At 37.4% G+C, this 144179-nt stretch overlaps 1 protein-coding gene and 1 long non-coding RNA gene across 7 annotated transcripts; one reads left to right on the top strand and one right to left on the bottom strand.

The window, feature by feature from the left end:
- Nucleotides 1-1468: 1468 nt before the first annotated feature.
- On the bottom strand, nucleotides 1469-18371 carry LOC135287359 (uncharacterized). Its single transcript, XR_010351065.1, has 4 exons — nucleotides 17963-18371; nucleotides 12118-12245; nucleotides 11271-11366; nucleotides 1469-1737 (listed from the first exon to the last, which is right to left on the bottom strand). It is a non-coding gene; the product is annotated as an uncharacterized LOC135287359 (long non-coding RNA).
- Nucleotides 18372-27147: 8776 nt separating this feature from the next.
- On the top strand, nucleotides 27148-92126 carry SNX13 (sorting nexin 13). 6 transcript variants are annotated; one of them, XR_010357889.1, is made up of 26 exons: nucleotides 27149-27393; nucleotides 48047-48159; nucleotides 52660-52762; nucleotides 57634-57723; nucleotides 58144-58265; nucleotides 60571-60692; nucleotides 60839-60940; nucleotides 61608-61696; nucleotides 62148-62231; nucleotides 64542-64680; nucleotides 65133-65221; nucleotides 65879-65978; nucleotides 67498-67691; nucleotides 68723-68827; nucleotides 70220-70352; nucleotides 71067-71104; nucleotides 75164-75233; nucleotides 77752-77924; nucleotides 80342-80449; nucleotides 81192-81302; nucleotides 82607-82768; nucleotides 83943-84014; nucleotides 84875-85020; nucleotides 86826-86894; nucleotides 87996-88125; nucleotides 88555-88694. XR_010357889.1 is itself a non-coding variant. In XM_064411563.1 (26 exons), exons 1-26 carry the CDS (start codon nucleotides 27382-27384, stop codon nucleotides 88800-88802), a joined length of 2874 nt encoding a protein of 957 aa, XP_064267633.1. In that variant the 5' UTR covers nucleotides 27150-27381; the 3' UTR covers nucleotides 88803-92126. The 6 variants fall into 6 exon arrangements, 5 of the variants coding, with proteins under 5 accessions (XP_064267646.1, XP_064267639.1, XP_064267633.1 ...); XM_064411563.1 differs by having other exon boundaries at nucleotides 27150-27393; nucleotides 77785-77924; nucleotides 88013-88125; nucleotides 88555-92126; XM_064411551.1 differs by having other exon boundaries at nucleotides 27150-27393; nucleotides 88013-88125; nucleotides 88555-92126.
- The last annotated feature ends 52053 nt before the right edge of the window (nucleotides 92127-144179 follow it).

Raw genomic sequence — 144179 nt, 5'->3', positions numbered from 1 at the left:
TTTTACTTGCTTCACATAAAACTAACTTTTGATTAAATATAGCTTATTTCCTTCAAGTTGAAATGTCTGTTTTTCCAATAATGTTTCTGCACTCTTCTTTGAAGACTGGGATTACATAAAGTCACTGGCATTTTGATTTTTAAATTTAAAAAGTGAAATTATGATCCTGGCCCCTCAGTGGTCATGCCTAATAAGCCTTCTTTCATTCAGACTCAATAGCAACTGCCAAAGTTATTTGAGATTTTTTAGAAGGAATTTAATAAACAAATTTGTTCCAGGGTGAGCTCTGAGGTGAGAAATTACATTACTCACATATTCAAACAGGATCTTCCTGCAAACACAGCAAATACAAGAGGAACTGAATGGAGGAAAATAAAAGGCTGCAAATTTTGCAGTTCAAACTATAATTTCTTGGAAATTACAGACTACCCTTGGAAGTATCACAGTCATATATGGTCCTGTTTCACATACAGCACAGAGCTCAACAGGCTTCGATTTATTTATATGAACAAAAACATTTTAAAAGCTGTAAACAAGTAACCTGATACAGTAATTAGTCATGCAATATAACATTGCTCTTCCATAGTTTATTTTCATCAGTCATATCAATCACTGCAGAGTAGATGCATTAAGGGTGTTCCAAGGTTAAAGCAAATGCAAAATTATAAACTGGAGCCGTAGCTTATAACCTGAAAAACTTTTTGATTTATAATTCTGAGACAGCCTGTTGTAGGTTTCAACATCAGCTTCATGTGAATCTATTTCCTTTTTAATCAGTCCGTCTTTGATCATGGTGATGTTTATTTTGCATTAATTTTATGTGCCTTTGGAGGTAATGTAACTGTGATAAAAGCCAATTAGTTGTGCACCATCAAGAAGGACAATGAATTGTGACTTGGCAAAACAAAGATAAAATTAACCATTTGCCTAAATGGTACCATTCATTGTTGTTTTCTCAGAAGGCTTCTTCTGTAATGTTCAGCTCCATGAACAAAATAACCCAGGATAGGCGAGTTTACCTAAAGTAAAACACATTCTGAAATGAACACTACACGAATGTAGCAACACTGTGCAGTAATCCAATGTGCATTTTCCACAAGACATTAGATCTGTCTAAAGATTGAATTTCACACACATGAATAAGTGATGCAGTGAGGAATAAGCAAGCAGTTCAGTTCTTGTGGCTAAGGCTTTTTACATAAGTAAATTGAATTGGGTGGGGAATGCTTCACACCAATCATATGAGATTAAACAGGGGCAAGCACCAGGTTCTGCAGCTGGGACAGGGCAACCCTGGATGTACAGACAGACTGGGGAATGAGCTGCTGGAGAGCAGTGCTAGGAAAGGATCCTGGGGATCCTGGGCATTGCCAGGTTGAATATGAGCCAGTAGTGCCCTGGCAGCCAGGAGAGCCAACCCTGCCTGGGGGCATCAGGCACAGCATGGCCAGCCAGGCAAGGGAGGGGATTGTCCCGCTCTGCTCTGAGCTGGGACAGCCTCACCTTGAGTGCTGGGGGCAGCTTTGGGTACTACAACATAAAAAAGACATTGAACTGTGAGAGAGTGTCCAAAGGAGGGCAACAGAGATGGTGAAGGGCCTTGAGGGGAAGCCATGCAAGGAGCTACTGAGGCACTTGGAGTAAACGAGACTGAGGAGAGACTTCACTGCAGTTCCAACTTCGTCGTCGAGGAAGGGCAGGCACTGTTCTCTTCTCTGTGGGGACCAAGGAAAGGACCTGAGGGAATGGAGTTATTATATCTGAGGAAAAACAGATCTAAAAGGAACCATAGGTATGCTGAAGCAGAAGATCAGAACTCAAATTCCTACTGAGAGATTAAAAGAGAAAAAAAAAATATTAAATACAATTACAAAAGTAAAAATTCTATGTTTGAGCAAGAAGAGTGCAAAAATACAGTATTTCAGTTAAGGTAATTTGAAACAAGAGCTATGAGTTGTATCATCTTAGAAAGTGAGCATGAGTTAGCAGTTTCATGCTGCTGTGAAAAAGCCAAATATCACAGTAGAATCAATTAACAACAATAAAGACTGCAGGAGACCTGGCACAATATTCCTGTTCTGTTCAGAAGGATTGATTAGATCACCTCCCAAGGTTGCATCCATTCCTCTTTATAATGCTGCCAGAAGCAGTATTACAATACTTGCTGTATTTCAGAAAAATAACTCTCCTTTAACCCATTGAGATGTTGATTTAAGGTTGAAATTTTCTGAAGACCTAAGCACCCAACTGCTACAGAATTCAGAAAGGTTTGGGTGCTCATGGTAACTGAGCAGTTCCTGAAATATTAGAGAACATCAGCAAATGCATAATTCCAGAAAAAAAATTAGTCACTTTTTAAAGTGAGTCAAAATGTTCTCATAACTAATACTTGAATTAGCTCAGATATTATTTTTTTGTTAATTTCCTCTACTTGTGGTAGATTGCTGCAGCCCAATTCACAAGACAGATTCTTCTCTTTTGGGAATCTATGTTTTCTTTTCTGTAAAGGTAATAACAATTGCATTTTGATTGGAATTTCTCTCATTTTCAGACTTGTGTATATCTGATAACTCCCACTGCTTCAGAGAGACGTTTCCACCTCTCTTTGCATTCTGTATCTAAAACAAGGAATACTTAGGTCTATCTTTATTGAAACAGCTGAATTCTGTCATGTTTCAAATATTTTTTATTGTTTGAAAGGAATACTTTGGGATAAAATCTGTTTTTCAAAAGATCTTTGAATTTTCATCTATAAGAAACTTTCATATCTTTAAAATGGCTCTGAGAAATGTTATGAGCTTAAGTTTTTAAGGAAAACAGTCACATTTCATAGCAATTATAAATACAAATTATTAATAAATCATAGAAACAGCAAAAAATGGAGAATCAATCCACGAAACTATTCTGTCTAAATAAAACTTGTCATAATTTCAATTAATGGGCAGGTAAAGTCTCAATTTCTTATTTTCATGACAGAGAACACAGGATTACATGCAATGGATAGCCTAATGCTAAGAGCAGTGATCTGTACAGAAGATAACACAGCATAGTGTTTCTATACTGATGTTTAAAGGAGAGCAGAGAAAGCTGCTTCAGGTTATAAACCTCATTTGTTCTTTCAGAATACAGAAATTTTTTTCTAACTTTCATTCAGAGACATGGAAAATGAGTCTTCTCAAAGAATGAAGCTTCCTATTAGAACATTTGGAAGCCTACATGAAGATGTGCACCTTTGGAGGAATTCTGCAACATTGGAAAAGGTACAGTGGTAGCTAAACAAATGTGTTTAGCACAGAGGGAGAATGAGAGAAAGATAGATTCTTGTTCTGTTGACTTTAGCTTAGTTTATCTTTCTTACTATTTATTTCTAGTTATCAATGGCAAGTTTCTAACATGCCTCTGTAGTAGTATGAATTCAGGGAATTAACAGGATATGAGAGGTAGGGAATAAGCATGAAAGTTTAACTGGAGATGAGCATAAAATTAACTACTGAGTTGCTTTAAAGCAATTTGTTTTTCCATGGAAATTTGTACCTTTCCTAGCTGGCTTCTTTTAAAAAATAATTTCACTCGGTTTTTCATGTAGTAATAGAAAGATTGCAATTTCAGCAGTTAAATAAAGATAATTTGACACTGTTTTGATGAGTCATAGTAATAATAAATCGAGACAATTTTAATCAATATTAATGCTTAGAGTGGTTTTGATCTACAACTGAGTGCTTTAAAATAAGAGTGCCTTAAACAAAACTAGCTCTGGATGCCTTAACTTTTCTATAAATATAATTTCAGGAAAATCCAATCCATGGTAAATCATGTTTTACCATCATTCTTTCTGCTATGGGCGTGGTGACATTTCTAACCCATTCCCATAGACACAAAACAGAAAGACAGTTTTGTGTAGACACAAAACTTCCAAAACTGAAAAAGTGCCACCTATGCCACCTAGAGCTTGTATTTAACAAGCTAAATTGGCCCATCTTTTTTTTTTTTTTTTTACTATGTATTTTTGAAAAAACTAAGTGACAGTATGTCTACCCATGCAAGAAGATAATGAATGGACTTAATTTCTGAATCTGGAAACAGCTATGGAAGAAACCCTGATAATGAAGTCCTTTCAAGCTGGAAGCTTGAGAGATCAGGATTTTTGTATTTTCACAATTCAAATAAAACCAAAAAGCTGAACCTCAAAAGACCCCTATACCATATGGAAAAGTTTAATAGAATTAAAACTAGCCTGCCAACCTTTTTTAATGGTAGCACTTCAAGAACCAGTGGTGTTGTCAGGACCCAGTAGGCACAAGAGCAGAAAAAGGATGGGGATTCTGAAGAGAGATTATTGAAGTAGACTAGGAATCTTGCCTTGATTTAAATTGTCATTAGTGGGGAAAAAAATCTATGAAATCTTGTTTTAGGCTTTGTTAGAGCTTGTTTTAGGCATCTTACCAATTGTTACATAAACACTAGAAATTAGGTTAGATTTTAGGCTCCCCACATGCTAGTTTGATGCCCATGTCTTGCTATTCCAGATGGATTGTGCACAGTCTAACATGCCTTCAAATAGAGTAATACTTAAAATGAAAACTTTCATTACTGTGAAAATTTAAAATTCCCTTACTTCATTTAAAGAACTTAGACTGTTTGCAAGGATCACAGTGGTCATCCACAGAGAGTTTCTGACTCTTAAAATGAAGTAAATTGTTGGGACTGCTTCCCATAATCACTTGCAGCAATCTATTATATTCCTTAGTAATCACACTCATCTCAATTAGAGACGAGTTTGGGATTGGATATGTACGAAAATGCAACACTGCATTTTGAAATAGGTATAGCTACCCACAAACTTGAATTATCTTTATAAATCTATTTAAATTAAAACTTAGAAACTCTCAGTCTTATCAGCAAGACCCATGTTATATGACAGGCTTGGATCAGTGGCAATGCATACAGAGACACAGTTTCTTAGACTCTCCCCTAACCCCAAAATATTTAGCCACTTTTAAAAGCAATATTTAGCTTTGGAATATGTAGCTAATTTTAGAAATCCTGAACATCACCCAAAGTATATTAAGTCTGAATTACTTTCCCACAGGGATTTTAAGGCAAAAAGAAATATATAATTTCAGGCTAAGCTGGGGACTTTTCCCAGTTAAAACCAAACAGCTGACCTATAGTAAACCCTGCATGTTGGTTGGGTAGAGTATTCTATTCCCACCTCAGTTAATGGTGCTGAAGTTAGTGAGGCTGATGTGGCCACAGCTGAAGTCACAGAATATTTTGTCACTGGAATCAGTTACAGCAGGATGGGATTGTTTGCTATTGAATCAATGCAAAGCCAAAAAAAAAAAAAAAGGGGGGGAAAAGGAAAAAAAAAGCTTACACATCAGTTTCTTTCTTCATAATTTTACTTTCTTCTCTGGCTTCTACTTTCAAAATATACCAAATTAATACTCTTCTACCTAACTTTGAACATTTTCTTTTAATTGTACTTCTTGCCTTCCCATTTACTACACCAGAGTTTAGTCCATCGGAAATAACTGCTGAAGTTTTAAATTTTAGATTTTCCAACTGAAAATCACAGTTCTTGATCATTGCTGCATTTCAAATATATGCCTGAAATGTCATTTATGTCATTTGAGACCACTATTAAAATTCTTCATATATCTCAGTCTATGTAGGATGAAAAGGAAATCTGTTCAGTTTTCCTAACACACAGCACTCAATAGCATCCACTAAGTCTCTCAGTTATGAGTTGTACTGTCAGTCCCAGTAATTACTTCCTATTAAAATGAAGGATGGGCATTCCTTTCCCTTGGCTTTCTTTGCATGTGTAACAGAACACTGAAGTCATCAGTGTGCAGAATTAACTTCCCTGCAGAGAGCAGAGTAACCTGGCCTGATTCCCAGCTGACCATGCCTTGAGCAGAAGGTGGGACTAGAACCCTCCAGGGCTCTTCCTTTCCAGCCTGAATTATTTTATGGTCCTTCATATTATGAATATCAGAACCTTCAACAGTAAGTAATGCAGCAAGGGGCTGAAAAAAGGGGTGCAGACTGCTCAGGAGCAGCAACCAACATCAAATACCTGAAGCAGCAGTAGCAAGACTACTAGAGACTAATTATTAAGTAGGTATGGACTGGTTTGGCCAAAAATATGGTAAAAGAAGACTTGCAGAGGTGTTTTAAAGCCAATATCAGGTTCTTCCTGGCAATCTCAGAATTATAGGAAAGATTAATAATCCAGGAAAGTAAAATTCTGGTCATACCCTTTAAAATCCCTTTGGTCAGTGACATGGTTATCAAAGAAATATATTTTAAAACTCAGAATAACTGTCACCACAGCTTTATTTGCTTTCTCTTTCAGCATTTATAATGTTGCATTTACAAAATGCATAGTGCTGATCACTATGCTTCTGCTCAAACTGCATTTAAAAAAATATGGAATAAACTGCCACCTAGAGTTAAATCCTTGATGTTAATATTGGTTACATTTATATTCAAGATAGACAGCTTTACTATTACAATATTCAGGGCCCAGGTACCAGATGTCAGCGTAGTCTTTGAACACTGGCAAAGGAAGCACACATTAGATATAGATTACAAATGGAATCTGATTATGTGCCTAATTTCTTGACTGATATAAATCCATTTAAAAATCAGTAAGGAGCTAGAGATCATTACTGGCATATGTTATTCTCAGCCTGTTAATGGTGATCAATAGTCTGAGCAAGTATTATTGAAACCAGGGTGCCAGTTTTTTGTTTGGCAGTCACTTTCAGTCCATTGGGACTGCCTGTGTATTAGCAAGCCTCAACAAATTCATTAGCTGGTTGATTTCATCCTAGATGCATTTTAAAGGAAATAAATATCTACTGCTCCCTATACCTGCTGCAAGAATCCTGAATTTTATTTTTTTATTTATATTTAAACTATTATTAACTATGTTTAGTAAATGTGGTGAGTTGACCTTGTCTGACTGCCAGGTGCCCACCAAGCTGCTCTCTCGGCTCCCCTCCTCATCAAGGCAGGGAGAAAAGAAGATTAAAAGCTCATGGGTCAAGATAAAGGCACTTTAATAAAAGAAGCAAAGACTGTACATAGAAGCAAAACAAATAGCAAAAGAAAAATTAAGATTTATTCCCTACTTCTCATCAGCAGGCATTGTCCAGCCATTTTCTGGGAAGCAAAGCCTCAATACTTAGAGCAGCCCCTTCAGAACACAAATACCTTAAAAACAAATTGCCCATTTCCACCTTCCCCACACGCCCACCCCTTACCTTTTATTGCTGGACAGGATATCACATAATATGACAAATCCCTGTGGTGAGGGTGGGACAGCTCTCCCAGATTCCCAAACCCCTGCCACCCCCAGCCTGCTGACCTTTGGTGGTGGGGGGATGAAGAGACAGCCTTGATGCTGTGCAAGCATTGCTCTGCAACAGCCAAAACACTGGTGTGTTATCAACACTGCTTGGGCTACACAGACCAGCCTCAGCACCACAGTGCTGCTATGAGGAAAGTTCATTCCATCCCAACAAGTAACTTGAAAGTGCTGACGAGTCCTCTGCTGCCCTGCAGAAAAGTAATCTCTGCATTAAGGCAGCTGTGACAGCTGAGGACAGCAGTGAATACTGCAGGTGGCCACTGACCAGTCCTTTGAATACTTACCTTCTCCAGACACTGATGGTTTGTGTAACCTGATTTCCCAGAGCAGTTTACACAGGTATTTTTAAAAAATCTCCCTATTAGAGATACAACAAGAAGTAGATAAAAGATGCATACCATGCAGTCTATAGTAGAAAGAGGGATGGATGTTGGACCCCTTTAATACCCTGTCTTACACTAACACCTGTCAGTCCTTTAATGCAGAATAACTTATTACATAGTCTTTTTGAGCCAATGTGATTGACCAAATCATGCCATATGTTCACATGTCTGGAAGTCTGTTCCCAGTAAGATTTTAATGCATTGTTCCCTACAAATCAAACTGGAAATCAGATTTCAAATCCTACAAGTTGTGAAGAAATCTATGATTGAGTAGAGAGAATAAAAAATTAGTAAACATCTAGAAGGGAATGGCCAACAAGATTAGGCCATTTTACTTCCCCCTCCCTTCTTCTTTTGTAACCAACCGATCAGCTTGGGAGTGAAGAAGTGTTAGATCAGAGTTTGGTAAGCAAAAATTGCTTGAAGAGAGGGGTAAGGCAGACCTCCAAAACAAAGCAGAAAGGGAAAAGAAGGAACTGATGAGAGGGAAAATATTACAGGGAATGATTTGATACCTTTTTTTTTTTTTTAAATCAGCAGAGCTGAGTGCCTCTTCTGTTCCTGAACTAATGTCCACTGCACAGGGAACAGATGGGTGGAAGGAGAATGGTAGGATAGCTCATGACAGGAGAGCTGTTATGGGTGGATGTAGGCTTTTTTGGATGTACAGACTCAGGATAGCAAGGAGAAAGAACAGCCCTTCATGTGTGAGAGCTACAGGGATGCCCAGAATTCTGCCTTGGGATGGACAATGATGCAGTTGAAAGCTTATGGACTGGAATGAGAGGAGATATCAGGATGGACAATGTTTGGTGGGTGTCTCTACAGACTGTCTGATCAATGAGGTCTCTTCAGACAACTGAAATGCCTTCACTTTTGTAATTATTCATCAGGAATTACTTGAACCACCAGTTATCTGACAAACAGACAACAGAGCAGAACACAAGCAATCCAGAAGGTTTCTGGAGAGCATTGGTGGCCACTCCCTAACATGGGCAAATAAGGAACAGAGAGAGGGTAGCTTTGGCTGCAGTGACTCCATATTTCATTGTGGAGTTCAGGATCCTGAGAGAAGGAAACAAATCCAATGAACAGAATCACAGCCCTGACTTTCAGGCCTCTTCGGGGGGTTACTTGGAAGAATCCCATAGATAGTCCCAGAGGAATGAGGGGTCTAAAAGATATAGCTGCTTTTCAAGGATCTTTCCAGCTGATAGGCAGGAGGTCCAGCAAGGGCCTGTATGGATGAATAGTGAGCTCCTGAAAAAAATAAAATGTAAAACAACTAATAAAAACAAAAAAACAAGAAAGTAGGTGGTTTTTTCATATTCACTGTATTGTCTCTATATACTGGAAGCATAATACCTTGTTCCTCTGTAATGACTTACAAGCCTCAAATCCACCAGGAAATTCTATCTCAGACAGTAGTTAATATGATATAACCATGTTACTCCCTGTTACAGAGCTGTGATACATCATTAAGTCTGTCACTAACACTTAAGAAACATTTGTAAAAGCCATGCTGTTACTGTTGCTGTATCATCATCATGGTTTGTGGAGACTCCTCCCACCACAGACACAGAAATAGTGAAAAGTTTGCACAAAACCATTAAATATTACAAAAGCTGCATCTATTCTTGCAATTGAAGTACTTAGTCCTTAAAATAGAGGGAAACTATGCAGTTCAGTCCATGTCAAGTAGTTGTTTATCAAACTATAGTTGTAAAGTTCTACTGTTTCCCTACTTTGTAAGTCTGCTCTGCTTATAAGCTTTTCCCACCTTTTTCATGGACAGCAATTCCTTTCTTTTTCATCCACCTAATTTTGTTTAAGCCAGGTGACGTTGAAACGAAGGTTTTGACATGTATTAATGGCAGATAATCCATGTCACACATTTGGAAATCTTTGTTTAGTTTCATTATCATTAAAATCCTTTGAAGAGAAAAGACAAAGAAGGAATATTATAACGGGTATTGCTTGTCTGCAGTAACTAGGGATCCCATTCTTTGTTTTGAGCATACCTCAGAGGTTCAGAATCAGAGCCTCATTTAGTATTGTTTGAAAGGAGCATGACGTGATATTTTCAAAAAATTAGAAATACATACTTTGTATTAAGAGTGCATTTATCTTTGTAGATTGTTAGTCTTGAAGGTCTCAGATACCTAGGACAAGCAGTGTGAATATCCATAAATGTATAACTATTCCCTAGAAGCAGGACATTTTTTTCCAAACATAGAACTGCTTTCATCTGCAGTATTTACATACAGGTTTCTTCAAGGACTTGTGCATGTTTGTACATAAGTTCAATGATAGACAACTATCAAAACAACAAAAAGCATTTGAAAAATGCTTTTTTTTTCATTCAGACAACTCCTTTAAAATATAGGTTTCTAGCTGATCACTTTTTTTTTTTTAAATTAGATCTGTGCAAAGGCTGAGTTCTAACTCTACTAGCAGCTCATGCAGACTTTGTTCAATAAGCAGCCTAAGTACAGGCAAGATAAGAAAAAGGAGGTATAAAAATAAACTGCAATGACCCAATTCTAATGTGAACAAACACAACCTATGACCTCCACAGTCTGGAATTTTGAATCTCAGTCCCATCTGGAAGAAGGGGTAAAATATCCCTGTCTCTACCTGCCTAACACATTTGCTTTGCTGCAGCTGAGTTGATTCACTAGTCACATGCTTTGCCAACTCCATCTAGGACCACTGAAATCATGTGAATAACACCGGAGATAGTGCTGCACTGAAGAGACCTGCAGCTACACTAAATATGCCTCTGGCTGCAGAACCCTCTGTTTTGCAATTTGGAAGTCAAATTGCAGAGCTTAGCTAAAAGCAGCAGTTAATAACCTGCTCTGACATCTGTTGTCACTTAACAGGCTAAGAGATAAAGTTCACAATGAAGAAACACAGAAACCAAACACATACTAAATTTTCCTTACTGACCTTCTTCAGAAATTCTAATACTATTAATGTTTACACCAAGTACTGATAGAGAGGCAGGATTAGTCTGGAAAAAGTCCTTCCTTGAGGAAAGAAGTTCTTTCATGTAAATTTCTCAAGCTAAGTCCTGTCTCTTCAAGCACCCGGCAGTAAAGTAGTACCGGTGGGTTTATCCAGTAAGAATCATTATCTTCTGAAAAAAATGAAGTAAAACTAATGACTAGTCTTGATAAAAGCAGTGAATTGGGGTAGGAGGACTGGAGGGAGCAGGCTGTCACAGCCCATTTCCCACCCTGCAGCCACACTCTGCCACTGCTGGCCCTGCCAAGTGCCACCACGGTGCTGGCAGAGACCACGGCAGGAGGGCATCCCTAAGGGCCCTTTCAACCCTAACCATTCTCCAGCATTTATTGAGAATTACACATGCCAAACAGATCAGCATAGTTCATAGCCCCACCCAGTATAAAAGTCATAACTCAGTACAAAACTGACGTCACCTGGTGCATGTTGAGAAACACAACACAAGCCCTTTTAAAACATAAGGAAGCATCCAGTACCTTTGATTCTCCCAGGAAAGCATATTCTTGCTTATTTCACTCCTACTGCTTTCTCCACCACTTCTTCCTCTATTTCTTCAGATGCTACTGTGGAAACTTACATCAAGCAATAAATTAGTTGCAGATTTTTAGACAGGGAACTTGTTTTATTAACTCTGAGATGTTAAGCAAGAGAGCTTGAGAAGGAATAGGTTTGTAGTACACATGGAAAAATGACAGTTTTGGCATAGTTCTGCACCCAATAACACTCAATGGTAAGAGCCTTAAGTTTCAAATAAAGGACAAGACAGAGCTTAAATGGAGCAGGGACAGAAGAAGCTGTGTGGGTCCAGGTCCCAGGTAAGGATTCTCACAGCAATTGCAGCCTCTCTGTGCACTTGGGGCCCTGACATGAACCATATGTCTTCATTCACCATGAGAATTCTTATAGAATTACAATCATCATGATGAAAAAAGTAACTACAATCTTTTGCTTTGAGTGGCTCAACTGTTAACATTAAACAATCAGATCATCTCTGAAATCCTCTCAGAAAGAGAATTATCCTAAAAAGGTCATTGAAATAGGCATACCTTTAGAAATATTAATAACACCAGCTGGGATGAAGACTTGGGAAAATATTTAATTCCCATTAGTAATGATCTGCTTTGCATCAGAGAATACAATTTTTAATCTTCAAGAGACTCTGTACGAAGCAATTGTTATGAAGAGTAAGATACATTAATTCTTGAAAACAATTTGTCCCAAATTTATAAGAAATGTGGTTTTTGACGTAGCTGTCTGTCTGACAGATAGGAACTGCATTAGAGATATGCTCTGACTTTTAAAAAATTCTGTGAATCAATATACCTATCAGTAGCTTTGTCCTTTGATTGGAGAGGTTTTTATTTTTAATTTTGTCTCAATTCTTCAGCTAAGCATAAATGTAGAGCCATCATTGTGGAAGATGTAATGCACTAAATTAGGTCTCCTGGGGCCTATATGGGAAGAAAGAAAGAAGGAAATGTGATTAAAAGGAAATTCAGACAGATTGTTATGAAGCTGGCAAAATAAAGAATCTTACGGTATTCCTGTACTAATGTTAGAAGCTTGGGAGAACATCAGAAACTACTACAGATTTTCATGAATAAACATAATTATAATTGGATTGACAGACAATGTAGAACGAGCTTCACAAGTGAAATGCTCATCAGTGACACCCTGTACTCTCAACCCTGGGATGGCAAAACTACTGTGGAAGTGGCAGGCTTAGTCCATTATACACTTGAGCCAGAGAGCAAGGGTGATCCCTGAGTACATATCCAGGGAATATGATGTGATTTCACATGAGATACATTGATTCAGAGGCTCATTCTTTTTCAGCTTTAGTTTGTTTATCATTTGTTCTGCAACTCAAAATCATACAACTGAATGCATGGGATTCAAAAAGATCATGATCAGAATTACTTCTTTATAATTGTTCATGGGTTTTATGTTAAAGCCACTATGAAAAAAAAAAATGTGAAAGACCGTCAAAAGATAATGTGACTTTTTAAAACTTGAATTGGGCTAGTTTGTTTGTTTGTTTTTGTTTTGTGGGGTTTTTTTTGTTTTGTTTGTTTGTTTGTTTTTTGGGGGGGGGTTGGTTTTTTTTTGTTGGTTTTTTTGTTTTTTTGTGCACTTCCCTCAGAAGTTATGAAAGGGTTCTCCTTGTGCAAACTCCCCTCCTGGTAACTTGGAAGCTGGTAGCACCAATGACCACAAAAAGCACTGAGGTTTCACAGTCAATATATATCTTCATACTCAGTGAAAAAGAAAATTACACCTATAGAGAGGAAAGTGCTGCTACTAATGTTCATTAGAAGAAAAACAGAATGGATAGAATGGAAACATTTATATCCTATTTAACAGAAGTGCTTGGCAGATCCGCTTACACTGGCCATCCAGCCAGCACAGATGTAACTGAGCTAGTCATACCATAAAGACAGCAGGTAGAATTAAGGTAGATTAAGGATATGTTGAGTGCTGGGCTATTAGGGTTCTTTTTGCAAATTGTGGTGGACATTGGAGACATTGCTAAAGATGAGGCAAATAAAGGTCTTGGAGAAGACCAGAGTTCTGTAATGGGTGTGTTATATGGACCTGTGGCAACATGGGATTATTAGAAGAGTTCATGGCTACATCACAAATCCACAGAAAACCAAATTTTAATATTAATTTTCAGTTTTTAAGAGACCTTATTCTGCTCCTTAATATTTATAACTAGCCTTTAAAAGTAAATTTTTAACTTAAAATTACCACAAACATTAAGTTTTGTAGTTCTAGGTCTTGTAGGAAGAGATTACAGAAGCTTCCACCATTTTATTTTGAAATCTCATGCCTTAATTGAAGTAGAAAGAAACTGTATCTTTAATAAGAAAACTTTTCTCCATTGTGTATTTTGATTGTAGTATACAAGTAAATACATATTTAATTATAAAACAGTTTGGCTATAAATAAGTTTTAATGATTGAACTATGGAATGCATCCACAGATATTTAAAGTTTTTAATTAGACTCTGATTTTTCTATCAATGGGTCTTTCATGCTAGGTACTATAGCAAAATATTTTAGAAATACCAACAATCCCCAAAAGCTCCCTACAAGATCACAAACTCCATAAAAGCTTCCAAATTCTTACTCTGTATATGCACCATTACATGGAAAAGCTGCTGATATTTGCCTTTAAAGCAAGTTTCATGCATGGATGATGATTACTTCTCCAAATGTCCTCCATAATTACTTTAAAAGAGGTAAATAGTTGTCATTATATTTCTTAGTATTTTAGAACTTGGAAAATCTGTTGCAAAATGAAATGTCCATATATTCAAATAAGTATAGCAATAAATCAATCTCTTTTTCTCCTAATTTCTACATTAAATGCAGTGGCACATAGAAGAACGCTTTAGTACTTCATCAAGCCTTTGAATGTATTTATATAAGAATAACCAGAAAAGACCAAATTACAAGTTAGAACACATTTTTATAGTAGTTATAGCCTATGCCAAATGGAGAGCATCTCTTCTATGCAAACAAAAAAAGTCTAAAGTAGTATGTGACTGTAGTACTGTTGTTGCTATGGATGTTCTGAATGTTCTCCTCAACATCTTTATCTAGTTAAGAAACACTATTAATATACAAGGACAATATAAGAACATACAAATTCATTAATCAGAATAAAAAAAAAATCCTAAATTATTTTTATAAGTGTGAAATTGTGGGCTTTTTTTTTTTTTGATCTGCTTTTATGCTATTACATCATTTCTAAAAGCTTTCTCTTTGACCACAAAGAAACTTTATGTGAGTGTAGAGGCTTCAAGAAAATCAAGATAAGTCCCAGAAGTCTGACAAAAGTACCACAGCCAGATGTGATACTAATGAGAAACTTTTATTCTGCCATACAGTATTTGAATTGGAAGCATCACAAAAAAAAAAAAAAAAAAAAGAGAGAAAAAAACCCCAACAACAAAACTGCTGTAAAGTATCAAACGGGGCAGAATTTCTTGCACTTTCAATTCCTTAAACTATTAAATCTGGTGCTCTGGAGACCTTTGCAGGTGGCTGGCAGCACTGAGTCTCTGTTAGTCCATGGAGACTGGCCTATGACTTCAGAGGTGCAAATGAGCTGAGAACCTTCTGCAAATCTATCTTTAGGTGTTTCAGTTAATTATCTGACTGCGTGCACTACAGAGCATCCCAGAGGGTTGAGGACAGGGTAGCAGGGCTGGCTGTATGCTCCTGAAAGACAGAACCTATTTGGTGCTGCTACCAGCAGGCAATAAACATCTACACAGGCTGGATGGAGGCAACAGGTACCTTTAAAACTCTTCAAGTAATTTAATGGAGCTGGGAATTCCAGGGACTTAACAGCTGTAACATCAAAGGCTGCACATGAATGAAGGACTTGGAAACACTCCCAAAGCTGGTAAAGAAAGATGACATAAAATCAGACAGCTCTGCATCTTGAATACATCTTAACATGCATCACCCAGTTCAGGTATCAGCCAAGAAGCTCCTCATCTGAGATAATTAATTAAACAGGGTGTCCTCAAGGTAGCTCCTCTAGTGCCTAATCATGTATGCACTTGCACGACAACTTTTCCTTTAACAAGAACACTGATAAACAAGAACACCTTATTTCACTTGGCCATTTCCCAAGCCTTGTAGGAACATATTTATTTTTAGAACTATGGTCCTAAGTTAATTTGGTTGGAATTCGCCAAAGGGCTCAAAGGCATTAATGGAAAACAGAAAGATAAACATGCATGTGTGCATACATTCAACACACACACACACATACATACATTTGAGCCCACACAGGCATTTTTGTTATCTTATAAAACCAAATTGAAAATACAATTTAAAATACACCCTTCAGCAGTAATCTGCATGTTGTATAACAACAAATACATTAAGAACAGCTGACACTTTATTTGGTTTGGGAAATTTCCCTATTGCTCATAAAAAACAAAATTGAACTATAGAATTAAGCTTATATAGGAAAAAAGATTATTTTTATAGTCCCAGCAAGATACTTTAATTATATGTAAGTCCTAGCATAATGAAAGATTTCCTATTTGTCAAGTAACAGCATGGTGGTCTGTAATAAATACTAATATAATATGGTATGTCGGAGATCAAAGTCTCAGTCCTAAAAGATACAGAATAACTCATGAAATCATAATTACTGTTTTGATTTAATCCAGGCAGTTTGCTTGAAGCATTTCTTAAAGACATGCAAGCATTTCAAAGAAAACAATTTTCTAAAAGCAAAACAGGAAATAATCTGGTCTCTGTCCTTCCTCTTTTTATTTTATGGCACACCTAATTTTTGATATTATATAAAAAGCCCATATCCAATCTACTAATTCCTCATCACAGTTTTCCTTCAGTACTGCTGTCAACTGCATCCAATTGAAGTGGAAATAGATTTCCTTAGCATAGGTCTCCTGCTTTGTGCTTAGCATCATATAAGCTATAACATGATTAAGATGTGCAGTCGTTTAAGATGCAAAACTCAAACTCACAGTTTTGCAGAATCAGGTCATGATTATACAGTCTGTTTAACGTGATTAAATCCTGCTGATTGCATGCAAAAATAGGTGCATGTGCTCTTTAACTTGCCTGACTGTGCCCGCTCAAAAGCCTCCCTGCTTGTAGCAGCACTAAGGAGTGAGCAGCTGGGCAAGTGAGGAGACAGAGTCAATTAACTCAGGTTAACATGAGTGTGAGCCATCACTGCAGCCTCTTATTTGCAAGTTATCAGCATAGGTGTAGTTTTGCTTATTTCTATGAAGCATCTCATACAGTTGGGGTACTTTAAAAAAGTGAATTTTCCCTGTAAATGTTGGTATTTTTAGAAAAAACAACTTAAAATATTTACTATGAAGTACATTATTAGTCATTTATTAGTTTGAGCATAGGATTTTAATTTGAAAACTGTCAAATCAATGCTAATGCCTACACACCTCAAGACTGACCTTATGACATTTTGTGGTCTGTACAACAAACTGCATTTTACCCCATTGAAGAGAAAGATCTACCACCAATACTGGTGAAGTCAGTAAAGATCTTAAACCTACTGCTTCCATAATAATCTAGAAACATACATAGCACATAAAAACTGGAAGCAAAAATAAATTTGGGGTTGTGTCATTCACAACAGTAAGTATAGTCCTACATGTTAAAACTGAGACTATTGGAAAAAGATGTAAGGGAGCAGGTATCTGTGCCTAAAACCCTGGGAGTTCCAATCAGTAATCACACTAGTAGACATATGCACCTGAGCCAACAAAATACTATCTTAAAAACAGCTCAACTCTTAAAATTAAATGTCATTCCTAATTGGAAAACAAATCACAAAATGCCACTCAAACTATTTCATTCTGTATGTTTAAAAAGATTTTTTTTGCATCCCTCTTGCAATCTTTTAATCAGCAGCTGTGTACTTTACATACATGATGAGCGTGTTAACGTCAAAGAAAAAAAAAGGAAAATGTTCCATAGAAATAAATGTAGTTTTGCTTTCTCTAGCTTGAATGCAGGACTCCAATTCATTCCAGATTCAGTCCAATTCATTGTAATTAATTCTACAATTGAACTTTCTCTAGATATAATATAAAAGATTAAGAAACAGTTTACAAAGGCTTTGCCAAGTTCTGTGTAAGTAGCCTAGACCCAGCTCTGTGGACTTGGATGAATAAATGCAATTCTGTTCACATCTCTCACCTAAGGTAAGTATTTTTCCTTATCCTCACAGAAATAAATGTCCTTGTGGAACAGAGCTCTGTCTCTTTATAGTTATTTCTGGATCAAGACTGCTAAAGAGGTATTCTGTGTCCTGGAAATCTCCAAATTTTGGAGAAGAAGAATGATCACATATTTTTAAATATTAATCTGCTTGTGGAGCACCATTTGGAATAGAGCTACCCTCTCAGAAGTAGGTGGCAGAATTCTAAATGTGCTTTGGTCACAATCCTATAGACATTTTAACATATTTGTGTTAAAGTTTAAATATAATTTCTGTGCATTGAGTGATTATAAAAGTTATTCCAGTGATAAAGTTAACACATGCAAAAGTTTTTGAGGATTTAAAGCATTATGAGTAACCAAGATGGAGGGACTTGGATTCAGTGGCACCCATATCACAAACTAGAAATGCATTTTTTTCTACTTACCCAGTTTTCTAAGACTTTAGGTTCCACGTAAGTAAGCATTTCTCTTTCAAGAGGAAGGACAAAAACTTGCTTGCCTACAGCAGAATCTTTCATCATCACATGGTTCAAGCACATGTCTTCACAGATGGCAGCTTTAGGTCAAGCAACAAAACCAACCCCAGAACCTGCTATAGTGATGAACTCTGATTTTTCCATTTAAACCTGTTTCACATTTAATGAAAAGCTATACGTTTTAAAGTGACAGAGCAAACATATCCTTTTCCCCTTAGTGAGACTATTCTATCCAGAAATGCTTCTGGTAGCTACCCTCAGCCTTATCCCAGGGCACATTTCCTCTCAGAGATAGAAGCTCTTTGGTTTGAGGGAGGGGCAGAAGACTGATGAATCCTGGCAGCCTGCTCACTCCCCTGGGACGGTGCTTTCCCCAGGTGGCAAGCAAAAGACATGTTCATGCTGAGCTGTGAGAAAGAGAGGCATTTCTGAAAGGAATACCGAGTTGTTGCCACACCAGGGGCCTAGGAACTGAAAGGAAGCATACTTCCCCTATGAAAATGGAGGAATAGAATTAAGAAAGTATTACATACAGATATTGCAGGGTGAAGAACAAAAGAAAAAATAAAAAGGCACTGTGTGAGCAGAGAATTTACAAATGGATAGACTTTGCAAGGAACACAAGGCTTTGCAAGGAAGATGTTTATTTTCCACAGCTGGATGTAAATGGGATTGTAATTCTATTTTTTAATCTTAATTTTTTTAACAAGTATTTTATTCTATCTTAGTTTTGTTCTTTCTCCTGATATACTTTCTAACTGTGTGTCCATTGGACTGCTCCAGAAAGAAGCAAGAAAAGATCTAGTGCAGCTGCTTTCTGTTTTGTAACTGGAAAATGTTTGTTCCAGCCCTGTTCTTTGTCACTTCTGGCAGATAATTTGCAACTTAAATTAGAGGTGCTGATTGGTTTTTAACTCTGGCAACACCTGAAGGCATTACATAAGTTTTTAATTGCATCATATATTGAGGAAGAACTTGACGTACCTAATTGTTTCTAACTGGCAAGTTTTTAATAGGTGGATAAAAATTCAAAATAACAATATTCAGATCAGTCATGTATTAGGCCCTGACAAAACACATCTTTTCTCTTCTCACCTGCAAAGCACTGATGAGTTTGGAGTAAATTAGGCTTTTTCTGGCAGTTATCTGTGTAAATCCAAAATCTTCATCACTGTGATGACTAAGCAGATCTAAATTTCAACTCAAAACTACATTGCAGATCCCTGTGCATATTTTTTACAGACATTTTAGCTTAGTTTTTTACTTTCCAATCTCAACTTTCACTCCAGAGTAGTCGGGGTCAAATGATGTTTACTTCATTGTTTTAAAATAAAATCCCTGTGATTATACTTTTGCTTTGAGAATGTATTTTGACTGCAGCATCTGTACTGCTTGTAATATGGGATATAAGTAAGCCTGAAGTGCTGTATTCTCAGCCTGAAGAAAAAGTGATATCCATTGTTAAACCCACTGACATCAAGGAGAAAGGGAAAGACTAAACATGCATTTTAAGCTTACAAATTCTTTTCAAGTTGGCGTTTACAGAAGAACTATATTAAGAAACAACAGGAATTATCAGGAAATTATAGGATTTATCATGGAAAATTTCACCGTCCTACTTAAGGATATGCCTTTGCTGCAAGGATTAATACTCAGACGTGTGAGTCACTCTGCAAAATCCTAACTAAGATTACGCCCTTACTGATCCTTTGTGACCTTAGATGTATTGCTGATGTCCTCATGTCAGCTGTAGTGCACACACGGTTCCAATTCTTTCACAATAAACTGTGGAGAAATGGGTCTGTCTTTCTGGGAACTGGATAAGGACTAGTGGCATTTAGTCTTCCTAGTAAACTGAAGAAGAACACGCACAATCAGAGATTTATTTTTTTTTTTTCAAACAGTAACATTAGGAAAAAAACCCCAAAACAGAAAACCAACCTGTGAAAAACTTAAGGAGAAAAACAGAATGTCAAAATTAAAGCAAACAAACCATGGAAACAGTTAGAGGGTCAAATCTTTATTCAGGGACATATCTTACATGTCAAATCCACCCAAACAAAATTCTTCATAATGGCTTCTCTGACTGTGTGTCCAAAAATGAGGAAGAGGAGTGCCTGACAAACAGGTCTTTCTGGTGAAGGAGGAACTTGGTAGTCCTTCTAATACATGAAAACCAATTTGGCATTGACATAGAACCAGTTTTTAATGCTCCTTCAGGGGAGCAGACACAGATTTCTGTTGTAAAGTCCACATGGGAGAGTGAACAGAAGAAATGTTGTTACTCCAATAAGCAAAGACTGTTGTACTCCTCTGCGCTGCCTCTTCCTAATGCATTACAAGCATATTTGTTTCAGGTAGCTACTTTACTGTAGCTATTTCCAGTGGTTAAATTAAATCTCTACATTTTGTAGTTGCATCAGGGTTTGTTAAGAGCAAACTGCTGTAAGTGGGCAGCAAAACAAATGAGCAGAAGAATACAGCCAATTCCCAAAGTGGCTTCAAAGGTCTGAAGCTTCAGCTGTGAGAGCACATACAGTACTAATAAAGTCCTTCACACATAGACAAGATGCAAACATCAGTGATGCACAATGGAAAGAAAGTATAATAAGCTCTCCAGTATTCTCCCAGTTTTTGCCAAGTCCTAAAAGTTTACTATAACTTAAAATATTTAGCTTCTTTCTTATAGTTTTTGCAGCCAAGTAATTTCTTGCCAGAGGAAATATGCTTTTAAAAGATTTTATAGTGTTTATGATTGCAAAGCAAAGCCTAATGAAAATATGACTTGAAAATTTCTTACAGGTTCAGGAGACACAGAAAATGTAAACAACTTTCAGTTCTAACGTCATGATTCTTAGGGCCTGGCTAATGGCTCTGAACACCTGAGGTTGCTGATACTGCAGACAATATTTATTTTACTCATAGCTATTATATTCTTCTCTTTTTCTCTCTCACATCCATCCCCTAAAAGCAGATTAACTGTCCTAGAAATTTTATTGATTATGGATTAGGTCTTTATGACTCAGTAGAAAACATTGCTTAAAGAAAAAAAAAAGTTTTAGAATAATTTCTAATACCCTCTGCTCAGATTATTTTTTTTAATACATTTCCTAACCAAGAACCTTTTGTACCAGGCGTTTACTTCAGTACAGTTAGTCAGGCTTTTTAGATTTCTCAGGATGATATCTTTGTCTGGATTTATGTAAAGAGGACCCAATAGACACCATTTTTGCAGAATACAAATATGGAAAAAGATGCTAATTTTTTGTAATGTATAATAAATAACTTTGCTTCCTATTTGTCTTTTTTTTTTTTTACTAGCTGTTGGTCTTATTAAGTGGATATTTCCTTCCAAAATATTTTAGATATACCTTATTTTGTGCTCTTTGTCCCACTGAACATCCTAGTTTTGTTCTTAAGTCACTGGCAAAATTATGCATTGTTGTAACAATCACAATGCCAGTATCACTGTAATTGCTACTGTAGCAATTTGTAACCTGAAAATTCAGGCCCAAATTCCGGCTTGGGACCTACACCTAAGATCTGGAAGGATAACTATGATATAATGATACAAAGAAATTCTTCTCACCAGAAGAGTAAACTGAGTCCACTGCAACATCATCACTGAAAAAATCTAAAATCTATGTGCACAAATTGTTTGCAGTTCGTTCTAAAATTGTGCATATGTATGCTTGAGAGATTACTAAAAGTATCCTTTTGAAGGATCCTTTTAATACGTTTTAGACACTCAGGGGCTCAGATCTCTGAAGGGAAACCATACAAACCCTTTTGCAATGGGTAGCTGTTGATACCAGGTCAAGCTTGGGTAACAGCAAATAGTCTGAAGAGCAATAGAAATATCTTTAAATCACAAATTCATTGATTTCATGACTCTTGACCCACTTGAAAGGAGTGGGATTTAATGCCATAACATAGAATAAAAATTCCATGTAACAGTTTAATCTACAAATTATCATATCATTCAGATAAAGAATTGCACTGGTTGTTTCCAAAGGAATTTTAAAAATTAAGGTGAGTTTTCTAAACAGTTTGTTGTGTTCTACCTTCCTTGCCTTTGTATCACCAGTGTACAAATAGCATGGGAAGCCTTCTGTTTGTGTGCAAAAAAATCCCCAGCCAGAAGCTATGCAGCTGATGACTAACATCTGTGGTATAGTTCTGATGTGACTCTAGTTGTGATAGACTTCTGAAAGAGACACCACAATTTTGAAAGTTCTCTTTGTATTAAAAATATTGCTTATCTTTATTCTAATGCTTACTTAGACAACTAGGATTAAGGTGCTAAGGCAAACAGTGTCTGTCTAGTCTGTCTAGCTGCAGAAAGCTGTTTGAAAACAAAATATCCACTATAGCAAAGTAGTAAGCTGGCAAAAGCTTTAAAAGAAATTCCAATTCCAGCCTCCCATAAACAATTCTGAGAACATGAACATTGGAGAGATATTGTATCCTTATTACAAAGGATGAAGCAGGAATTAAAGCTGTTGCTTCTTCAGTAATTATTTATTTAATGCCCAACATCCACATCATATTGATTGGAGTGGCCCTTTCACATACACCCTTCTGTCTGTGCTGCATCTCAGACGAATGATGAAAAAAGCTTAAAGTGAATGAGATATTTAATTGGAAATTATACAATTGTGATCCTGACCAGAAACAAAACTTCTGATCAGGCCACTCAGACCAAATAGCTTAGAATTGGCAACATCCTGAAATAACAGAATATTCAAATTTCACACTAAAAGATACTTTGAGTTCCCCTTTCAATCATGTTGCTATGTAGACTTTCAGGGTCATGTGACCTTATTTGAAATGGAATGGAATGGAATGTAATCACAGAGAAATGCACTTAAGCAGTTAAGACTCAACACTTGAAATACTTAATGACTACAAATTCTTCAGATCTTCACCTCACCTTCTCCCCAAACAAGAGTGAATCCCAAACTGAACAACCCTATGCAAACTCTAACCATGCTGCCAGCCTGAGGTTGAGCAACTTAAACAAGAGAACAGAAGCCAAACTTTGGTTTGCATCAGTTGTTATGGACAATCAGGACCAATTACAGCATTCAGAAATAATTCAGTAAAAGATCTTTCTAGATTTTAAAGAAAGGTACAGAAGTTCAGGTTTACTGATGTTAGAAACAGTCCTGTAGCTGCTTTCATAAAACTGCTTTGCAAAGCAAAATCGGTCTGTTGTTCTCCCAGTCCGTCCCTCCCCCAGCCCTGCCTGTAGTTTCCCCTTTCCTTAGCCTTCACTTGTTTTCTTGTACAGGCCATGAGAACGTATCCTTTTGCTCTCCAAAAGCAGGCTACTGCTCTTTCAGAGGTTACCATGATGGCAATTAGGTCACCAATTTAATTTTTTGTAAGCTGGCGAGCTAACAGTTATTTAGGTTGTGGAACTGCCCTCCTTTCAGGGCTGGAAAATAATTTGAACTCCTTTGTGCTTTGCTGCAAGTTGGCACAGTTGCTCTTTTATTGCTAAATCCTGCTTATGCCCCTGCTTCTGTGCATGTTGTGTCCTCCCCCTCATGACTATATTTTTGGCTCTTTACTTAGTACACTTTCTATGCTTTACTTTTCAAAATCTTTATAAACTTTTGGATGTAGAGCCTGAAGGTGAGGTTTCCGTATTACAGATTTTAATGCTGTATTCATCCATCATTTTAGTAGACAGCCCCGTGGCTCTCAGTGTTCCCCATGGGATTTCAAAATGTGGATCTAGACCACCATGTGGACCTAGACCACTCCTTTAGCTTGTAGTGAAAACTGTAATGAGTGCAAAGAACACTAAGATGTTTGGCAACAGGTCGGAGTTGTTTTATAACTATGAAAGTATTCACAGCCATCAGCTTTCAGGTACTCCTTCTAGATGAGATAAGCATTTGTCTAGGCCTAAGAGAAAAAAATTCTGTGAGTATTTTAAGGACGGAGTGCAAACACTTTCTGCCAGGTTGACTGCAGATATAAATACTTGCCCTAACACAGTACTTCACACCGTGCTTGTGGGCCTGTGGAAGTGACATGAAAAATAAGGCGTGTGCTGCTCTGCCTGGATGAGCATGGTGCTAACGTGGCTGCCCTGCTGCTGGTAAAATGTTGGCTTGTTGCAGTGCCTGTCCTGAGCTGTGTGTAATGAATGCAAAAGGATGACACGGATAAAACTCTCTTATGGATGACTCATCAAATCTAATGGAATTCTTGTCACCGGAAGATGGGCTCAGGGAAACAAGTGTTCTAGTGCTTCTGGCCTATCATTCACAGTTCTTTCAGTCTCTGTTGAAGCCTCATTTCCAGACTTGTTTGCACTAATTTATAAAAACCCTCCTCCTGAGGGGGAAAAAAAAATTACATCTTTTCTGTTTATTATAACAATAGGAACTGGTAACATAACTTCTGGTTTGTTTTCTCTTCCTCCCAGCAGTTTTTCAAGAATTCCCTGATATCATCCTCTTCCCAAGCTGCTACCCCTTCTTGACTTTCCTTTATAAGGCTGCTTCTTCTTCTGCCTTGAGTCTATGTGGTTCAGTCCTTCCTCACAGCCTCACTCCTTGCTGTTGCAATTACACTGCCTTTCCCTTTTGAAGCTGAGATGATATTGACCAAAAATTAGAACAATGGATTCTAGCATTAGCAACAATTTGGAACACTATTGAGGCTGTGCTGATTGCTGTAAAATCAGAGAATGGTTTTCAGCAGAAGTACTCGTAGGTTTATTCCAGCAGTGCAAGAACAGAAGGTGCTTCCCAGTCTATCATGTGGTTGGGCTGCCAAATTCCAAGCAGAAGTAGGGGCAAATTCAAGTACAAAGTATTAATTGTGACATCATATTGCTGGGAGATTTGTGTAAGATTTGCTCTTCTTTTACATCAGCACACTTAGGATATATACATCTTTGCAGTAAGTTGTCAAAAGGGATTATTTCTTTTGAAAACCTTAGCTACTATACCTAAACACACAAGATAAAGAGATACAGTGCCTAGAAAGTTTATTTTTCTAGGCTATTACCTTGGTTCGATTACTATTATTTATATATATATTCATAAATATAATGTGATTTTTTTACTTCCTGCTTAACCCTTACATTTTATGAAATAGGTAATTTATCTTATCAGTTCATGATTCCGTGCCTTGCCCAGAGGCAATATTTATTGACTTAATGACATGTCAAGCAGCAGGTGCGTTAAGTATTTTGATTCTATTTCCTATCTACCTAAGTATGTGTTGGAGTTTTTTCATAATTACACACAGCTGATCATTTACTGATCACTCTGCTATTTTATAGGTACCTTCAGGATTTTCTGTAGCACAGATCTGAGCACAGGGCATTGTTTGCTCGTCTTGAAGCACAGTGAAAATATGTATCCTAGCTGTGTACATATATGTCGGCCAAATAAGCACCTACAAAATTTTAGGGGACCAAAGCAATACACTGGAATTGGTATTTTACAACTCCTATTTCTCAATGGTTTTGAACAATTTTTAATTTATCAAGGTGGTGAAATACGATGTGCAAGACCTCTGCATGGTGCTGTTATTGCTAAGCCTATGGTTTAAAGTAGAGTTGAGTGTGCAGTAAGATTTGGATTTTCCCTGAGGGATCAGCTTGGGGGGAAAAGTACTGCTAACATGAAACACTCAAAATTACAAACTCAGAAGTAAAAAGCTTATTAGACACTTAGAAAAATTAGTATTTTTTATTGTTTAAGAAAGACAATTATTAGTATCAAGGGTTTTCTCTTTTTGCTTCACATGACTAACAGCTGAGTCTCTGACAGGGGAAAAACAGTTGTATGAGTAAAACTGAAACTCAGTAATACTCACAAATAAAACTAAGAAGTGGTCAACCTTGAAATGTTAAGTATTTAACAGTACCTGTGAAAATTACAGAACTTCTGCAAAACCCACCAGCCTTAAGGACTGCTTAATGCCCTTCACATTTCTGCAAGAAAACACATTCTGCTTTTATTGAGGGAGAAAAAACACTGTAATTGAAGAAGGTTGGTTTTCTTCACATTTAAATAGTAGTGTTGCTTTTCCTCCATCTTGCCTGCAAACCATTACTATTTCTTTGTTGTGCATGTTGTTCCTGGCAATGCAGGACAAAAAATCCCATCTTGTTCCTACTCTCCTAATGCACCTAAGGCTAACTGTGTAAGTTAAAGTCTAGTGATAAAGCAAGCACACAAACAAAAGCCTACAGAACAGTGCTTAAAGAAAGAGCAAGACGGGAATGTTTCTGTGTATTCAAATACTAAACTGTGGTGGCACATCACCTCAGGGTTCTCTGAGCTGGGGCAGGCATGGCTCTGTTTCTGAGATGTGTTTCTGTTGCATACTTTATGCCATTACTTAACAATAGTAACAGGCTATATAAGTTTCTTTCACAGAACTATGGAGCTTGGAAAAGACCTGAGATCGTTGAGTCCAAGCGACCGATCACCACCACATCCAGTAGACCCTCACAGCGAGTGCCACATCCAGGCCTTCCTTAAACATCCCCAGGGACAGTGACTCGGGCACCTCCCTGAGTGGCCCACTCCAATGTCTAAACACTCTTTCGCGAAAAAATTCTTCCTAATATCCAACCTAAACCTCCCCTGGTGCAGCTTAAGACTGGGAGTCTTCCCGCCCTGTCGCTGGTTGCCTGGGAGAAGAGACCCCCACCTGGTTACGGCCTCCTTCCAGGGAGGTGTAGAGGGTGATAAGGTCACCCTGAATCTCCTTTTCTCCAGGCTGAACAACCCAGCTCCCTCAGCCGCTTCTCAAAGGATTTGTGCTCCAGATAAGACATGCGCCCTTCCTTAGCATCTAGAGCAGGGAAAGACGCGCAGCGCTGCGTACGTCACTGCTGGATGAGAGATGCGCTGCTGGGTCAGAAATTTAACAAAATATTTCGATTAGCGTCCGCAGCACAGTTTCCTGACACCGAAGAGCTGTAAGACAGGTCACACCGAGGGAGAGAGGGAAAAAACCCCGACCCGCAGTTCCGAGGTCCGTGCCCCCGGCCGCACGGCCGGTGCCGGGCAGGCGCAGCGCGGGCCGGGCTGGGCGCGGAGCGGAGCGCGGCCCCGGCAGGGGCGGCCCCGCTGGGCGGGCGGGGCGGGGCGGCGGCGCACGTAGCCGTCCCAAGATGGCGGCCGCTCCGGACCGGGCTGCGAGGGCGGCAGCGGGGCCGGGGCCGGCGGGCGAGCGCTGAGCGGGGCGGCGGCGGGGGCTGGCGGCGCTCGCCTCGCCTCCCCTCCCCTCCCCGCGGGGTGCGGGGCAGCTTTCCGCGCGGCCGCCAGGCTTCACCATGCTGCGGGGCTAGAGCCGCCGAGGCGCCGCCGCAGCGCAGCGGGGTAATAATGTTAACAGAGGTAAGAGCGCTGCCGAGGAGGTGCGGGAGCGCGGGGAGCGGCTCGCTGTCCGTCCGAGCGCTCAGCGCTCAGTGCCGTGGCTCAGCCCTCCGCCGGGGCCTCCGAGTTGTCTCGGCGGCTGGCAGTTTTCCCCTTGGCCGCGGAGGGCAGAGCCACCGGCCGGCTCGCCCGGGGCAGCGCCGGGCCCCTCTTATCAGCCTCCGTCCTCTCCCGGCAGGGCGGGACGGGAGCGGGGCGCTCCGGCTCCGCGGCGGAGCCCGGCCCGCCGTGCCCGCTCCGTGCGGCGGCTGGGCCCGGTCCCCGTTCCGACGCGGTCCGCTGACGGCCGGGCTGCGCTGCCCGCTGCGGGCCCGTGGGGCCGCGCCCGGGCCCGTGTGTGGAGGAGCGGAGCGCACCTGGTGAGGGGAGCCTGCCTCGGCCCTGGGCCGCGCCGGGGAGATGCCCCCGCCTGGGCCCCGCTCCGGCTTCAGCGCCGCTGGCCTCCTTCTCCGCGGTGGTTTCGTAAAGGCTCCGTGTTTGTTTTCTAGGAGGGCTTAAGCGGAGCGGTTCGGCTGCGCTTGCAGGAGTTTGTGTCACTAGGTAATCATTAGAAGTTGGCTGCCCCGGTTCACCTCTGCCTGGTGGAGGGAGGATTTCTGTCCCGAAGCAGCTTGACTGTGAGGCAGGCAGGTATTTGAGGATCAGCGTGGGCTATAAATGTCTGCTGTGTCCAAAGGCATTGTAAAAGGTGGAATCTGGCAGTGCTTTCCCATTGCTGGAAATTAGACTTTACCCTGTATTCTGTTTTGTCTACAAAGAGCCATTGATTTTCTATTTTTATTGTCAGCAAGGTGTCCTGAGTGCAGATACTTCTGCAACACAATGACTGTGTTACCCATGTTTTATAATTTGTCATATTATTCTACAGTGGAGGTGATTAATCCAAAAGTTAGTTGTCTTAAGTCTTGCAGGGTAAAGGCTTTCCAACACCTGAACATTTCAGCTTTACTTTCCTGAATGATATTAAACAGTATCTTCCACGTTTTAATTTGCATCATTTCAAAGTTTTAGAAAGCAGTTCTGTGGAGCCATGAGCTCTCAGATTTCCCCAGGAGGGTAAAATTTTCAGAATTAGTTAAACCTGTAAAAATATATGACCTATTTTTGAATTGAGGGTATTTGGTGGGTGGTCAGGATTAATAAGCTGCATTAAAGAGAGTTGGTGTGATGGCTATGACTATTAGCCATAGTAATTTAGATTATTTTAAGGGCAGCATAGAATGTTCTGGGTCGGTGCCTCCTACTGGACTGTTTGTTCCTTTTGGTGGTGGCTGTGTGTGCCCATCCAAGACATGTTATCTTGGAGCTGAATTTTCTTTTTTTAACAGTGTTGAAATTCTGTGAATAGCAGTGTGGATGACAATCCACTGGCTTTTTGAGATAAAGCTTAATGATTTCATCTGATGACCAGTTATGACACTTATCCTTGATGTCAGGAGGAGAGGGTTCTGACGTTCCCTACTTCTAGTTCCTGTACATATGTTATTTGTAGACAAGATGCTTCAAGATGAAGTGTTCCAGCCTTGACATGAATTGAAATTTTAGGGGGGCTAGCAAAACTTCAGGCCTTGCCTGCCTGAAAAGCAGTTGTGGGGATTTCTTCAGGCTGTCAGGAACATCCCCCTAAGGTGGACTGGAGGAGTCCTTTCTCAGTGCCCTTTTCTGGGCGTTCTGATGGTGACTTGGTAACTACAACAACCTGGGAAAACTGGACACGGTCGCACCCATGAACCCTTACCACACTTTGGAGGAATATGCATATTGTTTCAAGTCTTCTGATATGTGATTTCTTTATATATGAAAATTGAGATTGATTGTATGGTGTACTGATATTAGAAGCAAAAACTGTGCTAGTTTTTGGTGCTGTATATTTATGGCCTTGTCAAGTTTCCTATTGTCTAGAGTGGCCAGAATCACTGTAATTTTGTTTTTATCCATTAAAAATTTAAATAGACTTCCCCTACTATAGCTGCTAGTTTTATTACTTAGATACTTAGATACTTAGTTTTATAACTTAGATAAATATGTTAAATTTTTTTTTTCTTCAATATGTTTAAGAATGAAGGAAGGGCAGATCAATCAGGTTTTATATGTATTGTTATCATGCAGTAACATAGTGTTGAGTTTTTCAAGGTCAGTTTCCTACATCCTATGACTGTATTGGTATATGCAGACCCAAGCAGATTTGTTTCAGTTTTGTGTGAATGCAGTTAGGATTAGGACTTTGTAATCAGTAATTTCAGGGGAAGATCACACTTCCTGTCAGGAAAAAATACTCTGCGTGTTTTTTATTTGGTCCTTTCTGCCCATCTTATTTTAGTTGCATTCAAAACCCATGCTGTTGGATGCCAAGCACATACACTTGCTTACCTAATTAGAAAATGCTATTTCCAAATTTTTCACCATAAAACTCATTTCTGCAGTAGTGTTGACTAGATTGTCGGCATGTGTTTAGAGTCCTGCTGTGGTGATCGTTTCCCTAGTCTGTTGTGTTGGCCATTCCGTGCCTTTTCACTTGTTCCCCTTTTCTTGTTCATCAGATGTGTCCTCTGCTTTCCAGGCCTGTGTGGCCTGTTCCTGTGTGACTTACTGCCTCAGCACTTTCTCATCTGGCGAGGCCATGATGAACACAAATTGCAGTGATCTTTCTCTTGTCTTTTTGGACAACTGGCTTTGTCTTGCTTGCCTCTTTTGCTGTGGTAACAGCACTGCACAGACTGCGGGGAAGCAGTTGGTGTTGTACAGCTCTGGCTCTTGGTGGTCAGTAGTGTCTTAAATTCTGATGGACCAAACATTCAGTAAGATTGTGGCTTAATTTACAAGAAGTTTTAGATGTCTTTCAAATTGATGGTCTGTGCTGTCTGCATTTGCAGCCTGTGTTGTCTCTGAAGAGGGTACTTCATCTCAGCTGAGAAGTAGGTTCCCTTTTTTTCTTCCCCAGATACTCATTAAACTACTTTGAGATGCTTAGGGAGGACTTCAGAATTTATCAGCAGCTAAATTTTTCAATACTTAATTCTCAGCCTTGCAAGAGTAACTTGTTGCAGTACTAGTGGCATTTGAGAATATTTTTGAAATTTGACTTTTTTTTTTCTTATCCGCAACTAAAAATGAGCCATACTAAATGAGCTCTGACATGTTGGTATTTCTTGTTATTGCAACTGATGATGATAATTCACTAACTACATGTAGTATTTCCTTTCCATTAAACAATCTACTTTTTTTTATAAGAAAGGTTTAACAAACTTTTCTTTTTTTGGTTAAATTTTGTTAACTACTAGCCATTGAGAACTGTTTCTGAGCAAAACCAAGCCAATTAGCCTGATTTTTAAGAATAAAGGTTGACTCAGCAGTTTAACTTGCTCTAGAATAATAGTGAATTAGCCTTTCTGCAACAGTAGCACATTGTAAAATATATTAGTACAGCTCTGAAAGACGCAGAACACAGTTAACTGCTTGATGTACTGTAGCATTAACTTTTTCTTTTCCTTGATATATGTCAGTGGCAGATTGCTCTGGTGCTTTATATGTCTGAACTATGTTCTGCTGGTAGAGCCATTTTCAAATGTGTAGACATTTACCAGGGTGCTGAAATAAATAAGTTTTCTGTCCTTTTGTGAAACTTGTGTGCTGGGGCTTTCTTTAGTGCCAGTGTTTTGCTAGATGAGATCTAGTTGGAGCATTAGTTGCAAGCCCTTGGGAGGTAAAAAGCCTCTTTCTCCTTCAGTGTTTTCTGTCAATGAGGTTTCCCCTACTTCTGGTCTGTGTTGTGTCCCTAATTGTTCCTATTACAGCTCTTATAATAACTCTATAAGTTATGAAGTGTCAGTTGAAAGTAAGTGAGAAATGATAAAATTAAGAAAACTAACCTTTTGCAGTTGTCATATATTTTTAAGTACTTGCTTTTAAATACTTTGCTAGTAAAACAGTGTCTAAACACTCAGGACTATTCTTAGAGTGTACAGTTGGGCCTAAACTGCTAAGACTGAATGCAGAGTTCTGCAACAACTAAAATGTCAGTCTGGACCATTCCCCAAAACATCATGGAAGTAGAAAAGCATGAAGTTCCTTACTGCAACAAAAATAGTAATAGCTTGTTGAGTTAGATAGCTGAAGGAGCTTCAAATTATGATTTCCTCTGTCTGGTTGCACTCCAGGGAGTTATCTCTCTTTTAAATATGTTTGTCGTCTTCTCCCCACCCTTACAAAGATGACAAAGCATGTTTTCTTTGAGCTAGCACTGGGAGAATTGCTGTTATTAGAAAAGAGAAGTCATTGATATTGTATCTGAGTTATTTGCAATGGTGAAAGGATTAATATTTAGCAGTCTCACTAGCAGTTTTCCCCATTGCTTGGTTGAGAATACCAAGGCTGGAATGATACCCAAATCAATTGCAGTTATGTGAGCAAGAGCCTTCAAGAAGTACAAGGCATTGTAAGCTTAGGCCTAATACTCTGATGTCTGAATTAATAGAACAAGGCATTATTTCATGATGTAAACATATTGACAAGTTTGAACAAGAGCACTCTAACCTTGTTTACATAATTTCTGTGGGATCACACCTCAAAATGATGATGGCATGATGGTGATCTACGAGTTTGAGGTGAAGTGTGTGTTTGTTCGTACTGTGAGTAAGCACAGATAATTGATATGTTCAGCCAGGGGGACTCCTTTTATAACTACCATTTGTTTTGGACAAGAGGTCAGTTCCTACTCTGTCACAGTTTGAGAGGATCTGTTAAAGATTATTATTGCTCTAAAACAGGAGTGGCTGTAAAATCCTGAGAGAGTGGAGATGGATTTCTGAAGAAGTTGCAATGTTGATTGACTTTGTGTTCTCTGTGGAATGAGATGTGATCTCAGTGTTGCAGTTAAAATAGTGTGAGTCAAATTTATTACTGCATTCTAACACTGACATTTTACAAACATTTAAGAAGTCCCACCAATTTTTAACTAGTTTTTTTTCAAGTGGGATGTTATGAAAGATTCGTGATTTCCTAGCATGCAATATAGAATTTGACTGTAGTGGTTAGTACAGTAGTTTATTTTGAAGCTGTTCTACCAGTGATGCTGAAATCTTTTCAGTCCTGCTGTTTTGCCTATTTTCTCAGACAGTGAACACAAGACTAATTTGATTTGAACCTCACCAGTTTGTCAGTCCACTAGCTGCCAGCAGGAGACAGAAATAAAATCATCTCTGCTGGCTTGAATCCCATTAAATCCCTTCATGCATCAGATGGCTTGTGTGATGTCCTTTCTTCAACTTCACATGGAAGGATTTTTTGATAATTAGAAATACTAAATTTCAAGAACTTTTTCTTTATTTTACAGGTGGAAATGGCACTGTGTTTGTTCATTTGAGGGCTCATATGGCCTAATCAAAAGTTCACAGGTACCATTAATGTCTGAAATGCTTAATTCAGTATCCCATTGTGGTTGGAGTTCTGAGTAGGAGGACAAGCTTTGCATGCATTTTCTTTCCAAGAGCATTCATAAGTTTGGGAACATTCTTTGAAGAGTATGAACTGCTTAAATGCAGTTTTGCTTTTGTTACAGTGTTGTTTTTTAAATTCTTTATGTCTGTTCCTTTTCAGTTCTTCCCTTAATCTCCTGCCTCTTGGAGGAAGGGGGTGATCGTGGTTCTATTTTAATCACATCTGTTTGTGTCAGAATGTTTTGATTTCAGAACTGTCACTATTGTAAGATTCTCGTTCATCAGTATATTTTTGCAATTCTAGGGAATGACTACTCAGCACTTCTGCTGGTGCCTCTAAGCCAGTGCACGTTAGGCTATCTCTTGTGATGTAAGGGAATGAACTTGAGCAGGAAGTTTGAATTGCTACATATCCTGTAGGGCACCCTGCATTTCCACTCTTCCAGTCAACGCTGTTATACAAGGCCAAGTAGAAAGTAATCTAGAATAGCAAAATTCTCGCAGCAGCTGTCCAGCTGATTATGCAATAGTGCCTCAGACTTGGAATGATTTCTCACATACCTCTTAAGTGATACTAAAAGCAGTGGGGAACAAATGTGTATGGTGTTCTCAGTCACCCCTTATTCAGGATTTGGCATTGCAGACTGCACAGATGAATTGAAAATCTGGTGATGTACATGCCTTGGGAAAAAAGTGTTCAACCTGTGTTACTGTAGAAGGAGTGATCGCTTTGAAGTCTCGCTGGTTGTCAGAATGGTCTTGGAACTGTCTGACTTGGAGAGATGAGGGAGCCTTGTTGTCCTGCTGCTGTTCTAGCAATGGCTGATGCAGGCTGAGATATCTCTGAGTCTTGAGTCTTTTCTCCTTTGTGAGGCCTGCTTAAAGCTTTACATTCCATGTCCATTATAATAAATCAAAACTTCGTTTAGGTTGGGCTTCCCCAGAGGTTGTGGTGTTTCATACTGTTGTATCAGCTTACTTTTCTGAAGCCTATGTAATGATTTTTTGTGATACCTTGAAAATAATGGGATCAGCAAAAATTATATATATATTCCATATTCACTGAAGAACCTCTTTGTGCTTCAAATCACATCTGTGTTTATATGTATTTGTGTGCTTTTTATTTTTTTTTCTAAAAATCTATGCAAGTGGTTGTACTTCTGTTCCCCTCTCCCCTGGTATAGCTTGGTATATTTGTTACTGAAAAATACCTTAACTTTAATGAAACCTATTGGGGATTGAGGTAACCAACCTCTTTTAATATGCTTGGAAGAAAAATACTAATTTTTATAGCTTATATACCCAAATTAGTATTTTTGATCATAATGCTATCAAATGGAAATTTCATTAACTTTGTAAAGCAAAATCATACACTGTGGAAGTTTAAATCCTGTAATTTAATGCCTGAATTACAAATTTAATTTGATGGTACATATAATAAAATGGTAATTACTTTTTGTGCTTGTTTATTTCTTCTATAAAATTTAAAGAGTCTTGTGGAGAACAAATTTGTTTCTGTGAATATAATTTTTATTGTTTTGATAAATATTTATTTATAACATTAGGCTAGGAGGATAAGGTTTTATTTAAAATTTTCACATTTACCAAAGCTTTTCCTCTTCAGAGTCAGCATTTTTTCTGAATTGAATAGAGTGCAGTAGGTGTGTTAAAAATAATTTGTCCTTACTGTGTGTATACGAGCACTTAATACTGGTACCTTGCTTTATGGTCTTACAACTATGTACTTAATTTCTTCTTTAGTGCTTCATGCTTGACTTGCATGTGTGCTTAAAACTTTGAAATAAATTTTATGTTCATTCCTTTAAGTTGTTTTTAATGTCTGGACTTCAAATGGTAGTGGTCTGTCTTTCAGTTGGCAGTTGCTCTACTGCAGCTTCTTAAAATTTCTTATTAAGATTGTGAGTTAGCAGTAGTGACACCAAAAGCAAACAGTATGTCTATGAATCTAAGCTCTTACATTACCTTATTGGTGATTTTCCTTTATTGAATTCTCCAGTTAATGATGGTTGGCTGTTGCCAATCACTGTTTCTTTTAATTGTGCTTTGTTTTACTGGCACTTTTTTTTGTTTGAAATATTTTTTCTCTCTAGATTTCTAGAGAATTGCACACAACTCTAATTTCCTTTTTTTCTGTGTTTTTTGATGCATTATGCCAAATGTTTTTTTTTTGTTTTCCAGTGATAAAAATAGCTGCATTGTTTCTGTGTAGAGTTGTGTACCTGGGTTGGTCTAGGAATGCTTCCACCTTGCTGGCTATGTGGTTTTTCTTTTGTTCATTCTTTTGTTTCTCTTGTGTATTGTCCTCTTCTTTATTATTTTCTTCATATATTTTTGTTTTCCTGCTGCTGTCACTGGGATGGCCATATATTTTTCTTAGGATATCATCCATGCATAAAGCTATTTAAGATGCTAGGAGTGCCATTTCATGTTTGACTTCACTGGATCTAGTTTGGCTGCTACTAAAGTGGTTTTCTCCCCTCCACCAGACGCAAGCTGGTCTGACAGCTTCTTGTTTCAGGTCTAGCAGCTAAGTAGCAACTGCATGAAGAATTCTTTTGCCTTGGTGAACCAGTCTTGTGGAGGGATATGAGGGTGGGAACACAGGGTAAGTTGCCAAATCAACAGCTGCATGGTTTTGGTGCTTTGGAAGTACATAGTTTTAGTCTGCATTTCCTTCTGTGTAGATCTAAAACGAGTCAATACCCAAAATAATTCCTGTTCTTTTGAAAACAGGGACTGTCACTATCCCTTCTGTGACTTCTGAATGCATCTCTGCCTCCAGAAAAAATTACAAATAAGGTTTGGTAGTTCCACTTAGGTTTCTTTTTTTGTTCTTGGCTATGTGGCAATGATTGAAGTTTTTAGATATCTTCTCTACACTTGCCCTAGGAGCTGTATATTCAAATGACTCTATTACTTTAATCTATAATTAGTTTCAGTCTGTAATCTTGAAGTGACAAGAGTTGATATACCATTTCTGTGGTTTCCTTCCTCTCCAAATTCATTGAAATTTGTTGGAAATTTTCCATGCCCTTATGTATGAGAATGAAGTATCCCAGCAAGTTCAAAAAACTGTCCCTTTATGTAAATGTTATTTGTAGGTATTCACACTTCCTTTCTCTCTTCTGTGTCTTCGTGGGAGAGGTAGTATGTGAACCTGGGAGATATCCAGGAAATAGTTGGCATGCTGATTCTGGGCCCAGATTTTGTACAAGGAAGAAGATGAGTACTTGAGGCGAGAAGATTCTTCTGGGGTACTCTACAGGCTCTTCGCTTCCATGGAGTGGCCAGATGGACAGCGGTCATGGACCAGAGTCTTGGAAGAAGTTATAGGAGGCTTCTGCCTGCTTACACTTACCTGCAATGCTGCCAGCAGTATTCTGTAGCAAACCACTCAATAAAACCTGTGGAATTTCTCAGGGTTGTGCAGGCAGTAAACAGCAGTTTTCTCAGAAGCGGTGTTAAGGGAAAGGCAAAAGTGCAGAGAGGACTGTGAAAGAGATTCATGGAGTGAGCAAGCCTTCCTGAAAGGGATGGGGGGCCAAACATCTCTGGAAAGCGAGCAGGTAAAGCACACAAACAATAAAGGCTGCAGGAGGTATTGGAAAAGGGGGATATTAAATACATGAAGGAGAAAGGAATGTAACAGAAACAAATAAAATCTATTACATTTGTCCCATTGGAAAAAGTAATATTTAAACAATTTCTCCTTCACTGATTCAAAGCAAAATCTGAATGCTAATTTTCTGTGTTGGCACTGTCCATTCTGTGAAGAGTTGGGCATCAGCTGCTTATTAAAGAGGTTGCAAATTTTTTGTATACTGTGAACTATTGGAAAACTTGCTGGCACTGAACTGATCTCTTTCTCTTGCTTTACTTTGTCTAACTGGGTGATATTCTGTCCCGAAAAACAGTTGAGAGGAACAGTAAGTTTTCAGGCTTACTCTAGCTTTGTAAAGGTTTGCGTCACTTTGTATAACAGCTGTCTCCATGGTTATTTTGTCTTCATCCAGTAAGCATACTTCATACAAAATTTGGCCATGTAGGAGTTCAGATGTACTCTCAGAGACCACTGGGAATTTGTAGTGAAATAGTGGTTCTATCAGAGTTTCTGTATTTTATTTATGTAACTGGAGAAAACCTGTGGCACTCAGAGAACTGCATAAAATTTAAACTTTTGAAGAAAACAGTAGAGTAACATCACAATCTTCAAAGCAAGGTGCTAGTATTCTGTCAGTGGTTTTAAGTTTCATAAAAATGGACTGTATTTACACCTTGTAATCCTACTTGTTAATTGTGTACTGACAACAACTTCTTTGTGGTGCATACTCTGATCTTTGGAGTTCTATTTTTAATATCCATTTAATTTTCTAGCTTGTAGATTATGATGCTGATTAAAAAGCACTCTATGGTTTTAAGAACTGTTGTGAAACTATCAGTACATTTTTGACAAAAAATCAGTTACAGTGAAGCGGTGATCATTGCAAGTAGGAGTAGAAGCTGAAACTAGTTCACGATGTTGGCACTGACTGAACTCTTGGAATTAAAAGAACAAAACAAATCTGCCAAAATAGTAAAATCCGTGAATACAGTTGTTGGTAGCTGTTTCTTCAGAATCCAGTCTTTAGGCAGTAGATGCCCTTTATTATTTTGGTGGTAAGGGCCTAGAGACTACTTGTTTCTGTTTGACGACAAATAGTACCATGGAGAGGAGGAAGGGGGTAATACTTGAAAAATGGTGTTACTTCTCAGTCACATAAAAGGGAGTCAGAATGTTAATTGGGAACACCAAAAGCTTTCTAAATCTACCTTTCTCTTGGTGGCAAGTGTAGCCAGTGTGTGGCTTGATAATATAGATATATTTTATTTTAGCACAAAGTCCTTTGTGGTAGAGTTGGATTTTGTATATTGGTTTCTAGGTGGATTTGTATCGTAACAGGAAGACCAAAAATGGACACAGGACTCCAGGGATGGAGAGGAAGGGTTCCAAATGGAAAGGAAGGTTAACTTTGCTGTCTCTGCTGGTGACACTTCTGCTGACAGAGGGTAGAATACTGTTGGCCACCTTTGCTAACACGGCTTGCTGCTGACTCTTGTTCACCTTAGAGCCCACCTTGGGGTGTCTTTCTGCAGAGCTGCTTCGCAGAGGGTGGCCTCAGACTGTGTTTTGGCCCAAGGTTAGTCCACCCCAGAGCAAACCTATGCTTGTTCTTGTTGAACTCGATGAGGTTCCTGTCAGTCCCCTTCTCCAGCAGGATTCTGTGCACCTCTTTTACTGAGAGTTCACGGTGTCACATCACCCACCTTGCTCAGGCATCATCAGTCCCCTTTTAATGCATAAAGGCTCCCACCTAGTCACTGGCTGCACACTGTACTCTGTACCACTGACCATGTGTTTGCCACATCATCTGGCATTTGTCACTCACCTTTTAATATATTCATCCAGCCTGTACCTCAGCAATTTAGTGATAAGGAAGCTGTGGGATACTGTGCTCAAGGCAAAGTGCAAACATCTTCTGAGGCCCCGCCCTTGTCCTCAGCATCGCTTGCCTCATCATAGAAAGTTGGGTTGGTCAGGCATGATTTGCACTTGCTAAATCTTTTGCTTGCTCACATCCTTCTTGAGGACTGTGGTGATGCTGAGTGGCACATATTTTTCCTTTCTCTTTGGCCTGGACCCTCTTTCTTGCTGATGGTCTTTGGCTGCCAGTACAGTCTGAGAAATGATTTATGGTGGCTTTCTGTTAAGCTTTGTTTTTTTGGATTCCATGACAGCAATTATAGTACTGTCTTCAATAAAGGTGACATTTTGCATTACAGATGAGAAACTCAATGTGGTTTTCCTTTATGAACTCTGCTTTATTGCTTACAGCTTTTCTCCTCCTTTTTAGTAAATTAAAAAACAAACAAAAAAAAAACCCAACAAACTTTTTTTAGGGGTAGTAAAAAGGATAGGGATGTTTTAACCACATTATTTCATTTGCCAAAATAATTCTGCAAGGATAGGTGGTATGACTGGCTGTGTTTACAGACAACAGCCTTTATGACTAGGGACTATGTGGAAATCAATTTTTAGTCTTGTTGGATATGTCTGTTACTGGAGGATTCCTGGCAATTATGATAAATAATGTGAATTGGCTTCTTCCACTTATATTCTTTCAGATTTGTAACCTGACCTAATAAGGCAAGTAGAGTCAATATTTATATTTAGTACAGTCCTTGATAAAAATATTCTAAAGTTATGTTTTTAGCTTAGTATTTTTAGAGTAACTTTTTCATCTAGATGAGGAATGTTGGGTATTTGGCATGTATTAGATTGTGGTATGTACTATCAAAGAATACCGCATCCAAAGCCATTGCATCTTAACTTTAATGGAATAGTGCTGAAAATTTTGCTGCAAATAGCAACATAATATTACCAATGGGTTAAAGAACTTAACAAAACTCTTTGACTAATTTTATAGCCTAACAAAACCGGAGTACTAAAAGGTTGATCAGAAATTAATGACTAAATCTTTCTGCAGTAAACTTCCTGCAGTACTGGATTTTGTGTGTGTTTATGTAATATTTGTGTATATGTGAAATGTGTATAAACACATATAAAATGTATAACTCTCAGTAAAAAAAAAAATTCCACATCCTGCTGATATGTATTGAAATGTATGGTTTATCAGTCTGTTTAGAAGAAGCTACTGATTTTAAGGAATTTGCCTGAAAATAATTATTTGCTTATTGTTATTTTCAAGCAAGTAATCAAGTGATAGAAACAAAAATCGTAGTATTTTTGTCAGTATAAAATGTGAAGGTGTTGTCTGCTGTTTGCATGTGATGAGTTGTTCAGGAAAAAGCTAAACAGTAAAGCTCAATGACTGCTCCTGCAATGTGCAGTTCCAAAATGTTCCAAATTTTATATAATTTGTCTTATTTTATACTTTCATGTCTTTGACACTTCTGTATTTGCAAAAACGGTGCACTTTTACTTAATTTCACTTTTTGTTATAGTGGGGCTATTGTTTGAAAGGTAGCAAGATTTTCCAAAGCAGAAACTGTATCATTGTGCATCTTTTTTGTATTTATTGTTTTTTAAGCTGATTCTATCAATTCAAGATTGCACAAACTGTTTTGCACACAGCCACTGCTATGAAATTGCGTGGTATCTCTATAGAAAAAAAAAGAATGGATTTATTTTAGGGAGAAGTAATCATTGTTCATCAGACCTCTTATAACCCATCTTTTCCACTCTGTTCTCCCTGTAAAGATCATAGACAATAATGCATTGCCTTTGAAAAGAAGACTCTGTGCAAAATAGTGTTTATATAAATAATCTTTATATAATTTTTTTATAGAAATGATATAAATTGGGCAAGTGGAATGGAGATTTAAATTCCAGGAGTAGGCAGATGCTTATTGCTTGGTAGAAGGGATGCTGAGTTGAAATTACCACTACCATGGAAGAACAGCTTAGAACTAAAGAAATTTCTTCTCTACCTTCCAAAAGCTTAGCTTTTAAGGTATGAGGAAACCTTTTTAAAAACGCGTCCCATGCAACTCTTTCTGTAGTATCTGTGAGCTCTGCCTGCATGTTTTTATTAGAATCATAAAGAGATGACCACTAGGTCTAATTCTTGTGGAGACTCATTTAATACATACAGATAAATTTCCATACAGATAAATATTAGAAGCTGGAGTGGTTGAAAGTGTTCTTAAAGCAAAGTTTGTGATTCTTAAAGTTCTTTCAGTGGAATCAGGTTTCTTTAGCAGTGGAAAAAAAAAAAGATGAAAAGAACTTTTAGATAACTTCTTTCCTTTCCTACAGGAAAGTAAAAAGTTTAAGATGCTGCTTGAGCAGTAGTCACAAATGAAATAGGCAATAACAGTTTCTTGACTTAGCACATGTGACCTCATTTTGAGCCATATAGGAGAACACACCTTTTTTTTTCACCTGCTAAAGATTTTGGAGGCTTCCCCCTCACTCCCCTTTGCCACTATTTTGCACCAGAAAAACTTGAAGTAGATGTAATCTGTTTATCTAGAGGCTGAATGTAGAACAGTCTAGATTATCTCATTGGCTTGCACTCAAGATAGAGGGATTACTTTATTCTCTTACTTTAGATCACCTTAGGCAATCCTGTCAAGCCTGGTCCTGTTTCAGTCACCTGAGGTGATCCAAAATGCTTTTATCTTTTTGTCTTGCTTTCTGTCGAAATAAATAAATTAGCTTGGATACAAGTCAATATGGATTGTTACAAAGGAAAAGGATAATTTCCTTGGAATTTGTATTAAAAATGAGTTTGAGTATGTCACTTTTATATTCAAGACAGTAGCGGAAATTGAGGCTTGCATCACTTATTTCCCATTGCTATCCAAGGTGCTCATGTACTTCTTTTAAATTTGACCAAAATTCCATATTCTTAACTAGAACATGATTCAGACTGGGTTTTAATGCAAGGATGTTATCAGAAAGAGTGTGCATCTGTGAAGGTAGCCTCTTTATTTTTCACAGCAAGTTAAGTACTTGGGCCACTCAAGAAAAGGTTACGTGGAATGAAACTTTCTGTCCCTTGCTGATACTTCTTCTATATAGTAAAGTATCTGTTAGCACTGGAAATAAAGGGTAGTAAAATGAAGGTTAGTTCAAAATTAAACATTTCGCTTCCTAATTTCATGTAATGATAAGCAGTGGTGGCAAAGCCAGGTGTGGGAGAGGAAGAAAAAATAATGACTCTTGACTGTTCATTTGAGAAGAAAATGTGACACTGAAAATATTTACTATTTCTTATGGAACTGTGTTAAACAGAAGATTGGTCTTTTTCTTGCAAATAACCAGTTGTATCAAAATATGGAATGTAACATTTTTATTTTTAATTATATTACAAGTTGTATAGTAATATTCTGATTATTGCAAATAGTAAAGTTTTAGTAAGGGAATTTGTTATTCTCTGGATAAATACTAAAATTGAAGTAATGTGCACAATAACTTTTAATCTTTCTAGTTACACACTGTAATGTTGCATATTTAACGAAAGTATTAGCATGTATTTTCATTTAAATGTTTGCACTTCTAAAAATGAGCTTCAGCAAAAAAACTGCAAAACTGCAGTAATAGTGAATACAGATGAAAAATTGTCACCTATCCATTAGAGCCTTATCTGTTGGCTGACTTGAATAGCTGTAGGGGGGAGTAGGGGAAAGTGATCCCCAGAGCTTTGCTGTTCCATGCAGTGTGAGGAACAGCAGGAAAACCCAAGCTCAGAGCAGTTAGACATGATTTTGTTTGAATTAATGCAGCTGTTAAGTAATGAAGCCATTTGACATCCAGAGTGTGCGTTAGCCAAAGAAGAGGAGGTGAGGTGGAGAGGGCACAGATGGACTCCTGCTTGCAACAGAGAGTTTCCAGCCTCTGTAACTGCGAGGAACCAGCGGGAATGCTGCACTTATCTAGAAGAAACTTCATTGGCCAAACTTCTTAACTCTTAACATTCATTAGCATTTCCTTCTTTATTTATTTAAAATATTTTAGAGTATACTTATATGCTTTAGTATTTTAAGCTTTCTTTGGAAAAAAACCCAAAACAATCTAAACTTAGAACGCTAGAAGTAAAATAGACTATGTAAAATCCTTTAATTTTTTTTTTTAATCCCAAGAGTTTCCTTGGGAGTACTGAAATAAATTATTACGTAGATTCACCACAATTATTTTTCCATAGTATGAAGTAGGAGCAGAGTTTAGGATGTTTTTTTCTTTGCCTTTTTGGGCTAAGAAAGGAAAAGGGCAAAAGGAAAGGATAAGAAGAAAGAGGTTTAAAAAGACCTTTAGTGTTGTTAGGAAGTCATGATATGCAGGAGTCAAAACCATGTTGACATATATTTTAGATGATCGCTTTAACTTTGGCAGGTAGGAGAATGTAACTAGAAAGTTGTTAATGGTTTATTTCAAAATTGTTAAATATTTCTCTGAGTGGTGTAATGTAACAATTTCATTGCACTGAAATTGGCACGCTGGTTGGTACAGCTTTCCAATTTTACTTGTCATGCTAGTGAAAGAGACAGTAATTTGAAACCTAAAATAATCTTTTTAATCACTTGACAAAAGTGACACTCACCTTAATTATAGAAAGGTTTATATGTGAACATGTTCCATTTGCACTCAAAATGGAAGTCAAATTAAAAGGCAGATGTGTGGAATTAACAAAATTAAACTTGACATCTACTGTAAATGCAATCCCTGACAATTTTTCTAATGTGAGCCCAGAGGAGGCATTAAAAAAAAAAACCAACTAATAATTTAAACTACCCAAACAGCAAAAAATAGTTTTATCAGTGTCTGTTAGAAACAGGTCAGCTACTGTTACTTTTTAAATATTAATGGAAAAATGTAATTTGATCAACAAGAGTGAAAGAATTGTGAACAAACATGTTTTTGTTTTTAAATGTTGCTGTTCTTTCAAAGCTCCGATTATTCTGTTGTGACCATCAAATGTGAAAATAATCACAAATTATAATCTTCCAAGGTGGAATCTATTTGGATGCTATTGTAAGATTTAAATTACTCTTCTGTGTCAGCTTTAACAAGATTGACAAGCAGGTGATTCCAGAGCCCTGCCTTCCTGTATGGCATTCAAACTATGTCTCCAAACTTGAAGCCACAATTCCTACCCAGTGTGTGTGGGAATTGTGAAGAGAGACAAGTGCCTGAAACAGGAGCTTCTCACTGGAGTAGGAGGCTGGTGGCACCCAGAGCCACATGAGTGGAAATACTTGTCCTCTGTTCAGTGGCAGAGGGGGCTAGGAAGAACGTGTCATCTGAACTTGTGGAGTAACACTTGTTTTGCCCTAAACCTGAGGTAACACGTGTGTTATCTCACTGCCAGTTGCAAACTAAAATTGACAGCATAGTTCAAATCCAAACAACAAACTTAACGTTACCTTGGTGAATCATTTCTAGAGAAAGATGTGTCAAGACCAAAGAGCTTGCTTGAAAATGGGTGTGGGGCAAAGGTCTGAAAGATTGTCAGATGGATTAAGCAAATAAGAAACCTGTTGAAGCTACTTTTTAGTAAGGCATAATTTTGTTTGTTTCTGGAAGAAACAGTTTCTGTAAACTTCTGTGTGAATGGTTGTGTTAAGTGATGTAATCAGTCATAACTCAGCACTACTAGCCATAATGTCATGTAGCTTTAACCATCAAAACCTTGCCTTGATTAGGAAACAGAAACTAAAGAAAGAAAAAGAAAATATGCATAAGAAACAAATCATTTATGTACTATTTTTAGTACTTGGCTGTATACTGTAGAAAAACCATTCAGTGTGAAAAATGGACAAAACCTAGTAAAAAAAACCCCAAAACAAGCAGGTGTCATTGAGGTGTAGCTGCATTGTTAGCTGTAAAAGCTGAATCAAGCACATAAGAATATTCACCTTTTTGTGTCTTCTCACACCTGATGTGCCTCTGCAGCGTACTTTTGTAGCTTACAGGCTCCCTTGTACTTCAACTGCAGTTTATTTTGCTGAAGCAACTCCACCTGTGGAAAGAAAATTACTGTGTGTGACCACAATTCTGCATTAACCCATTATATATGTATGACCTTGGTAATATTCTGCAGAAGTCTTTGCAAAATCTTAAATTTGAAAGCTAAGAAGTGATGATGGTGAGACAAACATGGAGTATCTGTAGTGGTGGTAAGCAAAAGTGGCTAAAACTGATGAAGTGGGGCAGCTGCTGACATGGAATATACATCCTTTACCCATGTGTATGCACACAGTATATACCCAACCATGCCTAACACAGCACTAAGGCCTGTGTATCTCTTCAGGCTTTAGGTAACTGTCCCTAATTCCTTGAAAGTCAGTGAACAGCACTGTGCCAGGTCAGCTTGGAAGTTTTCCCTGCCAATATAGGGCAGGTCGGCTTCTTTTAAAGGGTCTGTGACTTAAACACCAGCAATTACACCATTTGTTCAGAAGACTGGTTTGTTCTTTGTGTTAAGGGTGATAAGTATTCATCCTGCACCTGACTTTAGTATAACTAACAGAGCTTCACTAAATCTGTAAATCTTCTAAAAAATTAACATTGTAAATATAATTTGGAAATAAGCTCTTAGTGAGGTTTGAATTTAAATACCTGAACTATTTTCATACTGACCAGCTGTAGAGTCATATTTGTGTATGTTTGGACATGCTATTCAAAAACAGTTGATATTTATGTAGAAAGAACTTGAAGTTTTCATTTGTTTTCCTTGGAGTTTTACTGCTGAAGTCCCTTCAAGAAGTGTGGTGTCAGGGAAAGTTTTGTTTACAGTCAGCAGAAAGGGTACTATCCTGATGATTTAATCCCTTTGAATGTCTCAAAATCGATAAGACTATAAAGAACTTATAAGAACAGACAAGAATTAGGTCAATATCTGTTGTGCTTCCTGCAGTGTACCAAGTTGTACAATTTTTAAGAAATCCTATTAAAATACCAAATGAGATTTGAATCTCTGTACCCATATACTAAATTGCAAAACTGGAGCATAGGACAAAAGGTCACTGTTTTATTTATTAGAGATATAGAGCTTTCTTTGTTAATTATGCATTCATCCAACTCTGACTATACATCCATCTAGTTTAATTAAGTCATTTAGAGTGCTTATCCCATATTTAGAACTTAAACTTTTTTGAATGATGTGATTAAGCATAATGGGTTTCTGACATAAAAAGGCCATCATTAAATGCTATCTTCTGTGTGCATATCTTCCTTATCATGCTTGTAGTGCTCTGCAGAGGTTTTAAAATGTATTTCAGAGGGTATGAATATGCTGAATCTTCTTTTTGTAGTGAAATGTATATGTGCAATGGGATCTCATGTTTTAGTTAATTCATGCATTTGCCATGGTTTTTTTTTTCTTTTTTTTCGGCTGGTGTGTCCTAGAATGGTTTGGGTTGGAAGGGACCTTAAAGATCATCTAGTTCCAGCACCCCTGCCATGGGCAGGAATGAAAAACTTCGTGCTAAACCGAGTTGCTGAAAGCCCCAACCAGCCTGGCCTTGAGCACTTCAGGGTTGAGGCATCCACAGCATCTCTGGGCAGCCTCAGCCCAGAGTGTATTGAGCAGTGCCCACCATCGCCTTATATCTAATCCAAACTTAGTCTGTGTTTGAAGCCGTTCCCCCTTGTTCTGTCACTACATGCCCTTGTGAATAGTTTCTCTCTGTCTTTCTTGTGGGCTCTCTTCATGTCCTGGAAGGCCACAATTATCTACTGCATTTACTTATTATGAGTCAACAAAACAAAACCTTCTACTCGGTTGTGATTTTAGTAGTGTGGATTTTGTGGTTTATATTATCTATTGAAGCAATTCCTCAGCTTAAAGAGAATTTAATAACTTGCAATGCATTTTTTTAATTGCTGCACTTTAGTTACACTCATCTACATACTTGTATGTTTCATTTTTCCCAGACTCAAACATTCAGAACAAAGCCAGTACAACTCATATCTCCAGCTAAGAAAGTTCAACTAGGAAGAAAATAGAATTTAATCTCAAGGTTCCATTAAACTTTTAACTAGGAAGAATTAAATAATTCTGATTATTACAGTTTAGATCTGTGGAAGTCTCTCTTCAGAGCTGTGATTTTGCTTTTTGATCTTGCTCTCAAAAAATAATCAAAGTTGCTTTATATAGGAGTCTTAATTTATATTCTTTTTCATCCTCTATAGGGTTTTTAAAACTTTTTTTGAAAAAGTTGATTTTTTTTTAATCCTATGCCTAAAATGAAAAGACAAAATCAAAATATTTCCTTGAGTGAAATGAGCTGTAGCTCCTTCATATTAAAAGCCAAAAAAGGGCTCTCTGCAAATCTGGTGTTCAATCTCTGTTTGTTTTCTAAATGTCAAACTGCAAGACGAGTTTATTTAAATACTTTCTTAGTGCTACTTGTTGACACAGTTGTCTGAGTTCCCATGGTGGTGTCATTTGATCACTGTTAGGAAAGGTGTAAATTAGACAACAGCAGCAACCAAAAAAAAATTGAGAATCTTAGAGCTGGAACAGTTTGGGTGGCCTATAAATACTTGTCATCGTTGTGTTTCACACTCTTGGGACTTGGCTGAAGCATGCTTTCCATATTGAACTAGAGACTAGATTGAATTAAATTTATATCAGCTTTGTTGACTGCATTGCAGCATTGTGATGATCTAAAACCTATTGTAGCTCAGATCAGTCAGGTTTTCACTGCCTTGCTTTTTTAGTTTAGCATGCATGTATGTACAGGCAGGTACAGGCACACATCTGTCTATATAGATAGATCTAGTATGTATGTGCATACGTGGATATATGTAAATGCACTTAGACTATAACCTGTAACTGGAATCTCACTGCTTTTTTTGTAGTCCTGCTGGCTGCCAGTGCAGGTGGAGTTTTGCCTGCTGCATTTATGCCAGACATCAACCCTCAAAATCCCACCAGTCCCATGTGTATGCTCTTGTGACTGACTTGAACTTCATCATGGGCTTTTCGAACAACCCTTGTCTCCCTTCCACTGCCCAAGTATCAGTTGCTGAAGTTTCCCTCCCTTTTATTTATGTGGAAAAGTAAGCTTGTGCCAATTATTTGGTGCACCTGTTGACCCGCCTGTGACTTGACTGGAGAAAGGGATGCCTTTTTAGTCTTGCACCTAGCTCGATCTAGGGAAGAAACAGTATCGCTTGGTTGTAGAAAATAACGTGTTTAGATGTGTAAAACAAGGCTGTATTGTCTCTTCCTGTTCTATCACAAAGTCTGCTTTTTCCTAGGAGATGGTGGAGAACTTTTCTCACGGAGGGGGTAGGGGAAGAAGTGAGGAGGAAGTGATCTCAAAAAAGATGCATGAAAGGAGAATAGAAAAAAAAGTGGCACCTTAAAGGATGATAGTTTTATCTGAAATAAGAAATGAGGAGCAGTATTTGAAAGAAAAATGTTCTAATGTTGGCTAAACTGGATTAGTGGCCTACAATATAATGAAGGACATATTTGATAGCAATATTATCTTAAAAACAAGGGTAATTTTTTATTTCATCAAGCAGAGCTTATATCTGGTTAAAATGTATCAAACATTATAGAAACTACAAGTATTGCTCTGGAGACTTAAAGTTGTATGAATATAATATTAATTATTCCTTTTCTATATGTTCTTGTTTACAGACCAGTCTTTCCATATGGGGATGGGGAAGTCTTGGCCTTGTGCTTTTTCTAGTAACTTTTGGACCCTTCGCTATATTTTACTTTGCATTTTATATCCTCTGCTTTGTGGGTGGGTAAGTATATTACTTAGTGTTTTGTTTAATTTGTTGTAAAAGTAAAATTTTAATGGGTGTGTTAGCAAAGCTTGCTCTGAAAATCTGAAGTGGCCTTTATGTAATTGTTTCACCATTTGAGCACCTCTTTATGAGCAAAATTTTTGTAATTGAAATCTCAATTTAGCTGGTTTTAGTGGATGTTAGAGGACAAATGCTTACATTAAAACAGTGGTAATTTCAGTTCATACTTTTTATTAGTGTCCATTCTTTTCCCAGGTACTTCTAAGTACTTACGTTTCCTTTTCTACCACAATCTCATTTTCCTATCTAAGGCACTTCATTCATGGGAGTGGATTTTGTCCTGTGTGTGTGGAAATAGTGATGTCTTTGAACAAGTAGATCAGTTCAGCAGCTGTAGACTTTTCACTTGTTATCTATATAGGCAGGAAGGGAGCAAATGTGAAGTTTAGCACCATTATTACATTGTATATTATGATGTTTGTCTTGTAACGATTAAAACATTTTTAATGGCAAGTTAGAATGTCTTAGTGGTATATTCTTTTTACCTTCTTATTTGATGCCATACAGAATGTATCTATATTCCTGCATATCTCATAAAAAATGTATATAGAATGTAGTAGCTGGAATTAGAGCTGCTATGCTTGGGTTTCAACTGTACTAGGCTTGGTGTTTCATCTCTGAGAAATCAGCATAGTCAGCCTGTTAGAAAAGGGATTTAGTTAAGGTAAAACTAACTTGAAGTAAATGCTTTTGTCTTGTTAAGTCTTGATACAGGTATGGTTGGCATATTTTGTTATCTGTCCAGGGCAAAAGTCAGAGTTTATCCAAAGGGCAAGAGTGCATCTGCTTGCTGTTTTGTCTTACCACTTCCTTAATACTTGCAGTATGGAAAATAACATGGGATATAATAATTTCTTAAGACGCTATCCTTCATTCTTGCACAGTTTCAGTTTGGATTTTCAAAGCTGACAGTCAAAGCAGAGTCTCAGAGCATGTCTGAAGTCAGCTACAGTTTGGCACCATTAAACTGCCTGTGGTGCCTGAGCTCATTCATTCTCAAGTCAGCTCTCATATCTCTTTGCTGTGGTTATCGTGCTGCTTTGATTCATTTTTGTAGCTAGTCAGTAAGCAGTGAATTTGTTAAGGATAAATTCATCTAGTGGTAGTGTATCTGTTGGGGCAGAGTGTTTACTTACATATATAGATGTGAAGTCTCAGCCCTTGCAGTGGAATGTCATCACTTCATTACTTTAACATATACATTTTGGCTGTGTCTGTGATCTGGCCCTTTGTTACTCTGTTAATCTTTTTCAGAGTGATACACTTACTTTAACATTCAGCACGCAGAACCATGAGTGCTAACTAGGCCAAATGGGTTTATAAATTATTCTTGCCTGCTTTTTTTTTTGTTGTTGTTGTTTAATTAATTCCCCTGAAGTTTCACAAAGTGCATGGTCATGCTTCTGTTAGAAACAAACAGAAATTGTTATGAAGTAACTTTTGCACTTATAGTTAGCAATTATATGTTATAACATCATATATATAAATCTAGAAAACAAAAATTAGTCATAGTCGTGTCTATAATATTTACTGTACACTTCTCTGGAGTAAAATGGCTATTTTGGACATGGATTTTTGTGATTGAATTTTTTTGTTGAAACTTGGAGTTCTTACCCAATTTCACACAGTTTTCTAGGTCTTTGATTCATTCAAAAAAGAAGTGGCCCATGTCAAAGGTTTCTGACTCCCAGTAGCCAAAAGTCCAGTTTCTGTCCCATTTTGCAGTTTTAACAAAAGAAAATGCTGACTCACAGCTGGTCGCACTCTTAGTATTGACCTAAGCATTTAAATAATATATCAGTGAGCTGTGCAGGAAGACAGTGGTGATGCCACATCTGTGTGAATGCAATCAATCTGTTTATACTGTTTAACTCCTATTATGTGCTAATAATTTCTGTTTGATGTGCACTCAACTCTGTGATTGCACAAATGCCTCGTAGTAAATGTACTGTTGTTTTTGGTATACATGGAAGAATACTGAAACTACTTGTATATATGAATAAAAGTTCAAATCACAATTTCTCTGTATTTCATTTTGTTTTGTTTCAAGACTGATTTATAAAATGTTAGCCTTTTTCCATTCAGTGATCATTCACTTAGGGAACTAAGCTCAAAAGCAGAAGCCTAAAGATAGATACTGTTTACTTAACATGTGTAGAATATTACAGAGTGGTATTCTATTTTCCTCTCCCTCAAGTACTGGTGTAGGCCCCTTTACCTGAGTGCTGAGCCTGTCTGTTAACATCTGCCTTTCCTATAAAGAGTGTTTCTTATCTTATTATCTTTCCTTCCCTCTTTCAGCCCATAGGAAGTAAAATAAAAATTATGTGAATTGTGGTTTTGCCAAATATAAAAATCGAAATTCGTTGGAAATTTCAATTGAAATTTCTTGAAATCAATTGCTTTGCCATTTAAAAGTATTTGCTCTGTCATCAAATCCCATCATTATTGATACTCAATTACATCCATGTCTATGTGACTGTCTGGCTCCATTAATGATTGTAACTGCTGACCAAATCAGGAATGGTTCTGTAGCTGCTATTTGACTTTCACAAAGCATTCAGCTGAGACATTACTTTTCAGACTTGAAGGGAAAGTGATAAGATGTGGTCTTAATTATTTTATCTTTTACATTTGTTCTGTTGTTAATCTACCCTTGAAAAAGCTGGCCATCCAGTAATCTTTGGAATAATTTTTTTTTTAAATGAAGAAAAATACAATCTTTTCATTTTTCTGGTCTTTTAATTTACAGAACACTAAGACGATTTCTCATTCATGTATTAAAAATCATCTTGATGAATTAAATAAGCATTTACACTAGAAGATTCAGATTAGCTAACAGATGTCCTGAATGTTCAGACTATGTATCCTTCTGTAATGCTCACAAGATTTTATATTAGAGAATAAAATGTGTTAGTTTCTGCCAGAGAAGAAGCAGTTCCTAGCATTTCAAGCATAAAACTGATAATACTTCAAGGCATCTAATATTAGCCTGTTTTTAAACCATATTGGTAGTATTAGTATTTTTGAATGAATCATTACCTTTAAAATCTTTAGGTAGTTATTTCCAAGGCTTTATTTTTTTTTAATAAAAGAAGATAAGCAACTGGCTGATAGATGTTTGAAATTAAAGTTGATTTTAGGCCAAACTTGAGTATACTGTTTTCTTTAAAAGACAACTGAGTTTCCAATAGCATAGTCATAGATAATCAAAAGAAAATCCAAACTTAAATAATTAAAAAGAACCCAAAACATTAGTGAAACTAATGTTGTGATTTTTCTAAGCAAGTTCTTGTCTGTGAACTCTGATAAGTGTTATGATTTTAAAGTTGCAGGGAGCAGGAGGGCAATTAATCCTGCTTTTATTTCTTGGTGTCATATGACAGGTAAGGATGGCTGTAATGGAGTTGGAGGATCCAGTGAACTCCTTTTATGTGTTGTCAAGTTACTGATAATAATTTGAGTAGCTTTTTTTTTTTCACCTCTTTCATGGAATTAACCTCACAGCTTCTGAGTTACTGGGCCTCTGGGGGGCTTAAAAAGAAATTTTTTAATTTTGGGAATTAAAACCTTTAAATGGCATATTTTAGCTTGATATGATTTTTTTTCTGTAATCTTGTGAGAGTATCATATATCAACAGCAATCTGTATTAAAAGAACATATTACTTCAGCACATTTCAGGCCTGGAATAGCTTTGTGAGTTCCTGTGGTCACAAATGCTCATCAGCTGGCCTTTAAATGGAATGCTTTGAAATTTGTGTAAAAACTGCGTGTGTTTAGCCATCTCAAGGTTAATCTATTTTCTTTTCTTCTTTACTTGATATCTCAAAGGTTACATCCTCTGCTTATGCTAGAACTGGGAGAGACACTAGATTTTCATCTATTTCCCAGTAAAGCCAGCTTGATGTTCTTGTGCCTTAGATTCATAAGCTGTAAATAAATTCTTGCTGTTCTAGAAGGCACAATGTCTAAACATATGCAGTGGTTAGTTATGCTTGCTCCATCAGTTTATTCCTGGACTGTGATTTTGTGGCTTACACTACAGTGGAGCAGCCTACAGAGTTTATTTCTTCATAGTGTTGGAGACTCTTCATATAAATGCAACCAAAGCAACTTCTGTATGTACCCCTCTTCCCAAGTGCTAATATTTGTGAGCACAGGCAGTGTGCCATCACAGCAGGCACACTGTAGCATAGACAATGCTATATAGATTTTCTGTGTGGTAAAAATATACCAAGACAGACCATACAAGACTGGGAAACTTCATACTTAGGCTTCTGTCAGTTATTTTGAGCAGCATGTTACAGTGTGGAAAAGCACAAAAGTAAACAGTGAGGACTACCATGTATTATCATTTTATAACTTGCTGTTAAATACTTTGTAGAGGTGAGAAAATGTGGCTGTTGTTGTACCTGGTCTTTCTTTTTCCATTTTAGGGGTTTTGTGGTTACTCTTTTATTTGGAAAAAGCAATTCAGAAAAATACCTTGAGCAGTGTGAGCATTCATTTCTCCCTTGTACATCGGTTGGGATCCCTAAGGTAAGGAAAGTTTTCTGCTCTTAACTTGTAGAGCAGATTTTATAACTTGGTAAAAATTAATCAGTTTTAATGTAAGAATTGTGCCCGTTTCTCCAGGTAAAAGAGCTTGCTTTTATCTTTTGAGTCAGCTGCAATGTGTAAATGAAATGACATATTTTTCCTTTATGAAATACAAGTTTTTTAATAGGTTATGGAAGGTTTTATTTAAGTATTGTTTCTTCATTGTGAGAAGTGAGTATGATATGACTGGCTAATATCTGTGAGGAAATTACTAAACCATTCCTTTCTAGACTACTTGTGTGTCTTGGTTTGTTTTGGGGTGTAGCTCTTTCTTGCTTTTTTGTGCAAGATTGTCACGACTTACTGTCACTGTTTAGGTGCCTTCCACCACTGGATCTGTAGTCTCTTCACTTTTGATTGTGATCAAAAAGTTGCCTGCCTAACTAAGAAAGTCAAACTGTTACAAAATCTAGATTTGCAGTGCTTCAAGGTTGTAGAGGTCATCTTTCTCTCTCTTCAAGACCAAGCAAAAATTCTGGAAACGCATAGATGAATACAGAGCAGCAGTGAAATCCACTTTTCAGCTCTGTTATTTTCTGAATATCTAACAGGCACATCATTTGGTTGATGGATGCGAGTTCAGAGTTCTTAACTGGTTAAATCTGCATCTGTTGAGTTCAGAAAAAGTTGTTAAAAGCCAGGAGGTAGAATTTCTAGCAATTCCTGGTTTATGAACTAATGCCATCTTCTTAGGTCAGAAGTTTAGATATATCTTGGTCTAATACATTTGCACTCATCAGAATAAACACTTTAACCCAAAGATTGCTAATTATAGTAAATTTAATCTCACAGCTATTCTGACTGAAGCACCTTGATATTTCTTAGCTGTCAGTTCACTACACTTCATGTCTATCAAAGGGGTTGATTGTTCAGCAGTATCAGTAGCACATAGAAATTTACCTTGTGATTCAGCAGTATGTTTTCTAGTCACAGAACTTTTTCTGTGTCTGGTTCATTGCTTGTTTGGTGTGTGGCCTTTTCACTTAAGTCTTCGAATATTTTAAAATAAATCTGAAAGTGTACCCTAAATTGCAAAGTAAGTTCACTGCTCCAGATGAAAAGTACAAAGTTGAAGGCTGAAAAAGGAAAAGTCAGCAGTCGGCTAATGTTTCTGTTCTGTTAATGAGACCTCATTGTGGATGGCTAAGATTCTTGGTGCTATATAGACTTCAGTGCTTCTGTTTTATAGGTTTTTACTTAATGTCCTGTGTTTTGAGGGCAGATTTAGAGAAGTTTTTCTGTTTTTTAAATTTCCTCTACATGCTGAAACTTTTTTTTTATGTTAATGTTCTATTTTGAGTTCAGTATGTTGCTTTATAAAAGAAAAATCTTGTGGAGTTTTTGTGTACTCTTTGCAAATTCAGTAGTTTGACATCTGATTTGAGTATGGACTATTGACACAGCACTTTCCTCAACTGACCTGTCTCAACTAATCTCTGGATTTAAGTTTTGTAATACGAAGGTATTTGTTTTTAGCTGACTTATGAAATGCTATTTGAAGTTGCTCACCAAATAAAATCTGCTTGTCTTCTACAATAGTGTTTTCTCTTTTGCCACTGCACTAAAGTAGCATTAACAAGGGTAGGTAAGCTTTGCAGTAGCACTGCTAGTAGAGATGAGTCCCAGCCAAAACCAAACATGTTGTTTTGTGATTCCTATTTGCTATTTCTTTATTAAAGTGCTGCTGACTTGTATGGAAAATAATATTTTTAACTTTTTTTTTTTCGTGTTTAAAGTAATTTTGGACCTAAGTGGTCTTAAACAATGAATATTCTTTCTAGTGCCTGGTGTGTATAGATTGTACTTCTTCCATAAACCAAGTACAAGCTGAATTCACCTGAATATGAAATTATTTTGTGGTAGTCTGAGGAGCAATCTGGTTACATTTGTTCTTTAGAAGATGCTCTTTTCGTCAGAGTTTTATTGATAGTTTTGGGGCATTTTTGGTACTTAGTGATTTTTTTTTAATTTTAGGCTAATATAAATGTTCAAATGCTTGATTTTACAGAAATCAGTAGTAATACAGAGCATCAAAGTTGTGGCTGGATGTAATGTGTAGAATGTACCATACATTACAACACCAGATCTGGTTCTGATAGGTTTCCTTGATTGCTGCAGGTTATACTTTCAAATATATAGTGAATACGTCACATTAAGGAGAACAGATATAGAATTAAGGTACATTTGATGGAAGATTGTACACCTTTCTACAATTTATTTGTTTGTTTGTTTACATACAAACAGGGAGGCTTAAAAATTAGGCTTAGACTTGCTTTTCTTTTCGCAAGTCATATACCTTCTGTGTCAGGAACCTACAGAATGATACAGTAATGAACTGGCTCTGCAACATACACAGTTGTCTGCAGGCTTCTATTAAAACAATGTTGAGTGAAAGGTAAGTTTAGAACCTTCTGAACTGTTAACTTGAATGCTACTTTCAATTGAAATTACAGTTTCACTCCAACAGAAGTATGAAATGTTTGGTCCTGATAGTTGATATCTCTAAGCTTTACCCAAAAGACAAAGAGTAGGCTTGGTACAATATTGTCAAAGGACAGTAAGAAAACAGTGATAACTTAAAAGCAGTAGTTGGATCCCTAAATAGTCTCTGAGTTTCTTTAAGTCAGTGGATCATATCCTATGTCACAGATTTGAGGCAGATTTGTAAACACCCTATGTCTTGTCCACTCAAAATGTGACTGCAATTGACAGTCTAAATGAGACATATTTCATATTTGGTAGTTACTTAACAGTTTCAAAAGAGGACTTCAAAAATACCCATTAGTGCAGTGAAATAAAAGTCTGAAATAACTCAGTGCAGTTAGATGCTTGTGGAGCCTGGATTTGTTTGTGCTGCATCTCACTTTGTGGAGTCTGTCTTGAATTCCTCCCTGCTTAAAATGAAGCAAGGAGGTGTCAAATGTAATAGTAACAAGTGATACCCATTCTTCCTAACCGATCTTTTAATACTGGTGGAGTGCATCAGCCTAATTGTGGGTGGCGTGACAGTCAAATGGGACAGTTGTCATGTGAGTTGGGTCCTTCCTTTAAGTCTGTCTTCTGTGTCAGCATCTGGGAGGCAGAAGTAAAACCAACAGTGCTTTCCAAGTGAGACTAGAGTCAGCTGTTGTGCCTGTAATGGAATAAAAGCACATACTCTAAATTTTAGATGTTTTCAAACATATCAAATTAAATTATACTGCAGGCACAATATATTTTTCCCACTCTTTAACTGGAGTTAAAGAGTGGGAAAAATGGTCTAACTTTGTAGTTGGCTCTGCTTTGAGCAGAAGGTTGGGCAAGATTAATTCCTGAAATCTGGGTCAAAATATGAGCATATGAACATTCAAATTTTTACCAAGTAGTCTTGCATATTCTCTGTGTCCTGCTCTTTCTTGTGCCTGCTGCTTTTTTTACTGCTGTATTTTCCTCTGTTTTCCAAATGTGGTTTTATGCATGCAGTCCTTCAAAATTCTTTTGAAAGTTTTGTCTGGTAATTTGTACTATGCTGTGTTTAGTAAATATGTTTAATTATTTGGTTCCATATAATTTTTACTTTGCAAATTCATTAACCTATAGGTGGAATATGCTGATTTTTGAATGTGACCCAGTCTTATTTGTATTAAAGTAGCACTGAAGGTTTGCTTGCCTTGAAAGTTAAAAAAATGGCAGAATTTTGCAACAAAGTATTTCTGTGTTGTGATACAGAGTTGCTTAAATAGGAGGATTTTTTTTTCTAGCCTCAAGTATTTCACTGCCATTCACTGTTAACTGATTTCAATGAGAAATACTTAGGGTGAGTTTTATTCACATAGAATAAAAACCTTGGATATATGGTTTATAATTTCTTCATTTATGGTTTTGGCAGTTCTTCTTTTTCCAATATGGTCATAACTTTCTCTCTAGATCAAAGAAATTACAGGTTTATTTAAACAAAAGTGTGAGTTATCGAGTTGTTATTACTGTGAAAATAGAGGAGTTTGTTGCCACTTTCAATGAAATTTTGTAGAAAGACACTGCATTAGTCCACTTGAGAGAAACACTGATAAAGGGAGTTCTTTTTCAGTATGTCACTTGCCAAAAGTCAGCTCTGATGAGGTCATTCTTGGAGTTAACTACTTTGAGATGCAAATCCTTCTATAAAGTAATTTCTTTCCCTCCTTATCAATTACTTTCAAAAAGGCTCATCTATTGAGTAGCAATGGTACAAAAAAGTAATTTCTCTTCTGGCATATAGAATAAACTGAGGTGGATAAAGAAACCAAAAACCCAACTGAAAACTCTCTGCCTGAGATTGCACAGTCAAGTACACAAACAAGAGGGGAACTAGAGTCTTGCACAAAAACTACCTTGTGCTGTTGTTGTGTCTCCGCCTTCTCTCCTTTTCTATTTGAGTTTTATTTCCTTTTGAGTTAGTAATTTAGCAAACACTTGCTCATTTATATTAAGCAAAAAGTAGGTTTTCAGGGGTTCCTCATAATTATGTACTATATAGAGAAAAATACAGAAAATATTGCTGCCCAGAGAGGTGGTGGATGCTTCCTCCCTGGAAACATTCCAGGTCAGGTTGAACAGGGCCCTGAGCAACCTGATGTAGCTCAGGATGTCCCTGATCATGGCAGGGGGTTGAACTAGACCTGCCAGGCCAAATAGTTCTATGATTTATAAATAGTTCTATCTTCTTTATAAATTATAATAATATAGAAAATAGATATAGCCATTACTGGGTGTATACGTATATATCATAAGTGGGAGAGCTGTTTTTTAATTAGAGCTAAACCCTGCAGTTACATTTCCCAATCTCTTTCAAGTGCGTAGAAGAAATGAAACGTGAAGCCAGACCTATTAAGATTGACAGAAGATTGACAGGTGCAAACATAATTGATGAGCCTTTACAACAGGTAAGTTCTAACCAGGACTATTTATTATTTACTTTTATTATTTTGCAAGTATTGACTATGCAGGAGTTGTTGAGTGAAAATAGAATTTCAAAATTTTACCGTATGTGAGAGTGATAAATGAGAAAACCATGGGAGATGGGCCAGGATATTGGGCAATATTTGAGTATGTTTTCAGTATATTTTATTTTCTCAATGTAGTAGTGATAAAAACAATGTGTGCAAACCAGTCTGAAAAGTTTCAGTGTGTGAATTCTGTTGTTTCACTCCCAGTTTCATAATGGCAAAGGAGTATCATTCACTCTGGTAACCCTTTAGAAAAACTGCTGTTGTGTTACCAGGAACAAAAAACTGTTGTATTTTTTTTTTTGTCCTTTTTCATTAGTTCTTTTTTTTTTTTTTTAATTTTCTTTCCAATTTCAGGTAATCCAGTTTTCCCTGAGAGACTACGTGCAGTATTGGTATTACACACTAAGTGATGATGAATCCTTTCTTCTGGAAATTAGACAGGCTCTTCAGTATGCACTTGTTCAGTTTTCTGCCAGGTAAGATTTGGTTTTATTTACATCAATATACTGTGGGTTGTGTGGTAGTAGGTAAGTTGTTTAGTTTATCTACTATCCTAGTTCAGTGCATTTTACAGAAAGAATATAAAAATTTAAGATTATAATATAAGAAATACGATCTTTTGCTGATCCCCTAGGGAAATAATGGAGATGACAGTGTTTGAAGTCATAATCTTTTGCAAAATGGCCCTTTCAAAATTTACATTGTCTAAAATCACTGAACTGCTATTTTTTTCTTCTTTACAACTCAAACATTAAGTTTGTGAATCATTGCTTCTTTGTATTCTTCATGTAAAGAGTAGGGCAACTCCTAAAGTAAGTCTGAATACAGTCCCAAAGTCTGAATTCAACATATGTATCACCTCAGATGATTTTTAGAAGTGGTATGGCTCTTCCATATGTAAGAACAATGGGTGTTTTCTTAGAAAGAATAGTAGTCCAGGGAGTGAAATTGAATGTCACATAGGCAAACCTTTTTTTTAAAACAGGTTTCCTGCTACATGATTAGCAACTTGTCTGGGAAATTAATTTCTTTAGTATGGCTGATTTCTCAGCCCAGTTACTATGTGCCTGTATATCCATATACTTGTTTATTAAGTTTTTATTTCAGGTATTCATCCCGCTATGCTTATTGTTGCTTGCTTTCTCTGCAGAAGAGGTTGTGAGTTACCTAAATATAAGTAACTTCTTAGCAATTTTAAGGTGTTATCCCCTTCCTCTGTTGACTTGAAAATGTAGGTTAGTGTGCTTTTCTGACAGTAAGGGTCAAAGATGGAAGGCTGGGTTTAATAGTAGGAAAAATTCATCATAATATGAGTATAATAATATATGATATAGTAAAATAATGAAAAATCCTAGGAAACAGTATTGAAATGGTGAAAACAATGCCAAATAAACAGTTATAGCAACCAAACTTATGCATGAAATGGACCTGACTACCCAGCTTCAGTGTTTTTGTCTGTTTGGTACTGTCCACTTCATTGGACAGTGTTGAGCACTGAGTTTGTGTCAAAGTAGGTCAAATTCTTCCAAGTTTATTTTTCTTTCCTGCAGTACAATAGCTCTTCAAAAATAGGCACATTTCCTGTGCAGTTGTGTTCTGCTGTAGAAAGCAAATCAGTTTCACAGGCCTGCAGCCGTTTTGCAGAAAAAATGATGTAGTGTATTTATAATGCATGTAGTTGGATATAGCTGAAGCAGTTTAGGTTAGTACCATTACCTGTAGTTCCACAGAGCCTGTCAGCTTCTGGAGAGAATGAGTACAGTGGGAATTTAGTATTCCCTGAGAGCTGCAGCTTTGGGAGCCTGGGGTAAGGCTGCCATCCAGAGGTTTTGTGCGGTTCTGTCTTGTGCGGATGGGGGATCTGGATTGTTTGATCAATGACCCTTTGGGACAGCTCTGCTTCTAATTTACACGTCTAGATTTTGCAGTAGCTGTCCCGTTTTCTTCCAGAGTTCCTTATCTCTTTATCTCTCCTTGAGAAAAAAAAGAGCAGGTAAGGGAACAAACACAAACAAAGGAAGTGTTGTAAAAGGATTCCTGTTATAACAAAGTGGTCATCTTGAGAGAGTTCACACAGTAAAATACTTAGTGTGGTGTAAGAACTATTACTAGCATCAAGGTTCATTAAACCGATAATGCACAATCATATTTTTAGGTTATACAGTAAGGCACAGATTCGTAAAAATACCTCTATCCTTTCCACACCTCTAAGGAAGTAGTTTTATGTAAATCTAACAGTAAGTATTTTCTGATCTAAATCTGTGTGTGTAGTCAGAAGAGTATGCTAAGAACCTCATATAAGCTGTGGAATCAGTTGTTGATAATATTAGATTGTATTTAGTTTCAAGTGAAGTGTGTGTTTTCTCACTGGTACATATTCTGCAAGTTCAGAAGAAAATTATTTTGATTAGATGCCTTCCAAAATGGTAGAAAGTATGGCTGAAAAAAGACCTGGAGAGTGTTTTAGTTTTATGTTTTGAACTGTTTAAATCGGGACTTCTCACAGATATTTGACAGTGTCACAAATAAGAACACTATTCTAGATTCAAATGTTGACTTTCAACTAAATTAAACATAAATATTAATGTGGTACAAGAGTGGTATTTTACAATATTTGGGTTTACAGTGGATAGGCAATGAAGAGACTGATTTATTTCTTTGCTTTTCCATGTTTACTATCAGTGTGGTTCTTGGCAGGAAGGAATGGGAGGTAGGAATTTATTATTATTCTTTGTGTTCACAATAAAATGATTACTTTCCATGGATGTCCTTTACTAATAGGTCAAAGGAAACAGACTGGCAGCCTTATTTCACTACACGACTTGTTGATGACTTTGGCACTCATCTTCGAGTTTTCAGAAAAGCTCAGCAAAGGATAGCAGAGAAAGGCAATCAGATGAAAGGTAATGTGAAGTATTTTTTTATTTGGGTCTGAGTAGGCTGGTATTTTATGTGTGTGAAGTATAGTTAGCTGTATTTTATAATTCAAGTTCTCTCTCAAGTTTCTAGTCTTGACAAACACATGCTTTTTTAATTTTCTTTTGCTTAGATCAAGCTGAGGAACTTGTAGATACATTCTTTGAGGTTGAAGTTGAAATGGAAAAAGAAGTTTGTCGTGATCTAGTCTGCACTTCTCCCAAAGATGAAGAAGGTCTCTCAATATTATCTTCTGAGTAAATCTTTTAGTATGGGAAGCTAAATTAAAATACTAATAATTGTTTTCACAATATAAAATGCTTTAACATCTCAGCATATGACTTTCAAAGTGTGGTGATCTACTATGCGCATATATTTCCTCTGATTTGTACATATTAATGTGAAAACTAAAATGAAGTATGTAAGCATGACTTACCTATGTAAGTCTTCCTTCTTTCATTGGAAAAATTTTAAGATTAAAATATTTTTTCCTGGGAGGGAGGGGATGGTTTTGCAGATTCTTACTGCTTTTTGGTCGAGGTGCCTTCCTTATCACTATTTTGTAGTTTTCCTGCAAAAAGCACTATATTTTTAGGGAAAGTGTTGAAAGAGAGGAAAAAAACCTGAATATGTTAAGTGAGGAAAATGCATTTGAGTTAGGTTGTTGCGGTTTTTTTTAATCTTGGCTTTCGTTGTCTGGGATTTGAGGTTGATCTTTTTTATCAGTGCTGCTTATATTCCATCTGAAAGGTATTGCTGTAATGCTTGGAATGTAAGAGATACATGATTGTATGTTGGAACTCTGAATTAAGGATTTATCTATGGCATTTGGTTATATCAGGTAAGATGTGATGTAATATATTGTAAAATTGTGCTGAGGGGTTTTTGTTTTCCTTCTCTAGGATTCCTAAGGGATCTGTGTGAGGTTTTACTGTATATATTGCTACCTCCTGGAGACTTCCAGAACAAGATCATGCGATACTTTGTCAGGGTAAGTACAGATTCTAAAAGCTATCCCAATTCTTTGGTTTAATGTCATAAAATTTTTTTAAACTGCTCATCTTATTTTCTAAAATTGATCTAATTTAATTTTAGTGTATTTAAAAGCAGTAGAGTCTTGATAAGTATTTAATACAGTGAATAGTTTGTTTGAAATGTTTTTAAAGATTTTTTTAGCTCCATCATGACAAAAGCATGAGAAAGTGGATGTTGTTTATTTTGAGGTTGTTTATTCTTGAGGAGGCTTTTCTTGTAATTTCTTGTAATTGCAAATTACATTTGTAGTGTTAATTGGAGGAGAATGTGGTAGTGCCTATTAAATGTTTTCTGTAATTACACTTCTGTGTTTTAAGCTCTACACAGTGATGTATAAATTGTTGCAGTTATACTAGCTTTATGAATAAATGTATAAAATGATGATATAAAAATCTTTTGTTTTTTAGGAAATCCTCTCCCGAGGAATTCTTCTTCCATTAATAAACCAGCTCAGTGATCCTGATTATATTAATCAGTATGTCATATGGATGGTAAGATGTAAAATGTTTAAAATCATTTGTATTTTCAGAACATAGGTGTCTGGTATAAACGGTACCACTGGATATACCGGTGAGATAATGAATTTAGGGCTGCTGTTTTTAGTTTTGTACACACATACACATAGAGTCTATATATCTGCATTCTTCATTTTGATTGTTCAACAGAAGTTGCCTGACTGAGGACTAATGTATCACAAAATGTAAAGTTCAGTCCTCTGACTGTTCTTCTTGGCTGTTTGGGAAGTATGGCAGTACCTGTGGAGGTGTTTTCTGCTGACTGTTTACAGTTTGGCCTTTCAGGCTTAAGAGGTCTCAAGAATGAAATCTAAGAAACATTTATTTCTTCTAAGGAATTTTAGGGCAGTTATTCTAGGACTGTTTGTATTAACCCTAAGTAATTCAATGGAATGGGCAGAAACAATTTTTTTACTTTGATAACTCTCTAATGCACCTGCCAGAAAAGCCCCCAAACTTTTAAAAATAGTATTATATAATAAAGCTAACATAAATAAAATATTTGTGCTTTAATTACAATATTTATTCTTTGCAAAGCAAGTTAAAACTTACTCTTATATGTTATTATCCTGTATAGTTAATGAATCAAGTTTAATTTTTTTCCCCCCAAGTCCTCTCTTTTTATCAATATAATTTAGTCTTATAGTGTACATTCAAATTCTACGCTGAAAACACCTTTGCATTTCAAAGTTCTTCTTACGTATGGAATTATGGAATAGCTTCAAGTGTATATGTACAATGTTTCCTTCACTCCAGCCTCCTTCATTTAATGTAAATGATTGTACACATTCTAAAGGAACCTAGCTTTAGTAAGAAAAAATATTGCTCATCTGGAGCAGAATTTTAAGTTGACGATTCCCCTTTCCTCCTACGTGTGTTCTTTATTTGTAACTTGGCCTTATTCTTTATTTACTGAACACTGCCCCCGGCTGCATCCAGAGATAGGATTCTGAACTTTTTATAAAGCTTTCTGTTATGATAGTGATGTCCCAAATAACTAATTTTCAAAATTGCTTTCTGAGATGAAGAAGCAAATGTGCTGGGCAAAAGATAAGGAAAAAATTTAATACAAGTCTTATGAAATGGAGATTGTTGCAGAAATTAAGGTCAGAAGTAGAGATGACTGAAATAAATCCTGGCTCCTTTTGGAACCTTTGACATAAAAGTGACACTTGAATGAAAAGATCCGTTTCTGGAAAAGAGAAGTTTAATTCCAGGCATACCACAGTCCAATACTAATTCTGGTGCAATAAAATACAAAGCTTCAATAAAAAATCAGAAGTTAATTCAAACTTCTCTCTTCATTGTGAAATTTACAAAATGTTGTAAGTTCAAATACTGCTTGTACTATTACTTTTAAAAGCAGATTTTTAGGGAGATTTTCCCATTAACTTTGATCAATGGTGTCCAGTCTCCATTCTTTCTGCTTCTTGCATCTCATGTCAATGCACTTCTTCAGTACAGACTGAGTATTACATTTCCATATCAAAGTGAGCATTTATAAGAGATGTGGGTGAAGTGGCTTTTTTAGGTTCAGATGATTGAGTTCTAACACTGTCTTTACTCTCAGCACCTGTGTGCACGTGTTGTAAAGCTGCCAACCTTTCCCTGATCTCCATGCTGCATTCACAGCACAGTTTCCAGTGATCTTGGCAGCACAGCAGGCTCCTTTCACTTGCACAAATTCCTTTGAGTCCCTAGAGCAGGTTCATTCTATGCCAATAATGGTAAAATTGTATGTATTTAAATAGCTAATAGTATTTGTCAGGGTATCTGAATTAGGGTTCCAGAGAGGAGTCATGTAGATTTGTTTTTCCCTCAGTAGGTTATGATTACATGGTAGAATGTTTTAATTCTTTTTGTAATTCTGTATCTTAAGAAGCCATTACTCTGGGACCATGTATACTTGCAGGGGATCTTGGTAAAGGTGACCATGAAAGTGGTCTCATCATTTTCTACCTACTTAGCTAAGGAGATAATAGCAGAAGATAGTGGATTAGATTTTGGAGATCTTCATTAAGGAGGTTGATGGACTTTGTTGTGTTGATGTGTCTGTGTTGTACTTCTTGAAAACAGAAAGTGATGGTATGAAATAGTTTTTGACTATGCATGCTTTTTCTGTTCTGTAAAATTTCAGTAGCAAAAGGAAAATTTAGAAGTGTCAAAGAACTTTCAAAATGCCACTTTGCAGTGCTGTATCAAACTAATTCACTTGAAGAAGAATCATGTCTTGATGTTGCGTTTTGCTGTTTTGCATTACTTACACTGTAAAACTTTGTGTTTCAGATTCGTGATTCCAACTGTAACTATGAGGCCTTTATGAATATTATTAAATTAAGTGATAATATAGGCGAGTTGGAAGCTGTGAAAGATAAAGCAAGTGAAGAATTGCAATATCTTCGATCTCTAGATACAGCAGGAGATGGTTAGTGCTACATTGTTTTGCAAAATATGAAATGCATTTAGAAGCATGATCTCTGTAGAATATTGCAACAATGAAAAAATAAAAGCTCTGATGCAGCATAGTATAAAGTATTTTATTTTTTTTTAAAAATTGCATAAGAAGTGATAAAACTTGAGTTTCCATTTTCATAAATGTTTTGTTGGTTGGTATGTGTTTGATTCCTTTTTGTAGGTATAGAGAATTTGGATAGCTAAGTGTATTTCTGTTAAATCAAAACTGCCTGACTGGTGGTTCTGAATTTCAGTAATATTTAAGGTAGTAATGGTAGTCAGTTAACCATTAATCTGAAAAAGGGAAAAGAAAAATATTTCTTCTTGTTCACTTCCATTAGCAAGGTATTTAAACTGAAAAAAACCCCACAAGACTTTATTTAGTCATCTGCATTGTTTAATTCTCTTTGTTTTTGGTTGCAGATATCAACACTATAAAAAATCAAATAAACAGTTTATTATATGTTATTAAAGTATGTGATTCAAGAATTCAGAGGTTGCAGTCAGGAAAAGTAAGTGCTTTAAATTTTTTTTCGTTTCAAAAGATTGAGATTGCAAATGACTGACTAGTTTTGCTTGTTTTATAATTAAGGGTTGATAGAGCTGGTATGTTTGGCTTTACTTAGTTTCTTGAGTCTCTTAATTTGGCCTAGATGTGGTTCCAAGATAATGTAATATTCTGCATGTACTGAGTATTAAAATAATTAAGCATTCTATAGCTGTACCTGAAGGTATTGCTGTAATAGCAAGAAGTGTCATATAGGCAGAAGAAAATGTGACAGAGATGAATTTAAGTTGTGGTGACCTGTGGCCCATCAAATGGTGACATTAATTCTTGTTAATTAATTTTCTGCTACTATCACTGCTGATGAGGTATTTGGGGTTAATTTGACCTGTAGAGTATTACATGAACAGCAGTATTAAAATCCAGCTTATCATGTAGCAAAACAGCTGCAGCTGGTTTTGAGGGCAAATAATTAAGAAAACATGACCTTCTAATCTAGACTTTAATTTATGAAAGTCTAGATTCATGAAAATAGCTAATCATTGAGCTGCTACTTTATTATATGTATTGTAATTTTTTTTAACCTCTATGTTTTGTAGTAAGTAGAAGTTTTAAAAGTCAGTTTTAAAAAAAACCTATGAACACACTGAACTGTGTCTTACAGGAAATAGATACTGTGAAACTGGCAGCAAACTTTGGAAAACTTTGCACAGTCCCTCTGGACCATATTCTGGTAGACAATGTTGCACTACAGTTTTTTATGGGTAAGTGTTAATTTGTCTGATCTGTTTTATTTATAAAGAATATGCTAACTCACAGGACTGTGTACTTGGAATTGCTAAATGTCAGTACTAAGGATATCCATCAGTTTTGTTGGTGGCTATAATCCTTTTAATGCAGTAGATGGGAGCAGTCCAGGAAGTTCCTGCAGAGCTTGGGGGGTACTTCCTGACACAGTTGGTGAGGCAGCCAATCTAGAAAGTCACCTGTCTGAACCTGTCATTTGCAAACAGGGTGATGTGTAATTGGAGGCTGTCTTGGGCATACAATGAACACCCTCAGTCAGTTTGCAGATGACACTTAAGTTGGGCAGGAGTATTCATCTGCTGGAGGGTAGGAGGGCTCTCTAGATGGAAGAATGCTGAATTTATGGTCTGAGATCTTTGTATGAGATTCAGTAAATTGAAGTGCCAAGTCCTGCCCTTGTGTCAACCCCAGGCAGTGCTGCAGGCTGGGCGCAGAGTGGCTGGAAAACTGCCTGGCAGAAAAGCGCCTGGGAGTGCTGATTGACAGCAGCTGAACATGAGCTAGAAGTGAGTCCAGGTGACCAAGAAGGCCAGTGGTATCCTTGTTTGGATCAGGAATAGTGTGGCCAGCAGGATTAGGGTGGTGATTGTTCTCCTGTACTCCACACTGGTAAAGTCACACCTCAAATCCTGACCTTCACTCTAAGAAAGACACAGAGGTGCTGCAGCATGTCCAGAGAAGGGCAACGAAGCTGGAGAAGGATCTGGAGCATAAGTCTTGTGTGGGCTGTCCCAGGAAACTGGGGTTTTTTAGGCTGTAGAAAAGTATGCTCAGGGAGGACTTTATCCCTACAACTGCCTGAAAGGAGGGTGTAGTGAGGAGAGGGATGCTCTCTTCTCCTAGGCAGCTAGCAAAAGGGTGAGTGGAAATTGCCTCAAGATATGCCAGATGAGGTTTAGATTAGGTATTAGGAAATATTTCTTCACCAAAAGGGTGAAACACTGGCTTGACAGGCTGCCCAGGGAAGTGGTTGAGTCACCATCTCTGGAGGTATGTAAAAGACATGTAGATGTGGTGCTTAGGAACATGCTTTAGTGGTGGACTGGAAAGTGTTAGATTGGCAGTCTTGAACATCTTTTCCAATATAAATAATCCCATGATCCTGTGAACCTATTTTTTAGAAATTCAGTTTGAACTTCATCTCCATTTGTGTCGTGCTCTACAAGCCTGTCATATTCCCATGGTAATGAAGGATTCACTTTTTACATGTGCGTTTGAAGATTCAGTGCTTAGTTCCTAGACTTTGCGCTCAGGTTTTTTTAGTGATTATCACCAATATGTATATATGTATACATATATACACATACATATCACCAGTATGTATATGTATTTTTTTCATTTACTCTATATGGCAAGTATTCCAGATGTATAACCAGATCCTGGTATTCCATGTGTAGTCAACATCATAGAGAATTCCTATTCCATTTCCAAGATGCACAACAGTAATTACGGTCATGTGGTGTCTGTTTTCTGTAGATTACATGCAGCAAACTGGTGGCCAAGCACATCTGTTTTTCTGGATGACAGTGGAAGGATACAGGGTTACAGCACAGCAACAACTGGAGGTACTTCAAAGCCGGCAGAAAGATGGAAAACATCAGACTAATCAGACCAAGGGTCTATTAAGAGCAGCTGCATTTGGAGTTTATGAGCAATATTTATCAGAAAAGGTAGGAATAACCTCATTCTGCAGTTTGTTTATTCTTTGTACTGATACTTCTTTGATATAGTTATGGCTAAGTTAATATGAAATGGTTGTTACGTAGTACAAGTTGCTTACATGTTGACACTTAAGCTATTGTATGTGTATCTTCTCTTTCTCATGTCAAGCAGTAAGGAAGTCTTCCTCTTTTGTGTTCCCCCTCATTTATAGACTCCTATTGCCCTCACTGCTCTGACTGCCTTGTTAGATGCACTGTGTTCCTCCGAAGTTGGCTTTCTAGAATACACAATCTAGAGACAATGTAAAGACAGAATAAAAAAGTCTCTCTACGTATGCTGTCCTTTTCCTTCCTTTTATTCTGCCCTTCGCCCTTGCCTGCCCCCTTAAGAAGTGTTATTTAAAAAAATGGAACTGAGTATTTGTCCAAACTTGGATTCAGATTGGATTTTCAAATGAAATAGCTTCCTGTGCTTCTCTCTAATTGTCTGTGTAAATCACTCAGATATCACCATTGGGTATCTTTTCAATAGGCAGTAAGAATTCCTCTGAGGAAGAAACCACTCATCAATTTGTATTGACAAAGCATCTTTGTTCTGAATTTGTGTGTGCATAAAAATCACCTCTCACTCAGAAATGGGCAATTGACAAACTGTTAGCCTTTCCTCAGATGTTTCAGAACTTCATCCTATTACTTTTTTATTGGCTTGTTCTTGATTTCTGCATCTTAATCTTTTTCATAAATAAAAGCTGTTCATAAGTCTGAGTAAATCTGATTTAGGTACTGCTTCAAAATGTATATATAAATTGTTTCTGAGGTAATTCCTAGTGAAACTTCCAAGTTTTAACACAAACTCTGTACTTAATTTTGGGGGTGGATGGGACCTGACTCCTATTGTATGTTCTAGACAGTTACAGAGATACTTGTGAAAAAGAAATTTAGTTTACTTAGAGAGTTGCAGCATTGTATTGGATTTTATTTCATAAAGTAGAATTTTCTTATTTTTATGCTGCAAAAGTTGATTTAGATCTCTATGACAGGCATCTCCAAGAGTTAATATTGATGACAACTTAGTAGCAAAACTTGCAGAAACATTGAACCATGAGGATCCAACACCTGAGATCTTTGATGACATTCAGAGAAAGGTATACTCTATTCATCCTTCATTTCATAAGAACTGTTAATGCTATGGAGTATAAAATATAACTATAGATGCTAGAAAAGAAGTCAAATATCTAAACCCTAAAAGCTGTGTAACAATTTTTCTGTTCTATGAAAATCACAGTCTTTTAAAATAGTCAATTTTTGCTTTTCCATTTGTTAGCTCATGGTTTTCAGAGCAGTAGACAGAAGGAGTAGGTGTCCTTCCTGTATGAATCCTAAGTATGAAACACAGTTTAGAATTATCATGTTTTTATTTCTGTTAATGTACCAATTCAAGAAAAATGTCATGAGTACACTAAAACATACAGTATTTGTTCAGTTTTACTTCTCTTTTTCAAAGGTGAATGTAATGGTCCCATCTTAAATCCTGTAGCTGTTCCCAGAAATTAGTTTGACTCATCCATTTCTGCAAACTTGACCAGTGAAGCACTCAGAAGTAGCAAGTGCTGAAGAAAAAAACAGTGTATTTACTACCTGCTTATGTAGACTTTATCATTCAAGTCTAATATATGTGTTTAAAAAGGAAAAGTGAATGATTAATATTCTAGCAATAATTTACATACCCAGTCTGAAATGTTATTTTTGATCCTTACTTCAATGTTCTCATTCATGCTACAAATTAGTGATACAAGCTGTAGAATTTAGAATCACAGTATTGTATTAATTTAAGACTAATTAAAGCACCTTGTGAAATCTGGGCCTTGCTTGTGAATTCTGCTGAAGAGCATAAATTTCCCATGTTACAAAAGAATTGAACTTCCTCAAACCTGGATGGATTGGGTTTTTTTCTGTTCTTACTAGATAGAGCAGTGGTCCATGGGAAAAAAAATAATTAAAATATTCTAGAGTTTACATGAGTATCCAAACATTATGAATTAATTCCTGCTATGTATAGGTACTTGTGTATATGCTGTGAAGGTAAATTGTTTGAGGCAGTGTGGTTAAATCTTTTTTGAGGTATGGCTATATTGTATTGACTAAATTAGAAATTTTCAGAAAGGTGGCATATGATGTCTTCCCTCCCCTTCTGTCTGTCTTCTCACCTCTTGCCCTAAGTATTTGCAGGTCTACATTTTTAGTTTATCTATAAGGAGGGACTGAAATAACCTTTTATGAAATGGATAAAGACCAAATAGGTTTATACTGCATTTAGAAGGGCTCAGAGCAGAGGACAGAAGCATTTCTGTTGTGCCACTTCCCATCCTAGATGTGCGTGTCTGACTAGTTAGGTATTTTCTGATAACCTTTCCATTAAGAGTAAGTCAGAGACATGTATGCACAGGTACTTGTTTAAGTAGAATTTATGAAAACTAGTCTGATTAATTAAAAAATGCAGTAAGTATTTATGAAGTTGGCATTTTTGTTTCAATAAGGTGTATGAGTTGATGCTGCGAGATGAGAGGTTCTACCCTTCGTTCAAGCAGAACGTCTTGTATGTGCGTATGTTGGCTGAGCTGGATATGCTGAAGGATCCCAGTTTCAGAGGATCAGATGATGGTGAAGGAGGTGAGCTTTGTATCTCTAAGGGGTATTTCGTGGGACCATTCTTTTCTCTGCTTTAAAATGAAAATAAAAAAATTATCCATATTGTTTTTAGGAAATTAAATACTTCTGTGGTGTCTCATACTTAAATTTATTTTCCTCCTTGTGCTTTTGTGTGTAAACTCACATAGGGATTTCACTGTAGTAAGTTTATTAATCTTATATAAATACTTGTCAGCTCTTGGTAATTAGTTTGCCATTAAAATAAATGTGCAGTTCTTCCATTCTATATTTTTTGTGAAAATATTTAAAACTCTTCAATGTATTGGGTTCTTTTAATACATAATTATACTCCTCTCTGGAAACAGAAATTGAAAGTGCATAGGAGATATGGCTTCTTAAAGCAAATAAAATCATTGTTCTTGTTAACTGACGTGCAAATCCAGTGGAAATTGTTTTCACTGTTTAACCAGCTCCTTAACAAAAGAGTACCATGTGGAGATATAAACTTAAAAAAAAGTCGAAGTATTTATTTAGAACCTTTATAAACTTACATTTCTTAAAGTGTCCTTTCTGGAAATTTGAAACACTTGGATGTTGCATGCAGCATTTTGTCCAGTGCCACAGTTTTCCTTCATTCTCCATGTTTTGTGAATGCATTTTTATTTATGTGTGGCTCTACAACAGAGGAAAATCTTCTAATCTGGTTTTTCCTTCCCTTTTCCTCACTGCTCCCAGAATCTTTTAATGGGTCTCCTACTAGCAGCATAAATCTGGTAAGTGCCTTTTTTTTGTCCTCAACAGTAGAGAAAGTGTGATAAAATAGTTTTAACTTAATGTACATTACAGGTTTCACTTTGCTGCAGTTGAATTTCTGAAAAAGTTTTTGAGTCAAATTGTGAAACACACAAGTTATTAATTACTCTGTAAGATAAAACTTCTCCTTTTTGTATTTTCCCATGTTTAATGACATTTTGCATTGTTTCTCACAGAAACAGTTAATTTATGGAAAGCATAATTTATTACCCCTATTTGCTTTTGTTAAATAGATATAAATTTGGAGTTATGTAATAATAGGTGAAAACAAGTACTTTGAAAAAGAATTCTCAAAGGATTAAATTCAAATACACTGTAAAACAAGGTATTTAATTACATTTTTGTTGGTTGATTATTTTTTTCATTAGGACTTGATTTGGAAACATTAAAGTATCTGGAGTTTATTCCAACCATGAGTCTTTGGTTTTTTTATCTGTCCAATTTCAAGTTCAATTTTTTAAGTGATTCTTGACCTGTGTCAGTTTGTCAAAACCTTTTCTTTGTTAAATGAGTGTACCTAAACCAAAAATGCAAATACATTTTTTTTTAAAGTCAAAATCATAAGAAGTTTGTTATATATCCTTCCCATGTTTCTGCAGACAGTGTGTAGCTGAGCCACAAAGTACATGAGATTCAGTTGGGCATGTGAGAGTTTCGAAATCTTTTAGTATCATGAAGGTTTTATGTGGAGATTTACAATCTGCAATTTCCTGGGTTATGTGATGCCCAGGCCCTTCTGTTTTTTTCTTGTAAGTTACTGTAGCTCCTTAGGAGTTCCACTGTCATGCTTGCATCAAAAGGAATGAGTGTTTTCTAAAAGAATACACGTAACATTAATGTTATAGTAGTGTTTCAGTGTGGTGGTTTGTTGTTTATAGGGTTTGGGTTTTTGTAGGTTTTGGATTTTTAATTTAAACTGGGATTTTCGTTCCTATTATTCTCCGGTTGTTGACATTTTGAAATGTAAGGAAAAGGGGAGGTTTTAGCTGATACAATTTATGCAAACTCCTGGTAGATACAGGAAAAAAAAAATTAATTTAGCCATATTTTTTCACAAGAGCCTTTTAACTATTTCTTGAAAAGATGTTTCAAGTGTCTTTTAAGTACTCTTTCTAATAATGTTGTGACATACGACAGTTATGTTTTATGAATGAGGATTTGTCATTGTGGTGGCTTATCTGGCTAGTGGTTTTCTGCTGCTTCATTTCAAGTGACTTTCCAAGCTAAGTTAGAAAGTCCTAAAGTCTTTACCAAGCACTGTTGCAGTGCTGATAATAGGTATTTGCATGGGACTTTTCAAAGACTTGATTTTTGGTTTTTTTGTGATTAGGGTATTTATAGAATGCTACATTTATTATAAAGAGTTAGGAACGTTCTAGGAGAAATACATAAGTAAATTTCTCTTTATGCAGAACTGCTTTTACTTTTCTGTAGTCCATATTGTTCAGGGTGTTCAGTGCTTTTACAGGTGTTTGAATACTGGTAGATCAGTTTTTGCTGGCTGAATTCCATGTCAAGAGTAAGTTTCTGTACACATAGTTTAGCTCCCTTGTGTTAGTCTGTTACATAAGAAAAATAGACCTTGGAAAGGTTACTTCAAAGGTCAGGGAATTTCTGTACTTGCAGCTAATGACAATGTCTTAAATAAGATTGAGTTGTGATATTTTTAGGTTTTTAATTAACTTGTGTTCCTGTGAATATATGTAATAGTAGAGATATTAGCTCATATTAAATGACTGCCTGTTACCTGTTCAGGTTTCAACCTTTTAATTTACTTGTATTAATAGTTGCTGCGTATTGCCTTGCCACAGTAGTTGAGTGTTTCCTAAAGTTTCTATTATAAAATAAACTGTCTGCAATTCATACTTTCACTGGAAGAATTTGGAAGAGAGGTTCAAAACTGTTTTGAAGAAAAGTTGTTTTACAAAAATACATTAATTTTTGCCTTTTGATTTGATACGTTAATCTACTATATTAAATCAATGGGGTTACATGTTGGGAGTATAAAATTATTGTAAATATTTATAGACTCTTGCAGATTTCCTCTTAATGATCCATGATGGGAGCTTTGCATTGAGTAAATAGAAGGATTTATCCAGGTGTTCCAAGACCTTAAAGGGCAGCAGAAGTGGCTGGGTTGAACTTTTGGCAGTCATTAGCATATGTCAGCTTGAAACCCACTCAGTAATCACAAAGAAATCTGAACTTGAGTGACAGTGAAGGGAAGCAGGAAAACAAGAACTAATTATGCCTTTAGAAATATAACAGTACCTTAATGCCAGTATTTTGTAGCAAACAAAACATTTGAGCAGTTGACAGTTACTTGTCTTCTCTTAAAACATCACATCACTTCCATCTTACTGATAGTAAAATCCTAGAGCTTTCAGAATATCAAGCACTTTATCCAAGTTTCCACAAATGCCTTCTGTTAGCCAGTCTCAGGTGATACTCTGCTCCTAAATAGAACACTGCAGTGTAGAGCAGAACAGCTGACAGGGTCATGGCTGTCCAAGGGACTTGCACAAGAATGGACTAAGTCAGAGTGTTGTGTCCAACAATGTCTGAAAGCAAGCATAAAGATTAAAGGAATAGCCCACTTATGGTGATACTTAACCAGAATAACTTTCCAGCATCCAGTAACTTATAGATTCTTGAGGTAAAGATGATGACTGCTGTCAAAATATTTTTGCATAAATTCATCTGTTCTACTATTCAACAGACATAAACTTCTAGCACTATAGCACGTTGTGGCAAAACAGATTTTCCCAGAAGGGTTTTTCTTTTTCTACCTTTTCTCAGTCTGGGACCTTGGTATTAAAAGTCTACAGGCATATTATTCAGGAGAATCCCTACTGCAACACGTTATTCAGCCACTTATAAGCTGTGTTTTATTCAGTATCTAGACTTTATAACAGAAATGTTACCTTCAGTAGTAGACATTTAGGCACAGACTGATTGAGGTGACTGAGGCAGACAAGAGCCATTCCTTGAAGAGAACTAGAGGAAAAGAGAATGGAGTATTATGTTGGGATATTGTGAAGTTGATAAAGATTCAGATGAAGAAGGGGCAAGAGCAGAGTCTTTAAATAATTCATGTTTATGTCCAGCCTATCTTTTGATTGTAATCTTGTATATTGTTTTATGTTTAAGGAAACAGAGATTTAGAAACTTAATTGACGTAGGTAGAGATTTTAGTTTGACATGGGCATGGCACTGCTAACCAATAAGTTCTACTGTAGGCAACTTTTCATTGTAAGTCACTATTAAACTGGCTTGGTTAAATTATAAAAGACAGCAAATAGCTATATTCATTCTGAATGTGTTTCTTTGGATAATTTTAGAATTATGAGGTAAAATACATAAAGTAACTGGGAGCCACCTAAGTAGAATTCACAGAGACTCGGATCCAACTCTTTTATTTAATCTGGTAATTTAAGATTAGATTGCATAGTGGCCCATCCTCTATTTTTGCCAGTTGCATATGCAAGTCTTTCAAAACTCTTGAAGAGCTTTATTATGTTAAATCTTAGTAATCAGGTGTATTAATTTTAACTAAAATCAAAACTTGTCTAAAAGACCCATCAGGCTTCTTTTGATCTCAGTTATTATTAAATATGGAGATAGAGCATTAACCAGCTGAAGATGTACCTGTTCATTTTTTTATGACAGAAAATATTCCTGAGAAAAATGTTGGCTGTGGTTTGTTTTTTTTTTACATAAAGCTGACCAAAAGACCTGTTACACATCTGTATCTCCCCAGCTGTTTGAGTCACATGAGTGGTCACAAAACTATGTGTGAAAATGATGGGGGAAGTGAAATGCCTTGTACTGTGCAAAGAATGGCTTTGGAAACCAAGTAATACAAACGCCTGCATTGTTACAGTGCACTAAGCTTTTCGTATAGTGAATTGAAAGTTGGAAAATTAAATAGATAATCAAAACACATCTCAGATATGATGTATTTTTGATCTTATTCTTTTTTTCACATTTTTCCTCCTGCATTATCTCCCACCCTGCAGTCCTTAGATGACCTTTCAAATGTCCCTACTGATGAGACAGTTCAGCTCCATGCATACATCTCAGATACTGGTAAGTGAATCTGTTATGATGTCTGCTAACTTTTTTGCTACCATTTATTTTGAATTTTGTAATATTACAGGCCTTTGAAATCCTGATTGTCTCTTTTTTTGTCTCATAAAACATTTGAATGCATAGTTTCCATTAAGTCTTTTTTGAAATCTTTATAGTATTTGTTCTGTAGGTCACAGACTATATATGTGTATTTAAAAAGTGATTTAATTTTTTTTGCATGTGGTAGTATTATTATTATTACTACTTCTATCTCTGGAGAATCATTCATTAAACTTACTATTGAGTAGGATTTATTTTAGCAATTATTTAAAGAAATTCTGAAAGGTATCTCTCTTTCTAGTCAAAATTACAATTCTTGACTGTTTCATTCTCTTAGGATAATATTTTTCCCTTATTATTTGTGCTTCCTTACTGACTTAGCTTAAGGAAGCAACTTCTGTCATTATTTTGGTGGCATTTTTGGTTATCTTTTTAAAAACTTTGCCTTGAAGTTATTGCCTTTCTTTATTTCATGAGATTAAATAACAAAAAAAATATCTCAGCTATTATTTGTAAATACTCTAGTTATATGAGATTGCATTGGTCAATTAAATTGTGAAGTGATCTTCAGATACTTTTTTGGTAGATTTTACTGTGCAATATGCTCTTAAATCTATGCATTTATGTAGTGGACACATGCTGTCAGCAAGCACTGAGATACTTTACATTTTAATTAAACCTATTCCAACTCAGTATGGGAGCAGTGTGCAATCCAAGTGTCATGGTAGTCAGCCCTCAGGGAAAGGGGAAAATTAGTTGATCGTTAAGAACCAAATTCTGCTTTTTTATTAAAATGGCATGTGGTACTTTTTTTCTGAATTAAACTTAGAATTTTCATCGTTCTAACCTAAGAAAGAAAGGTTAACTTAGAACCACATAGATTGTAACATCTATAATCTTGAGGGCAGCATGTATTGATAACTATCAGTCTGAATTTGAATACATAATGCTCCAGTTGTAGCAGGAGATCTGTACAGGTTTGTATTGCAAGATAATATTAAACTGCATCTGTGAGGAGGTCCTTTTCCTCTCCCAGTTACTGTCCTTTCCTCTGTGTGAGGGTTATATACAGACAGGATTATTTCTGTGTGTTTCAGGATTCACGCTGTCTTGGGTTGCAAAATAAACACTAATTAAGAGGCTGTGACATAAGGGGCAGCAGGACAACTTCCTTCTTTTTCTGCCTGAAGTGGTTCTGAAGATGCCACTTGGCAGTGCCCGTGGGACGTGTTCTGGTGGTGCAGGGCCAAGTGGTCAATGTCCATGTAAAGGACAGGGCTTGTGCAGCATCTGTGGTGCTGGGCGTTCCTGGCTCTGCTCTTTGGGCACCATCCTGGCTGCTGCTTGTTGTCCTAGAGATTCAGCACTCAACATTCTTCTTTTAGAGGTTGGATGGCAAAGACAAGATGCTCTGTGCCCACTCTTCACCTTCCTAGTGTGTAATTCTTGCATTGGCAGCAGCTGCCACTATCCTACAGGTGCTCCCTGAGTGCTTAGACAAAAACAGTATACTTCAGAGAAATCAAGACTGAAAGTACTACAGAGGGATGGTATTGATGGTTTCTCAGGAGGATTGTATTTTATGTAGTGTGGGTGCATAGAAAAATTCAGACACCTTGATTAAAAATATTTTCATCTAGCCACTGGAAAACTGTATGTACTGGATAGTGGCAGTAATTAGAAATGCAACGTGTTGCCAATTTAAATGGTGTACAGTGTAAACAATATTGGTTCTAGGTTATTCTCTAAATAAAATGGAAGTTTTTGAAACAAACTGTACTGGGAAAAATTCTGCGAGGGAGGAATGGCCCGGAAGACTTAAGTATTTAAAGGAGATCAAAAAGATGTTTGCTTGCTGTTTCAGAGAGCTATATGTGTTCTTTACATTTACGAATTGACTTTTCCATACAATGTGTGTGTGTACACACAGAGAATGCATTACATATATATGTACACATGTGTTTGTATGTATAGTTGACTAAAATAGCATGGGGAGTGTTTTTTATCCTAGAGTTAATAACAAACTATTGATGCCAATAACAAAACTGAATGCTTGCAGCTTGCAATCATTGTCTTTTCTGACGGGCAGACTTTTGCAATGTGATTAGACTACTTTGCAGACTGGAATTTCTTCTGGTTTCACAGTTGTCTTTCACCCCCATCTTTAGAGTTCTTTAGGTTAAAATTTTTTTTTTAAAGTTCTGTTTACTATTTAAAAGTTGAAATTTTTTCTGTTTATGTTTTGCATGTCATTGAAACCTGTCTAGCTTTAAAGCCGCTTAATCTCTATTTAAGTTTTCATAGTAAGTTTTGGAGGGTATCATACAGTTTAAGGGATAATTTAGTCTTCTGCTTGTATGTCCATTTTTGTCTTTCAAGTCTGTCATTCCAGACATTTCTTCACTTCACATTTGTGTCCTTTCGTCTTCCTTCTTTCTGTTTGTTCCTTTTTTATTTTTGTTTTTAAAACTGCTAGTCTATGCTGACTCTGACCCATATGCTGTGGCAGGAGTGTGTAATGACCACGGCAAGACATACGCCCTGTACGCCATCACCGTCCACCGGCGAAATGCCAACAGTGAGGAGATGTGGAAGACATACCGGCGCTACAGCGACTTCCATGACTTTCACATGAGGATCACTGAGCAGGTAACCAATCTCATGAAAACCTTTACAAGTGCATGTTTCTGTAATTTAATAACTGATGACTATGCGATTGCTCTTTGAAAACAAAATGGGAGCTTAGAAAGTCTCCCCTCTTTTCCCCACACAGCTTAATTTTACTTTAAATCCTTGTATGGAAGTGCTGTTGGTCTCCGAGAGAGTTAGTTATATTTGTCAGAGATTAAGAAGTAAAAGCTGAGGTTGGGAAATAGGTATTTAGGTTTTAAATGAATGTTAAGAGTTGGTGGGGTTTCAAAAGGGAGAGCTGGTAGCACTTCACTATACTACTAGCACTCTGCCTTTTACTGCTGTACTTGTATTCTCAGACTCTTAACCCTCCTAAAATGAAAGAAGGAAGAAATAGAGAGTTGTAACTCACCAGCTGGTACAAAGTAGAACCTACTGACATGAAAACAGGATGAAAACACAGTGCTTTTTAACCAAGCCTTTGGAGAAGTCAGATTTGACTGCATAACCCTTGAACTAGTCAGAAGTGTCAGTTTATATCCCTTTACTCTGTTATTAATTGAGAGTCGTAGAGAACAAATTCTGTGCAGGTAAGTTAGCATTTTAAAGTTACAGCAGTAATAAAAATTAAAAAGGCTTTATTAAAAAAGCAAACATGTTGAATACTTGGATTAATTATAAATGAAGTCCAACTTTTCTTTGAATTTCTGATGGTCTTAGTGTGCTGTCAATAAATTTGAAATACCAATTTTTGTACTCTCTCAAATTGATTTTCTTAAATTAATTCAGTGTTTTGAAGAATGCTGGATCTTAGAGTGAATTAACATTCTGCTGGTATGGGACAACCATTTAAAACAAACATAACTTTAAATTAGTAGAAATAAATGGCAAAAGCAAAGACGTTCAGAATATAAAAGCTCAACATTTCTGGTTGCTAAGTCTGATTGAATTTACAGAGACTAGAAATGCTAACCTAGAGCACTAAGAATGTAAAAAATAAACAGATTTCTGTGATTCACTGTGGCATCTCAGATGTTCCCAGCAGTTCTGCTTAGTCTTGACAAGAAAATAGATGTTTGTACTTGTCTTGTGTACTTGTCTAAGACATTTTTATTGACATGTTAAGGGTTAAAGTTAGAATAATTGATTTAAAATTAATAAGAAGGGCAGGGACTGTTTTTCAGAGAAAATAGATAGTTGATCCAAAATGGAATCAGTTAGCAGTTCAAAGTACCTGAGGTTTTTTTTTTCCCCTTAGAGCACTGAATAGGTTCACACATTAGTCAGCCATGTAATAAATACCATTTGAAGTAGATACTTAGATTTAAAAGAGAGGCTGTTAGTTGCTTATATTGGTTCTGCTTAGATATAAGAGTCCAAATGAAAACTAGACCATTTCTGTTCAGTTGCTTTCCCATATGATCTACTTGCAAAGGAAGGGATTTCTAAAGTAGTGAAGAACTATTCTTTGGTGCTTCCTACAGACCATAAATTTTATATAAGCCTCGTTTATATGGCCTTCCAGAGTTTAATGATGCAAGAAGAGTTCTTGCAGGGACTGAATGGAATCCATATCTTTAAATCTGTAATGCTGTGGTCTTTTCTAAAGAGGGAAAGGATGCAACCTGTTTCCAGATTGTTTCTTAAAACCTATAATGCTGTATGCTTCTGTCTTTACCACCTTAAGGATAATATTTGCAGGGAGTCTGCATTCTGTATGAGGATAGTCCTGATTCTCCAAGTTTTGTTCTTGTCACTTTTTAATTTTTTGTGCATTTTACCAAATATATTCAGCCTTATTAATGTTAGGGCCTCTTCTTTCCTTTCTCCTTCCCTGGGACTGCCATTCTTCCTGCAAAACTAGATCACAGTGTATGCCAACCACATACAGTGTAGAGTACAGTGCCAGTCACTGTCATTACCTGGAGAAAAGGCACAGATCATGGTATATAGAGCAAGCTGTGATAACCTGTGTGTAAACTGGGTGCTGCCATCTCTCCAGGGAGAAAAGCTTAATTACTTCCTTGAGAGGCTTGATCAGGATAGGAAAGGAGAGAGATTTTAGAAAGATTTACAAGTTGTCTTGAAAATCTTTACTCCTTATGTAGTCTTATAATCGAAATAACTTCATTCCAAATAATAATAATGATAAGTTTTGAGCCTTTTGCACACTCTATTTCAAAAGTGTACTTCAAAAGAGAGTTTGACAAGAAATTAAATTTTACTCTTGATAGTCTCCTGGGAGTTTTCATGCAGATTTTATTGGCAGCGTACCTCTCTCTTTGACTTCTCCAAGAATTCTGAGATCCAGGCACGATGCAGATTCTTCTTGTCAGGTGTTGGATGATACATAAGAATAGGTGAATAGAATGTCCTTGTATGAAGACTTGAAACTCTTGAAAACAGAAAAAAAAAAATCTTCTCATTTTTTCTAGTTTGAAAACCTTGCAAATATACTAAAACTTCCTGGCAAGAAAACATTTAACAATATGGACAGAGAGTTTTTGGAAAAGAGGAAAAAAGATTTAAATGCTTATTTGCAGGTAAGCTGTTAATGGTTGTTTTTTTTTTTTTAGCTCTGTGCTTGGAATTATTTTTTAGAGGTAGCTTGTCTTTGTGGTTTTTTTCTTTAAAAAAAAAAAAGCTGTGTTGTAGTTGGTATGCAAAACTAAATAATATGCCATAAGAACTTGATACTGTATCATAAGTTTGCATTTTCTTTGGTGTTTTGGTTTATTCTCAAACAGTTCTGTCACAGCTTTTCTGAGCTGATGAGGTTCCAGGTATGTTGGTTTTAAGCTTTATGCCATTGACCTTCTCCTGCTGACATGTTTGTGTTCACATTCTCCTGTGCTGCTGTGTAAGGATTTCTCTGGTACCCACTCCAGCAGTGTAGAAACTCACACAGTTCTTCTGTTCAGATAAGGCTTGTACCAGCCCAAACAAAAAAATTCAATTGTCTTCCTTCATAAAGACTTTCTGGTCATTTAGCACTAAAATTTGTTGACCAAGTCAATAAACATGTAAATAGTAAATAATGAAGATTATTAAAACACTGTGAAATGACTGTTTGATGATAAAGTGTATATTTTTCTGTGAGATGCTATAATTACCATTGTGGTTAACATTATGGTAATTACTAAGAAGCCCATTGTTTCTATCTTGAGACTAGTGTAAGGTTGGAATAAAATTTAGGAAAGAAAAAATGCATTGCTACATGTGATGGCTTTGATTGTGTCTTGTTAATTAGGTATTAAAATAACTTTTAAAAATTATTTTACTCAGCTCTTGTTAAATCCTGAAATGATGAAAGCTTCTCCAGCTTTAGCCCATTATGTGTATGACTTCCTGGAGAATAAAGCCTACAGCAAAGGGAAGGGGGATTTTGCACGGAAGGTAAGAATGTTTTGTACAGTCAAAGGAACCTTAGAGCATTCATTCATGCAATGATTGCATTAAACAGACATGTTGAACTGATTAAAGAGCTATACAGCACTTTAAAAACATCTTGCAAATGAGTTGCTTTAAAACTTTCAGTGGCAAAGTGTCTGAGGACATACAGAATCAAAAAATGACCATTTTTATAATAAGTAAATCTCTTTGTATGACAAGAAAATAAGCTTTTGAAATTGGACACAGTAAATTGCACTGAGACTTCTCTACTAGTCTTAAGTGTGTTTACTGCAAGTTGCTTTCTGTCAGACATCTGTGATTTTTTTTTATGTTCTTATTCTTTCTGATTCCTTTTTTCAGTTCTTTACTCTATTTGTTGCTGTTACCATGCTTTCCACTCTTCAGCCCCAAACACAATATGCATTTCCCTTCAAAAGCACCTGCTACGTATTTAGGTGTAACAATTCAGAGTCATTGGTCAAATTCAGAGCTCTGGGCTCTGCATCCTTTTTGTTAAGCCACCAGACCTGTCTTCAGACAAGTGGTTCTTTGTTCAGTTGACCAGTCTGTGTGAGCATCTGCTTTGCAAATGTAGCCATTTCTAAAGTTTAAGCAATTTAGGTATAAAAAACATCTGTAACTCGATTGTCAGCTCAAGTTACTGTCCTGCCTATATTCCTTAAATAATTAACAGTGAAATAGTTAAATATTTATCAAGGTTTCTATAATGACTAAGATGTGTTTTCCAGCTTACAAGTTTCTTCATAAGCATAATTTTTTAAAGGGCATTACTCTGGTATTTTTGCTTCTGTTTGGACTGAATTCAGAGTATATGCTTAAAGAAAAATTATAACAGTTTCTGTGAATCTACTTTATATTTTTAATTATACTTGCCATGATACATACTATTCCAGTGCTGTTTAGAAGGGGTATGTTGCAAAGATGAAGAGTTGAAAGCAGAATTGAAACATCTGGAAGTATAAAGCTTGGAAGGCAGGAATGCTATTGAATGGAGGAAAAAAGGAAAATAAATTTAAGCTAAGAAAAGCCAAGGGATGGGAAATGAAAATTACTCAGGAAAACATCTGTTGAAAGATGTAAATAGCTGCAGTTGGGCTGTAACAAATGAGAAATATAAATGGAAGTAAAAGTAAAGCTGTATTCTGCAGTCTGTAATGAAGTTAAGTAATTTGACTTGTAAGAACAACTATTATGTTATTGTTCTCTGTGCTGTGCTTCTCATAGTTTATTAATATGCTGGTGTCCTCATAGATTATACAATTCTGGTTAAACATCTTCCCCTTCAGATGGACACGTTTGTAAATCCACTGCGTAACTCTATGAGAAACGTATCAAATGCAGTCAAGTCTATCCCTGACAGCTTGGCAGAGGGAATGACTAAAATGTCAGACAACATGGGTAAAATGTCAGAGAGATTGGGACAAGACATAAAGCAGTCATTTTTCAAGGTAAGAAAATACTGGTGGTTAATACATACTAGTAAATTGTCAGAAGAGTCACTATTGGCTTGCTGAAACTAATGTTAGATAGAAGTCAAGTCATTAAACAGAGCCAATCTGTTTTGTACCTGCACCTTTTAATAAGGTTCAGCAGTGATTTTACTGCAAAAAATGGAGGTCTTTGCAATTAAGTAATGTGTTTTAAGATGGCATCTACAGATTGTTACAGTTCTCCACTTAATTTGGTGATGTAACTTGAGAAGAACATGAGATTCATGGCTTATTTTTTAACCAACCATTCTCAATCAGTTAATTTCCTGCATCTGCTGTTTTTGTTAGGGAAAAAACCCATATATTTTGAAACTTAGAATAAGGAGATAGCCTCCTTTCTGCTTTTTTCTTGCTGAATTCTGTTTAAATTAATTTTTTTCTCTCTTTTCTGCCATCTTCCCTCATCTCTTATATTCATAAAATATAATAATTTAGAGGTGAGGAATGGTAGCATGATATGCAATTTGTAAGTCCTATGAAAATAGTTCTGTTCAGAACACATTCATTTTCCCCTTGTTTCTCTGCTCTTCCTCTTTCTGTGTGTAGCTGTAAGGTTTGTGGTCAGGCGCTGTTCCATTTTATGCTATATATGGCAGATGTAGAGCAGCAACTGAGATGGGTGAATTAATCCTTAAATCATGAAAGAGAATAATAAATCGGGGCCTGGGGGGATATGTGAGCTTTTTAATTACTTGCAGGGTAAAATGACTGTCTCTGGACTTGATCATTGCTAGTAACTTCCCTGGTGTGTGTGTGACTGGCAATATAGTTGTACTCACTAGGCAGGAGTTAAGATCAGGAAGAAATATCAAAAGAAATATCAGTCTCATAAGAGTTTTTAGGTATTTTTCAGTTGAAGCACTAGGCACTTGATAAATTAGATGTGAATTGTCTTAAAGATGGAATTAATTTTGGTAACTGTACAGAAATGTGTACAGCCTTGATTTTTTAATTTTGCAAGGTGAAGGAGCTGCTGTGTATTTATCCACAGCAGTGTATATATTTGTTTGGAGTTACTTCTTTTAATGAAATGTTTTCTATTTTGATTACCAAACCGCTTATGAAATTTTTTCTTATTTATTTGCATTCTAAAGTATTTTTTCTTTCATTAACATAGCCCTTTTTATTGTAGGTGCCACCTCTGATGCAGAAAACCTATTCAGATCCTGACCACTGCCGTGTTGCAGCACCAATTGATGATAACGTGAGTCTAACATTTGTCCTTTCAAAGTTGACACCTCTAAAATCAAACAAATGAGTTACTTGTTCTGCTTTGAGCTACACTTTTTTCCTTTTCTGACACTATACCAGGCACTTCAAAACAGTTCTAAGCTTTTTACAAAGAAATATGCATACTTCCTTTTAAAATTAACATTTTTGCTATCACTGGAATGATTCGCACAACATTGGAATAACTGTGAAGAGTGCATGTACTACTGTTTCTGTGTATTATGGCTGAGAGTTTCTTTTTTTTTTTTTTTTGCTCTTCTCCCTCCAACATGTTTTTTGTAGGCCAATCTGTGTAACATTATCTACAAAAAAAGTAAAAATATGATCCTTTTCTTAATCTTGAAGTATAAAAGCACAGGATAGTTCTGTAGGTTACAATGATGCCTAAGTAAAAAGTAGTTCATTGCAGCGAAATGCCACTGGTTTTAGTATCCATAAGAAAATGGTACCCAAGAAAAGCTGCTTCCTGAGTTTTTGTGTAAGGCACCTGGAAGCTCAGCAACAAGGAAGAGATCTGGGATGAGGTCTCTCTTTAGGACATATTTACATGTCTTAATTTTATTCAACTTCGTTAATAAATGTTGACTTTTGAAATAGCTGCTTCTTCCTGTCATATTCTAAAAATTCAGTGTATTTGGTTTTATATTTAATTTTCAGTCTTTCTTTGCTACTAATGATTTTATATAAGATTGAGGGAAGATTTCATATTACAGTAAAGTGTTTGTCATGTTTGTACTTATACTGAAGTATTTGACAGATAAAGTAGCTTCTAAAACTGTAGCTTTCTTGAACTGAAATAAAAGTTTGTTCTTCATTCTTTTACTTGGTGGTCAGGTGGATGACAATATTCCGCTGAGAGTAATGCTCCTACTTATGGATGAAGTCTTTGATTTAAAGGAGAGAAATCAGTGGTTAAGAAGAAATATAAAAAATCTGCTTCAGCAACTTATCAGAGCAACATATGGTGACACAATTAATAGGTACTGCTTTTCTTATATAGAGCAATGATGTGAGTGATGCTGTATAGTATCTGTATACATCCTTCTTGGTAATACTAAACTGTCATGCTTTAAATCTGCATGCATTCCTCCTTGGAGAAAATCAATAAACTAAGTTAAAATGTGGTGTAAAATGGGGATAAACACAAAACATTATTGAAAGAAAAATTCTAGTAACTCTTACATGCCAGAGAACTTATAAAAGAGCTTTCACATGTAAAATTTCTTGTTTCTGTGAATTAATATTTATGCTTTTTGCCCTGTTTTAGCACTATACCTTTTTAATTAATATTATTTATTATTTTCTGTACTATTTCTGCTTACATCTCTTTCATGCCACAAATGATACTCTGGACCTTTCAAATTATGTGAACTGAGTTGCTGTGTTAAGTTTTTGCTCTCACACTTAAAAGATGGAAGTGGGAAAGGAAAAGGACTCCTATGGGGTCTGTTTTGGCCACTCCATGTTCTTTGTAATTTACATGTACTCTTATTCATACCAATGCAAAGCCAGGTAATAGTGCTAATTAAGTCATGTTTCTTGCCCTCAGCTTAGAAAGATACAGTTTCCAGTCTTGCCTTTTAATAATTTGTTTCTGAAACGTGAACAAGTATAAAGAACAACAACAAATTCTAGATACAGGTTTAGAACTGCATTGTTACCTTCGATTTAGTGCCATGAATCAAAAACTTAATTTCTAGATGTGAGAAGTAGCTTTCTATTATTTTTTTTTTTACTCACTGTATCATTTCTTTTTACCCTTCACAATTATATATGTGATGTTTTCATAATCATTGTTAAACATATGGACTTGTGGTAGCAGTAATGAGGTAAACATGTGATAAAATAGCACTGGTATTTTTCAAGTAATTCCTTATGGCCAGTTCATAAGGAATTACTTGAATTCCTTATGAAATGAAAGAATGAAAACTGTCTGGAGAACTGTACTTCTAAGAACATGCTGCCCTGTTGAACAACTCTGAATACTTTTTGCTGTTTCCAGATAGTAATATAAGCAGCAGAGTTTCTGCACAGGCTGCTGCTTCCTTATTACAGAAGTGGCTGTAGTGTATTACTGATTTACTTCTGCATTTAGAGCCATTTCAGATACTCATAGCTTCCTCTGGTCAGCCGTCACACCTTGCCCTGGCAAGTTCTCTGGATTTAATAGCATTCTGCAGAAAAATCATCTTTTCCTGTTTCTTAGAAAACTAAATTCAAATTGTGGTTAGGGAAACAGTCCTGGGATTGTGGTGATACACAGATGCATGTATCATTTCTGTTAGCATCCTAGATTTGGATTTAGAGCTATGTGTATGAGTTGGTAAATGAAGGCCTGATGAATTACCAGTCTATATCTCCTGTTAAGGATTGTGAAATAACTGTACACATTGCAACAAGTATTTTGAGATTCTGAGTAAGTCCTTTGCTTATAGAAGCAGAACTTAAGAGTACTCCATAAAGAACCCGAAGAGGTGTGCTCTACAAGCAAACCAGTTATCTAATGCTGACAGGAGATGCAACAGCAGCTTTGAAGCCAACTTCATTATCATATATTTATCCAAAAAGGAAAAAGCTGTATCTTTGGGGAGTGATCAGTGAACTTAGATATCTGTCTTGAGAATCAGTGTTTGCCTTCCTGTTGGGCAATATTATAGAACCTACTTTACAGAGTTGGAGAAAGTTGAAATTATGCTTTGTTTTCCCTAGAATGTTCGTTAAAATGCTACACTTATGGGTTCTCTGCTTTAAAAAATAAACAAGAGACTTGTTGTTTTGATTTTAGAAAAATAGTTGATCATGTTGATTGGATGACATCTCCCGAGCAAGTAGCAGATGCAGTGAAACGCTTCAGGTATGTCTTTTATTGCAGATGTTAAATACAAAGCACTCACCAATTGATGTCTAATATCTACATGTCTTTCCTCTTGCATGAGGAAATTATTATTCTCCAAAATACAGTTGGATCATATACTTCTTTTTACACATGTTAAGTGAGAGCAATTGTCACATGGAAAAGAGTATTTTTAAGTTTTCTCCTTTACCTTAAAATTTGTCAACCAGTCTAGAAGAGCTAGCGTACAGGTATACTTAGAATTTCATCATTTATCACTGTAGTAATGTAATGTCTTGTTTGCCTTGATGAAGGCATGTATGTGCCTTGCTTTTAAAGGCAAACAATTAGTGCTGAAAGAGCCCTAGCTCTGAGATAGTGTTTCACTTTGGATAGATACAAAGGAACTGAAGTCTGAATTTGAAACTATCAATTTCCTAAAAGTTTTAATGGCTTCTACATTGGTGTTGAGAAAGTGTTACACACTTTTTCCCTATAGTTTGAAGGTTTTTTTTGTTGGGGCAAAAGTCAAAGTAGGGCAATGTATTCTCCAAAGGATCATACTTTACAAGTGTACTGTTATTCTTTGATTAAACTGTAAGAATGTATTTTTTATTCAGAAAAAAATTGTCTTTCACTGAGGCAAAACAGCTTATTAGAGGCATGTCTTTTGCATTGGACTTTCTACTACACTGGAACTATTTATTCTCAGCTTTAGCTTCTTGAAAGGCTAACTGCTAGTGTCAAAATTTTGATGAAGCATTTAATAGACCTAGAGTCTCAGTAGCAATAAAGCCTGGTAAAAGCAAGGCTTAGGTTTGTTTTATGTAAGAACTATGTAGTATTTGAATGGTTTTGATTTGCATTATTTTATTAAAATTTCATTTCTTCCAATTCCTGTAATAAAAAAGTATATGGTAGCTACTGATAGGTTGAGTATATTGTGCTACTTGCTTTTGATTTCTTCATCTTCTTCATCATGCTTCATTTTTTTTTTCTCTTCTGATATTTGAAATGTAAGTTAGGTTGTGTGCAAATATTTTCCTGTATTTATTTTATGAGATAGCCTTGAGAGATTTAAAAGAGCTTTTTATTTGATAAACTGTTAATGTACTTTGACAGATTTGCTTTTGTTACAGAGACGCTTTTTGGCCCAACGGCATTTTAGCAGAATCTGTTCCACGAAGGGACAAAGCTATTAGAATGAGAACAAGAGTGGCAGGGAAAACTAAGTTGCTGGAAGTAATGCCAGGTAAGTGAATCTGGGATTAAAGCCAAATAATCTATACAACATATTGTTACAAAATTAATGTCAGTATTCTTGTTGATTGTTTTAAGTACTGTAAAGAAACCTTGATATATGAACTGTATTTAAATAAAAAGGTTTCTAATTATTAAAGCATTGGACATTTTCACGTGGACTGTCAGTATTTCTCTTAGAGTATTCCAAACCAGTTCAATTTCTTGCAAACATGGTTTCCACATGTGTAGGGCAAGAGTGAAGTAATTTTCAGAAATGCTTACTTATGTAAGAGAACTTTTAGTTTATTCATGTTGTGTAGAGGCACTGTTACCTCGAATTTCAGGCTACAGATTGAAAGACTTAATATTCAGTTTAAGTTTGTTGTGAACATGGAATTAGAACTTAGCTTAAACTTCTGTGTGACTTCTGTTTTTGTAGATGAACTGAAGCACATCATAGGCGCTGAGACTACGCGGAAAGGCATTCTTCGGGTCTTCGAAATGTTCCAGCATAGTCAGCTGAATAAGAGAATGGTGTATGTGTTTCTGGAGAGATTCCTAGAAACCTTGTTTCCACAAAATAAGTTTCCTGAGCTGTTCCACAAACTGCATTCAAGGTCAAAGCAAATGCAGAGATATAAGCAGAGACTACACTCTACTCAAGCGCCTTCGTTACAGAAAAGGTGACACTTCAAATCCATTAAGCTGGTGTTTGTTTGTCCAGGATTAATTACTTGGGCAGATTCTCTGGGGCTTCAAACTCACATGCCGTCATTTCTGCACCAGTCTTCTAGTGTCACATATTAGATTATTAATGCATCTGTAAGACCTGTGGATCTTCTCATCTTCACTTGTAGTTCAACCACGACCAGAATGGTTTGTGTGTCTTAAATGATTTGGTGCGTCTTCATGCAACATTGGGAAGAAAACTGGCCTAGTATATCAGAATGCTGATCCCTTCCGTTCCTGAGTCGATGTTTTGCCAGCAATGCAAAGTGCCAGACTGTTCAAGTAAAGCACAACCATGGTGATACAATTGAAGAAAAGGGTGTTTTGGCACTGGGAGATAGTGCAATGTATGACAGTCAGGTGGAACTGTTCAGCGTTACAAGTGTTGAGGCTCTGTAGGGCTATTTTAACATTCCTGTAAAGGCTGAATTAACCAGAAAAGCAGTCTGTGGAATAGCAGGTTGATAGGAGCAGGGAGAAATAGCTACAGCCCCATAATAAAAGTACATTTAGTGAATAAAAGTGGAGGTAGTGGCTTTTATGCCACATTTGCATCACCTTTCATGTTTTGAAAATTAAACTAACCTTGTATCTAATGGGGGGTTTAGTAAAAGCAGAGGTGCAGTAGAAAAAAACCCCTTTATTCTGATTATTCTGTAGCATTTAAAGGCCATATGCTGCTCTTACAGCACCTGGCATACATTTTGCATGTAACTTCAGTGGAAAAGGAGCATCATATTTATGTTCAATTGGTCTATTGGAACATAAGTCAAGTTGGTAGTTGTAGAAGGAAAGGAGTATATGTTTCAAAGAGGATAGATATTCTGTTAGAAGATGAGGAAGTTGCACTAAGACACAGTTTACACACAACTCCCCACTAAAATCTGGAGCATTTTTGGGATGTGAAAGAACTATGTCCTACTTAATTGAAAGATTTCTTACCTTTTAGTGTGTAAACCTCATATGGAAAAATGTTAGAATTACTTGGTTCCTCACAGGTAAAAGATTTCATTAGTCATATGCAAACACTTGGAAATTTCTGAATGCATCTCAGTGTATATATGAAAATAAAAAGGAATAAAACGACAATATTTTTTTAAATAATTTTTTTATTTTTTGCATAGTGTAAAATTTTAATAAAAATTTGACATCAAGGCCCCACATCCATCTGTTTAGTTTCATGGAAGAAGTTCTGTCTGATTAAAAATACAGTAACATTTTAATAATCCTGTTTGGCCACAGCATATCTCAGTTTGTGTTTTCTTTTTCATAGTCCCAGACTGTTTGAGCACTATCTTGAGTGAATAGAAGGTAATTTTTTAGAGTCCCCTTTTTTTCTGAACACTAAACACAGGGTAAAATACAGTTATGGATCAAGGATCCCAAGGATCCTTATTGTAATTTGTGTCTTAATGGGAGCAAATGGTCCTTTTATGCAAGAGAGAAACATAGATCTTTGATGAAAGCGTTCTGAGACAAAGATAGAAGGCTCTCAAAGGACCTCATTAAATTGACTGACACTTCTATATAGATAATTTTTCTCATGGACTCTATTAATGAAATGTAGCCTTTTATCATACTACTTAATGATGATCATATTGTACTGTTAACATTCTCATACAGTATGCATGGGCTCAAGTGCACTTGTTATTTTCTTTATTGCAGAACTAAATGCTGTAAATTAAATCCCATTATTTTGTAATCCCTAGGAAGACAACTTGGTAAATATAGAACAGCCCCTCTCCCTTCCTCTCTGCAGGTTCTGTGGAAGTGTGATGGTTAAATGCTTTTGAATTTAACAAAATTCTTGAGTTCTGTATGAAGTAATCAATATAGCCAGCTCCTATTGTTTACATGCCTGTATCTTCCTCTGTCAGGGTGCTCATGCATAACTGATATCTGACTGATGAAAGATCATTCAGCAGTTGTTCTTGGTGATACAGTAAATATCTCATTAATCCTACCAAATCTAATTTATGTCTTTTAAGTCACTAAATTTGTTAAGCAGTATGAAATTGGGAAGTTCAAATACTGTTTTGTCAAATCTGTGGAACCTTTTATATATCTATAGGTACCATGAAAAATTTCAACAGGATAGTGATGATATATAAATTTGGCTCTTTTTTTTATTTTTTAGTTATCTGGTACATTTCTGTACAAAGATAAAATAATATTTGTAGGAATGTGAACTAAACATATTACACCATACTTATTAGTCGTTTTACATAATGAAGTTATTACATATACCTATACACACATTTATATCCGCATGTGTGCATATGTATATATGTATTGAAGTTTTATCTTCTGTATTTAATTACAGAATGTGGCTTCCTAATTCAGTGGTGCCTGTTGGCTGGCAAGAACCATCAGAAATGAGCACTTTTTGTTAAAGCGAGTTTGTATGTGTCTTTATTTAAAAGATTTTCCTGTCGACAATTTGAAGTACCCATGCTGTCAACCCATGCAGCCTATTATCCTAGGAAGTCTCCAAAACTGAATGTTAATATACAGCACTTAAGTGTCTGGGTGTATCTTCTGGCCTTTAGGTGCTGTGACTGGCCGCTGAAAATTGTGCCACTGTCAACAAATGCACTTGTTTTAGCCTTAATTATTGTTAAGAGAAAATAAGCAATTGAATTTTTCATTTGGTTCATCCTCAAGCTTGTGCTGCTGGTGTTTGCTAGAACTAAACAGTTAATTTTAAGTGCTACCAGAATGTGTACCAAAATGAAACTATATAAATTCCACAATCTAAATTTTAATTTTGTGCAATATTTTCATTTAATGCATGTGTATTTGAATAGCTGTAAAATAAATGAATTTTTAATGTTCTGAAGTCTAGGTTAAAAATGTCTTCTCAGGTGAACAATTCTGCATTCTGTTGTTACTTTAGTTTATTTAAGGACTTGTTTTAAAAGTCTTACTTGTTACTCCTTTGTTAATTCCTTTGTTCTCAATGATCCTTGCTCTCCTGAGCAAAGCTCATGTGTTACAAGGGAAGAATCTGAAGAACACATCTCATAAACTCATAGAGCTGTTATAAATTACTTGTGCATATCATTGTACAGTAAGTGTCAGCTGTGTGCCTAATTGTTCTATTGACGCTTTTCCCCTCCCCTCCCTCTCCTCTTGTTTCTGTAACAAAGAATGAACATGAAATGGACTGCCATGGTCACTTCTACTGAATGGCAGAGGACTCTGAATTTTTTTTTGGAGTTTGCATTTATGTTCTGTCCAATAGAAAGCTAAAAAAATTACACTAATAAAGTATTAACAGGATTAGTATGCGTCTCCATTTATTTTTTAAATAACTTTCTCCCTAGCAGGTACGAAAGGTCGCTAAAGATAGAACTATTAGTGTTTCAATAAAACAACAATTCTTCGAAGTTTTTATAATGTTTTATCTGGGTTTGCTGTTTTACTGGGTTTTACTGGGTTTGCTTCTAACAAAATAATCTCGACATTAATTTTTGATCAGTGTTTGCAGAGAGTCCTGTGTTTTAAAAAGAAGCAGAAACAATAGGATTGTATGATGTAAGAGGGGTTTATATTGCAGGTTTTTTAAATCTTCAGCTCTTTCCCCCTGGGTTTATTTTTGCAGCAGCTGGGTCTACCATGGGATCACAATTGTTACCCTTGATCTGTTTATTCCAGCTGCTTCACATTCATCAAAAAGATGTCCTGAGCTAGAGAGATGTTAGTTCTTTGACCCTTGAGTAAAGTGTTTACCACTTTTGCTGCAGGATATAGACACATATCAGGAATTTTGCTAGCTGCTTGGAAGTTCTTAATTGTTGAACCTGTTATCCTAGGGTAATTTCATGGCAAAAATACACTCCAATATAAGCTTATTTTTTAAAAAACATCTTAAAATTATCTGCCCTTTGCTAACTGAGGGTTATATGTGTCTGTGGTTTATTTAAATCTTCAGCCTATCAGACTATTTAATTTTGGTTTTGATGTCTAATGCAATGTGATTGCTAAAGTTTTTGTGTCAGCATCAGTCTTCCTTAATATGACTACAAATTCCATAATTTATCTCTTGGAAGAAGGCAAATTATGTCATGAAAACAATTAGGTCACTTTTGTTATTATGTATTTCAAAAGAAACTAAGCTTTAGTAAACACTCCCCAAAATATGTTTGCCTACTTTTGTATTCAGATGTCTCAAATAACTGTTTCCCAGTTATTTGAGATATTTGCCATGTCTGAATTACTATGGCATGATGGGCTTGGGGTAATCTGCATGGGTCAGTTAAATAATTTGATACCTGGTTCAGCAAGGGCTAACTGGAATTCTCCTTTGGCACATTAGAATTGGGTTAGTCTGCAAATTAATTCTGAGGTTGGGTTTAAGTAGAGAACAAGATTATATTGAATTTGTTGGCAGTCAACACGTACTAAATGAAAATAAGGAATGTAGATTTCAAAAATTGTATCTTTCTTTCTAACCTTAACACTTCCAACATGACTCCAAAGTAGTCTTTAGAGGTTTTTGTGCTGAATTTTCTCAGCTTGAGCTCTGAAAACATATTAATTCCGAACTGAATTGAGAGATAATGATGAAATTTTTCTGTTACCATCTTCTAGGAGTTTTAGGTAAGAAATTATAAAAATTATTTTAATTGGGAACATTTCATTTGGAGCATGTCAAATATAGTTCTGCAAGTTCCCGTGTAATTCCCTGCATAGAATAGCCAGAACTTTCACTTCTTTTGTTCTTTTTCTTGAAATAGCCAGCCTGTATTGGGGTAAGTCCAAAACTTTGCAGATGTCACCTCCCCTACAGGTTTGTTATTTTTTCAGTGTGACAGTGAAGTTGGAATTTGATTATCAAAGGCAGTGTTTTTGTTATCAAGAACTTCATACAAAGCATTCCCTATAGTCTGTTTTAAAAAGTTTCACATCTTACTCAATTTTATGTTATCTATGTTGATTTAAAACACTGGCTTCCCATTAATCCCAAACATCATTTCTGCAAACAAACAAGACCTGCTTATGTCTAATGTAAAAACATTGGTATCTGGGGGAAAAAAGGGATAGGACCTCCATAAAATGTTCTTCTGTCTTGTGTCAGTGCAAAAGTGGAACTGGGATGTCATGCATTTGGAAATTCAGCAGTTTTGCTGACTTTGTACAGTGCCATGTAAAGAAAACATGGACTCATGGTTCTCTTGTGGATGTCAAGGAAAAGTATTTTAGTTTTCTTCTTATTGCGTGTGTTCTAAGTGTTGCTGAGGCTAGAGGTGAGTAGTTGTGGTAAGTGCCTCTGAATGGGTTGGAGCCTCCCTGTTCTGTTCATGAGGGAAGTGCAGCATGTAGAAATCTGTAGAACTGACAGGGTTCTGTAGAACCAACACATGGAGCTCTCATCACTGAAAGAACTTGCTGAAGCGCCTGAGTGATACTGAATGATTCCACGCAGAAACATTTACACTGTTGTACTTGCTATAAAATCCATCCTTTTTTTTTTTCTGTCAATGGTATTGCTATTGCCAAGAATATTCTGGTCTCTAGAGGGTGTGTCATCCTGAGCCTCAGGGGTGTAGCAATACTGGATAGAGGGCTCTGTGTAGGTGGACTTTTGGCTTGACAGTCGTAATACTTTTCTCCTAGGATTGTGGACTACAGCTGAAAAGCATCCGTAAGAAGCAATAATAAGAATAAGAGGAATTCTAAATAATGACTCATTATTAAGAATAATAACTTTAAAATTATTTTAACAATACACTTTTTAAATTGATTTATTTGTTCAATGCCAAGTCAAGTGATCCCTTACCTAACAGAAAGATGTGGCTCTCATAGTGGGTCTATTAACCCATTTCTTAGAAAACAAACAGTAAAATTTTGTTCTCATTTAGCAACAGCATGTGAAGTACAATATTCTCAGTTAATTAACTTGAGAGAGAATTGAATAATCTGAAAAGAGAGCACTGCAGAAGAAAGATTGGTAGATCAGAAATATCTCTCAACTTAAGATTTATTTTGAAAACTTAAATCAAACCTCTATTGACATCCCATTCCAATATTTTAATACAATTAACAATACAAATAACAATACTGTTAATAGAAACTAGACAGTAATTTACTGAATAATTGATTTTTTATGCATCCTAATATTATGCATTTGTGCTTCTTACATTTTGTATTTAGTATTTCACATCAGAAAAATACTAGTACACATGCAATACTTATTTTCTTTCCCATTAGCTGCTTGCAGGTTTTACCAGAGATGAAGGGAAGCACTCTCCAAATTAACCGCCTAGTCTTTGCAAACTGCTTTGGTAGATCACATCAAAATTAGTTACATTTTGTTAGCTGGAAAATGCTTCCCTTTTGTTAAAAGACAGAAAAGACTTAAGTACCACCATTAGGAATTGCCAGAGATAATGTTTGTTTCTTCTGATTATTTTTATCAATCAGCAAATCTCATGTTCTTTCTTGCAAGGAAACCTAAATCAAGGAAATCTAACATGTAACGTTAGGTTATACATATGTACATAAGTTTATGTTGTGTGTTGCAAAGAACTAGGTAGCACCCTCCTGACCATTTTGGGGGAACTGTGCAGTTTTAGAATAAAATACGGAGAAATTAAAAATGATGCTTTTTATTTTATTCAAATATAAAATATGCCAATCTTAATGCCTTTTTTTTTTTGTATGATTCATTAATTGCTGTATGAGCAATGTTTTGACCAATCCTTTTGCCTTCTACATGGTGGCCATTCCTCTAAGTTAAATAAGAGAGAAACCCCAGTTAGGACTTCTGTTTCTCTGCCTATTTTTATGGACCTACAATAATTTCATTTAAATGAATCTTCTCTCTCCTATTAACAATTCCACATGTGAGCTAAATTCCATTCTTAACAGCCTGCTGCATCTTTTAGGTAATTTCAATTTACAAGTCCTAATAAAAAATATTGCAAGGATTATTACTTGAGATTTTCCATACTTCCACAGTGTATTACCCTAACACATCAAGTTAAAAATATTCTACTCTTGATTTTTAAATTTAATTATGTTTGAGTAAACCAGACAATTCTAGTATTGTTTGTGCTCAGCAGCTTTGACATCAACAAATGTTTACTCAGTGTAGGAATAAGTTTGAAAGACTGTTTTTTGGGAAACAAATGTAAACTTACAAAAATTGTCAAATATTTCCAAATGCAATTAAACCTGCTAAAACACTTTTTAAAATTTGGTATTTTTCAACTCTATCGTGAGAAATCACCATTTTTGTTGTTGTTGCTGTTGTTCAAGTTGTTTTGTCATAAAGTACAAGCACTGGATAGTATGTTTCTAAAAGCAGATGTATTTTGAAGGAGACGGCATAGTGCATAGGTACAGTTGAATGATGCATGTGACAAGGTACTTGTGGGCAGGCAGCAAAGTTACTGAGCTCAGTTAAGAAGTGGAGTAGAGGAGCTGAAACCCTCTTGAACTGTAGAGGTTAAAAAGAGGTCAGGCGCTGAAGTTCTTGGATGTATATCCCTTCCTCTTGTTCATCCTTCCCACTCTCTGCAGTGCTTTGGTTATGCTTTATGGCTTCAAAATTCCAGAAGCTTGTCTCCTGGCCTGATATGCTGCTGGCATTTAATAAGAATAATCGGTTGTATGAGACGAAAATAAATACTTCAGAAATATTTATGAATTTTCATCCAAAGCTTCATGGCAGCTCGTTCCAGACCTCTGTTCTCATTTATTCTAACCACGTTCCTGGTCTACATTCCTCTCTTTTCACAAAGTGTTTTATTTCTATGGTTTTTATCAGTGTGTGATGGTCCAATAGTGCCTGAGATCTGCTTGGCATAAAGAAAGTGGTTATGTATGTCAGTGTGATCAGTGCATGCGGTAAGGGAACTCCACTGGGAGAAAACTGACACACAGCAGGTGTGCAAGGAATAAGCAAAAACATTTTACTATGATAAAGATCATGAAACTGAAGGCCAGAGAATGTCAACTATTTCTAAGACCCCTGACATTTTCATAAAGTGGTCTTATGGTACACGCTTGCCATCGTCTGTTCAGCTGTGGAGGGTTTTAGAAAAAAAAATATTAACTCAATGCTGCTGTCCTTGATAGAGTCCCAGAACTTCATATTATTGCACAAAAGTCTGTAATCTTTGAAATTAGTGGAAGGTGTAATTAGTAGAAGTATTTTCTTCCAAAGCACTTGATCTTTATGCATTGTAGCACATTTGTGCTTTGTGGGTGGGACCATGCTTTGAACTTTGGTTTGAGGAGCACAGGAGTTTGTGTTTCTGAGCCCCACAGGATAGGGCTGAATACTTGCTACAGCCAGGTGTGATGCAAGATGGGCACCGCCTCACACAGACAGAGGTAATCTCCACCAAAGGCATTCATTCTGAGAATTCTGGTGCTTTTGGGAAGAAGGAAAGGTATGCTTTGAAAACTGCGCTTCTGAAGTTCTCTGTTCCCACAGACCTGCCATCCCTTTTGTGTCAGAAGAGGTGTTTCTGAAATTATGTGGGCTGTGGGTGTACAAGGATGTTGTCCTGGATTTAGCAGTTGGATATGGCATATCTTCTATTTAACCTTATCCTGCCAAAAGTCAGGGATCTCCATAGCATCTGAGTCATCAAGAAATGTGTTTGCAGGTCAGTTTGCTGAAAATCTGCCATAGTTTCCCTCCTAGGAAAGAAGATTTGAGTAGGAACAGGTTGTGTGGAAGTGGCGCTGAGCAGAAGCCTTGAGGAATATCTGTAGAGTCCTCCAGCTGAGAGTGGGCCAGGCTCAGCACTGAGCTAACGGGAGCCTCCATGTCTGAACAGGAGAGACTGCCCAGACAGTGGAAGAGTTTTGCACCCCAAAATGTGGTGTGACCAGAGGAATGGCATTCAGATGTAGTGGTATTGGGGTGATCTCCTGAACCCTCACAGGTGCTCCTTTCTTTCACAGAGCCCCAGATTGAGCCTATACAAAATTATAGTTCTGCTTTCAGGGGCACAGAAAGAGCACAAGGTTCTGCAGGGAACAAATTCATCCATTGCTTTTCATTTTAGTCCTTCCCAGGAGCTTTAGGGTGGTGCTCGTGAGTTTCAGCTTATTCTCTGAATGATAACTAGTGGAATAGCCTTGAATGATGCAGATAAATAAATCCATGACTTTTCCAGCCTGGTGCTATTGATGCCTTGAGAGGCATCATGCCTAGAACAGAGGCTAGACAGTGTTAAAGGAATAAAGTAGTAATTTATTTAAAAGGCTTTCTAAGGATACACCTTGGGCAGTACAAGAACCCGGCCATGGCTTTACCCAAGATGGATGACAGGTGACAAGTTTTCACACATCTGTAAGTTTTGCTCCATTTATATATTTAGGTTAATTGTCCAATGACAGTTTCAGATGATGAAGTCCCCTCCTCTCAGATTGCTCTCCTCAATTTGCTGTTGTTTACACTTTTTGGTAAGCTGCAATGATGTCCTTTGTTCTCAGGATGGAAAAGGATTTGTCTAACTAAACTTGAGAAGAAGAGAACTTGTCAACACTTTATATGAAGTTCAGGGTTACATACTAATGTAGTACAGAATTTGGAAAATATGAAAGCTAAAACTTAAGGCATCACTACTTTAAATCCCTGTCATTAGTGCTCTTTAAAAAAAAATAGAATTTAACTGGTTTCATCACTATATTTTTGCTTTGCTGTATCAGTCTTGGCCAGTCCAGCTTCACAGTAGTTGACACTTTTACCCTCTTGGAAAAAAACTTTCTTGCTACAGGTGTTTTTCTTTTTCTGTAGGGGGGTTCTAGAAGGTCACAGAAGCATGAAATGTATCCTAATTCAGCTTAGCTGCTAATCACAGAGAGAGAAAGGAAAGTGTGACTGAGTATTGAGTAAATGTCAGTTGGCACCTGTTTTCACAATCTCAATTTGTTTTTCTTCTCACACCATATTACACCGCTTAATTTAATTTGTGACTAGCCTTTTCTCCTTCCAGCTGTCCAGGGCTGCAGGGCACACGTTCCAGCTGGTGTTTTCGGGGGCTTTCCTTAGCCTGAGGACTGAGCTGAGCAAATCACCCAAGTCCCGCAGCCGCCCAGGATCTGGGCGCTCTCTTGCTGCCTTATCTCACTTACAGGCTGGTAACTTGATTCCTTGGACCTGAAACGGAATATGCATATTTCAAATACCTTTAAAAAGTCTTTCCTATCCTAACTATGTTGTTTTGGGATTAAAATGGACTTTAGGTAACAGAGTGGCCCATTCATCAGCTCTGCAATAATTATGGTGCTAATGTTGATTTAAGTTTGTTTTTTTGAAGAGGAAGGTTCCTAATGGCATTTGCAGAAGGGTAGGCTGCCTGGCAGTTGTACGCTGAGTGTGTCACGTGTAAGGGCTGCATTCTCCTTCTCTCCCATGTGAAAGCACATGAAAAACAGCAGGGCTGGAGAAATCCAACATCCCACCCCCAAGCCCCAGAAAAGTTTAAGGCAGTCCCAGAGTGACATTCAGAGAAGTAGCAAATTTAATTTCTTGGACCTCAGGCTATGATAGCTTAATCCTTCCTCTCCAGAACAGCCATCTTCAAAAATAAAATGCATGACTGGCAAAATTAACAGACAGACTGAGAGATGATGAATTTGTAAGATACAGAAGTCAGAGTTATCTCCAGAGCTTGTCTTTGTGTAGATCTTGCATTCCAGGTCAAGAAGGAAGGAAATTGCTCAATCCTGTTCTCCCTGAGCATTTTTTTCTTGTCCTCTGTCAACTGAATTTCTAAAAATTATCCTGTATGTTGTAGTGCATATTATTAAATAAACTAATTTGTTGTACAGATGCTAATAGGTTAATTTGTTGTACCGATGCTTATCTGTTGCCAGCTCTGACTACCACTGCAATCCATCCTGAGAAGTTAATTTTTTTTTACAAGAATTGTCATCACAATTTCTCTGACTACTGCTAGCAATTTCTCCCATTTTATTTTGGGAAAGTCCTGTCTAGTATTGCGGTACCTGTATTAAATGATACTGCTTCTTTTTCTCTCCATAAATTGTTCCAGAGTGAATATGTTAGCAATTGTACTTGAATTTGTATTTGAATAAGTAGTCAGATTGAAAATGTATTTCTGAAAACAGGTTCTAAACAGAAGAGTTTTATGAAGGGTTTTTTGTTGACAGGTTTTTCTTTGTTTGTTTGTTTAGTTTGTTGATTTTTTTTGTGAGGGAGAGTGGTTGGTGGATTTGCGTGGAAAAAAAAAATTGGAAAATCTTTTCTTTAGATGCAGTTTTGGTCAGCACAGGCTGTGGTTGAAGGTGGTATTGGCAGGGCAGGCATCAGAAACATGGTCTTGGAGGTGGAAAGGGCAAAGACCTTGGTGGGAGTAGCTGTCAGCCCTTCCAGCTCACAGAAGTTGTTTAAGGAGGTTCTAGAAAGTGTTTTTAATTTTCCCAAACCCCAAATAATTGCAACGTTTGTATTAAGGAATATTGAATATTGAATTTCATTTCAGTAGGTCATTCTCTCTTGCCCTTCTCTATCATTTTCTTGGCTTTATGTAAAAGCTCCTGGTGGGCAAAGGATCTGACATCTATTGAAATGTTACCCCCATTCTGCATGTATTTCATGGATGTGGGATGGATATTTGAGAAGAAACAATCTTTCAGTCTACAGGTTTTGATTTTTAGTAAGTCTCTGCTTGCACATGATGACTAAAGAGGAATTTTTAGAAAAGTCACTCTTGTCACAGCTGGTGACTGCTTGAAGCTTGAAACTTAACACATGTTGAGGCTATCATCATATAGGTTACTGCAGCTTGCTTTGTCCCCCAGCTTTGACAAGGGCAATCTTACCTCTCCAGAGGACTGCCACAAAGACTGTATTTTTAACAGGAGCTATTATAATTTTCTGCTTTTCCTGCTGTAGCTGTTTTCAGAGTACATGATCTTTTAGTCCCCCAGAACTTGTAGGAGCAGAAACAGGAAAAATTAAACTGCAGAGAGATCCCATAACAAAGTCAGAAAAGTAAACGTTGGCAGTTTTTGGCAAATGATCTTTTTAAAAACCGCCACATGCTCATTTTGATTTGTAAGAGTCTTTTTTTTTCCCAAAAAAAACTGTCCCAGCTGTACTACTTTGTATTTCTCATAGACCTACTTCCTGTGTACAGCAAACACTGAGCAAATGTGAAGAGTCTGGTGCTCAGGCCCAGTATGGTGGCTGCTTCTGCAACTGGTAGAAAAGCTGGGTCTGCTCATAGCATCACCTTCCTAATCACCCTGGGGCAATGCATGAGATAGATACATCCACTGAGTTATAGAGATTAATTTTTTTTTTCTGACGTTTGCTCTCCTTATTGTGCCTGATATTCAGCAAAATTATGTCACAGAAATTGGAAGTTTCTCTGTTTTGAATTTCCATATTTTTTTTTCAGATCTCCCAGTTTGCAGGTTTTCCATAATAAAATTATTAGGCTCTTCTCTTTTTTTTGCCTATATTTACTTATATTTTGTGCTGATTGCCACTACTTTGAGTCAAAAATGTGCAGATGGCAACACCTGATTTTCACAGGTGTTTCACAGATTTTCAGCTAAACTCAGCAAGTAGAAGGTTTTCATAAAATGTTGGAAGAGATCTCTGACTTTCTGACAGTCTTCCCTCTCTCTTGCCTCATGTTTCCATCTTTATTTTAACCTTACATTGAAACCTGCCCCTTCAAGAAGGTATCATGGGGCTGATATGGCAAATAATTTTAGTTGTGTGCCTATTGCTGATGACAGAAATGTCAGGTTAAACTTGAGCATTTGCAGATTAATCTGTAGAGGCTGCTGAATTTCTCTTCCATTCTTTATAATGGAGGATTACTGCTGCCTAAAACTGTCACACTGAGATAGGGAAAAGTGAAGCTTGGAAGAGAAGTAAACACTGGGAAATTAATTATGCCTTGTGGGAACAGGCTGGATTGAACTTCCTAAGATCCTTCTGTGTTCTGGTGAACTTTATTTTGATAAGTGCAGAGAAATTCCCTAACAATAAAACAAAGACTAAGGGACTTGGCTTTAAAGTAGGACCACTTAAAAATAAGTATTCCACTTTTCCTGCAGTAAAAGTTGCTATTCTGAGTATTTCAGGCCCAGCACATCTTGAAAAGTAATGTGGAACAACATCCAAACAAAGTCTGTAAGGAGAAATGGTGCATCCTTTTCCTGCAAGGAGAAGAGGCTTCTCTTGAGAGAAGTCGAGAGAAAGAAGAAGGTTTCCTGGTTGAAAGTGCAGCAAGATTCTTTGCAGAATATTTTATCAGCTCTGAATAATTAACTCAAATCAACAAAATGAGACTTTTAAAATAATTACCTGTTTTAGAAGGTCCCTGTTATATGGATACTGCAGTGTCTATAGGACTTTTCTGTCATAGACCTGAACAAGTCTTGTCCTGCGTCTCTTAAATGGCTCACATAGAGCTCCACTCCCAGCCCTGCATAATGGGGGAAGAAGGCAGTAAACCTGTTCCTATATGGTAAAAGAAGAGCTGCAGAGCTGGGGAAGGGTCTGCAGAACAAGTCTTATTAGGAGGGAACATAGGGAAACTATGGGATTGTTTACCCTGGAGGAAAGGAGGCTCAGGGGAGAGAGACCTTATGGCTCTCAACAAATGCCTGAAAAGAGGTTGCAGTGAGGTGAGGGTCAGTCTTTTCTTACAAGTGACAGGACAAGAGGAAATGACCCCAAGTTGCACCAGAGGAGGTTCAGATGGATATTAGGAAAAATGTATTATCCGAGCATGTTGTCAAGAACTGGCTCAGGCTGCCCAGGGAAGTCTTGGAGCTGCCATTCCTGTGAGTATTTAAGGAAGTGTAGATGTGGCACTTAGGGACAAGGTTTGGTGGTGAACTTGGTTAATGGTTGAACTCTGTGATGTTAAAGATCTTTTTCAATCTAAATGATTCTATGATTCTCTGAAGTTTGTCTGAAGCCTCTGCTGCTGGAGGGACATGGCCTGGGCACTCCCTCATTGGTCTCTGCCTGAAGGACTCCAGTCCTGCAATATTTCACTGATTCAGCCATCTGTGTTCACTTGGATCTTTTTGCACGGCTGAGAGTTAAAACTGGTGTTTAAGGTCTTTAGATGGCAATACCTAATACCTGAGAGCTGCTGTTTGTTCAAGCTATCTTTGTTAATTGTGCCCCCCTGCCTCTTTCTGTTCAGGTTTTGTAAACATGCATTTTTAGGTTAGACAAATCTACTCATTAAAGGAAATTTTTCTGCCTCTGTTTTTTATGGCTGACTTCCCTGACTTAAACACAGATTCAGGTTTTCCTGAAAGAACATCTTTTCCAGGGTAATTGTGACTTTGCTTTTGGCTGCTGACTCCTGTGCCAGTATCATAAGTGTATAACTAAGGCAGGAAATACATGACTATGGTTGTTGCCTGTCTTGTACTTCCCTTGTCACTGGCAAGCTCTCAGACAAATTACATGTTCAGAGCAGTATGTTTCTCCCAATGTTCATTGGCAAATCAGGGTTTGTTAACTGGTAATATTTGGGTGCCTGTAGACAGAAAGCTGTTGAGCTAAATGTGCAATTAATAACTGTAACTGCATTTATTTTAAAAGTTAATCTTTTATGTAAAAAACTCCTTAAGTAATACACAAACTGATGGATATCAAGTATTTATTGAAAGGTGACCTAGATTTTTCATGTGCAACTGTGCCTAATCTAAGCACAGTGAAATATATTAATAATATTGTTATATTATCTAAATTCAAAGGGAGAAATTATATTGGGTTTTTTGTAAGGTTAGCACAGTCGTAGTGTCCTCCCAACATTTCCCCTCACAGAGGGGTGGCTGCAGGGCCTTCTGGCAATGCAGAAAGAAGTATGCTGCTGCTTTTTTTCTTTTCTTTTATTTACCAAGAAGGAGGGGTGCTGTCAGCAGCCATAACAAACTTGAGCAGAGGGCATTTCCCAATGACCTGATGACTGACTGGTTTTAATGACCCTCAGCTTTTCTCTGGGTCATTAACTCTCCTAGGTAGTTATTAATCCCCAGGAAACATCCTGGGTCTCAATGTTCACTGTTTATAGACAAGACAGTCTCTTGCAGATATTTTTCCTACAAAGCATCCAAAACACATATTCAACTTTTTTTTTTTCTTTCCAGATGTTCCAGTGTTTTTCAGTCTCCAGGAGGAATCTTCTCTTATCTTAGTGATTTATTTTGGTCTTATGTTGCATTGGTATGCAGCTAGTGTACATCTGTGAATTGAAGGTTTCCACACCCTCTGGTCTTGGTGCCTTTACTCTCATTTCATTAAGGGAACAGCAAACGTCTGTGCACAACATAATGATTGTTGTGCTTTGAAACATGTAATTTATTGACCTAATTCTTGCTTTTTGTCCTTTACAGTCACTGTGCTGTACTGGTGCCCAGAACAGCAGCCTGTTGCAGAGAACAGAGGGATTGATGCTGTAACAGGCACAAGCCCATCCATTAACTACAGGAGCCAGGGATGAGAAGCCCTGGAGCTCAGCAGCCCCAGCATGGCTTCAATGCATGGTGTCTCAAAGCACCAGAAATTCTTTGCTTCTACTCTTGTGTGCTCTTATTTCCTTTAATATAGGCCTGCTTAGAGTTATAAGGACAGTTCTTTGAAAAAATTTACATTATGATGAAAAAACATCTGCTGCAAGGCATAGCTGCATCCCAGAGAAAAGAGCCCATTTCAGGTGCTGATCTGGGAGGTGCAGCTCTGCATTGGTGCACCAAACACCTGGCCTGGAGGTGGTGGGGATCCTGACACTGAGCATGCCATGGAACACTGCTGAGAAGCCTCAGCTCCTGGTGCTCTCTGTGAATAAGCTCTTCCCTTAGTGTTGAATGTTTTGGAATCTGCAACATCAGAAATGAAATGGTTTGTTACTAATGGTAGACCTCCCTAGAGGCTGGTCTATTGGTTTTTCACACAGCTTGCAAGATGAAGTTCTTTTCTCCAAACTTAGAACTTCTTGAAACATTTCTGGGGTGAAAAATACCAGGTTATGTCATGTTGGCTGTGTTAGAGTAATCCCTCTGGAGAGCAGAAGCACAGCTGTGATACCTGTGAGATCTCCCAGGCAAGCTGTTCTCTGTGATCACCTCTGTCTCTCGGTGTGTCTCTGTCTACACCCAGGACCTTGGAGAGCCACAATGGCCAAACTGCCCAGGAATGCTGTGGCAGAAGAGTAGAGCTCAGGGAGTGAAAAATCATCCCAGACTTGTGTTTCCTCCTGTTCAATAGTGATCACAGAGTTTGTTGTGGTAAATCTTCCATTTCCTTCACTGGGTAAGGTGTTGGTGGGTAGGATCAGGCTCTGTGTAAGAGGTAGCACCTTCCTTTTTATTTATAGGATTTTTTTTCTTTTTTTTTTTCTGCAGACCAGGGCTGAATTTCTTTGTAGTGTATGCATTTTTTTAATATCTATTCAAATATTGTTTGTGTGTGTTCAGACACATATCAATTTTTATTTCATTCCAGGTTCTTCCAGGAAGCCAAATTTACAGCATCTTTCCAATACCAAGCTCCTCTGTGCTCATTTTGTGAGGAAGGCAAATCCCACCTCCTGTAAAGAAAGAAGAGCTTTCCATTGAATCTACTTCCACTTTAAAAGTTCTGCCTATAAATAAGCCCATGGTAAGTTTCTCCACTCTAAATGTAATTATAAATAAAAGACCTGTTGCAAAATAATTCTACCTACAAAGAACAACTTTTTAAAAATGTTATTTCCAGTTGGAATGCTCAACTTTAATATATCTTTATTTCTAGAGATGAGGAGGTTTTTTTCTCTTTTGATGTTGTGCCTGTAATAAGATGTAGCTGCCAATTTAAAATTGAGTTGGTTTTCATTATTTATTCTGCAGGCACACATAGGTCAAAGTCCTGATGCTGGAGTCTGACTGAAAACAGCACAAGTATGAAACAAGATTGCCACCTCCTGGTTGGAAACTGAGCTGAATTGGACGGATTGCAACAAATTTAAACAGATTTTATGCGACAATATTGATGCCTGCTTTTCTGGCTCTGTGCTAGCTAACTGCATGCCTGGTCAAGGACTGTGGTGAGTCAGGATCCCTGGGAGAGGGCGTCACACAGGGAAACCACCACAGTCCTTTTTATTACCTTTAGTCAGCTCTGCAGCCCCTTTTAAGCCCCAGAATCCAGGGGGGGATACATATTGAAAAATTTAGAGATATTAGGTAATTATAGCTGTGGGAAATCCAACCAGTTAGAGCTGTCTTTTCTGCATTAAAAATGGAAAAATAATTGTAGTCCCTGAGATATTCCTGTGGTGACAAGACAAGGCAAATACTTAAATGCTAGACCTTTTTAAACTATCTTTTGGAAAAACAGTGGTGCGCAACGTAGATGTTTACCAAAGTAGCACTTTGGTTTCAGAATTTTGTACTAATTCCCCAATTTGATATCTGGAAATGAAGCTTAAAAATATTGTTTTAAACACTGTTAAATATCTCTGTATTTAATGTACAGTGGTATGGATAAACATTTGCAGGCCTATTGAGCTCCAAACCAAGCGTGACTTCCCTAACAAGTAGGAACTGCAATATCAAAACTGAATCACTTCACTGATCTGATATTTTTCTAGTGGAACAAGCAACCTTACATTTACATTCCTACTGCACATACTATTTTTAAAGACATATATTTAACTGTTGGCATAAGTCAGTTTAAAGAAACAGAAGCTCTAGACCTTAAGACACAATATTTTATAAACAAGCTATATCCCTAATGATTTCAAAGGGGGTGTTTTTTCAGAACTGTCTGCTGGGACCACTGTAGGTGCACAGCCTCTCTGCGAGTCCCCTCTCTTGGCAGGTGCTTTGTCTTGACACCTGCAGAGGGGGCAGTGGCCAGTCCTCTCCCCAGCCTGCCCAGTTATGTGTGTGCTGCTTCTTGGCTACTGGTTCTCCCTGTGACTGATGTCTCCCTCTGGACACTAATAACAGAGATAGGCAACACTCTTGGTTCTTTGCACCATTTTCATTAAAATTGTCTTCTTGCCCTTCTTGCCCACCATCTCAATGGGCCACACTTACTGTCAGCTCTTTTCTGCCAAATGGCATCTGAAATGGCACATTTGCTAGAACATCTTAATTAAAAATTATTTATGAAGGCTGAAGTCACTTCCTTGACATTTTCTCAACTGAAGAACAGACAGACTGTATGGAAGTATACATAATACAAACCAAGGATAAATCCTCTTATCCAAAATGTATGAGCAGCGGTTAAATGCTTTATTATCCAAACAAAACTGGGTAAACTCCATTTACCTTAACCACCCTCTAAATATGTTTGATATATTGTGCTCTCTTTTAACCTCATGTATTTAATTTGAGCAAGTACAAATATTGATATATGGCTGTAGATTACAATACCTCATTTCAGGTTAACTGAGCTTTTCCCTACTCCCTACAGCCTACTGAAATTATTTTACATTGCTACCTGGCCACAAGGAAAAACTGCAGAAGAAAACTTATCCATGAGAGAAACTTTTCCACTTTTCCAGTGTGCACTTTGTTAAATGGGGTCTATAAAATGGATGTAGAACTAATACTGGGGGTGCTAATTACTTATTGTTGCTTATTGCTGAAATAGAGAAGAAAAGAATTCCCTAGCTTTTGAAAACTGGACCCTTCCAGTGCTCAAAGGTGACTCTTTTTGTCTAGCTTTTTTTTTTTTTTTTTTTTTTTTTTGGAAACTGAAATATCCTCCTGCAATGTGTGAAGTGCCAGGTAATGTGCTATCTGGAAGAACCCTCGGTGTGGAGGAACTGGGCACAATACTCTGAAATGTGTTTAAACTGATGGGCGTTGGAGGCTGCTAATGCTGCTGGGTGGTTTGTGTGGCAGGAACAGGCAGTCACAGAGCGGCTGCAAGCTCTCAGCTGCAGGGTTAACCTCACACTGGCCACTGGGGTACAGCTGGCTGTGTGCAGCTACAGCAGGACAGGGCTCTCATGCCCTGCTTCCTTCCCAAGCCTGGTAAATAGCTGAAGGGAAGATATGTGGTGTCATTTATCTGCTGGGAGTTGGACTGAGCTGACTGAGTCACTTAGCAGAGGTCATTACTTGGAGATTTGCAGCTGTCTCAGTCACATTGCTGGAAGGAAGGCTTTAGACTCTCAGCCATGAAGCACTTGCAAAGTAATGCATTAACTCCTATTAAATTCAGCACTTGTTCTTCCTTTTTCAGGGTTTGCTTGGTGAAACAGCAAAATGAAAGTGTATGCCTGGAGACAGAGCTGCAGCTCTAAGCATTACTGCTGAAAATTTGAGGAGAGCTGCCAACTAATTAACACATCCAAGCCCCTAAGCTGTCCTGCTGAGTTACAGCTGACAAGGGACTATTCAAGGAGCTGGCTGGGAGCACAGTGGTGCTCTGTGCCTTTTTCTGAACTTTTGATATGTGAGCAAGTGACAAACTGGAAGAAGAAAAACATTCAAATAAATACTTTTAAAGTACCCCAGGAATTACTCATAAGCACACGTTCCTGAATAGTAATGTATGATTTTTTTAAAAATATTCTGCTTAGAAACATTGAAGATATGCTCAATACAGAAGGGTTGATTTAGGCAGGAGGGATTTTTTTTCTTTCATGTTTATGATTCTGACATCTTCTAAGAGTCAGATTTGCCCCATCTCCTACTTCATCACCTGAGATCCAGATTTTCAGAAGTAGTCAGACTGGTACATGTATTTGAAAATGTAATTCTAAAGGGCTCTTGGTCGTTTGGAACCCAGTGTATGATTTACTGTCTGAGCAAGGTTGGAATTTGTCCCGTGGGAAGGCTGGGACACACATATATTATAAATGGGCCTTTCTTTTCTGTGGCACACAAATGAGATAGAAATTGCAGCCTTGCAAGAGGTTGTGCACCTCTGCCCTGTATCCTGGGTACCTGTCAGACCTGCCCTGGCATCCTGGTCCCTCCTTTTCATGTCCCACACACAGGTCTGCCATTAGCTCTGCTTTGGAGCTAGATCACAGACCACCCGAAAGTGTTGCTTGTGATGTACATGACCTTTCCATCAGGGAGAAGACCCCAAGGGGAGTGGGCTCTGGCCTTTCATGGGCAACCGTTGGGTCTTCACTTTGACAGAGCAGTGCCACAGCTGTTTCTTATTTTGGCTTTACTTTGTGTTTTCTTTGCTTTTCCTCTCCGTGGGCTGGTGCTGGATACAGACCATGCCAGCTCCTGGCTGCACTCACTGCATCCACAGCTCATGAACAGACAAGCTGGATGGGTCTTCAGGAAAAGTTTCTCCACCAAGAGTGCTGGAGAAACAGCACAGGCACACAGCAGGGCCTGCTGCTTTCCTTTGCTATCAAAACAAAATTGGCTTTTGTTTCCACCTTTCTCTTGGTAACCAGCCTCGTGAATCACTGGCCTGCTGGCCAAAGCAGTGTTGGAGATCAGAGCAGGTTTCAGTGTGTTTTGTTGTACCATCAGTCCTGCTGCAGGCTTTTGTGGCAGACCCTTGGGCTGGCACACCCACCCTCCCTGAAAGTGCGTCACCTTCACTGGAAAGCACTGGATGTTGTGTCCCAAGTTATTAGCTCTTCAGGTTAAGAAAAGTCAGGCTCTAACTTCAATTCCTATCATTTTCACTTTTTTTTTCTCAATAAAAAATCAGCAAACCTGCTACATGGACTATTAGTTTAAGTTTTAGTAATCAGTAAGTAAATAAATACAAACAAAATAAGTAGTATCCATTATTACTATTATTGCAGCTCAAATTCTCTGTCTAAACATTTAGAAATGTCAAGCTTAAGGCACAAATTTGTTGTTTCTTCCTCCCCCCATGCTGGATCTTTCAGTTTATGAATTTTAAGCACCATTCAGAGCAATATAAATATAAAGTGATTTACATGGTGCACTTTGAGGCTTTAATATCTTATGGAAAAATTACTTTCCTGCTTAACAGGACAAAACATGTCAAGTTAAACCTCAGAAGAACTCTTAAAGAAGGCTTAAAAAGATAATATTGCTTTTTCAGACAGAAAATGCAACAACTAAGGTAGAAAATACTGAAGAGCTTTAAATTCACTGGTGGCTTTGTAGTGCCACCTAGTGAATAGGGAAGAATTAGCCACCTTATACAACACTACTAAATGAATTTATTTTTTACAAATACATCATGAGTTTGAAAGAGTAGCTTTGAAAGTCAATATATTTTCATTGGATTTCAAGCTTGTAATGCTTGGACATTAAATACACATATTTAGCTTTGTGAACAGGCTTGTGTACTTGATAAAGTATTGCCACAGGGTGATATATATAATGTAATGGACTTTTTTCCCAGAAAGCCTATGCAAGTTATTTTTTGTGACCTCTTGAAAGTTTTCCCATGCTGTGTCTGGGTAAACTTATTTTATGCTCAATTCTGATCACAGGGGTAGCTTGCACATTTAATATTGTTCCTAAGTGACATTTTCACTAGAGGGATTTAAGGATGTGACATCAGGAAATCAAGAGCAGGTGAGCTATTTTTCTGTTTATTTGGTTGTGTGGGTTTGTTTTGTTTTGGACTCAGTTTGTTTGTTTGTTTTTTGTGCTGCAGGTTTGGTTGTTTCTCTGGATTTTTTTTTAAGGGAACTCTTAGATGGTAGACTTTGATTTGCAATATTAATCCATATTTTGTGTCTGTCATTCCCACGGTGACTGCTTTCTGCCTTGTGGAACTTTTCACTGAGATATGTGCTGTGAATATTTGGTCTTAAACACAGAGAACACAGGCAAAACACTAAGTATCCTTTCATGTATATCACTACTGGGTTGAATGCAAACAGCTTTCAAAAGTTATTTGCTTTAAAATATGCAAAGAAAACAGGGAGCATTTCAAGTAACAGGGAAGGAAAAGCAAGAAAAAATATGGCCTCTTTGTGTTTGTCAGAAGTATTTTCTGTGTTTTTTTTACTTCCATTTAAGCCATCCGAAACACACTGAATTCTTACTGGAAACAAGAACATTTACCATCAATAACCTTGATGTGTCACAGTGTTTGCTTCCTGCTTTCAGCTATTTCTCTTTTGCAAGAAGAGAGATTCTTAAAGAAGAAAATTTTTTTTGTAGTTTTCTTTCTCTTGTTTGAATTCTTTGGGGGTGAAAAAAAGTCTGTATTTAATCCCTGCATTTTTTTTTTTATTTTGGTAATATTTGCTGTCATTTCCCTCATACTGTTGTCCATATACTGGGAGCTCTCTGCCTGTACTTGATTGCAAGCAAAAGCTCTCTTGTGGCTTCCTTGTATCTCACTCTTGTGGGACAGCTCTAATTTAGTTGTATATTATTTTGGGGGTTTCCCCCAAGAGGCTTTGAATAGAATAGAGCCCTTTGATTAATTTTACTGGGATGTAAAATTTTGTGACTGCTCTGCTGGAAGTTCTTTCTCAGCCAGAAAGGTTGGAGCAGACCCTGTCCCCAGGTGCCTCAAAGAGCACTTCCAGGTTGGATGAACCCCTTTTTGAATGGGGCCATGGCAAATTGTTGTAGAAAGGAAATGCAATTAGGGAAACATCAGCCCGAGCTCTTAGATATGAGTCTTCAGGAAAACCAACCAACAACAGATGCACAGTCTTTTGCTGACCTCCAAGGTCAAAAACTGGCACATTTAAGAGAAAAATGCTTTGGTGACTAATGGAACCCTTGCAGTAATATCCTTTCCCAGCCCTGGAGAGTGGCCATTTCAGCTTTGTCAGAAAACTGCCTCTGAATTTTATCACAGCCCTGATAACCAACTCTTTCAGAGTAGAAACAAATTCTAAAACATTCAAAAGCATCTCTGGTCTTTTATCTTTATCCATACTGTGGTGAAAAGAGTGTGTGCACTCTGGGTACACTATGAAATGGGATGCAATGAGTGTGCTGGCAGGTACTTTTTTTCAAGGAAGCTATTCTATTTAATACACTGAATCCAACTCCTATGAGGTTAAATTTCAGATATAAAACTAAAAAGTGGGAAATTAGGCTTGTTTTTTCTTTAATAACTCCCTTGTGAATAATGTGCATTTGTTTTAACATCAGAATCTTTCATGGCATAATCATGTAACACTGACTAACCTCACTATTTTTGATTATACTGATCCTCATGTAGTTTTTCTTCTTCAACATGTGTATTTTTAGGGTGTAATAGGAAGACAGTGCGTTAAAGTTCTTAAAATTTTTTGAGTTTCAAAATGAATGTAGCATTTTTCTTTAATATTTTAGCAATGCTTTAGCAATGCTGAAATCTGAGGTTCTAGTCCCTAGACAATGCCAGAAAAAAAGCAAAGTAGAAAATGGTGAGGATCTCAGGCTGGGGAAAGGTTCTGGCACTCAATGTTTATACACATAGCATGGAACATGTAGCTCCAATGGGATGCAGACAGACACCTTTCAAGCCTGTTCTTACTGAGAGCCAGCAGAGGCTTTGGTGTGGGATGACACAGCTCAGACACTCAGAGAGGGTGTATTTGTTTGACTGCAAAGTCAGAACAAGGACATTTGCTTGTGCATTGAGTGAAACCAATGGTTTTCCAGGTGTTGTTGAATTAATGGCAGGTTCCCAGAGCTGGGGAGAGAATCTTGTGTTGTATCCCTGTTCCTAAACGCCCCTCGCATGCTCCCATTCCTACCCTGTCAACCATCAAGAAAAGTGGTGAGCAGCTTCTCATCATGGCTGCACCTCACTCAGCAAGTACAAGCCCCTTCATGACGCTCCCACCCAAAGTGGTGGCACTTTTTTCTTTCCCTGCTTGCTGGTCTGAGTCCATCCTGAAGGAACAGGTCCACTCGCCAGAACGGCAGCTTGGCTCTTAACATCAGCCCTGCAACCCAGCCCATCAGTCCACTTCACACCAAAATAACTGTATCAATCAAATACTAAATGAAGTTAAATTAATGTGTTTGAAACGCTATGCTGTGTTTTGCTAGTTTTGCTACTTTTGGTGTTAGCAATAGTTTCAGAGGCACTTCTGTGTACTCTGTCAGCTTCTGTTTGGTTAGCTGTGTAAGGGCTGTCCTTTTAGAAGACAAAGGACAGAGACTGTCAATAAGATTTCAAGGCCATTTAATTTTTGTCTTTGCCAGCTGAGATAGCTCTCTTTAGTCCTTAACAACTGTAGTCAAGTGGCAACTAGGGACTGAAATAACTTTTACTATGAAAAACATACTGAAGGTCTTGTATATTCACCACTGGTTTCAGGCTACTGTAGGCAGCTTGCTTCAGTACTCTTCAGAAGGTCAAAATCAGAAGCCTAGACTTTCAAATGCAATGCAGATGGATACAGATATTAACTATGCATAGCCACAAACAATCACTAGTGCTGATGGGACTCCAGGGAAAATTAGTCTTGCTTCCTTATCTTTGACTTGTATGCCAACTAGAGCTGAGATTTCTGTATGTCTTTCTTGTTTATATGCATGCACTCTGTGTTTCTGTTCTTAGTGAAGGAAAAGAATTGTATTTTTGTAGTACTGCATTTGTTTGCCCTGCTGAAGCTGGTGCTAATGGTGGAAAGCATGTAAAGATTAGACTGATTTTCCTGAGCTGTTCTTATCAAGCAATGCTTCCGCTTTGGCATCCAGTAAGTGCCTTGATACATACACTTGCACTTCACAATAATTCTCTGTGACTCTTGCTGAGAGGATCTCAAGAGCTATTCCTACTGGACTAGGATTTGCAGAAAGATGTTGGGAACATCAGCCACTGGCTGATACCATTATCCTGTGGATGCATGTCTGTGCATGCCTACACTAGCTGACGGCTGAAAGATAACTCCTTTTCCCCTGCTAGATAGCATTATGTCTTAGGGCAGAAAATTCTGCACAACTCTATGCTTAGTTTTATCAGCACATCATCTCACTTTGTTTTAGCAGCTGGTTTTGTTGTTGTTGTTGGTTTGGGTTTTCTTTCCAAACTGAAACATGTTGTATTCTGATGCAAAATACCTGTTCAGTTAAAGAAGTGTTATTGCCGTGGTTCACAATATGGGGGAAACTATATCTCAGATGCTTTATTTATAATCACTGCTTTCTAAAGGTAACTTGTAGCCTTAGGCTTGAAACGTGGTTAACTAACGTGATGATGGGCAGAGTTGTGCTTTTGGAAAGCTTTCATTCTGTTGCAGAACAATTCAAAAAGTATGACTGTTTGAGAAGTTTACTGGGTGGAAAAGATGACTTGGGTACTTGAAAATGTACCTTCCAATTGAAGTCATCCATTCACACATCTCATATGATTTGGCAGGCTAACATAGAAATGCATCTAGCTCAAAACTAACCTTGCCTCATTGAGGGCTGGGGTGGGGAGAGAAAGGAAAAGTTACACAAGGAGTAAAGCAGAAAATTTATAGCTTCAGCTGACAGAGGTTTGGCATAACAGGCTGACTTCAAAGTGTACTAATACTCTGCAGAGATCAGTAAACATGATTAATATATAGTCTGTGGGATATTATTTTCTCTGTGTGTGAAGTTGTATAAAAACAAAAACAGCTTTTATATTTAATGTCTAATGTGTTCCATATGAGGCAGTGTGTACCAATATGTCCCTACTAAGGGACACATCTGGGACAAAGTGCACATGCTGAGTAGTAACTTAGTCTGCAAATAGTGCAACAGTACTCTCCTAATGAGAAAATAATTAGCATATGAGTTTAAATCTCCCGTATCAATATGTTTAGAAAACCAGCAACACATTTCTCCAAGTTTTCTCCTCTGTGGTCTATTGGTCTCCTATACTGGTTTTCTATGCATTTTCTCCCTGGGGTCTCCTATTGGTCTCCTATACTGGTTTTCTATGCATTTTCTCCCTGGGGTCTCCTATTGGTCCCCTTTAACAGGCAGCCTGGGGAAACGTGTAACTCTGATATTAATTTTTATTCTGTGGTGGGTCTGCTGTGTCTGACTATGTGGTCTGTGCTACTCATGCAGGGGTGGCTTTACTGGAAATTCTTTCCCAGAACCCACTCTACCTTTGTGCATCTTTTTTTAGCTTGGTGAGTGATACATCTTCTCATCAGCGGATGTCATGAGCCTAGAGCAGTGCACTGGTGGGTCTTGTGTCTCACATGGTAATCATGCTCTGATTCAGGTGTCCTGAGTCATCTCTTCACCTTCCTTAGCTTTCTTTAAATGTAAAAATGTATGCATTTTGTGAATTTGTATTTTGTAGACTAAGCAGGGTCTCCTTTAGATATTTGTAGAGGAGTTAAACTCCAGCTGTTCTCCTATCTAGCTAAGGGTATAAACTGTTCTGTTCTGTTATCATTGGTCTTTCAGCTGGTACAGAAATTTGGTGTCTGTAAATGGCCATGTCATTTCCCTGCAACTCTTTCTTCTTTTTAAAATGGTGGGGGCAAGGGGGAGAATGTATGTTTAATGTGTTTGCTTTCTTCTTCCATTTCTCCTTGAAATTATTTGTACTGAAGCTATATGCTGTTAAATTGTAAAATTTCCCTGTTTCTCCTCCTTTCCTCAGCAGCTGCTAAACAGTTGGCATCCAGCTGTAGCTTAAAAGGAGAATTTTGATGTCATTTGTGATTTTCTGCTGGCATTGAGGCCAGCTCTGCCTGCAGCCCCACTTGGGTTTGCTGGGCTTTGTGCAGCATATGTGTGCTCCCTGTGCCCTAACTGCTGTAATAACTGTGAGCCTGGAGAACACAGCCTTTTCCTACTGTTATATAAACTCTCCTGGCCAGCCTGTGTCAGCTGTCCTTTCATCTACAGGCATTGCTTGCCATGGCCTGCCAGTGAATGTAGTGAAAGGTGCTGTATTTTTCTTCATTCAACTTTCGTAAAAAGCTGCTATCAAATGTAAGCCATTAACTTATAAAAACTAAATACTGAAATACTGTAGATCCCAAACTGAAGCCCCAATATGCTTGTATGCAATGTGCAAAGAGTTGACCAGTTCTGCAGTATGGATCATCCCCTTCTCAAAAGGCAAAGTAAATTTCTGTTCTTTCTAATAGGAATGTGGCACAACGAATGTTTATGATAGCAATAAGCAAAAGATCCTTTCCTTTTTGGGACTATTATTTAAAACAAAGCATTTTAAGGTGTAAATCAGGAGGTGTCCAAGTGAAGCCAAGCAGGTGGGTTTTTTGATGACTTCAGTCCATTCTTCACCTGTACACCACTCTGACAGACCACCTAGAAAGGGTGGCAAGACTGGGATGTGGGCCTTTGTTGTGATCTCCTGCCACTGGAGAAAATATTCCACTCTCTGACCTTCATCTGTCCATTTAGAGATGGGCCATGGCTATCCTGGATGTTGGAGCTCTGAGTTCTGACGACTTTCATACTAACATTGACGAGGGGAAGACATCCAGGGCTGAGTTTCTGGAGAAAGACCCTTCTTTACTAGGCAGAAGGCTGGGATTGCTGTGGAGCATGGCTTTCTTGCAAGATGGAGAGAAATTACTTAGGGTGTTTACAATGCTGCAGAACTTCCAGGAATTGTGAGGTTTTAACCAATGCTGGTGAGGCATTATGTAGGGACTTTTATTTCTGATCCATGACGTGAAGTTAGAATTACAAAACCAGTAAGCCCTTGCAAGAATTTGGGTTTGCTAGAGTTGTTTTCATTTTTTGTCCATTACTTAAGTTTGTAACTAAATTTTTTTAAATATATTTTTATTTTCCTGTAATTTGCCCATGGATCAAAATAATTATACCTATTACACCATGTGCTTGACAGCATGTTTGGACTGGAAACCTGTTTAAGATCCATTCAGCATGCTAAAATCTTATAACAATCAGGTGCTTTACTCAATAGCAACAGTCAATTAACCCAGAAACTTAATAAAAGCAACTTTTTCAATGGGTTTTCCTTGCTTGTGCAGGCAGTAGCATGCATCATGCTTTGACAAAACACACTGTGTAACCAAGATCAGCAGAAAGTGAATATATGAGGTTTCTGCTGAAGACAGTGAGCTCTGGGAGGGAAATATTAACCATATTCCATTAAAACCAAAGTGATTAGACATACAGTATTAGTGTGAGAAATATCTCCTCAGTGGAGTAGTTACTTCTTCAATGGAAATCTTCTTTTGCAGGTGGAATTAAAGTCTCACAGCATTGGATGGACAGAGATCAGGCAGTGAAGTTTTCCACAATCTGCAGGAATCTTAAGGATTGAAATCCATTCCTCTTTGCCACTTGTTATACTAATCTTGATTTGAAAAGCCTTAAATGATCCCAGGTTGCAAAGAGTTAAATATTAAGATGTTTTCATTAAGGATTTCAATGCTCTGGATTTCACAGTACTCTATCAAAGAGAAATACCACAATGAACCAAATATTTTGGAAGAGATTTCTCCTCTGGGACAGAGACATCTACAGAAATTCCGTACATGAAAATGTCAAATGTTACTCATCCTCTCTGCGGCTTTTTTCCCCTTTTTGAAGTATATTTACTTCCACTTGCTAGCTGAGGGTGTCACTGCTTTTTATTTGATATGTGTAACTGGGGCACACAAAAGGATGACTAATCCCATTTACTGGAATTTTACAGTTTTCATCAAGGCCACAGTTTCCATTTCAAGCTTTATAGTAAAAGAAAAACGTCAACTGGCAAACTGACTTCTGGTTATTGTTGCAGTAAATTAACATGGATTACTATTAAAGTAAAAGTGTTCTTTTTGAAGTTTTTTTTCTTGAATTGAAAAGAAACTTACACTTAAATATTTTCTCAGGGGCAGTTTATAGTAGCTACACTGAGAGTACAGAAGGTTCCCTGTCCCGTTACCTGGCAGCATATTGTGTCCTTTTGCAAAAACACAGGCTCTCTCTTTCTGTGTCTCAGTCTCCCACTCTCTTTCTCTCCTTCATTTCATGATTGAAATGTCAAGACCGGTGGTTTGCATCCAGGCTGAAATAAACTTCTTGTTATAGCCATGTGACTGTCATATTTGTCAATGAAAAATGCATACACGTATACCTTGTAATAATTTTTCTTTATAATTCTTGAGGAAAAAGACCTCATGGTCACTGTCTTAAGCTGTTCCTTGCAAAAGTCTTTCCTTCTTTTAGTTTCTCATGCTTCTGTTGCAGTGGTGTTTCTAGAGCCTCAGCGGGGGCAGTCATTGTAAACTGTTCTGAGCTTATTTGACAAATTTGACTCCCCTTTTTAAAAAAAAGAAATCAAATGTTAAGAGCCACCAGTCTGCATTCCAGCTCTAAGCCCCTTTAAATTACACTGCTGTGGTGAAGTCTCTTCACTGGGCCTGGATCATACCTGCAGCTTCTCCTTCTTTCCCTTTCTGTCCCATGAGTTCCAGAGAGTCTGGTTTTGCTTCCTTCCATCTTGCTCTCTCCATACTACACATATTGTGCACCACTTTCTGGACTCCTTTGTAGTGGGTTGCTACAAAAGACCACAGACTTTGGAATAACAAGATAGACAATAAGAGATTAGATTTATATAGAAACACAATCAGGGTTGACTCAGTCTTTGCTTTATTGAAAATTCTACAGTACATGGTATTTTCTAAACCCCAGCTACTGCAGGTTTGTCTACCTAAGGACCTGACCTGGTGAAGCTGGAGGATTTAAATAAATAAATTCTAAGGATTGGTAGTTACAAATTTGGAAACTTCATCCAAATTAAACCAAATCTGTTTGGATTGATCAGTCCTGAATATATGACAACTTCTTTTATTCCTCAGTGGATTTTTCTCCTCTTTTCCTCTGGAAACTGGGTCTCCATAGCAAAGTCCCTTTTTTGTGATGTTAAACAGAATTTTTTTCTGGGGGGGGGAATGGTTAACTGCCCTTTCTGGTGTAATCAAATAAAGAAACTACCAACACACAAAGGAGAACAGAAATCTTTGGAAATAAATGAAAAATTGGGCTAATCTGCACTGGAAAGATCTCTGTTGTAAAGTCCTCCAATTCCTGAAGACTGAATTCCTCTTTTGCTGGCAGCACTGGGAAAATTTTCAGTTTATTGAGACTGAATGCAGGTTTTGGCCACATGCTGGGACTAGACAGATTAATAGTGCAGGCTGAGTTTCTTTGGAAGTGGGAAATGTGGGATGTCCCCCTGTCAGGTACATCAGGTACAGCCTGTGTGGGTGGCAGGTCCCACCACACTGCCAGCCTGCTCCATCTCTCAGGGCAGAGACCTTGGCAGATGCATCCCCCAGGTGTGTTTTGCTCTGGGCTGAGTCAGTGTCAGTTTACCTGGTGGCTTTGGGCACAAGGGTCAGTCTTCTGTAGGTACAGCCGAGCTCACCTGATTTATTTTGATAATTGTAATGACTCTTTCCCATGTAATACAATTTCCTCTCCCACATGATCCTGTGTCCAAACTAAAGGTCAACCCTCATCTGGTTTAAATCATCAAGGCTGTGCTGATTTCATGCTTGCATATATAACTAATGAGCTGGAAATTTACAGCTAGCACTGTTATACAAATGGATGGAAACTGATGGCACAAGGGTCATCAGTGACAACGTGAGCAAGGATGTTGAGACATTTGGGAGTTGGTTCTTGTGATGTCAGTAGTTGCGAATCTGGAAAATCACCCTGCCATACTTTTTGTGGGGGCCTAACAGCTCTGTTTTCAGTTAGATTTCAGCTTTCCATAATAAACTGTCTATACTCCTACACCATTCTTGCACATGCTGTTCATCAATGTAACTCTGCTAATGAACCAAACATGGCCATCCCCAGATCCCAGCTCTTCCTTGTAAAACTTTCATTTGCTTAAATGGCAGCCAGCCTCAAAGCCTTCCTTTTCTCTAAGTCTGGTGAGACACAACACAGCCACTCTTTTGACAGTGTATTGAGAGTGGTCTCAGAAACCACTGCTGATGCCAGTGTTACTCCTTTGTGCGTTAAACATTGAGGGAGCCTCCCAGAAACTGGAAGCTCTGCCATGACAGTAGTTGTCAGCAGCTGAACTGCTCTGTAGAAGTGGAAACTGTGTTTGCACATCTTCTGCTAGTCTTCTCTAATGAACTTTGAGGGTTTTTTCCCTGCTTTGCTTGCCTGATCAAGCAAGTTGACTAATCAACTAAACCTGTGTACTACAGCCATTGTTGTCCCTTAAAGACTTGGTATTAATACAAATGTCTCTCTCAGCATATAGAAATATTTTTAGACAGTATTTCAAACAGAATAAATTTTAATCCAGTAAAAGTAACTACTTCTAGTTTTCTTTTTTTTTTAATTTTCTGTGAGATGAATGATACTATGACTACCCTACACTTTAACACCATTTTATGGAAGAAGACAAACATGACCAGATTAATGACACAGCAATAGGTTTGCTTTCTTAGAGAGAGCTGAACTGTAGGGTGCCTGTAACAGCACTGTACATGTACCTGAACATCAAAAGTCCGTCAGGAGTAAGTGCTCCCAAGCTGATCTGCGTTGATTCACATCTCTCCCCTACACACTCTCTCTTTATGGAGCAGCTTTCCCTCTCTTAGATTTTCCAGAAGGTGTCACTGTAAGGCAGTGATGGTCAAAAATCTGTATACTTAAAATTAAATGAGTAAGAAGTACTTAATGGCTTTAATTTTCTTGCAATTATTATTATTTAACTCCTAATAAATCAACAAGAATAGTTTAAAACATTAGAATAAGAACAAGAATTGGGAGTGTCAAAGTTTCCATAGTTTGAATTTACAGCCTGTCTGTTTTGTCATCCCAAACAAAATTCAGCTGCTCAGGCCATTAGTTCAATAGCAGAGAACAAAATGACTGAGCAGTTTTAAAGCCTGCTCTTCTAATGCTCCTATTATGTGTACACAGGGGCACATCTGAGAAGCACATGTGCACACCAGTGGATGCAACTTCGTAAAGAAAAACTGGAAAAAAGAATATCTATTTTTCCAGGTATTCAGTGAGATGTGGTTTGCTTGCTGGGGGCCCATACTGGTGTGGAAATGATGCTGTTGTGGGTAGAAGGATTGGAGGGTAGTGCCACAAGAGTAGATGAGAATGAGGTCTCCAGCCATCTGAAGGTGATACACATATTAAAATGGAGAGTAAAGGCTCAGATTTAGGAAGAACAAGCCAGAAGTTTGTCTGTAGGCTACAAATGAAGACATGAGAAGGAGGCTTAAGTCACACTGGAATCTATATATTGTGGGAAGTCAGTACATCACTCCGGATGTCCAGAGCTACCAAGACAACCCTTGGGGGGCTCGGAAGCCCTGGAATGTTGCCAAAAGTGCCTGGTGGCTTGACTTTGATCCTTCTAAAGAAATGACACCTGAGTGTGAGGAGATGAGAGAATTTCAAGTTTGAATGGTGAGAGGATGATATTCACTAGATGAAACATAGATTATAATGCACTGTACAGGGGGGTTTTGTATGTTGTACAGAGGGGTTTGGAATCCTGTACATGGAGGTCAGGAGTTCCAAGATGGAGGGATTTGGGCGTGCTCTGTCCTTCTCCTTTCTTCTCCTTGGCATCCATGTTCAGGATGATGTTGGCATGTGTGGATTGGTTCATGGTGAAGGTGCACTTGCCAACAAGGGTGAAAAGTATTGGAAATAGAATGTAAATATCTTATATGTAGTTTTCACTATAAAAGAGACAACCGCCCCGTGGGTGGGAGAGAGTGCCCTTGGCTGTCTTGCTGATCAGACCTCGGCTGGACAGACAGAAAAACTTTGTAGATAAGAAGCAATAAACATGACTGAAGACAGAAAAAGCAAGAGTCCAGACTCCTTCTTCAAAGCGTGGCCTGCCCAGAACCACCTTTTCCCGTGCTGGGGCAGAGATGAGTAACAGCCGACCCCGACAATATATCTATAATCAAGGTATAGAATCAAGGGGAAGAGTTTCCAGTGAAGCTGGAGGAGCTTGAGCATCTCTGACCTGAGGCTGGCTGAGCACTCACCTAGAATGTTGCACCTAGCTCTATTCCTTGGCCTTTGGAGGTGGTGAGTGTGGGCTGAAATGCAAAGAGCACTGGCATGCCTGGGGGCCAAATGTAACATGCCAGAAACACAACCTAGGGTGTAGGAAAGTGGCAGCACAGACTAGTCAGGGGAGAGTGGCCATTCAAGCTGTAAAGCAGACAAATACATTTTGTGGACAGCACCCTTTGATTACTGTAAAATTAACTAGAGATCATATGACGTCCATAATTATAACTCAGGACTAAAAGTAACAGTTCTGGAGTTGCCTGTGTCCTTCCTGTTTCCTCACAAGATAATAACATGCAAATGCTGGATCATTCATTCCTCTTTTTCCTGGCAGGGGGTGGGTGCAGCCCCAGATGTGATGCTATGTGACCTATCATCTGTTTCGTGCTATCCCAAGCATAAACCTCTATGGACTGCTCTTGGGGAGGAGGAAGAGGAGAGCAGCCACTTTGTTCTGGTCTTGGCAGTTTTCCTGGAGGAGCTCTGTCTTGTGAAAAATCCATGTAGCAGGAACAGTTTTGGGGCAGGGGGGGATTGGTGAACTCCTGGGGCTTCATTGAGTGGGAAGGGGATCCCTGCAAAAAAAACCCCAATGGATACCACAACAGACCTGGTTGTACTTCGTGCAGACTTGGTTTGTGGGTCCTTTGGAGTAAAAAGCTGACCTGAAAGGTGGCCACAAAGCCATGATACTCCTTTGATTTCTGCTTCCCCAGGACAGTCATCAGAGTGGAAAGAGGAAAGAAGAGCAGCAGAAAGTGGGGGGGAGACAAGGCAAATATTGGAGTTATGTCCCTGAAGGACCCTACTGGGGCAGACTTTCAGGCATTCATTTTTACAGCACATTCTTTAGCAACAAATTTTCTATTTAACCAATGTGTTGACAAATAAATCCTGATTTGAATTTGTACACTGCTTTGATTCTTCAGGCAACTCTTGGATACATAGCCAGATTCTTAATATAGAAGCAACTGGAAGTAGGTCATTTCCGCCCTTCAAATACCATCAAAAAGTTTCTCTCTGTTATGGAAGAGAGGAAAAAAATTTCCCTCTCTTTTTATCTTCCTAGGTTTCTGCTGTGCAAAGCAGCCTATGAAAATAAATTGGCATCAAATAAAAGTTGTTATTTCCTTTTTCCTTCGATTTTACTCTTCATCAGGAGAGATTTAATGAAATCCATCCATTTAGTTTGTGGGATTCTAGTAATGTACCTTCTCATTATACCATAAATAATGGCAAAGTAAGAATCTTACGACTATTACTTTTAAATCAAAGTTATGGGTTTCCTAATGGATTCCATAATACAAATTTCAAAGTTTACAGTAGTTTAACCATACACAAACATTGTGTCCTCCCCTCCTTTGTAATTCAGCTGCTCTTTATTTTCTTCTGCAGCTTCACATGGTTTAAACATCTGGGCTTTCGGAGCCGTTCCATGCCTGCTCGCCTTGTTAGAGGGTTTGGTGCTGGAGCCTCAGACTGAATGCCAGAATCCTTCCCTTTGTGTTCCTCAGTGACGTACACAAGAACTTTGAGGTGGTGTAAGAACAGAAGGATTTGTGGCTAATAAATACTTCATCTGAATGGGTGAATGTTCGAGCTGGGCTGTTAGCTTAATTCTAACCATAAGGAGAAAAAACCACAGCATACTTAGGGTGGGAGAAGATATCAATCACTGTCACTTTTCAGCAGAGGAAAATGAGCAGAGAGAGAAGCTGGGGTAGATTTTAGCTTTTGGAAACCAGGATGTAAGCTTCTCATCTAGGCTAATTCTCCTCTGGGTTATTGGTGTTCCTAATGCTTCATTTCAGTAGTAACATTACTCCTGTTACTAGGTAAAATAAGATGATTAATACATGTATAATGACCAAGGCTGCTACAGTTACATGATTCAATTGTGTTGGATCTTAAGAAGACCATACTGGTGCCTGGGTGTGTACAGAGGTTTTCAAAGTAACTCACTTGACATACCAGAGCTGACATACCTCTGCTGTGCTTGGAAGTTTATTCAAAATTATTCAGCCTTGGGAGAAGTACTCTGAATCTTGTCACAACTTAACATACTGCCGTATCAAGCATACAATAATTCTAGAAGCTTCTTTCTCATGGTCATTTTAAGCTTAATTTACACCTTTTGTAGACAATGTAAAGGTTTGCTTTTAAATCATCATGATATGTTTATCAGGGGCAGTGATTCCCTAACAGAATTTTTTCTGAGGTGGAAATTATTTATTCCCTTTAGTAATTTTTGCATTCACTGTTTTACATACAGAGGATGAGCTTCTGGCCCTGTAGATGCCAGGAGAAGTTTTGCCTTTGACTCTAGAATTTCAAGATATCACCTTCAGTCTTCAGCGCAGTCTGTCTCCTCATAACCCTCATTTCCCTGACAATCTCCTCAGCATTCCCATGATTAATAAAAAAACCTCACTGACACTGTCACTTCCTATTTGGTTTTTGGACACTGTGTGCACCCAGGGAAATCTCATTTTTGTCAGCAGCATCAGTGCTGTCACTGGCATGGGGAGGGGGGCAGCTGTGACACTGCATTGCTGTCTGTGCCCATTACCAGCAGAGGAAACAGATCTCCCATATGTCTTATTCATTTAGAAGGGAGCCTTCTTCAACTGCAAAACTTCAGTCTCCTAACCATAATCACCATAGATGTTTTTTTCTTGCAGACATATTCTGCCACGTTGAAGCAGCTGAGTCTTTTGGTAAAGAAAATGCATTTTCCTCTTCTGGAAAACTGCTGGCACTCAGATGAGTTTCTACTTCTCTTAAATCTCTCCCTCTGCCCAGCTTGAGAGCCAGCTGAGTAACATAACAATACATAAATGAGAATTAAGTGACAAGGGCTTTTGCTTTATATTTCCCCCTAATCATTATTACTCTATTCATGTCAGCTTCAGATTTACACCAGATTAAATTCTGAATAGAAGGAAAGCTGACACAATCCTGCTGACACAGCAGGATCTCCTAACAAAACTCTTTCAATCAGTCATATTTTTCCACCTTTTGGTTTTAACTTTTCAAGTTTAGTGGCCTGATCAGGTTGGAAACGTTCTGCTTGTATGTTTTGTAAAAGCATCAATAGCATTTCTGTACATAAATTGGCATATACAGTTTTTCTGTTCACTTCAATGGAGCTAAGCAAATTTTTTTGTGTCAACAGATACTGTAATACCCATTGATAAAGGTAGAAGGAAAAGAAACACTTATTGCTTTTTAAGTGGAACAAAAATAAAGGTTCATCATGTAATTTTTTCCCAATAAAAGCATTTTATAAACAGAATTTTTAGTTGAAAATGTTGGGTATTTTCACATTTAATTTCGGCCCGTCTGATAGAAATATAAATTGTTGGAGGGGGTTTTTTAATACTTTTTTGCTTTTTCCCCCCTTTTCCATCACCATTTCTTAGAATCCTCCTTCTATTGTAGTTTGTTTTGTTTTCATAGTGGTTTCCATTTTTATTTGTTTATGTATATCTGTATGTATGTATATGTTTTTTTCTTTTGCTCTTTGTATCTTTCCTTTTTTGGAAGTCTACATTCCCTTCCCTCCCCTATCATCTTGTCCATGCTTCTGTTCCTTCATACTGAGGAACTGACTAGAACCTCAAATCTATGTTTAAGTCCATAATTTTACTCTTCTAATTTGAAAAACTCAGTTCCTTAGTACCTCCATCTATCATGCAGCTGCTAAGGAAGGAAAGCAATTCACCAGACATAAACATCTATAAAATGGATATGGGATATTGGATATTGGATATAAAATATCAATATAATGGATATAAAATGGAAATTGACAGTGTAAAGCACAATTCCTGAACTGGTGTTAATAATGTGAGTGTCAGAGGAAGAGAAGATCACCAAACATTGTATTTGGCCTCAGTTGTGGAGACTCAGCATAAGGTGGAACTCCAGTGGACACATGGGGCGTGGAAATCCAGCAGAAGCCTGGGAGGGTATTGAATGGTTTTACTGGGCCTTTCTGAACACATCTGTGCATGCAGAAACTGGTGATTTGCTTTGATAACTTCAAAGATGTAAATAAGTAGATGGTGAGCAAGTTTTGCAGTAGTAGGAAAGCTGCAATTTTGGTGCATGAATAGAAGATGGAGAACTAGAAATATGATGGAGCCGCCAAGAGCATACCTGATGCAACAGCTCCCAGAAAGGACTGGAGAAAGACAATCTCAGCCTCTTCAGCTGGTGACTGGGGTGTGCACCAGAAGCTCATCTGGTTTGAATAAATTCCTGTCAGTAGCCTGCCTTCTGCTTAATGAGGTTTGGGGTCAAGAAATTAGACTTCCTCTTGCCTTAGTTCTCAGAAAGTTTTGTTTCTAGTTGTGTGATTTTTGGGGCTCCTAATACATAGTGATCATATAGGATTCATCTTAACACATTGTGTGTGTGTTGAGCAGTCTTTTGAATAATAGCCAGAGTGCTTTTTCAAAAAGTGGGAGATTTAAAGTTCAACTCAAAAGGTTTTTAACAGCACTGTACACATAAAAGAGTACTCTAGTGATCTTGCCTAAGTATCCTGATAAAGTCTGACCCATTTTATCAGTGAGGTTTTGCTTTATGCAAATTATCTGAATATTTTTTGGAGCACATAAAAAATTACTTTCTGGCCTCAAAATCTGGTCCATTGCCTTGGGAGATTAGAAAGCAAATTTCAAACCTGTGATTATTTGCAGTTATTGTCCTGAGTTTGAATACAAAGTGAGGAAAAGCAATAGGAGTTCGAGGGTACCCTCAAAACCAGTCTATAACCTGGTTGTTCAGGAACTAATTACATTGATTTAAAATTCCTTAATAAATGGAACTAAAGTCCCTACAGCTTTAAACATTTTTTTATTTTATTTTTGGCTATTAACAGAAAGACTTAATAATTTTAAAATGTAGGTTTTGTTTCACAGACTCTTACTAGAGACACTTCGGGGCGTGTACTGTCTAAGTCAAAATTTTCTTTCTGTCTATGGCACCTTCTTTGAAAAGTTTTGTTGGTTTTTTGTTGTTTTTTTTTTTTTTTAAGCCAAAACAATATTTTTGTTTCTAATTATTCTGTTCTGTTTTATTCAAATCAGTTATCAAATTTTTCTGATTACCTGCTTAAGTCGTTCGCTTTATGGACGTAGTAAGCGAAGCAAAGACTGACTGACTGCTTTGAAAAAATCTGTTCCTTTCTTCTGGTACACAAAATAGAGGTGGCTGACCAGACAAAGCCTGTTCTTATGCTTGAAATAGTTCTCAACTGGGAACATTCAGCACTGTGGTTGATGGGTCAATGTGTGTTGCTACTGAAGAGTAAATGTCTCCATGTTTACACTGTAAATAAAACTGTCCCTGCCCCAACCACCCAGGATCTTCCTTACTGACCAGACACTGAAAAAGCATGTCAGCACTGAGAGATGGAGCTGATTATGTCAAAGGGAGAATTCAAACCACATACCTAAAAGCTGTCTGGAAACAATTTTGATGTATCACTAAACCTGAAGACTACTTGTCTTTGAATCTCTCCCATAAGTGACCACCCCTAATCCCTTCCAACTAAATTATTAAAAAGATTTTGTAGTGTAATCTCTTGCCTGACTTTCAATTCATTAGTTTTGGAAGCATAAGCTCTCTTACAATAATAAGGAAATTGATCTTGGCATGTAAATTACTTCTGCCTATTCCACACTGGATCTCTTCAAATGACTATTGCCACTAATGCTCTTGTAATTCATATGAGTTACCACATATCTTTTAATCCTGTTAAAAAGAGAATAGTGATTATTTAGTTAAGGAGCTCATTGGAAAAATGATCTAAATTCTGCTCTGAATCATTAAACAAAGCCTATAACTGAATTTTGTAACACTGTGGAAAAACTTCTGTGATTATTTCAGTGGGTCAGCAATGAAGATCAGTTTCAAATATATTAAACTTTGAATACAAGCATGAAGAAGGATGTTGTTCTCTGTCCCTGTTTCTTATTTTTATCTGTGTCACTTTTTAATTAATTTAAAAATTTGGGACTGGATGGGTTCTAAAAAACCCTGTCACCCAGTTGTAATTCTTCTGAGCAAATGAAGCATCTGCTAACTCAGAAGGATAACAGTGTGATTACTCACCTGCTCACAGACATAGTCCAGTTCTTAGTGCATTCAAAAATTCAAACTTTAATTGTATTTTTCTGTCAAATATATAAACTTCTTTGCTTTTTAATACAGAAACTGATGTATTGTTTCTCTCTGAAACCCCATTCCCCCCAGTCCCCTAGTAGTTTTTCTGCTGAAAAAGCCTGTATTGCTCTCCACCAAGCATCGTGCAAAAGTCAAGACGTTTGAGGAACATTTAAGAGGAATGGTGAAAATCTGAAGTGCGGTGGTGAGTGTCTCTTGAGATCTGACCAGTCTTGCAAGAAGAATGTTTTTCTATTTACCTAGTACTAAATGATGAATCAAACCCTGCTTTTAACTTTGCTTTTCTAAGAATATTGCAGCACCAAGTAACAGAACAGACCATGACAATTGGTTTTGTAAATAACTATTTTCAACATTAGAAAAATTATAGGAATTTCTTTTTACCTGTTTCTTGAATCATAAAATGTTTCTGGAACACTGAGCCCTCTACTGAACCTACCTTGCTAGGTAAAAGGGAATTTCAAACTCAGTGTTAATGTCATTGTTAATGTTTAGCCATACATCTTTAGCAAAATTATATTAGGCATATCAAAGCAAAAGAGTGTTCAAACAAGCAAAATATGTAAAAAACAACTTCACATTCCCTCTCTCTTACTGCTTTGAAAGAGCAGTTTCATAAAGCTGAAAACAATTAAGAGCTAAATCTTTGGGGAAAAAGCTTTTAAACAGAAAAATGTGAATGATAATTGGGAGCTGCTTAGGAATATTTTACCAAACGCTTCAAAAACCACAAATGAGAGAGAAGGCCATATTGGTTAAAAAAAAATACCACCCAAACAAAACAAAACAGAATGAAACCCTGGCTCAAAGGGAAAGTGGAAACAGATATGAAACAAACAAACAAAATAAACCCAGGAGGAATGAAAATTTATAAAAAAAGGGAATAAAGGCAACTTTGATAGTGGTACAAGTCAGAATCATAGAATCATTGAATGGTTTGGACTGGAAGGGACCTTAATGAGGGTGAGAATTTTTCTACAATTATTAAGGGAAATAAAAACCCCTCAGAGACAGAACATGAAGAGTGTAAGAGGGAAGTTTTAAAATATGTTAAGAAAAGTTGCAATTATATTGTTCCATTGCTAAAAGAAAGTGTTATTATTGTCTATAATAACCCAGAGAGGCAGAACTGCTCTGTAAGTAATCATGTTATCCACTATTTAAGGACACCAAACACATACCATTCCAGTTAGATTTTTTTTAACTAAATAGTTTGATAAGCCTCCCTGTAAACCTTTATTCTAATCTAGAGCTGGGAAAAATTAATACTGTACTAATGTTTTAAAGGAACAAGAAAGTGACTGCAGTAGGTGGAGGATTTATGGGAAGCTGCTGAAGAACTTCTACACGGAAAATGGAAGTCTTAGTGTCAGCATCAATTGACAAATGTTTGCAGCAAACAGCTTCTTCTGTCTTGTTTTGAATAAATTGAGATGTTTGGTTGTTAAAGACAATAGCAGTGAAGTGTTTGTCATTTGGAATTCTGGTTAATACAAAGGGGCAATTGGTAATATAGCATAGACTAAAACCTCATTGTGATAGCTCACATTTTAACCATTCTGGCAGCTGTCAGAGGACAGGTGGTTCCTGTCCTATGACGTATCAATGCAGAAAGAAAGAAAATAATTTATTTTTGTATGGGGAGGTTATTCATCAAAGTATGAAATAGTGCAGCAATGCAACAGAGGAGACAATGGCTGAGGGAAAGTGGTGACAATCCTGTGATCGGGATTAGAGGATGGCTCTCCTGAGAATATTGGTTTCTGCTTTTCTATCTACAAAAAATTCATTAGTATGGCCAGAAAATATTGTCATAGTTTGTCTACTGCTGCTATTCAAGGCAATTTTTTTTCAGGACTTAATTGTGGGAAGTCCTGCAGCCTGTGAGAAGGTCAGGCTAGATGGTCCCTTACAATCAATGAAGTTACAAAGGAAGAAAAGACCATCCAAACCAGGAAACCCATAGAGGGAAGGGGAGAGAACTACCCAGGTTTGAAAATACTGCTGCAGATGTCACAACTCAGAGAACATTTGGAGAGTTTTATGCTAATGTAATCCATCTCCTTAAAAATGACACATCTGTTTCCACTTTCTGTTTCTTATATTATCTTTGTAACATCACCGTAGACTCCATCTGGAACTGAAATTCTCTTTAATTTTTTTTAAAGCGGCGTTACTGATAAAATCTGGCATTGTAATGATTTGAAGGCAAGGGTAAGCTTGGAAAATGGAACATTTTCTGTTTCCTGCCCATGTAACTATGGTCCTTCCTTCTCTGCAGGCGTGCATGGTAAAGATATACAGATATATGAATGCATTTACACCACACGTATACTGTGAAGGGAAAATCAACACAATTAGACTAAGATGATAGATCCTTTCTTTTTTTATGAATTAAAATGTGTGTTTGGATAACAGTTTTAAATATTAAAAGACATGATTCCTAAATTCTTAGTATTAATAATCGTTGTACTGTTCCTTCTTATTATTACCCATGTTTTAAAATCTCCCTTGGCTTTGTAGTCAGTCCAGTCTGCTGGGACTTGTTCTTGTCTTACTGCAGTTTAAAGGAATTTTGTCACTGACTTCAGTAAGGGCCAGTGCTACTTTTACTTTTGCTTTGCAGCCTCTTTTAATTTCCTTTACTGTACACATTAGCCCAGAGGTAATATTCCCAATCCTGTTACTGGAAGGTCCTTTTTAAATTTCAGCATTTAACTATTTCAGTGGTAGTATGAATAATATTTTTGTGTGTGTTTTGATGATTAGTACTGAGAGGAACTATTAAATTGTATCCTCAAGCTGTTTATCTATGCATTTAACAGTGCAAAATATATTTGGAAGCATAAAAATATTCTTGGTTAATATGGAGTAACTTTGGGTGTATCTTATTGCATTAGGAAGAATAAATAAATGTGATTACTGGAAAACCTGTTTAGTTTCATATTATGTTTCCCCTGGAGGTCCCAGTACAAAGTCTCCTGGAGTCAATGAAGGCTTGGAGTGCAAACATTCTTCCAGTGTCTTTGATTTAGCAACAACAGTGACTTATTAATTTTCAGTTGCTAGACAGTTGCTAGACTAGAGTGGATATCTTTCCAGGAAAAAATGAACAGTAATACTTTGCTCAGGGAAAAGGAGGAAAAGAAAAGCAATTAAAAAAAAAAAAAAAGAAAGGATTATATTTTTAAGCAAAAAAAATCTATTGAATCCCCTTTAAACTGAGAGGGAGATAATCAGAAGAGTTTTCTAGTAACCTAGAGAGCTCTCTGTGTCTTTTTCCTGGCTGACTAGTCAGGCACTTTAAACTTTTTGCTGGCCAGGAAAGGAAAGAATAAGCAATGCCAGTCATATGACAAAATTTGAACATGGAGTATAAGAAGGCAGCTTCAAGAAGACTGAAGACCATTTCTTGTCCAGGTTCATAGCTCAGTTTAATTTAGATTTTTTTTCCTTATAGAGGAGAGGAAGTATTTTGCAGTGTCACATGTGGTTATAATGGAGCTATCTCTGGACTTTTCTTTCTTCTTTTGTTTCCTTGCACTCCCATTTCCTGCCTCAGGTTTGGGAAGGAAATGCACTGCAGCCCCAACACAATGCCTTAGTCCTTCACAGCATGCGGGAAAGGTCTGAGAACTTGTTCATGGTAGTGGCCTGGAAATATCCTTTCTCTCCCCGTGAGAGTTGGCACTACATAACTCATCCTTATGACTTCACTCCTACTTTTTCCCAGCACCTTATCTATGTGACAACAGCACTCAAAAGGCATTTTGCCTCGTAAGAGTCAAGTAGGAACTTGAAGCTGTGTGCATTCTTCACTTTTGCCATCAAAGAGGGTTTTGAAGTGGTTTTTTTGTGCCCCAAATAAACAGTTATCCAAAAATGATGCCATCAGTACACTCTATCCATTTAGAACTGGTAATTTTACCCTCTCCCTCCCTCTGTCCTAGGCATATACTTGTCTAATCTGGATAATCACCTATCAGTCTAACCTAGTGTGCACTTTGATGGATGCAAGTAACCAAGGCCACCACGACACACAGCTGAAGTGCAAAGAGTAGGTTTATTCCATCACCCTGATGGCTGGAGGATTCCAAAAACAAGAGGAAATACACACACTGCTATGCTTAGTCTGTGTTAGCAGGGGCAAAAAGCTGGAAGGACATTCCCACCCTCAGCATCCCCGAGGGCCTGGGGCACGTGCAGTACTTCACAGTGCTGTGCTCTCAGTGTGCTTTCCACAACCCCCAGCTCCTCATCTCTCTTCCAAGCCTGCCCATGAAGAATGCCCCAAGCCTTTGGCAGCTTTCTGTAATCCTCTACAAAAACTCCACCTCTCATGACAGACAGAAAACAACCCAAAGTGAGCACAATACACAATTAGTGTCCCCCGGCTGCAAGGTCGTCTTCAAAGAAGACCACTCTACTTTCTCCTCTTGCCAAATCTGCTTTCAACCCTTTCCCTGCAACACCTAGATAGATAGATTGATAGATAACTATGAAAATAAAGGAGTTATTTTAGCGGTGAAAGCTGGAGTCAGTAGAGTCTGGCTGAGTGCTCTCAACTCTATCTGCTACAAAACTACCATTGCCATATTATTGAAAGAATTTTTTAGTCAGTATAACTTAGATTTACATTTTATGTTGAGATCCTTTAGAACCTTTCCAGGAGGGACATGGAAAACTAAAGTGAAGATAAATTAGAATGAAATGACTACACCTTAAATTGCTACTTTTTTCCAAGCAGTGAAAAGAGTACTCACTACAAGTGGGAATCTGCTGTCCTTAATCAAGACTCAGGAGTATACATTTTCTCTAAAGTTCCTTGAAATTCCTCTCTGTTTAAATGAGAGAAATATTTAAGGAATTAATCAAATTTTCTGGACCCCATTATTCATCTGTCATGAAGCTGAAAATTTTAATTGATTTTAGTGTTTGAGCAAAATTGATCCATGGAAGGAGAGTGTATTATTACTTTTTGTACTCTCACATGCTGAATTCCGTTGTGTACTATATTAAACTGTTTGCCTTTATTTCCTTTCATCACAGAAATGGAAGCGACAACTTTATGTAAGATTTTCCCATTTGCAGAAAGTACAAAGAAATAATACATAAATTTTAAGTTTGTTTTTGATAAATTTAGCACTTCTCTATGTCAAAAAATTAGTTTCAAAATGAAAATACTTTCTCATTGAAAGGCCAACATTGGAAATGTTTGGTCAGGCTAAACACAAATTTGCAAAAGCCTTGGGTTTCCCAGAAGGTTTCATAGAGCTTCTGCAGCTTGTCAAAAAATCTAATCCAGTGCTAGTCTTAATTTGCTCTGATATGAGTGTGAGAGGAAAGTTAGGCCACATGTTTCCATTTGCTCATTTGAAGCCGTTTTATGAAGTGTCCAGTTTCAGTACAATCATATCAGATTTGAGATTCCCACAGACACACTGTGGGATCAGCAAGCTGGAAGCATTTTGACAGGTGGTGATAGGTGTGGATGTGTGCACACTCACGCCTTTGGCGGTTTCCTTTGAGGCTACAAATCGTGATTTCATCCAGTTCTACATAAGCCACTTAGTTTTAATGGAAGCTTTGATCACTGATAGAAGAAAATAGTTTTCTTTATTCAAATTTAGAATGCAGATGATGACTTAACAGTGAAGTGTATGCTCAATGCTCACACCACTGTTTCAGCCGCCGTGTGCTGTGCTTGTCCTCTCAACCCAAGAACATCACGTTCTGTTCTAAAGATTGAAGTTGATAAGACATTTAGACAAGTCTTTCAGTACATATTGAAGCCAAAAGTTCATTGCTGTTTGTTTCTCAATCCTACTTTGAAAATTTTCAGAAGCCATCAGTTGTGGAAATGATCAAAAGCAAGAGCAGTGACATTACAGAGAAAGATTTATTGTTTAAAATGAAGGAGAATGGTCATTCAAGAATTGCCTAGGGCCAGGGAACCATGATACAATTTCACAGACAATGCAAATTTTTTTGCTAAATTAATAGTTAGACTACTAATAAATAAAAACATTTTAAAATCTCTTTAAGAATTTTATGATAATGAATTTCATGCTTGTTAAAGCATATCATACACTAACAAGAGAGTCAAATAGCAGGATATTGGCACAGCAAGATAGAAAGAAAATACTAAAAGAAGGACCTGGTCTTGTTCCCTGCTCTGCTGTTGGACCAGTGGATAATCTCAGCTCCAGTAAAATCAATGTGGTTTCAAATAAATTCATATTAATTCAGCTGATTCTTTTTTTTTTCTTTCTCTATTTTTTTTTACCCCCAGTGTGTGATGCATGAAGAATTAAATCTGTAGTTTCATACATTCAGTGAAGAAATTATGACATTAGCAAATCCCCTCATGTTTTTTAGTCAGGTGATAATACGAATGGAAGAAAAATTACTCAAAAATTAAATTAAAAACACCTGTAACTGTAGTTGTTTGCTCAGTATGGAAATGCATATTTAGATGGATTTCTTATCATTAACTGGGTCTGCAAATTCCTAAATATATAAACATCCCTGCCTTTTCACAGGAGTCTTTGAATAATAATTGGTGCTGGAGTTTCAACCATACTTCTTGATCTCTAGTGCCTGTATGTATACAAGAAAGAACACTAACATTGGGTTTTGTAACTTTTCTGTCTTTGACTATGATTTGTACAGCATGTAGTCAAACAGCCAGGTCAGAGTGTAAGGAGATCAGCCTCTCTTCCTTTTTGTTTCATATATGGCATGTGTCAGCAGAATGGGCACAATATGAGGGCTGCCAAGATGTTTGTTCACGTTTCTTCCAGAAAGCACTGCTTCTCCTGTATCTTCTGAAGATAAATCACTTGCATTTCCAAAGGTTTGTGCTTATTACTGTCTAACAGGGTTTAGAAGACACTATTGCATATAATACTTTTCTTCAGAATGGTCTTTCTGAACTTTTCAAAGCATTTCCTTGGGAGCCTGCTGCTAACCCAGAGGAAGCCAAGCAGCCAACCAAGATCTGATTCAGTATCCCTCAACTACCTTGTGCCACCAAGAGTTGTTCATTGTGCTTGTGCTACTACACAGTGCCATAATAAGCTCTGAAAAAGAAAAGGAACAGAAAGAATGCTCACCGGCTCTAAACTTTTTTTTTCTGGTTAAATTTTGTTACCTTTCATTCTTAAGAAACTTCAAAGAGCTTGTAAAGGTGATGGATAGGAGAGACTTTCAAGGGAGATTTATCATGTGGTTAAACTATATACCCTCTCACACAGGTGGTTTTGGTTGTAGTGGAGAGCTTGTGATATGCTATAGCTGCTTGAGTACTCTCAGCAGTGGAGCTGCTGTGATCTCAGAGCTCCTGACCAGAAGTCGTCCCTCAGATGTGACCCCAGGGGGAGTGATAGGACCTGTCCTTCCAAGGATCATTGCTGGTAATTGCAGTCCATCTCCTTTCTGTTATCAGGGTGTTGATCTCACAATTCATTTACTAGTGAAGTAGAGGAAAACCAGCTGCTGTAAGACTGCTTCTGAAACAAGTCCCCTGTCATGCCCACATTCTGCAGTTTGTTCACTCCAAGACAACATTACACTATTTGACCAAACAGGGGAGCTTTCAGTGAGAAGAGATACAGCTGGGTCCTTGTGTGCTTACACCCTTGGCCAATTGGGCCAGACTAGACTAACCCGCTGTAAAATCCTCTTTGCTGAATGAAGTGAAGAAGCTGGCTCTTCAGGAACAACTTTGTCTCTCTAAAGGTCTGCTTCTATTACAATCCATCACCTGCCAAGGCAGACACAGACAGATCTCAGTTTCTTGTTGTGAACATAGATATACATTGGCATTTGCTGTAAACTGATGACAGAGCAGCTTTGATTGATAGTGCTTTCTGTGCACAGCTTTCCTCCAGAGCTTGACCCAGGCACATCCATGATTTAAGCATGGATGCTTCCCTCCTTGGCTGCTTCTCGTGACTCAAAGTGAAGGCTACGGCTTCCTTCCTGCAAGACAGCAGGCTGACCAGCTGCCACACCTCTCTGCTGATGGATTGAAGTGTTTTCAGGCCTGACCTTGCATTCCCTCCAGCTGCTACTATGTATACAGTTTTTACTAGGCAAGAATAAAGGGATTTAAGGGAAGAAGGAATAAAAGTGAATTTTCAAAGGAAATCCTGCTGTTGGTTCCCACTATTTCCTTCTATTGTTGAATGTCGCAGATGCTGAAGTAAATGTCTACTAAGATGGGAATCCCACATTAACTATTGTCATCCAAGTTTGGACATGGCCAGCAGTTAAATCATTCTTCCTTCTCATTTGAACAGCTGGAGTCTACAGTGGTATTTCAGATATTTTCCTGAGTAAGCATGCAAAATGTTTCCCACAGGTCACCGTCCTCTGAAATGGGCCAAAAAGATTTAAATAAAAATGTTGAACCCTCCATAAACTCTCTGGCAGTTTCTATGGAATTGCATAGAGCAGGATGCTTGCCAAAACAAACAACTTATAAGAGCCATTTTTTTTCCTTCTCTTCCCTATATTTTTAATTTATATGGAGCACAATTGAATACCTCAGTCATGCTGTTGATTTTCTCCCTGATGAGATGGCTGGAAAATTTCTGAGAATCCCTTCCAATCCTAAAATGTTCAAATCACTCACCCTTGAAGACATAAATTCAGTGTATGGGGCAATCTCTGTTTTTACATGCTGTGCTTAAAAGAAGATTTAGAAACCTCATTGTGCATCACTTCTAATGGGGCTGTGACAGTAAGAGGAGTGCTTGGGCCTCTTCCACTGACCAGGCATGACATAATTCTTGCAGACCTGATTGTGTTTTCTCTCCTTCAACATGAATTCACTTTACTAGGGAATGTGGATTCCAAGTATTCACTCTGGTCTGCAGTTCTGTTCACAAAAGGCACAAAAAATGATCCCAGTGAGAAGCACCCAAAGAAAGAATCCAAGCAATAGAATTAGCTATAATGCTTGTTAAAACTTATAAACTATTAATGCTTGTTAACACTGAAGATGCAAAGAGTGGAAGAGTAAAAAGACAAACATCAAAACAACTTGCAAAGTGATATGATAGGCAGTGTATTTAATAACTATTTTACTTGAAAGAGGGTAAGAATTTAAAAGCTGTCTGAATATGACCTGTAGGAATTTCCTTCAGGGAACAGTCTCCTAGCTGTGTTAAATCTGCTGACTCTCGGCTTCCCGCCCCTCCCTCCCCTACAGTAGTCAGCAGCACAGGGACTGAAGTGGGGCCAGCTGTGCCAGGACATGCTGTGAGCACAGGATCCATCTATGTCAACCTCAGCCCTCTGGCTGAAATTACTCAAGACATTGGCATTGCTGGAAAGGTTTGTTTTAGAAGTTTCCAGTCACCCCCTCTGCCCCGGTGCCTTGTATCTCCTTGCTGGTGTTTACCATACCCTCAGGTCACACTTCTGTGACAAATCAAACAACGCTGAGTCAGCGCAGTCATGGTCCCATCTTCACACTTTGCTCTCCCCTCCTCTCTTGTACTGCTCCTGGCAGCGGAGTGCCAGCCTACAGAAATTTCTGGTAGCTTTCTGTTAAGCCCTTTGATCCAGCTCTGAGCCACTGGGAGCTGCCAGTGCCAGCAGCAAAGGGGTGGAGATGGCAAGGAAAGACAGGGATGTTGGTGGCAAAGTTGGTTTAAGCTGTTGAGAAACCTCATCCCCATTGCACAAGAATAGCATATGGGGCTACTCAGTGAGCTGAATTACTGACATGAACAAAACAAAACAAGCAACTCCCAGAAAAACCCAAATCAAAATCCCCCTTCCCACAAAGGGTTGGTTTTGGTGTGGCTGAAGGGGTAGTGAACTACTGCAGAGTTCCTTTGGGGTCACTGAGGCTCTCGTTTCACCCCATAAATTTCATCCCATAAATTGCCCCCAGAGCTAAGAAGATAATAAAAAAAGAAAGTTAGAAAACCTTTTTTAAACTGAAAGTGGTATGGTTTTATTTGAATTTGAGTTGCTTAATTAGAATACTGAATTTTAACAGCCTGTTCAAAGTTATTGAATTTATGTGTTGATATTCTGCACCGCAGTTGAGTCAACGAAAACCTGTTGTGCCTTTCAGAAAAGATAATTAACTCTCCTAAATGTGTTTGCCAGAAATATTGGGATATAAATCATCCCAACAGAGTGGTTTGAACAAATTAAAACCAGTCTGTTAGAGTGACAACATGCTTACTTAACTCAAGATACAGTAATAAGCTCTTTGATGTTTTTCTAACTGAACCAGATTCCCAAAATTATTTTCTACATTTAATTTTAATGTCTTTAATTTTGTTTCTATGTCTCATTGAAATAGAAATCCATGTGTTTTGTATTTTTAGATGCAACACCACCCATTTTGAAATATTTTTGGAAAAAGTATTTAAAATTTTGACAGAATTTTACGTGGTGGATTGTTATGCCTATTTATTTATTTATTTATGTGAAGGATAAAAGACCTTTCTTCCTTATCAAGTATACAGATAATCTAAGTGGCTGAACAAATATTTCCTTTGTCTTTGTTTTTTAACATCTCTGTGTGAGGGTAACATCTTGTGTTAAGAAGTTGTGTTAATAGTTAAGTGGATCTTTTAACATTGTACACCTCCACTTCCCAGGACAGGCAACACAGCAGAACTGTCCTTAGGGATGTTCTGCATCTTTTTCTTTTGCTGTTTATTAAAGAAGGACATTTTGACATATCACCTGCCTTGCTGGGTGCCTAATTATGGATTTTCCCCTGCCTGTTCAAGGGTCTGTGCATCTCTCCCAGTCTCATTTATTCTGTTCCATTAGTACCCATATCATGAGATGTTTTAGTTTCCAGAGGAACTTTCAAGTGAATTTCCAGAAAATAAAAGTGCTCCATGGTACCTGTTGTTTAACTATGCTGGTTTGGTTTGACTGTATGGCATTATTTCTTTAGTACAGCCATGCCTCTGTGTTCCTGTATCTTGGCATTAAAGCACAGCTGCCTGTCTTTTGTAGAACAGAGTGGTTAAAACAGCTGCACTCCCATTGGGGTTGACAGCAGCACTGTAGAATAGGTGTGGGCTTCAAAATTCAGATTATATCATGCCTTTCTCTTTAGGAAAAATAATAGATGGTCAAGATGTTAGTAGCATCTTTAAAAGAAATAGCATAATCTGAAATGAATGGAAAAGGGGTGTGCCTGGTTCTCACACTCTGAAAAGAAACCTCCAGAACTCTAAAAAATAGGATTCATCACAGGGCACAGCTATGTCCAAATCCCTTCCTGCTCAGATGATTTCAAAGAAACAAATGAAATTCAAAAACCAGCCTTGTGGCACAGTGAGCTGGAAGAGATGCATTCTACTGAGATTTATGCTTATATCTGGGCAAAAAGTCTTTCTTTTCTCTGTCCTAAAGGAAACAGCACCCACACTTATAGACAGGCTGTGGGTGCTGGCTCCAGGGTATTTCTTTCTTGAGTGAGGGAAAAAACAAAGAAACCCTTAGTGGAGGTGAAAGAGGATGTGAGCATTTTTAGTGCTTTGTATTATATTCTTCTGCTAATTGTCAAACAATTCTCATTCTTGTTCTATTCATAGACTACTTACCAGAAAACAAACTGTAATAGCATCTGAGAAATCCATAGGCAAAATAGGCTTTAAGGTTCTTTTGAGCCAAACCACAAAACATACAATTTATTATGTTAATTTGAATTAATGTACTTTGACAACAAGATTCAGAGTTGCAACACTTTAAGTGGAATAAATAACAGAGGCTTGTTTTCACTGTTTCTAAACTTCTGCTATTCCCAGTAAATTCAGCAAGAAAACAGAGCACTAGAGAATAAAATATTTTTCCCACACCCGTTCCCAGTTCACACTTCAGAACAAAAAATCTCCCCAAGATAATTCATAGTCTGTGCTTCAACTAAATATACAATAAAAATCACACTGGATAAGCTAATTACCAAAGTCTCAGGACAAGAGTTTAAGGTGCTGTTGGCTAGATCCCAAACCAGGGAATTTATCTTGCATGTGTCAGAGCACAGTAGCTGTGCTCTCCCATGTTCCATTGAGTTTATCAGATGACAAAAGTGTTTTTCTGTAGACTTATGCTACGGAAAGAGAGTGCCTGTCCAGAAACAATGGAGAGTCACTGGTTTACTTTATTTTCTCTTATTACAGTAATATTGAACAGGTTCTTAATGAATTTTTTAGTGTGTGTTTTCTGTGGCAAGTATGGCATCTCTAGAGCTATTTCAGAGGTGCCAGTTACTGCTGTTGTCCTCAAATGCATATACATCCTAGGAATGACTCTTCTCCTATTTGACATAAAATTGTCATTTCTAATCTTAATTTGTAATATATTTGTTATTACAGTTATGAATTGTTAAGATTACAAATAATATATTTTTCAGAAGTTTCTGCCATTCTAAAGCATAGAAGAACATAAAAAAATTTACTGATGGAAAGTTACCTTAAAACACAACAAAACATACTTCATTCCTTTTCATATAATTGCTTTCATACATTTTGGTTTTGTATTGTACTTGCTCTCAGTTTTTGAGAATTATTATGGGAATTTTTTGATTTGAAGCAACCAAGACAAGATGGTAGGACTCAGCCTGACAATGCAGAGCCAAAACTGTGCCAGGCACAGCTTCAGGAGCCTTTCTGAATTTAATTTTTAAAGGGCTTGAGAATAGGCAGAGGAGAATGTAGTCTCTGAAGTTCAGCAAAGACAGGCAGTTGCCTGAATCAATAGTTTTTATGCTGTTTGTGAGGTTAAGGTGTTGTTCTCTAATCTGCCAGAAGTGTCAGTAAGGCTCTTTGTTCCTTAAGTAATTTCTCTTTCATTTGACTGAACTGAAATCTAAAAAACAAATAATAAAGGTGTTCTAGACGGAAGGAGATTTGCCGGAGGACCTTTTGAGTCTGTGCTATCAGTGGACATGTAGCATGTAGCTGTGTATGAGTTTATGCCTGTCTGTGCTACGAAATGGAGAAAAGTTTGGAAATAATCCTCAGGTGCAGCACTTTTTATGATGCCTAAATATTAATGTAAAGTGAAGTTGACTGTTTTTTCTACCTGCAGTCATAACACAGCAAGGTTACAAGGATAAAAAAACATGACAGCTGCCTATTTTCCATGCTGTTTTGACTCACAGGCTGCTGCAGCTTTCACCAATACTGACTAAACCTCACTGAAAATTCTGGCTATTAACTTGAATAAAAGGGTCAGAATCTCACCCCTGAAGACTAAAAGATAAAACCCATAGACTGGACTGCTCAGTTTTAACTGAGCTTGAGCTGTGGTGACATTTTTTCTATTAAAATCTATGCCAGAGTATGCATATATGAAAATGGATGTATATATATTTCACATCCTGAATACCGTTCTCCAAAGAACGACATACTTTTGCTCCAACAGCAGAGGAAAGTAATTGATGAGGTTTAGATGTTTAGAAGATTAGCTGCCAAAGTCTGGCTTTGGTTAAGCCTCTAATAAAGAAAATAGTTCTATATTTTCTGTGCAAGAATTTTGTTGTGGGTGCCCAGAAGGCATCGTGAAGGCCTTTTTTTTTTTCCTTTTTTTTTTCAAATAAATAATCTTCTTCCCTTGAAACTGAAAAACCTGACAGCTGCTATTCAAAGATAATATATAACAACACTTAACATTCAGTGAAATATTCTTAGCACCAAAATAAATCTTGTTAACATTAGCACTGACTATGTGAAAGATCAAGACAGTAGGGACATTCCAACTATTAAAAAATTCAATGCCACTAAAAAAACAGGTATGTGAATCTTAGGAATGCTCATCTCAAATTTGGGAAAAATATATGCATTAAGATATGGTGTTGAGAAGCTTTAATTATAAACTTTAATTAGTTTGATGATTGAGTCCTGAATATAATATCTATCTTTACAATATTTTTTTTTTTTTGCATTTTGTTGGGAAATTTTCTGCTTTTTTACACATGGCCTAATACTGTATCCTCTGTTTCAGGGAGTGGTGTTTAGCCATATAAATAGCTGGGATTAAGTGCATGCCTAAATACTGATATTGAACTACTTGCATAAGGAGCTACCACTCAGTGGGAATAAAACAGAATTGGGTGTAGAATTATTTGTTTATTACTCATCAGACAGAATTACTTGACCACCCAAATGGAGTCCCTGAGGCTGTATCTGAAAGCCAGTAGTTAAAAAACCCAACCAGATTAGTCTCTTATAAGTGGTCTGTAAAGTGGATTTTTAATTTAGTTTTGTTCTGGAGAGATTTTTTTACAGTTTATTAATGACAGTGTTAAGAAAAGAACATTTGAACTTAATTAGTGATGTAAGATAATACATATAATTACAGTATGGAGAGAAGCTAAAATATTGGTACACAGTGGCTGTAGCTATTCTCACAGTAATTTGCCCATATATAAAATGACTTTTCAGACCAAATTCTTGAAGTCAGTGACACATTTGGATAGCTTTCTAAGACTATGAGAACCTCACTGGCGCCATCCGACTTCCTCTGAAGTCAGTGGAAATTTTGCCTGCAACTTCACTGGAAGTAAACAACGAGAGTTTGGAAAACAAGATGAAAGCGTTGCCATTAGTGAGTCATGAAAACTGGAATCAAACTCCTACAGTCTCCATGTCCTTCAGTCTTCATGTAAGCGTACAAAGCAGAACTTCTGAATTCTTTCTTTTCCAGCAGTGCTGAGATCAGAGCAGTTGTGTAGTACATTCACATATGTGAACCCTTAAGCAAAGGCCCATGCTGTTGTACCCAAAATTCTGGTTCTGCATTCCTGCCTTTTTGAGCCTGATGTTTCTCATGTATGGCCAGAGATGGGGGTGTTCAGAGCCTAGAATTGTGCAGACGTCTGGCAAAACTACGGTCACCTCCATTGATTTCACTTGTATTAAAAGAACTAGAAACAAAAGTCGTAGTTTTTATACTTTAAATGTTTTCCTAATTAGCTTTTCAGTAACCTGAACAAAGAAAAACTATGGTCCATAAAATTTTGAGAGAATTCCTTGGAATAAGCATACACATAGGACATGGGATTAACACAATTAACAACGTAATTTTTCAGAGTGAAAAGACTTTTCTTTGTAAGGTATAAAGGGAAAACATTTTCCCACACAAGATCCCTTGTTACTCAGAGAGTGAAAAATGCTCACGTCAGGATAAAAGGCAGGAGAAAACATGACTGGGATGGAGTTAAACCCCCTGTGAAAGTACTTTGGGAAAGGCCAGTTCAATAAGTGCACGATTGTGCAAATAAAGATTTCATCCCCTAGTCTGCCATGATTCTCTGAATACAACAGTGGTTCAGTTTGAATGTATTGTGCACATACTGAAAACTGGATGTCAAGGCTCTCTCTTCAGACAAAGCCTTATTGTTTATTAAAATGTTTCATAAGTCCTTACTGTGGGAGCAACAAACCTCTCCTCCCCACCAAAGCCAGATCCCGTTCAGAGCACGATTTGGAATGCATATCCTTTTTAATTTAAAGTACAGAATAGCCTCTCTGTGGTCTGTGCTAAACATCCATCTGAATGCAATATCTTTTCCCTAAGCTTAAATGGGCCATGATGTTTTGTGTCAAAATAAAAGCATACAGCGACCCTGATGATCTGCTCTGGCCAAACCATTTTCTGTCTAAAAGTGGAGGAGGATTTAGAAAGAAAGAATATTCTTGTCTTCTTCTTAATCTACCTTATTTTGCCCATAGTATAGGTAAGTATAACTTTAATCAGGACTATGCTAAATTTTGCTTCACTGTTTTTTCTCCAGAAGATGTTGAAGCAGAAGAATCTCCCCATACGTTGGATCTACCATAAGCATCATCATTGTAGGATTTCTATATTGGGTCCCTCAAGTGGGCAGCACAGAAGTATTGTGCTCCTTCTCCTTTTTCTGGGATTTTGTTCCTTTGCAGCACCAGAAATGCTACACAAGCTGTAGTATAGCAGATTTAACCCTCACATTTTCTCCGTTTTAATCTTTTAAGTAGATATGTGAAGCATTTAGTAGAGATGTTATCTCATCATAAGTCTCCTGTAATTACTTAGACTCTTAAGACTATTTTCATTGTTCTGGTAGCCTAAAATCTGTTTTTATGTTTTTACTTACAGTAGTTAGATCCATTAATTAATGAGTATTAGGGTTAAAATCTTGTTTCTATCAGTAAATAGAAATTATTTATGGATAAAATTATTTTACAGGGAATCAGAAGCTGTAGAGTGGCTAAAAAGTCTTCTATTTTTTGT

The sequence above is a fragment of the Passer domesticus genome, chromosome 1, assembly GCF_036417665.1.
Source record: "Passer domesticus isolate bPasDom1 chromosome 1, bPasDom1.hap1, whole genome shotgun sequence".
In the NCBI taxonomy this organism is placed as follows: Eukaryota; Metazoa; Chordata; class Aves; order Passeriformes; family Passeridae; genus Passer; species Passer domesticus.
Note: the sequence above shows the minus strand (reverse complement) of the source record. Positions and strands in the feature narration are given on the sequence as shown.

Excerpts from the sequence above, each read along its gene's own strand:
- SNX13 (XM_064411551.1), top strand. Across the intron at positions 61,697-62,147 it reads TCATGCGATACTTTGTCAGG|GAAATCCTCTCCCGAGGAAT; the intron begins GTAAGTACAGAT and ends TTTGTTTTTTAG. Across the intron at positions 68,828-70,219 it reads TTGATGACATTCAGAGAAAG|GTGTATGAGTTGATGCTGCG; the intron begins GTATACTCTATT and ends TGTTTCAATAAG.